The sequence below is a fragment of the Corvus moneduloides genome, chromosome 2 (genome assembly GCF_009650955.1).
Source record: "Corvus moneduloides isolate bCorMon1 chromosome 2, bCorMon1.pri, whole genome shotgun sequence".
Classification (NCBI taxonomy): Eukaryota; Metazoa; Chordata; class Aves; order Passeriformes; family Corvidae; genus Corvus; species Corvus moneduloides.
The window spans coordinates 107933893-108046556 of NC_045477.1; the positions used below are offsets into that span (position 1 = coordinate 107933893).

A 112664-nucleotide genomic window follows, 5' to 3' on the forward strand; every position below is an offset into this window, starting at 1 on the left:
CCTTGTGTGCAGCCAGTTGTTTGATGCAAAAGTTGTGGTTTGACCTAGTCAGTGGAAGATGTATGAGAAGTGTGAGAGGACCGGCCCCACTATGTTTGGATGCTTTCATTCCACCAAATCAAATTGCTCCTCAGGCTCTTTTAGAACATAACAAAATATGCAGCCAGGCAAAAGTGACTCTGGAAACATGGCCCAAGAGCCTGAACATGGAATTTGTGTCTTAGCCTAAGAATGACTACACATCTCTTGTCTTCTCTGCAAGTCAATCTACCTCCTCTCTCTTGCAGAATGTAGTTGAAGTTGGGTTTGTTTATTCTGAGCTTATTACTGACTCCAAATTTTGAAGAGACATCTAAAAAGATTCTTCCTCTAGGTACTGTTAGCAACCACGTAATAAAATGTTGTTGGGCCTTCATCTGAAATACTTCTGAAATCTCCAAGCCATCTGAGTTTTCCCTCTAGAATCCCAATGCCATTCTTTGCACTGCTTTGCAGTCTTCCCTTGGCCTTCCCCTTGTGGATCTCAAATATTGCAGTTGCCTTGTTCTTTGTTGTTTCTCTAGTGCAGATTTTCAGGGAGTTAGAGGCCTTATCTACTACTCCACCCTGTTTGCTGTTTTACTCAAACAGCTATCCTTAGACTTGCTCAGGATTTCCTTCATTTTAATTTTCCATTTCATCTGGGTGAGATACCTTAGCTCATTGTGCCCCCACCAAAACACGCTGCCTACCAGGCTTTTCGTTCCACCAGGTCTCTGTTTTCACAGGGCACTGTTTCTCTGGATCCGTTCTGAGAAATGTGAGGTGGCATCTTAATTGTACAGGCATAAAAATGCGTTGTGAAGTAGCTGCTGCCATAGAGCTTTCCATTAGCATAAAGATAAAGCATGTTCATAGCGCAAGGTGGAAGCCACTATTCAACTTTCCTATAGGATATGAACCTCTTGGTGTAAACTCCTGACATGTAAATCCAATGGCAGAGCTTTTAACTCTTTAGTTACAAGGCAAAACTTTAAGCATAGGGAACTGTCTCGACTTTTCTTTTTTTTTTTTTTTTTTTTTTGCTAGTGCACATCTTAGACTGTACTACTGAAGGATATGACTAATTGAAAGAAGTAACTTTATATTTGGGTGATACGGAACAATAAGCTAAAATCTTCCCAGAAATTTTGTTGGAAAATCTATGCAGGCATTTTAAAATCTGGTTAATCTGATAAGGAATTCCAGGACTGCTTACGTCTCCACTGTGGAATGTTTAATTTTAAATCTGTGTCATTTGGAAGGAAGAAGGAAAAATAAAGTTTAGGAAAGTCTTTTTTTTTTCCCACTATCTGTCAGTACAGATTAACAGACTGGGGAGGCAGCTTTCAAAACTTAAATTTATGGATAAGATTCCATGATGTTTTTTAACAGCTACTAGAAATCTAAAGCGCACAAACTTTTAAATCTACCATGCTTTCTGTTGTGGAAGGGATATGTTGTGGTGTTAGCCTTTTTAATCCTGGAATACAAATTGATTTTAAAATGTGTTGAATATTTAAGGATGACTTCATTCAAGTTAATAAACCATTTGTAAAGTGTTTGTATACAACCCTTTGTATCATGTCGTTGGTACACCTTACCAAATTTTTTTTTGAGCATGTATTCCATTCTTTACTTCTGTACAATTTCTATTGTTGCTGTAAATATTCTAAAAGAGAAAAAAAAAAATCCTGTGGTAACCTTAATTATAAGCATGGAAATGGTTAATTTTTACTGAGCACAATGTATTTTTGAATGGGCCTTCCAAAATATGTCTTTAATAAAAATGCAGATTTTGCACTAGAACACCGGCATTGTTCAACAGCTGATCTTATTCCTGACACGTCTCTTCCACAGCACCTCTCCATATGTTAGCTTGGCTCATATGACTGGAACAGACCAGAACCAGGACCCCTGTGCCCATTGGGTCACTGCCAGGTCCTGGCTGACTCCCCCATCTGAGAGGCCTGATGTTTCCATGGAGCAACATCTCTGAAGCACCTTGTTGCCCACCATTCCTCTAGTTTCATTGCAGGACGGATTCTTCCTTTCAGGGCAAGAATCTCTGCTGTTCTCTCTTTTGAACATTACCAACCCACCCAGCCCCTCAGCAGGCACTACCAGATATTAAAATGCCCTGAAAGTTTCCAGCCCACAGTCTTCACTCCAGGAAAAGTGTCATGATGGCATTTCATCATTGTCACATGTAAACTCAGACACTTCTAGGCAAACGTTGAGGTGTCAGCAATAAGAGTTTTTGATGGCTTCCTCTTTAATGTATCCTGGCTATGAGTTTTTTTGTTACTGTGTGCAGCTTTAAAAACCTTTAAATATTTCCCTGCTAGTCTTTCATTCTTTGGGGTAATTGGAAACAAACTGAGGAGTAGGGACCACTTTACCTGGGCCTCTCTTCTTCCCCTCTGAGCTCCAGCAAGACTTGCTGAAAGCCAGGACTTGCAGTCTGTTATATCCTTCTGAAACAGGTGCCTGATGGGTTGTACAGCCTTGGTGAGACCAGGCTCCTGCCAGTGCCTGCACTAAGCTGTGCCCATCACCTCCCCAAGAGGGAAACTTCCAGTTTGAGCTGATGGCTTCAACTTCCACCAGGACAAGCAGTCCAGCATTTTAACAGTTCCATCCAGAAATGGGGCTGAAATGCATTTCCTTGGGGTGCCCAGTGCTATGGGGGACTTGGCTTTACTCTTAAAACCTTACTTGGCTCTTACTCTTCCAAAAAATCTTGTTGGAGTAGTGTTGGCGATTGAATCATGAACCCAGACTGGCAAGGAATCTGAATCGTTTATGCAAAGGAGTGAGTTGCTTTTATACACTTTTCTAAGGCACAGTATTTCCTTATGTGGCCTGACCTATCCCATGTTGCCACATTAGCAACACATTTCCATAGGGGTCTGCCGTGTGACACCTCTTCCCCCCAGGGCCCAGTGGAGATAAGCCTCTGTGTGCTGCCATGTGCCCCTTTGTTCTGCCATGTGCCTCTGCAGGCAGGTTTTACAGCTCACAACCCAATTCTATCTTAAAATTCTCCATAGAGTAACCCCTTTTCTGTACCCCCTTCAGAGCCCCAGATATTGGAGTGGCCATCTCGTTGAAGAGGTCGAGCACTTCAGTGTGGTAGCTCCAGTGTTGTTACAGTGGGGATTCTGTAACACGATGTATCAAACAAGGAGGCCCGTGGAAGAGAAATATATATGGACTGATTCTTGATAGATGTTTCAGAGATGTTTATTTCTCCAGCCGCATGGCCAGAGCTCTGCTGAGGAACTGTTCCAGTCACGGGACCAAGGGTCCCTCTGCCCACACAGGGAACACAAACCAACCAGTGGGAACGAGGCTGAGCAGGGGCAGGGAAGCCCCGTGTCTGTGCCCTCAGGGCCCCTCTCCCAGGGCTACACGGCGGGGGGGAAGGCCCCAACACAGTGTAGTCAGTATTAGTCCCCCATGGGATGGAGGGCAGAGTGGACATTTTTCTCTGGATGGAAGAGAAGGGATAATTCCTGCATGTACCCATTAAGATAAAGGGACTATTTACTTACAAATGAAGTGGCTGATCTGGAAGCCTGAGGCAGTCTCTGATCAGATAACTTAGATTGGACAAGTTTGACTTCTCAGGACCACTGGTGCCCTCACTTCTCTCTAAGCATCCCATCCTAAAAATCCAGGTCATAAAGCTGAAGGCAGTTCTTAGTCCTACTCCCTATTTCAAACCCCTTGTGTTTTATGCAGTTACAAAGCCATACATTGGTCTCCCTATCTCTGCAGGTAAAGACCGCAGGATTGTTTAACATCTTTGTCAGCAACATGGACAGTGGCATTGGGTGCACTCTCACCAACCCCTGTTGTGCAGTCAACATGCTGGAGGGAAGGGAAGCCATCCAGAGGGACCTGGGCAGGGCTTGGGAGCTGGGCCTGTGCAAACTTCATGAAGTTCAACAAGGCCAAGTGCAAGGTCCTGCATGTGGGTCAAGAAAGTCACAAGCAAAAATACAGATTGGAGGAGGAACAGATCAAGAGCACCCCTGAGCAGAAGGACTTGGGGCTGCTGGTGAATGAAAAGTTCAGCATGAAAAAGTGCACCTGCAGCCCAGAAGGCCGATTGTATCCTGGACTGCATCAAAAGCAGTGTGGGCAGCAGGGTGAGGGAGGGGATTATCTCCCTCTGCTCTGCTCTGCTCTGCTCTGCTCTGATGAGACTCCAGCTTGGAGTGCTGTGTCCAGGTCTGGGCCTCCAACATGAGAAAGATGTGAACCTATTAGAGCAAGTCCAGAGGCAGGTCACTAAGGTGATCACAGGGCTGGCACACCTCTCCTATGAAAACAGGCTGAGAGATTTGGGCCTGGAAGAGAAGGCTCTAGTGAGACCTTATAGCACCCTCCAGTACATAAAGGGGGCTGCAATAGAGCTGGAGAGGGACTTTTCACAAGGGCATGTAGTGATAAGACAAGGGGGAATGGCTGTAAGCTAAACTAGGGCAGGTTTAGTTTAGATATTACGAAGAAACTCTTTTCTGTGAGGGTGGTAAGGCACTGGGACAGAGTGCCCAGAGAAGCTGTGGACTCCCCATCCCTAGAGGTGTTCAAGGCTATGTTGGATGGGGCTCTGAGAAACCTGGTCTAGTGGAATATGCCCCTGCCCATGGCAGGGATATTGGAGCTAAGTGATCTTTAAGGTTCCTTCCAACCCAAACCATTCTGTGATTCTGTGATTATGAGGAAAAGCTTTTGTATTTATGTCATTATACTTTGGCTGGTGCTGTCTGACTTTCATAATGGCTTCAGTCACACTGTTACTGCAATGTGCTGAATTTATGCAGAAGTGGAAGTCGAATGCAATTCTAAAAGCATTTTAGGACCACTTAATTAATTAAGCCTCTCAGCACTCTTCTTTTTATATAAGAGGCAGAGGTTAAGTGATTTTCCAGAGGTCAATTAGCAAGTGAGCTGCATAGCAAGGATCAGAACAGAAACTCCTGCTTTAGCAGGAACCATTTAGTTGCAAGTCAGAAGTAGGTCCCTTCCCCATGCAAGCTGGAGAGGTGAACTGCAGGCAAAGGACAGGGCAAAGCAAGAGGCAAATGAACTGTGAAATGCACTGTGTGGCAGTTAGTTCCATGTTATTTGTTGTCATACATTTCAATCTAGAAAAAGTTCTAGTGATTTCTTTGAAGGTGGGAGGCTGGAAGAGTAGCACAGGTCCTTTCTACCTAGACAGTATTTTCTTCCCCCAAGGTTTTATTATATCCTCTGTGTAGGATCGGTCATGTGCAGATACGTAATTTAGTGTGGTATCTTGGCATATAGTGGCGTGTGGTCCATCCATTCAGGCTGTTCATTAAGCCTGCCAGCTCTTCCAAATCTCACAGGAGCTTCTGGTCTTTGCCACGGGGTGCATTTCTGAAACCAGACAACTGAAAAACCCTGGACTGTGCATAGAAGCTTGTCAGAGGCCAGTCACAGACAAGGCTTTGACTAGCTACTGTCAAGCTTAACTGCTTTGGGGTGATACAGATATTCACCAGCTCGTGCCCAGTCCATCCTTCTGCCCCTCACGGCCACCCCTCCACTCCTCAGTCATGCAGCAAAACATCAGCGCCAAGGCTCCATCCCCCATTACCATCCACCAGGACATGGAGCAGAGCTGCCTGTGCTGCTTTTAGGGCAGGGAGAGCTGTGTGTTAACATGTTGGGAACTGCATCCAGGGCCTGGAAATGCTTCAGCTTTCAGTGTTGGTGTTAGCAAGATGAGCTGCAATGGCTGGTGGGGAGCCCTTGTCTCCCTATTGCTGGATGTGCAGTGCCTCCAGGGAGGCTGCTATACCACGCTGGTCCCACAGCTTGGCTGCAAAGGAAGTGCCTCGAGCTCAGTGGATCTTCTCAGTAGATCTTGCCTCGACTGTTCAGCATTAAGAGAACCACACAGTGATTTCTTATTAATATGTCCCTAGACCAATTTGTGGATAGGCAAAAATCCTATCCACAGATGAGGAGGTGGGAGGGAAGTAAGGGAGTATAGCAATCATCTCAGCACATGGGAATTGGTCTTTCTACATCTCTGTAGACTTCATATTATTGATTAGTGGAGCAGCTTTCAGACTTGCCAGAAGAGCTTATTTTCCTGACAGCTATTATTTGTCTCTATATACAAGAAAAAAACAAGGCAAGAACATCTGCTCTCACAAATGAATGTGATGAATTGCACAGCCATCCAAAGGCTTTTCTCATGGTCTTGGTCACACCTCATTTGGTTTTAGTCACATCTGAACTCCTGCCCTGCACACCAAGCATTCACCTCCCTGCCCATAGGGAGAGGACAGGAGAGGCAGACGGGCTGCCTCAGTTCCACTGTCTTCATGCCTCACCTCTCTTCCCTGAGACAGTTCAGGTTCTGATGCTGTGACTCTTTGGAGAGATGCACAGATTGTTAGAAAATAGGGAAAAGGCCTCTGGTGCCTGCCAGGTTTGTGCTACAGGTTTGTGGGAAGGCAAACCAAAGCTGGCACTCCAGAGCTCCCCAGAACCCTCCCTCATGGGAGCTGTGGGAGCTGCAGTTCCCACCTGGGCTGTATTGGGCATTGGCTCCTGGGCCAAGGCAGGGACATGAACTTTAGTAATTGGGCCATCACCCCAGGAAGATGGGTTCATCATCCACATGCCCCAAATTCCTTGGGTGCTAAATAGCCACTGGAGATCAGGCCATGGAGATCAAACAGTTACTAAGAGTGAGTCCCTCTGTCTGTGCCCAAACATCCACAAGGAGCAAAAGTGCCCTGGGGTCCCCAAGATGTGTCAGTGCAAAAACCTAGAGGATACAGAGAGGGTTTGTCCACCTGGTGCTCAAGGCACTGATGTCTGTCCTAAAACCAGCCACAGCAGCTCAGGCCAGAGGGTTCCTGATACAAGCAGACTTGAGATAATTTGAGAGTGTGAAATTCAGATGTGCCTTTGTACTGGGGACGGGCCAGATCTGGCTCCAGCCCCATCTCAGAGCATGAAGGTGAGATGTCTGTCCTGACACACACCTGCCCACCCAAAGAGAATCCAAGCCCTGCCTTTGGACCCCATCTGCATTTATTTCAGTGTTCACAGCACATCATGGTGATCATTTCCCCAACCTAACACCCAGGGCCAGAAGCACCACATCTCATAGGATCCAAGCCATGGCCCTGAACCTTCCTCTTCCCCAGAGTGTGTCCCACAAGCCCCCATCAGCTGTATCACCAGGCGTGGTGTGAAGGAACATTTTATTCAGGACAGCCCCTCCCTTTGCAGGCTGGGCGTTTACACCGCAGGAGTGGCAGCGGAGCGAGGCAGGGCGGCTGCACCGGCAGACACCCACAGAGCCTCCCCCGGACACAGCGCTCAGCCGCACTTGCCCAGGCACTCGAGGAGCTCCATGCGGATGGCGATGCGCACGTGCCAGCCCAGCGGGATCAGGCGGATGTAGCGGGCCACGATGGGCGGCCGCAGCAGGTTCTGCACCGAGGATGAGCGGTCCGAGTTGCCATAGAAAACCTGTGAAGGGAGGGGTGGGTGGCTGGTTAGGGGGCTGGAAATTCTGTCCCACGAGTTTTAGGTGCCTGTGCAGAGCAGAGGAGGAGGAGGCTCCTTCCCCTCTACCCTCTAAACAAAATACTTTAAAAATAGCCAGATGTAGACATTTTTGTCACACTGATTCAGTTTTCTAAGTAGGTCATTTTCCCCCATCGTTCCTGAACTTTTTATGGTTAGACCAGAAAATCTTACCCCATTCTCCTCCCATTCTCTCACCTTCGCCTTCCTGTAGCAAGGCACTGCTTGTTTGGAGTGAGCATGGCTGACTTTGGCTCTTTGAAGTTCATGAGCCAGGCTCCCACACATGCCAATATAGATAAAAAAATATATTTGAGGGCCCTTTCCTCATTCCTTGGCCTGGATGTCACATCTGCTGCCATGACCTGTTTTCTTGGTAAAGTTCAGCATCTCCCTAGGGCTGCAGGAACTTCAGCAAAGCCAGCAGAACCTCCCATGCTAGGACAGTGCCATCCCCACAGATCAGCATTGAAGACACCTGGGAGGCAGCAGCTGTGGCATCCCCAAGCCCAGCTGGGCTGCACAGGGATCACAGGCACCTCTAAGATCTCCCCAATGCAATTTTTTGCTTCAAATCAACCAGTAAGAAGTGCAGCGTGACAATGGTTTGGTGGGTTGTGACTTAACTAGTTGCAGATTTTGTCTGAGGGGTCTTTCTGCACCAGGATCATGCACTATCCCTGGACACAGCAATAAAAAGAATCCCCAGGCAGTGCCCAAGCATGGATGGGGCTGTGTGGCCACAGCTGAGAAAGGGGTTTTATCATGGAGGTAATGCCTCCTCTGCAATGCCAGCTAATGCCTCTGAGCTTAATCTGGACTTCAGTATGATAATTAGAAAACACAAATAATGCATTTTGTCCTTCTGCGCTGGTCAGCATGACACTCACTCTCACAGGGGGAATGGCCCCTCTCTGCGCTGCTCCCTGACGCAGGGTGAGCACTGAGACCCATCCACCCTGCTGCTCCCGCAGGATCTCCCTTTTGGGCCACCTCCCACAGAGACCTGGTGTGTTCATGTCACCAAACACGTCACCCCTCCACCAGTGGCCAAAGAGCAAAGTCCACTGACCCGGTTGTTCCCAGTCTGGTCCTTGTAGTACACCCAGTTGAGGTTTTCATCGGTGCGGTACTGTATGCTGTACTTGGTCATCCACTCGTCGGCGTCACAGCGACCTTGTGTGAGGATCCCCGAAATCACCTTCACCTCCTTCAGGTCGACCTGCAGCCACTGTGCATTGTCCTGGTACTTGGAGAGCCACGCACACCTGGGGGGACACCACCAGCCCCGCTCTGTCCTGAACAGTGCCCTCCCGGGCAGACCCTCCTGCCCCCATACTGCCAGGTTTCCCCAGTCCTCACACCCACAGCTCGTGGGGCCCCTCAGGGAGGCACTTTTGAACTCACCCAAAGCCTTGGCCGTTGAGGCGGGCCTTGTTGGCTGTCCAGGAGGAGTACCAGCCCGTGTACTGCTCAGGGTTGGAGCAGCTGATCTGGTCCGGGGTGACGGCACCAGACTCAAAGCCCAGGGGCTTATGGTAGGGACACTCTGCAGAACAAGGGAAAAAACACCTTAAGGGACAGAAATGGCTCTGTTTCCTGGGTGTGTTTGCACACGTTGTCAACTCTTCCTGGGGTTTCATTGCTCTCTCTTCTCCCTGATTAGGATGCTGGGAATGCTCTTATCCCAGACCACAACCTGCCCTGGGGCCACAGGGTCTTCATTTCTAACCTTCACTCGTGTTAATTTCTAACTCTTCTTTCTCTCTCAAACTTACTAGACTTGTTCTGCCTGCAACATTTTGGGGGAAAGGCTTTATTCAGATGTTGCAGTCTGAATCTCCTTCTTGTAAGCATGTGGAAGAAGAGCCTGACTGGATGCATCAACCTGGATCCAGCCTCCAGGCTGTCAGCTTTTGCCTGGTCCTTGAGTAATGCTGGGCACTTCTTTGCTCGCAGAGCTTTACCTCCTTCTGTTCCTCCAATCACTGTCTTGACTTATGGCTCTACTTGCATGGCAGAATTGCTGAGCCAGCTCTGGTCATCTCTCCACAAGCACCCTCAGATCTGCATTTTCTGCTATGGGGACCTTCTTTGTGTCTGGAGGTGGCCTTGCCTTGTGGAAAACTCGCAGGTGCCAGTGAGGTGTAATGTTCAGCCCTGCTGAGGGCTCAGGGATTTCCATCTCAGTTTTTGACTGCAGATCTTCAGGGTAACAATCCTGCCCCCACAGCTGTCTTCTGCAATAGCGAGAAATTCAACACGACTACCACTGGCTGCAAAACTACTGGAGAAAGAAATATTCATTCATCATTAAAACTTTCTGTGGTGGGTCACCGCACAGTGCTCTGGAAGGCAAGACTTTAGTGATGCTGAGCACCTGCATGCTACCTGGACCTAGTTGCAGGGGTTTTTGTTACAATCTTTTTTTATGTGATCAGGTTATAATTGTGTATCAAGATATATAGAAAGAAGGCACTCACAAGTGTCACATGGGGATTGCCTAGGCAAACATCTGTATCATGGGCAGCTTTCTGATTTTGCAGCCTGTGGAGCCTCTGCAGTCTCCAGTTTAGCATAGTCTGTTTCATGGGTCTCAGCAATAAAGGAGCAAGCAAAGTTCTGCGCAGCTTCACTTGTGGATAAGAGGTTTCCTTGCCTTAGCCATGCCTGAACAACCACCATGGTGCTCTGTGTTAAAAACAATCAACATATGGGGAGCATCAGTGGGTGCCCAGAACCTGGCATGACTGTGGCCTCCCCAGTGCAACTCCCCAGCACTGCAGCCATGTGGTCAATGTCTCATTAGCAAGCTCTACTAGGTCAATATTGCATGCATCAATATCTCATTAACATATCTTGCTCAGTTGGAACCTCATTAACACGTTTTTCCCCTTGAAAACATATAGCCACTGTCCTGCCTTCCTCCAGGCATGGAAACATCATGCTTTCCCACCACATTAAAAGCCTTGCTCTCCTTGTGCAAGAGGGTACCTCGTGTGTTTACTAGTTGTCAGGCTTATCTCAAACACCACCCAACTTTACTTTTAGCAACACTAATCTGCAGACCACACAACGGTAATGCAATTAGCAGGTCACCTTCTGGTGAGTCTGTTTGTGCCATGCATAGGGACCTGCCAAAACAGATGCCTGGTGCCTGCCCAGCTAAAGCAGCTGAGCCATTTAACACTGTTACTGCCAAGCCAGAGAAAAGTCATTCAGTGTTTGCGAGGCTGGCTGCTCCCCTTGGCCATGCTAGAGGCAGCTCTGCATGGCTGCTCTGCAAACTGTCCCCGGGTAGCAGGGAATGCCAGGCCACACCACACTGGCTGGGCTGGGCTAGGCAAGGGGAGTGCAAAGCCCCTGTCTGGGGACAGGGACAGCTGGGAGTTACAGTGGAAACGTTCCTCATTCAGGAGAACAAGGAAAATGCCTTCATTACTCAGCTACATAATGCTAATGTGAGAGACACCCCCTCACGCCTGGCCAGGATATCCAGCATGACTCCTCGTCCACATGTCCCTTGGCTATGGACAGATCAACCAAACCTACCACCTTCCCTTCCCTTCCCTTCCCTTCCCTTCCCTTCCCTTCCCTTCCCCCTTCCCTTCCCCCTTCCCTTCCCCCTTCCCTTCCCCCTTCCCCCTTCCCTTCCAAAAATATGCTGCAAAGAGGGAATAAACTGTTTTTCTTGATCCCTGCAGAGTCTAGGAGATGTCACAGGCTAAACTGCAGCAAGGGAGGATGAGCCTAGGTGGTACAAAAGGTTTCCTACAGCAAATCCTACACATGGCAGTAGCTGCCCCAGGCAGTTTCTGGAAGCACCAGCACCAAGATCTCCAGGGAGAGAAAGGCAAATGTCCACTGTTACTGGCCAGCAAGGACCACCCTGGGTGACCTCCCTAAGTCCAGGCATGGGGGCTGCCTCTGCCTGATGGCGCAGGGTCACCCCCTCACCTCACAGTGGTTCAGCTCCACCAGCCCGGATTTGGAACATGCCAGCTCTGCCAAGCCGGGTGCAGAGGGGAAGCTGCTGAAGGGCACCAGACAAACACAGCTAAAGGCTCCCTCCATTACCTGGCATGCACTCCAAGCCATTAGACCCGCTGGACCACACCGAGTTAGGGCCTCCTTGGCAATCGCATTTGCAAGCCTTGCTGTGCCACAGCTCCAGTCTCTCATCCTAAAGGAAAGGTAAAAAATGAGTAATAAATCAATGTAGTCATCAAGAGTAGTGTCACGAGGCCAAATGTGAATTCTGAACCTTAGACAAATGCTTGTGCCTGTCTGGACTGCTGCACCTTGTCTGAGACCCTTTCCTGTTGCCAGCTCAGCAGGAAGCACAGAATGACTTGGATCCCTTGGATTCAGAGGTCAGAGCATGTGCCTGAGCTTGAAGGCCCAGGTGCCATCCTTCCCACCCCAAGGCACCAGGGCTGTGCAGTGTCAGACCCCCAGCATTTACCTCGCAGCCAAACTATCCAGAGAGACTTACCTCTCCCGGGGAAAGGGCCATCACAACTGGGCAGTGAGCATGGAGGGAAGAAGAGAGAGGGAGAGAAAGATCAGAAACAAAGATGCTGTAAGCAAACATCAGGAAATACAATCAACATTTACTCCTGAGGTAGGGACAAATAAATAGCAGAAGGACTGACGAATCTACCATATTTCCCCAAGCTGATTGCCAGGAGAAGGCAAGAGAACATGGGCAGGAGCAGGGGACTGCATGTGCCCATGTTTGTGCTACTCCTCCACTGGGTTTTCCTTCAGATGCTTGTGGCATCTCCTCTTCCCAATCAGATACACCTGAATCACCCTGAGGAGAAATACATGTTGGACCTCTCAGTCTCTGCTTTACAGCTAATTTTGCCCATATCGATTTTTTTCTGTCTTTCTGCTCCACAGTCTCCCTGTCACATTTTCCCCTTAAAATCTGTAAGCTGATGAACTTCAAGGGTGAAATCCTAGCCTGCCACAGCAGATTGCAAGTGTCTTTGGAGGAGACAGGACACCTCACAAGGTGCTGGGCCTGAGATCACTCCCTCTGGATGTGAGGGAGAAAAAAAGAAGTGTAAATAGGTCTTCCTAATCTATCTCACAGAAAAGACTCCTTTTTTTCCTTTCTTAGGGAAAGCTAGTCATTGTGGCTATGGAGGAATAGACGCTATTTTTGCAACATCTGACCTGTTTTATCTCCTGCCTGCAATGGCTTTTTTATGAGCACTTTCCTTACTGAAAAGGCTCTTCTGGCTTCACAGTGAGGTCCAAAGCAGAGTATGTAAATAGCTTTTAGACTGGGAGAATATTTCCCAAACAGCTAGGAAAATAAATATTAAAAAAGTAATACCATGACTGCTGCTAACTCATCAAAACAAGTCAAATGTCAGACATCAGGTTTTCAAAGCCTGTAAGGCCAGAGGTTTTGTGAATACGAAAAGAGGATTTTTTCACCAATAAATTAGACTCTGAATTATTCACTGAAATCTAGTTATGATTTATTCATTCATACCCTGTCACTTTGCTGAGCCTAGGAAGCTACATCTAATGCTGGGAATTTACATCTCACATTTCTATAGCAAGTTTCATCTCAAAAGACTCACAAACACAGAGCAATTATAATCAGCTGAAATATAAACTATATACAAAGTTTATTACTGAAATGCAACTGCTCCTTGGTTGTGACAATGAGTCTAAATGTATCAAGAGTCTAAAAGAAAGGCCCCCAAAAACAAAATGATAAAGAAATTTTTAAAAATTCCTTTCTCTAACACAGGGATGGTCTCCTGTGCTTCAGAATCCCAGAGCAGCATTTCTGCCATCAGGAATTTACCACATTAACCCAAGGCATTGGCCCTGGAAGAAGAAGTAAACGTCAGTCTACAATAAAAAGATGTGGCTTCTAGTCATGCCCAAGAGGGAAGCAGGGGGCACCCAGAGCCCAATATGTTCAGGAGGAAAACATGCTTGCACATCTCCAGACATCTTGGAAAGTATAGTCTGGGGATCCCACACAACACTGCACTACACCTTTCCCAGCACAAATGTTACCAAGCCAAGCCCTGGGACTCCATTGTGCAATGAGAAAATCAAGGTAGAGGGGCAAACCCAAGGACACCCCTGTGCTGTGCCACATGGGGCAAAGAGGTTTGACTTAAATGAGTGTGAAAGTGGTTTAAGTTAATGCTGGCTGTCAATACAATAGAAATCAGGATTTTATCACTTAAGAAAACTCTGCCAATAAAAGCATTGCAGTGCCTGCCTCTCCTGCCTGCCCTGTTCTCTGTTTGATGCCAGTGCTGGAGGGGCATTGGCACCTGGGGCATGAGATCCAGGCTGGCAGGTGTCTCTCCTGCCCCTCTGGCCCATAGAGCGGTGTCCTTTCCCAGCAGGACAGGTGCCCTGCTCCAGGAGCACCAGCTGCAAGGGCTTCCTTACCCTGACATCTGGGATCCCAGCTCCCCAGCCAGCACAGCCTGCTGTGTTCCCATTGCCCAGCAATCCCTGGCTCACGGGGCTGCAGGCTCGGCTCCTTCCATCTGTTTAACCACTTTATTTTCATCTTTAGGAGACTGATTTTGTGGAGAAAAGTTTTTTGTGTTGTTTTGGGTTTTTCTTTCGGTGGTATAATACACTTTGGCCTGGAACAGGGGCTGGAAAAGGCCACTATGATCATCAAGTCCAGCCATTAACCTGAAGAAGTTAAGTAAGTAGTGTGGTGAGGCCTATTCTTGAGCACCGCATGCCTGGGGTGAGGAAAGGGGATGTGAGTTACCAGGATGATATAGAGTATTGCTCTGTGGCCATGCTGAGCCCTTCAGTAGGCCACCCCTTTGAGAGCCAAGATCAAAATTTAATATGCCATTGACACATGCAGCTGGAAACTCAACAGCTGTGAGTGAAACAACAGGAAAAAATGAACAGATTTCAGGTGGGTGGATGTGTGGTAACATCCATTCAACCACCAGGAATAAATCGACCTCCCCAGGTCACCCAGCGTTGCGTGGGTGGCTGCACTCAGCCAGTGGCGCCTGCTCCTGAGCTATGAGAGTGGCTTCAAGGGCTTTTAGCCTCATCTGCCAGGGGACACAACTGCAAATTAAGCAAGGGAGGGAATTTCAAGCACAAAAGGCCTTTTGTCAATGCAATGTTTCATTGGGTCAGCCCCACAACACACAGTGGTGCAAAGGCAGCGCCAGGGCACAGGTGCTGGCATGCTGCCCCTCTGGCTGTCCCAGCTGGGCTGGGCACCTGCACCCCTCACAGCATAACTTGCTGATTAAAACACCTCAAACAGGAGCTCAGCTTCGCCTTTTTCAGCTCGGACAGGTGAACTGCTAAGGGCTCACTCCCGCAGGGGGCTCAGCCATCCAACCATGGCACAGGGGAGCAGCAGGCTTGGCTTGGGGTAAGCACAGCAGTGGATGGTCAAATGCCCTGCCTGGGCAGTGCAGCCTGATAACCCCTGGCCTTGTGAGAGGAAAGCAACAAAAGATGCCCTTGCCTGCAGTTGGCCACAAAACATAGTAATTGATATATTGGTGTGTTTACAGCTGTAGGCCCTGTCCTACAAAGGAAATGAAGAGGAAAGCTGGCTGCCAATAGTCCAAAAATGTGATGGGCAGCATGCTTTTATAGCGAGCATGTTTGCCTTCAAGGAAGGTTACAAAGATAATTGGTAATTGTAGGTCAGACAGAACGAATTGCTGCAATTCAAGGGAGAGTCGTAAGTCCTGCACGGCCGCCAGGGGCTGTTGTTCTAAAAGCACAGGACTGAAAAAAACCCCAAAATACTAAAAAGGAAAGAGCTCTATTTACAGCCCCCCAGGACATTTGACAAACCATCAGTTCAGTGAAATAAATTATTATCTGTGTTTGTGGGAGGCAGGGTAATAAGGCATACGCCTTTCCTGTCCCTTCATCCCACCCTGCAGTGTGCTGTGTCCAGAGCACTGCCATGCACAAATGCTATCCCATAGCGCAGGACTTAGGAACCAGGGCTTGGGACAAGATCCAGGGGATGATTTTGTGCCAGGGAACCTGTCCTGGTGAGGCTGGGCTGGAGCCCAGGTCCTGGGATGTCTCCACTTGGCACCTCCTGCTGAGCAGGATGGAGGGGAGCGGTACACCAGGAACTGGTCCAGGTTTGGGGCAGAAAGAAAAGAGCTGGCAGAGTTAGCCCTGGAGTGCCAAGGTGAGGTGGAAGTTGGATAAAGCAGCAGCCACAGCTTAGGGCTACTTGGGAAAAGGGGCGATCAATAGCAAGAAAACTTACTGCTGGCATTTTAATGACAGGAACAGGTAATTGTGTGTCTCAGAAAAATTGTAATCATTAGGAATGTGATTAAACAAGAGAAAGAATGGAGGAAGATAAGTGTGGGCAGAAGTAACACTGCCAAAGGCTGAGCACATTTCAATACAGTAACTCTGAGAAATCATATGCACTATCCTGACCATAAAGTTACAGCAGCAAGTCATCTTTTAGTGTAGGAATTAATGACAGATATACAAGCATATAAATATGCTTGTATATATTATAAATATGAAAAGAGAGTAATAAAATAGAACACAGAATAAATGTCAGTCACTCGATTTGCTGGAATAAGTTCACATAAACCTGATCATTGCAGGAAAAGTATGGGGAAATTTCTGATGACTTTATTATATAGATGTTCTAGAAGCTTCAGCTGGAAAATAGTTAACTTTTTCTCTCATCTCTGTAAGCAACATCTCAGTTTAACAGCACTCAGACAGGTAAAATTATTTTCTCTCCTCCCAGTGGAGAGCAATCCCCCCATGATGCAGCCGTGCTTTCTGGGCACAATGACTCCTTTTGCATAGATAGGTACCTGCTTCCCTTCAGCACCTGAGGGTTATGGGGTAGGGGAAAGGAAAACAGCTTGAACCCCAGGAAAATAAGACTGGAGCCCCAGAAAAGCTCCAGAAAGTCACAAAAATGAAAGGCATGGCTGGAATGAGTGGCAGTGGTTTCATCATGCTTTCTGAAAGGCCCTCTTTAACCTGAGCACCACATTAGACAGCAGAGTTAGGAAGCAGAGTTAGGTAACAGCCTGTACGCAATACAGAGGGTTGAAACACTGAAAAAAGCATTGCAGCGCCTCTGTGCCCATTGGGTGCTAGTTTGTGTCTTGCTATATTATTAACCGAGGCTATTTTTACATCCCAGCCCTGAAAATCGTGCCAGGCGAGTGAGGTGACTCACATCAGGTGGCACCAGCCTCCGTAAGAAGGTGCATTTCGGGAAGCTGCCACATTCGTGGCGTTCTCCCCATCTCTCCCTGCCCCTGTGCCAGAGGCAATGGCCCCTGGGGCCCCTGCTGCAGCTGTGGCCAGTCCCCAGGTACCCTTGGCAAGCACAGCTCCCCTGCCCACACACTTCGTGATTGCTTTTGTTGATTTTCCCCCGGGGCTTTTTCCATGGCCACACTAGGCAGGCTCCATGGGACCGTGTGTTGTGCAAGCAGTGCTTTTATCTCTAAAAAGCGTGGGCTTTAAATGGTCCTTGGGAGCTGTGCCGGCAGGCAGGGACCCCCAGGACACGTGCAGATCTGTGTCCACCCAAAGACATCGGAAGCCAGGCTGGCCTGGTGAAAGCAGGGTGCCCATCCAGGGACTCCAACACCTAAAGCTGGGCCAAAAGCTCAGCCCGCATCTCCTGTAGATGATACTGTGGCCCCAGCAGCACACCAACACCCCGGCACACACCAGCCTGCGAGCACTGATCTCTGCTAATCACCGGCAGGCTCGGTCAGAGCCAGAAACTGAGGGCAAGAGAACCAGCACCAGCATCAGCTTGCACAGGGGAGGTCTCATACTTTGTCTTAACCTTCTGTCTCAAGCTTTAAATCAGCTGTTCTTTTCCTCCTTCGTGTTATGGGGAATTTTCACAGTTGTATTATTTTAATTTCCATTTAATTTTCCTTATTCGAATGATTTTCATTAGGTTTTGATTTTCATTCATTTGTATTGTGGTTCATTTAATATTTACTGGTATTTATTTGAAGGCAATAAAAACACATTTAAGTAATCACAATTGCACCTATTTAATTCATATTAATTTCTCTTTTTCCATAATGTTTCCACTAATTTTTTTACGTTGTGACAATATTTGAAAAAAGCTTAAATAATTTGGAAAAAAAAAATCAACCTTTTCCCCTTTTTTCCTTAAGAGATGTATAATTAATTATCTTTTTTCCCCAAGTGTTCCTTAGAAAACTTTCAGCATTTTCTGATCTTGTTGACGTTTGTTCCTTCTTGCTTGGAACTACGCAGAACATTGCCTGCATAGTAATTTCATTAGATGCATTGATTATACTAAAGGGCAGCACTACTAAAGATACTATTTACTGTGATCCAAAGGCATGTTTGAGCCTTTAAATTTTTTTTTTTTTTTTTTGGGGGGGGGGGGGGGGGGGGGTGTTCTTGTTGTTTGTTTTTTCAAAGCTACAAAAACAGAGGTGAAAAAAGAGAAATCCCGTCTCCCGAACGGCTGAGATGCGCTTGTTCCTCGAGGTGCAGCAGCGAGCACGGGCGGAGTCTGGCGGTGCGGGCGCGTCACTTTCAGCGCGCTAAAAGCGCGTTCGTGTCAGCCCGGGGCTCGGGGCGCTCCCCCTCGCCATATGGAGGGGCCCCGCAGCTGCTGCGCTCTCGTCGCAGGAGCCTTCCTGCTGCACCATATGCTGCTGCTGCTGCTCTGGTGTGCCCCTAGCAAACACAAGCCCAGCCAAGGCGCGGGGGCTGCGGGTGCTCCTCTAAGCCACTTGCTCTGCCAGGGAAAATAAGCTAAGCGGCTTATCCTGGCATCAGTGCACGTAGCTCCGAGTGCTGACCTAGCGGCACCTTCGTGCTGGGAGAGGCAGGAGTGTGAGGGGCACCTGGGCTGCTCTCGTTTTATCCGCAGGAGGACACCACGAAGCAGAAAAAACGAGTAAATTAAGAAATACAATAAATTAAGAAAATAAATTAAATACCAAAGGAGTGATGCCTGGAAAGTGATCTTGCAACTTATTTTTCACTGCAGGCTCTCCAAAAATATCCTGATGTGTGGGTGTCTATTAAAAGCAAGCTGTGTCTGGGATTCAGAGCAAGGTACATGAACTTATTCCAAGGACTAATTGCAGTTATGCCACTCATAGGGGAAAAAATGCTGGAGCCTGTATAAAAACGCTCTTCCTAGAAGCTCAGGCACCAGTAATCTTCACAAGTGAAACAAAGGAGAGTGAAGAGATAAGGTACAAGGAGAGTGTACAAATATTTGCTGGGAGATGAACAGAAAGACCTATTAAGTAGACAGAGCTGTGTACAGCCAAACATAACAAGATGAAATGAAGGCATGGCTAGTGGAGGAGCACTTATATTACTACCATGAAGTTTGATAGAGCAAAATATTCAATGGAAACAGACAAAGATAGAAAAAACCAGACATACCAAAACACTCGGAATTCAACACCCACAGGAGACAAGTTGGACTGTCTGATTAATCTGTTCTTCACCCTGACAGATCATACTTGATTCACACATTCATGTCGGTAGACACTGCCCAGCATTTACCTAGAGCAACCCGCAGCCTGATTTAAGAAGAAAGCAGCTTTGCCATTGGCTTCGATGAAGCCAGAAATTTAAATATGAACCAGGAAATTATCTCCTTGTTCTCCACAGCTGAGTGAATTAAAATGGAAGGAGATTGTGACCCTAAATTTTCTGGCTCCTTCTAGCTCCCACTTACCTACTTTTGTTGCTACTTTTCTGAAAAATGAGTATGAGAAAGCCTCAAAACTGATGAATACCTTCCCCATTTTCTAGACTTAAGAATTGCTTTTTTGTTCTAAAAGTGTCTTTGGAAGCCTTTCCCGGGCCAAAATACCTGGAAAGGCCTTAAGAAAAAAGGCAGTCTTCATCAGCAATGTCTGCTGCTAGAGAAAATCATCAGTTTTTGATTAATCAAGAGTTTTGATTAATGAAGGGCCAGTCTTTCATGTTATACTGTACCTCATTTTTCAAATCAGCATTATTATTTACACACTGGCTCAGCTGCACTACAATTTTCTTTGCAAATTCATATTTTGACAAATTATATGGCAATTTTTTTACACTGCAATTATTTTTTTGAAACAGAGTTTTACTACTGAATATTCATAGATCTGTAAGAATGCTGCTCACTCATGTGCATAAATTACACATCTCCTCCACATTTTGCCTTTCCCTGAATTATTATGTTTCCATGAGAATGTAGAGAAGAGCTTGCTCTGTACCCCACAGCCCCTGGAAGAAGAAAGAGTGGCTGAAACAGGAAACACAAAGAGGGATATCTGAAATCGCCTCTCAGGAGGCAAAGTGCATACCTTTGTACCAGAAAAGAAGAGACAGCAGGACGCTTCCCATCTTGAACTGCATCTTTTCCTTCCTCTGTTGTGAATAGCTCCTTAGTGTAATGCTTGGCTTGATGGGAAGGCATGAGATTAACTTAAGCATTGCCTAAGCACCTTACTCTCCTCTGTTCTCATGATTTTATCAAGCACCATCAAGCCAACCACACAATTGTTGCTGTCAAACTCCATCCTAGAGGATGTGCCATCTGTAACAGTTTTTAAAGGCAACATGTACTGAGGTACTGACACTCTGAGTGTGAATCTGACTGTATTTGCAGACATATGTCCAAATAAACCAGGACATACCTACATACAAACCACATACACACCCTACAGAAATGCAGATGCCTAATGCTTATAAAAGATGGGTAGTATATATTGTCTATTGTATATAGCATGTGTTCATTATCTTCCATCCCAATTATTTACCTCTACACTATCCATGCCTTTCCTAACAATAGCTGTGTGTAGAAATCTGTCCTGGCCTTACTGCTCTTCCAGTCACCTAATTGCACAGGGCTGAAAACTGCAATTAGTAGATCAAACAAAAATAGTGTTTCTCAGTTGTTTACTTGCTAGGCTGCAAAAATCTCAAACCAAAAATGCAAACCTCTCTTTGCTAACAATTCTACCTAGAGTATCCTCTCAACCAGCCTACATCAAAGATTTGATTTTGGAATGACTGATTCAAGATAAAAAGAGACTGCTAGTGATTCCAGTGGATCTTGCACCTGTTCCTCCAATCTCTGTTGATTATTTGCAATTAGCAATGAATTTTTAATGGACATTTTTGAAAGCAATTGCTTCAGAAGCAGCTTGCTTCGTTTCAAGAGATCTCAGATTATATGCACTGGGAATAGATTAAAGCACTGCTTAGATCACTAGCTGCTGTTGAGCTAAGATAGTTGTGCCTCTACTCTTCTGGTCTATATTCATTCAAAAATGCTGTGCAAACAAGGATGCTAGCTTTTCAAAAACAGTCCCCTGGGCAGCATTCATCTCACTTGCTGTAGGATACCCACAAATTTGGAATGCCCTGTAAATGTGTTGCCAGGTACAGCATCTCACCGCAGTTGCACCTCCAGCATCAACACATGCCAGACTCACCAGGGTACATGACATGGATGGGAGGAGTCTCCCATCAAGGGGGCTCACTGCTTTGCTCAGCCTCAAGGTGTTAAACCTCCTCAATCCAACACTTTTCCCACTTTACCCCACCTATATGGAGAGGAGGGTTGTCACAGGCATGGCCTTTCTGCTTCATGGACCTGAGCCAGCTCATCCCAAACCCTGGGGGAGAACCAATGCATGGCAGGGCAAGCACACAGGGCAGCTCATCCCAGGTACCAGGAGGTGCAGGGGGCAGGGGGCTGCTCCTGATTTTTTGCCAGAGGCCTTATGCTCATGTGCTGTTCCCATCTCAGGGCAGTGAGACCCACCAGAAGGTCCAGCCAGGAATTAAAGAAATATGAGATTCATTGAGGGTACCAGGGCAGGCTCTGGGCATCTGTTGCAGTGCAGCATCTCACTTCAGACTCTAAGTATATTCCTTATATTGTTCAGTGTAAAATGGGCTGCGATGGAAACAGAGATTTCCAGAGCTGCTGAAGACACTCAGATTCCCTCTTTGCATTGATGAGCAGTTGGTATCTAAATCTCGTGGGTTTGAAAACACCAGCTTAAAAATCCCTAAATACCTTCATCCACATATCTCTTGGAAAACCAGACCTGAGCTTCAGCCTCTCACCTTATGGTCTCATAAGGACAGGTCACAGCGAAGGAAAGCTACTCACACAGAGAGAAATCACCTACCATGTTTTAAAGAAAAATAAAGCCAAATTCTCTCCCATCACCACATGCATTTTTAAATCAGCTTGGTTTATGGTCAACCTCACCCTTCAAATACGTTTTGATTTTGTGTAAGAAAAGCACAGTAGCCCAGGGAATGTGTTCAGAAATAGCACAGCTCTTATCAAAGAACATTTCGTCCAAAGGGATACTCTTAAGACTGGTGGCTGCCCAGTTATAAAACTCCCTCCAAACAAAAGAAAGGGAAGCCTTTGTTTAAAAAAGTGTCTATAGCATTAAAAAAACCAAACTGTTTTACATGAAGATTAGAAGAGTATTAGAATTAAAGTCTCTATATAAATAGTATGCAGTTCAGATAGTCTGTGTCTAAGGGTGTTGATAGTCCTTCATTTTAATAACTGTAAACAGCAAAACCACGCTGCCAGTGCAGACAGCATTGCTAAATGATCATGTAGTTAATTCTTAGCAAGCAGTGAAATATTTTCAGGTACAGAAGGCAGAAAAAATTTAATGGTCAGTACATAACATAGCACCAGAAATGGCTACATTTACCCTGGATAAAAAAGAAAAAAAAAATTTTAAAAAGGATAAAGATTAGTCTGGCACTGATTACAGAACAGAACTGAGACTAGTACAAATGGCCCAAATTAAGACAGTTTGGTAACATTCCCACAGCGATGCAAAATAGGAACTGCCTGGGCAGGTTCACTCTTCTGTCTATACATCTTTTCCAGCTGTAGCTCACGTCCCATTAGGCCTAAGACATTTTGTTATGTTTTCATAGCCCTCAGAAATCTTGATGTGTTTCATTCTGCCAGATTGTGGAAAAAAAGCCAGAGATCACCCCGTACCATGGAGATGCTTTTAGTCTGACTGGCAGCATGTGTGTGAGGCCTTGGAGGGGAAGCGGGAGGCAAAAGTACTCGTGTGTGAGAGAGAAGTGCAACTCCACATAGCAGTGTCATGTTTCTCCCCAAGTTGGAGTGCCAGACGGCTCAATCAGAGCAGCACACACAGATCCATGCGCCTGGAAGAGGAACACAAACAATGAGCAGTGTCTCAGCAGGAATATGTGACTGGCACACTTTTGTTTTAGCACAGTAAGGGAACGTACAAAACACACATTTAGACGTGTACACGTGAACCAGGGACATCTCTCAGAAGCAGGATACTGATGTGCGGAGAGGGCAAGACTGCCAACGCTTTTAGAATCGGAGTCAGAGCTCGATCCCCTTCAAATGGACAGAGTTGCAGCGGTCAATACACATTTAAGATATGGCTTTAGGAATAAAATATTTTTTTACAAGTCTCAAGTGTGAGCTGAAGTCGTCTTCTGAAATAGAGACCTTTTCCCAAATGTAAGAAAACGTGAGGCAGATAATTATACAGCGCTGACCACCAGGCCCAGGCCCATTCCCTGTAACTCATGCACTTGGGGTGCTTTGGCCATCGATGGCAGCATAGGCACCATGGGATCACCATCCCTATTAGATGGGAGGTACCTACACCAAAGGCTTGTATATCCTACATTAGGAGAAGTCTAGCTATGTCTGACTCAGCTTTGAGCCTGTATCCTGGAAGCAGCCAGTCTGTGGAAGACAGTTTACCCCAGACACGGGACCACATTGCTTTAGCTTCACCTCTTGTGGACTGCACACACACTGCTGTCCTGGGTTGCAGTGTATTCTATTACCATCCTCATGAGCTGTTGAAACCAGGAGGGGCAGTGTTTCCTTGCCTCCTCCCCCCAGACTATCTTTCTGTTAATTGCCCACCATTGTCCTGCCGCCTGACTCAGAGATAACTCCCTCCGGACTATCTTCTGTTAATGAGCCTCATCAACACTTTATCTCATGACTCATTACCCCATTGTGAGATGCTCCACCCAGAGGGAGGAACCAAGCATCCCATCGTGGATATAATCTGGGACTCTGACCACCAGAGACACTGGCTTCCCACTGGATTTCCAGAGGACAGGAGCTACACAGCCACCATTGGACTTTCTGAGGAAGAGCAGACTCTTTTACTACAGGATCACCGCTTCAGAGGACTGCAGCCACCATTCTACCAGACTGCTACCACCACCGTGCCTAACAGGGTGTCAGGTTGTACCTTGACTCGGTCAGTTTGACAGTGTTTTCTTTTACTTTTTTTTTTCCTTTTCTTTAATTTCCATTAAATTGTTATTCTGACTTGGTGCCTCCCATTGGTTTGTTTTCAAACTAGTACAACTGCTAAGCAAAATAGGCAGAGGAAAGCCAGACCCGTGTACTTCTGCACTTTCAGGTTGCAGGTTGCACAGGCCCATAGCATCAGTATGGTGTAATCTTACGACTTTGGCCTGCCAGGTCTCACTATGGGATGTGTGGCTGCTTTCCACCCAAAAAAAGCTTTTGCAACCTGGCCCAGGTATCCCTGCATTGGTCTGCAATCTCTATCTGCAATCTAACTGCACCTTGTCTGTAGCCCAGAGTGTTTTTTTAGTGAGAACAAGCACTGACAAAGGTTAATAGTTTTCTTAATATGATGATGATGAAGGTAAGTTTCTTAATAAGTCTCTGATTAAAGTAAGTTAAGCCAATTTTTTCTCTTTAATCTTTAAGATAGGTAAATCACACCCTCCCACTCTGATCCTGCAAAGATACTAAAGAGCTGACTCCAGGTCAGCAGAGCTCAGGGAGTCTTCTCCTCCTCCTGCAGAGACGTTTTAGCCTCAGCACTCGACAGGGCTCCCACGCAGACAGATGCCGTGCCAGCAGCCATGCCCAGAGGGTACCCTTTTCTAAAGCCTTGCACGTGCAAAATGAGACAGCATAATTTAAAAGTGAAGCTGCTCCGAGGCAAGCTGAGATGGCTCTTTCTTTCCCGATTAATAAAGACGATACACACAGTACAGGGGAAAACACGGATGGAGTTAACCGTGTTTGCTAGCTGTCTGCTGTGAAAAGCACTGGCCTTTCCCCAGAGCTCAAACACTTCTCCAAACACAGGGATGAAAGGACCTATGCTCCAGTCTGTCCCGGTGAGACTCCTCGGCGATGCATGGGGCTGCAGACTTCGCCACGGCCTTTGTCCCTCGCTGCTTGGGAGCAGGCACGGGCTGCTGCTTCTCCCCACGGCCTCTGCTCTCTGTGGCCTCCTCGGTTACCCCTCCTCGGGACCAAGGTAAGGTGGGGATTTCTCTCCCGCGCTGGCAGGGAAAGGCTCCTCTTGAAGGCGGGCGTTTCCTGCCAAGGTTGCAGCCTGTGGAAAGGATCCCGTGTGGCAGGGTTTCCCACATGAGGTGCCTTTCTGCTCCCGTGGAAACACCGTGCTCCGCCTCTGCCGCACGCAGGGCCCGCGCTTTCTTTAACTGGTTAGGAGGTTCCCCGTCTTGTGGAGGAAACAGCTAAACCGTAAACCGATCGCGTTAAAGGAAATTACGAAAAACTCAGCGTGAGCCAAGAAAAAAAAAAATTAACAGCTGGCGCTGGTTCCACTGGGGCTCGAACCCAGGACCTTCTGCGTGTAAAGCAGACGTGATAACCACTACACTATGGAACCGCCACGCGAAACCGTCCTCCCCACACTGCCCCTATCGACGACACGCTGGCCATGCCTCCCTCCGTGAGTGAGGAGGGAAGTCTGGTATTCTCTTTTTAATTGCTGGCTGATTACAAACAAATGTAGTAATTAAAAAATACCCTAATGCGTTTTCTGTCCTTCTGAGACCTACAGAAGGGCAGTGACGGGGGTAAATCAACTCTAGGTAAGGCTTCTGTGCCACCGTGTTGGGGCAGCGGCGGGCCCCGCTCTGCCCGGCCGAACGCGGCGCACAGGGGCAGGTACCGACCCAGGGTGGGGCACGGGCCACGTTACAGGGAGCGCTCCCTTCCCCTGCACGTATTCGGCACATGCATACGAATGTGTTCCGTAAATCTTTTGCCTTCAGCGCGTGTGCTCCCAACGCCATTGCCACTAGCCCCGCTTCGGGAAGGGCTGCCAGCCTTCCTGCGCATCCCGCTGCTCCTGGGACATGCTCAACTGTTGGGCTGGGGTGTCACATCACGTTGGCCCGAGTGTGGGGAGGGCAGGCTGAGCTCCGGAGAGCTGCAGCAACTCCGCCTCTGCTCCGGGGGAGCCCGGCTGCGCGGACTTCCTCTAAAGCCACCATAGCGAGGTGCTTCAGCTCTCTTTTCAGCGGGGCCGGGAGGTGTAGATGATTTCCTCGGTACTGGAGGTTGTTTAAGAAACATAAGGCAGTGAGAGGCAGAACGCCCGGCTCTTTCCAACCCCGTGGAGAGGACGGAGGGTTTTCCGCCCGTGTGTGGCCGCCCGGGCCCGGCGCCCCGCAGTCCGCGCCGCCGGCAGGGGGCGCCCCGCGCTCGCCCACCGCCCCAGGCCCCGCTCGGGCCCGGAGCCTGTGCGGGAAACAGCTCCTTGAGTAGGTGTTTTGGGTATCCATCCATCCATCCATCCATCCATCCATGGACTTTCTTGTCACCTCTTACACCCCACCATAATTGCCATCTTCCCCCTGTTATGTTTTACCTGGGTTTTTGCACTACTCGCGCCACCTCAGTCCTCACCATATTGCATCTTGCCTCACATCTCAAAGGGAGTGGCTTGTAGGAGCACAAATTAAGGCACGTGTACAATGTTTACAGGTTAAAAGTTACAAACAGAAGCTATTATTTGGAATCTAAAAGGTAAGTTTGTGAGTTTTCAGAAGTGTGGCGCTTGTAAGCAAAACAGTGTATTTTTTGTGGCTAAATAGTGTAGTTTCCAGGACTCCTGAAATTAATAACATTTTGCTGAAGCAGCAGATTTATTTACTGTAATAAAGTAGAAAATGTTGTCCTTTTTTTCATTAGAAGCAGTTTAATAAGCATTAGATGAATATACAGGTGAAGAAAATTATTTCCAGAGACTTGCTGCCCTCCACCATGGATGTGATGGTTGCAGTTATTAGTTGGTAGTTTCTAGTCTTTAAAAAACAATCAAAATTTTTTTAAAAAATCCTTTTACATACTGATCATTAGCGTGTGAGTCAAATCTGTGTGCTCTCCTGACCTGGAGAGCCTGATTTAAAGGCTTTAACCCTTTGGGGAAGAGACAGTCTGGTGGGCCTGAGGCATCAGGACGTAGGATTTGCAGTGTGTGTATAGCTTCTGGTTCACCAGACCAACAAAATGCACATCAAGCTTTTGTTAGGCAATTCTTATGCCCATTTCTTTTTCCTCATGTTGCTCTACTAAGATCTCTCAAACTCTTGGTGCTGTAGATAGATAGTTATCATTTCTATACGCTCTAAGTGGAGGTTGAAGCTAAAGTGAGGGAGGTAGAGTTGTGCAAATTAGGTCATTAGTCATTGCTTCCCAGAATAATCTGCATTCATCTGATAATTTGGGAAAGTTTCTTTAAAAAAAAAAAAAAAGTTCTCATTTTTTACAGAGGGTATCCTTATGGTTTCATAGTGTTCTGGTCTAGTTTCTTGGTCTTCAGGAGCTTTGAGGCCCTACCGCTGCCTTTCTTTCACATTTCTGATTTTGTATGCTTTTTGCCAAGGATGCTACTTTTGATGTGTTTTATTCACCTTCTCACCCAGAATTGTCAGTAGGGGAACATTTCTTTTTCTGTTCACACAAATTAACCTACTTCTTCTAATGTGTGAGCACAGATTTCTGTCATCTCACTGACTGAGACAGAGTTTAGATTTGTTCTGGACATTAATGTCTCACTTCACTTTTTTCTATTTGTCTTTTTTTTTTCTTTCTGTCTCTGATTGGCCATCCAAGTCTCTCAGTTAGGGACTTGTCCCCTGGCTAGTACTTTAAAATACTTTGCTGGGTCATATAAAAATACTTCGTTAAGCTTGGTAGGGCAAGAGGAGGGAAACCATGGTCAGAGCTTAGAAGGAGTACATTCACTTCAACTATGATTATCTTCATTCTTTTTGAAAAATATTGGTTACATCACTTTGTAGTGGGTGCATCTGAGAAATAAGCCTGAAGCAGAATTTGAATTATGTATGTGGAACGCCTGCATGAAGACTTGCTCGGGAGGTTAATGTTTCCAAAGTATTTGGAAAACAGAATATGTGCTATTACATCAAGAAGGGCTGCTTTTAGAGGGATGCCCTGATTTCTACAGTAGCACCATCACTGGGTTTTTTCTTGTCTAGAGCTAGACTGCTCAACCATATATTCCCCGAATTTTTTGGCCTACTTTCTGTTGCAGCTGTTGATGATCACTAAAACTCTATTCAGCATATTAAGTGTGTGTGTGATACATGACTGCTGAGCATAAAAGCAGTAGTATGTGTGACCTTGTTGATGGGACTGGTATGTTCTCTTTGCCCTTTGTGGAAAGGAAAATGGTGTTGTCTCCTTGGACTTGATAGGGAAAGGTTAATTTGGAAAGGACATTTGTGTTTCCTCAAGTTGCATGTTATTGTGATCCCCACAAGTAACTGGAGAGGTGGCTCAGTCCAGCAACACTGACTCTTTATCAGGTTGCTTAGTCATGTCAGATCACTGAGACAGAGGACAAAGAACTTCCCTGAGAAACAAAACATGTCCTAAAGAACCTAATTGCTAAGGTTATCTCTCTCCCACTGATCTTGGATGAAATGTTTCTGATGGATTTATTGGCAATTGGAGCAAACCTTGTAGCCTCTCATTATGCAGAGATCTTGGTAAATGCCAGTATAGATGAACTTATCAGGTACAGTAAATGTTTATAAATAATGTGTATCCCGGGAGTGCAGTGGAAAGAGGTTGTGATGTATTTTTGCTTGCATGCATTTTGGCAGAGCAGCATGATCATACATAAAAGATTAGCTACTGTAACTAAGATCAGGGAAAGTGCATCCTGCCAGAAAAGCAAACATCAAAACTCTTCTGGGTCATGCGGAATTATTGCGCTTGGTATGCTTTCCATTTACTGCCTCGTCTCACAGGAGAGAACAGCTTTGAAAGTGGAAACTTGTGTCCTGGACTCCAGAACCTCAGAGGACTAGCTCAGTCAATCAAATGTCTTCTGCCTCGCTGGTTTGGCATTTTAAGTGTCTTTTGTACCTTAATAAAAATCTGTCTCAAAAGGGTATTTGATCACTTTGTCCTTCAGAGTGGTGGTTGATGCCTTTAGAACTGTCACCCCACAGATGGCAAAAAAATTCTGCAAATAGCAAGTTATGGTATTAGTAGACCTTTGGGGAGGGACAGGAGGATGAAGATATTACTGTATTTGCCTCTATTCTCAGAAATCTTTTGCCTCCCATCCAGTCCTGGTGGGGCTCCATCACCTGGAGAGGCTTCAGAGGAAGGGGCACAGTGAACTTCATCTTGTGCCCAGGCACATGGAGCTTTCTCCCACCCCAGCATGCTTTATAACCTGTGGTTCTCTTTGGACCCACAGGCCCCCGCCCTGACCCCACAAAAGTGGCTGCTGTGCTCTTTTCCATCACTGCACAGCAGCACACAATCTCTCCCTGGCTTTTGGACTGGGGCAAAGGTGGCCTGATGAGCATAAGTGATGCTGAGGAGTGGGCCCAAAACTGTAGTGGTGATATTACAATATCATGCTTCCAGTGACACCTCCTAGTTTTGAGTGGTTTGGTGGGGTATGCATTCAAAATCAGTGTCCCTGTGCTATCCATACACTGCCAGTGGAGCAGATTGTTCAGGGGCTGTTGTGTGAGCAGTGGGCAGTAACAAATCACCATGATGGCTCTGCCCTTCCATAGGGATCCTGTGCAGTGACTGAGAGTCAGGGGTCAGTGTGGCCAGGAGCTGGGGCAGAGATGCAGGACCTGCTGCCAGGGGTCAGGGGGCTCAGGGTTTGATTTCAAAGCACGGCTTTCTGACTGGAGCAAGGCTGCAGTGTTCTCAGCTTTTTCAATCCCTTCCCAGCAGTCACACAAGGAAAAGATGAGCCAAAACATGAACTAAGTCCACGGAATTCCAGTCACACACTTATGGTGAGAACATGTGCATGCACATGAAGAAACTGAAGGCATTAGCGCAGTGCTTCCCACCACAAGATCTGAGTGCTTCATACTTGTCCCATTATCTGGGTATGACTGAGTGATTTGGAGAACACCTATATTACTTGCATGCAGATACAATGCCTTGCAGTAAATTCAGTGCTCCTTTCCTTAAAAGCTTTCATAACCATGCCAGTCACATCAGATAACCAAAGAACCTGGACAGCCTTATGTTTTTTCCAGTGTGCTAGATCTGCTAAAATGCAAATCATTGCCTCAACACAGCAGAAAGGCCGAAAGAGATCATGTGACTTCAGATGCGAGGCAGATAACTTCAGCCCATCCCTTTCTCTGCCTGAGATTCAGGAGGCATGGTGACAAAACAGCTCTTCAACACGCAAACAGCACAGCTGGAGGGCTGCAGCCATGAGCTTTCACATCAGGTTGGAGGATGAAAACAGCATTTTCCCCTGACTGTTTCTGAAGAGCAGCATTCAAGAAATTTCCTCTTGGGAAGCTGTATAAATAGGTGGAGAGCAAGTGCATTGGAGCTCCAGAGCCCCAGAGACAATTGGAGCACCTGTTCTGCAGAGCTGCACCCCCCAGGGGTTGCTTTCTCTTAAAAAAAAGAATCTTCTAAAGGTACTCTTGTACAAAAAATCTCGGTATTGCTGAAGCCGAAAGAAAAAAAGGTAATATCTTTGGGTGGGATATATATATATATATTTAGCTCACATTTAAAGAGCAAATTGACAAAATGACAGATGTATGTGGCATTATTTATGATCTTACCCTGAGAAAAATCACTGTGCTTCAAATTATAATGTTTGACCTGGACTGAGTCAGTTATCCAGAACTTCTGAGTACAGATGAGATCAAATAGCTTTCAGACTACTGTATTTCATGTACTTTCTGTTTCAAGAAATATAATTTTTATTATATTTTTGAACCTTCTTCTGATGCTTAACTTAAACTTTATGAAAACCATGCTGAAGCATGAATTTAATTTTTAAACTGGCTCAGATTTCAATGCATATTTATGCTGAATATTTGCTTTTTCAGGATGTCATTAAGAACCTGCTTATTAACTGTAGGACAGTGTGATCCAGCTTTTTGCTTAAAGGGTGTTAACTTCTATGCTCCAGTTGGGTTCAGTTTACTAGAACCAACTTTCCTTCAGGATTTTCAGTTTTCCCCTTGTTGCCCAAAGGAATCTCCCCCTAGAGGCGTTTAACATTTCTGGAAAGTGATATGATGGGTTTGCTCATTCTTCAAGGTGATCTGCACCCCATCTGTACACCTGCATCTGCTACTCCCCCTCTTTTTAAAAACAATTGTGCCCAAAGTCTTGCTGCACGAAAAAATGAGGCTGCTTGCTTTATTTTTTGCAACAAAAGGGAAAAAAAAAAAAAAGGGTTAAAATGTTTTGTGTAAATGTGTAAATGTACCCTTTAATGATATAAATAATATGAACTGGTATTCTCCCACCAATTTTTCTACCGATTCTCTTTGGGTTGCATGCATTTCCTGAGCTAAGGGATTGCTTGAACTATCTACATGTTCACACCTTGGCTACTCTTGCTTTTATTGCTTTTTGCAGTGCATTTTTTGGTTCAGGAATATGAGTCCACCTTAAAACTTCATCCTATTCTTCATCCTATTCTCTTTCAGGCTTTGCTGGCTTTCTGGTATCTTGCTGCATCCCATTCCCTATTGATTCCTGGCCCCAACACTAAGGTCTATCAGCATGGTCACTGATAGCAATCATTCCATCAGCTCTATATTGAGCTTAGCCTTGCTTCTCAGAGCGGGCTAAAGAAATTGTCTGTTAACAAAGAGGCTTTCTCATTTCTTTCTTTCACATGTATATAATCACTGAAAATCATTTAATAGAAATGTTAGTTTGTTCCACAGATGTAAAACAATGGAGACCTTATCACATATTGATTTGTCTATGTTTGATGTTCTTATATCAACCCCTTGGCAGATCAAATTCAGTGTTGGTGTCAAACTTACAGCTCTTGTGCCATAGCCAGGTTCCATTTCACCCTGCTAGTTGACTGTGACAGCTTCATCCTACTTTCTGCAGGGTGGGTCTTTTAGCTAATGAGATCTTTAATTCATCTCCAGATTCCCCTCCTTGACAATCCCAACAAGACAGTTTTGGAGAGCTGTCCTACTGCAGGTCCTGACCTGAGTGTTGTGATTGATGTCTGGATTCTCTTATCTAGGGTGTTTTACTTTTGCCAGCTTCATGTCCGAAGCAATGCACAGAAGCAAATCCATCACAAAACCAGGTTATGGCTTCTCTATGGTAGCTGTAGTTTTCATATCCAAATGAAAACAATTCTGAAGGAAATCTGTGAGTCACAGTAAAATAAGAAAATTATAGCAAGATGACTTCAATTGAAAGTCTCTGTCATTAGAACCATCCATCCATTCATCTGATCTTCATGCAGAAAACTCTCCAAGTACATGTACCTCCTAAGACCTGTTATGGGAGGAGATCATAGCTACCTATTCACAAATATGATTGAGAAAGGGGTGATAGCAAAAGGAGGCACATTGCTGGAGAGAGCTGTTGAAACAACTTCTAGGGGAAGTAGCATAATTATGGAAACCCCATCCCAACAAAAATAAAAGGAGGAGCCTTTCATTTTTGTTTATCAAAGGTAAGAAACAAATGAAAAGACAGAGGAGTAAGAACTTAAATCCTGGTGGCTCTTATTCATATGGCTCCCATATCCTCAGGTTTAGCCCAGCTTACACTTGTCTGCTAGTGGGACAGCTCAAATAGTTTTAAAAGATAAGGTGTGCTTTAAAGGATGGCTCTCTGCCCAAAGAACCTGCCATCTGATTTCATTAAAAGTCAGCTATAAATCTTTACAGGATGGTCTTTATGTGACTGACAAACTGGAGGCATGATTGATTTGGGGCAGCAGCTATTAGATCCTGACCAAATGATGCTGAGCCATAATCTCTGTAAATCAGGCTCTCAATAGCTTGGGTTCTCAACCCCAAATTTCTGAGCACTTGCTGTGTGTAACCTTCAGTGACTCCTGTCCAGGAAAGAGCAGCATGTGCTACTCTGGCTTAGCTTTGTGCACATCCATTGGCATGACTGCAAAGACATTTTATTTTGTTTCAGTGGATGGGTTGTACTTTTAGTGCCTGTCTATAACAAAACTGGCTTTTTTGCTAAGCTGAGACAAATCTAGCATTTTTTAAAGTTATGTCTAAAAGTGGGGAAGATCACTGACTTGTAGAAATTGAATGCATGCTTTTTAGTCAACATGACAGATTCTCTCTTAAAGGTAAATCAGTGGTATAGTATCCAGTATGTTAACACAGTGTTATATTTCAAATTCTCATCCAGCTACCTTGTGTCTCTTGCAATACCTTGGTAAAAGCTCAGCTTTCCCTTTCATCAGCCAACATTTGGGGGGAGTTTTGTAATGGCAAATGATTCTTCACCAGACACTGCTACACTGTATAGTAAGTAGCTCACAGAAATTACTCTCCTGGCCTGGAGTCTGGACATACTTGTTGGCAGTAAGGATGGCTCTGTAGCCACTTGAGAAGCCATCATGAAAAGTTGTCCATTTTTGAATGCAGATATTTGGGACTGAAGGTGATGACTATTCCCCTGGACTACCTCTTTGACGGCCAGATTTGGCCTTTTAGGAAGTTTAATGATAGGATATATCTGTGCAAGTTTTCCTCCAAGCTCTGAGTGTATGTTTGAGTTTTCATTTACTGCTGTCACAATAAAATTTCTGTCCCTATGCCTCTATCTTTTAATTTCTTTGCTCAAGGAGGTTCTAGAAGTCCATGAGTTTAGAGGTATGTGGAGGAGAGTGGTAATGATTGGGGGAAAGATGAAGTCACTGAAAGCAGGGTATGATCACGATTCAGCCCCCCATTTCTTGGGTCAGCCCATTGTTTGCTGTGGTTTGAATGGAGGCCTGAGAGGTGTGATGGTTCTATTTGGGGCTCCCATTGCCCACTTGCTGGGCACAGGCTGAGTTGCCCTTTAATCAAGAATCTCACTGCAGTAGAACTTGGATTGTAAGATCTTTTTTGCTCTTAGTGCCAGTCTTCAGACCACAATTCAAGTCATGGCTGGCTTGTTTGAGATGGAGTAATGAAGGCTTGAGATCCTCTTAAGAAGGAAAGTGAGTAGATGGTATCCAGGAGAGCAAGAATTGTTTGGAGAGAAGACAAATTTGAGCTATTAGCAATATCAGTGCTGTATTTGATGCTGCCAAAGCCATTGAGTGGCTCAAAATTAATGTAAGAGCACTTTTAAAAAATTTCATTATACCTCCTTCAGAGAGAAGTAAAGCAGTCCATTGCAGGGAAAAAACCTTAAACTCCTTCTTTCCTGAAATAATTACTCACTCATAAGGAGTCAGACCCAGCTGAAGTGTAGGGTACCCTTGTTTTGTGGGACCCTGAAAAACAGTCCCAGAACTACAAAGAGTTGTGTGACATTAACATGACATGACAGGATATCATACATAATAATAAATGTAGAAAACTGCACATATAGTCCCAGAATTATAAATGTTTTCTAATTATTGAAATTGAAAATCACCTAGTTATGCATTTATGAGTCCTTTTCTTTTGTATCCTTCTTTTATTTTGATTTCTGCTAGTAAAGCCAAAGGAAAATAGTAGCTAAGGATTCATTTTATGCTGATGAATTTCTTTGTTTTAAAACTCAGGTTAAAAGAAAAGGAATATCAATGAAACAGAACAACAAATGAAATAATTCAGATGTGAGACGTATCCCTGGAGATGGAGAGAGAGGGGTCAACATGATCATATAAGAAATCTTTAGCTAAAATAAAGTTCAGTATCTAAGAGCATCAGTGAATTTCTTGTTGCTTAGAAATTGATCCATTTTGTATCTCAGAGGAACTGTATTAATTTGAATTTGTTGATTAGAGAGTGTATTGCATTAGCAAATGATACTATTTAGTGAAGAGTTGAGCAAGTGCCAGGAGAAAAACCCAAAAGACTTCACTTCAAAATGTATTTTGTTCACTTATTTAATGAAACAAAATCTTTTGCTTGGATTGTTTCAATAGAAATGCAACAGAAAACTGGATATTTTATTTAAATGAAATCTGACTATGAAGTGATTTGCTATGGTATTGTCTGTCCTGGTAAACTTGGTGGTAGTGATAAAGAGAGATAAAGTGATAAATGGGGTGGTAAGGCAACTTTTCAAATCAATGGAGTGTTAGGAGGGTTGAGGGTTGGGGTTTTTTTAGCAGTACTATCAGATGTAATTTAAAATCTTTAAAATCCTGCAGTTCCAATTTTCAAATCACAGAAATGAAGAGTAATGTGTTGCCATAGTCCCTTGTCCCTAGTAATAAGGTTTTAAATAGCTATTCTTCAGATTAAGAAATCACTGCTGCACATTAACTTTAAGGTAACATGTAAGGAGTAAACTGTATTAATTACTGAGTTAATTTCTCTTGGCTGCAAGTTGATAGTAATCAGATGTGAAAAAGAAATCCAGTGTGCTCCAGTTTGTGTAGGATGTGCTGTACAGTAATTTGTTATGTGCTGAAGGTACTTCAGATTCTTTGTTGTCAAGCACCTTTTTTTTTTTTTCTCCCTGTCCCTTCCTCCCAATCTCACCCCTGTTAGGGGTACTAGGACGAGCCCAGGAGCCCAAAGGAGTATAGCCCTCATCACTGAAGGAACAACACAGGAAATGTATCTAATGCTAACAGCTGAGGGAAACATGCTTCGTATCAGCAGCAATTAAAACGGATGGGCAGCATCATTGGAACCATGGGGTGCAGCAATTCTGTAGCTGACAGAAGGTCAGAGAATGGTGAGTGTTGCTTTTGTCTTCAGGGCAAGTGGTTGTTCTCTCTCTAACACCAGAAGAGGATTGCAAGGTAATGTTTCCCCCCTATCCTGTTGTCAAAATACTTGTTCAGGGAAAATTATTTTCTAATTATTTTCTTTTTAAAAGAGTGCATAGTTTTTAGATGCTGGCTGAGGTCAGGAAGCAGCTTTAGACCACCTCTAACACTGACAGATTGGGTTGTAAAAGATTCACAGCACCTGGGACAGAAGCTAAATTTCAGAGGTGTCTGTGCTCGCTCTGTCACTGGCAAAGCTTAAGGGGTAAGGTACTGAGTGGGACTTTTTATGGCTTTTCACACCACAGGACTCCTGGGCAAACCACCCCAATTTCCCTGCTGTTGGGTGACCCCAATTATAAAACAAGTGTAATAAAGCAGAGCTATTACAGTGACTTCAAAATCAGTTTTCTGGCCTGCCAAGTGCCTGGCCTGGCATTCTCCCTGACAATTACTGAGGCTGTCAGCTGAAAGTCCCCACAGGACCTGGTTAAATGTTCAATTAAACTAATGGATCATCACCCTCCTTTTAATCATACCCCACCTTGATATGAACTCAGCAGTCTTTGCACAGGCAGGTGGGTTCCAGGATTCACTCAGACCTTTGTTCAGACCCTTTGTGTTCTCTTTCAAGATTTTTCATTAAAGCACAATTTGTTGGTCAGCAGAGAGCCATGTTACATGGTACTGTGCATAATCTTAGGACATTATTATGCTGAACAGCCATGGTTGAAGAGGAAGGCTCTTTCTGACTACCAAGCCAGGACCCAAGTCACAGGAAGCTGGTGACTATGAAGCAGGAGCACTTAGTCATAGCTACAGGGATCCCAGCTGACTGGTTTGAGAGCAGTCCTCAGCTTTGTGTACCCTACTCCATAGCAGCATCAGTGCTGTATCACAGCAATGAAAATACAACGCAATCAGCCGGACTCCCAGACCTACCTGTAACTCGGAGGCAGCCCTTCTGCTTTGGGTTTGCATGCTGTGCCTACGTGTGCCTTGCAAGACCTTGGATATGTGCTACTTGGGAATATTTCTGAGTGTGTAAAAGCTTGGAGTGGGCATGAGTGTCGGTGACTGAATGACGGTCTCAGACCGCCAGGGAATCTGAATCGTTTACGCAAAGGAGTGAGTTGGTTTTATACACTTTTCTAAGGCACAGTATCTCCTTAAATGGCGTGACCTATCCCGTGTTGCCACATCAGCAACACACTTTCTCAATGTCCTTTCATGGGGTGGTCAGTCACTGTTCACTCCTCTGGCAGCTCCCGGCAGGCTCCTCTCGGTAGAGGTCTGCTGTGTGACACCTCCTCCCCCCAGGGTCCGGGGGAGATAAGCCTCTGTGTGCTGCCATGTGCCTCCGCAGGCAGGTTTTACAGCTCACAGCTCAATTCTCTCTTGTAATTCCCCATACATGAGGAGCTGTACTCTTTCTTGATCAACAACCATCAGCACACATTGATGTGGGGCATTAGCCCAAAGATGGCTTATGATTTTGTGTGCTTGTTGGACTGCGTTTTGTCTTCTGGAATTGCTGGATGGTTTTCTTTCTGCTCTTCAGCAGTAGTCAAGTGATGTTGAACCATCGTTCTATCTGCAGCCTGAGGCTGTACATTTCTCTAATGCATTAATAACATTAATTTAACAGATACTTGTTGGTGTAGAGACCTTCTGCAACTGATAACAATTTCTTTTAGAGATGCAGTTTAGCCTAGTGTGAAAATAATGTTCTGGTTCAGTCCTGAGAATAACAGTGCTGTAATAAGTACAATTAAAAAAAAAGACAGGAAACATTCTGTTAGATTTGCAACATTAACCACAGTGATTGATACGTTTCTGTCTTATGTGATAGCAATGGAACTGTGCCATGTTAAGTGCTCAGGACCATTAAGCAACCCGGGGGGGCTTTAATGGGAAGTTTAATGGGTCTGATGCTGAAAATCAGTTTCTGTGCTGGTGACTGCGCTTTGCCCCTTAGGTGCTCTTCTAAACAGAAATGTTGGTGACAGCCTCGCTGTAATATGTCAGGCTTTCAGGTCTGTAGTGGTGGAGACTGAAAGGACCGAAAATAATAGAGATGTCATAGTTTTTGTAGGGTCTGAGGGATGCTCTTAGTCATATAAGGATCACATTTCCTTCAGTCAGGATTTTTCTAGGGTGGATGCAATATCTACAGGATGGGAGTCTTTATGGATTTTAGTTTTGTCTAGACTAGAAAATTTTATCACTTTAACTATACTGTATAATCATTAATGGTAAAATGAGCAAACAAGGTGTTGTTATGGTATCTGTAAGAATTTTTATAAAAAGGTTTCCTTAATGTTATACATCTATTAATAGAATCACTTTCCCATTAATGTTTGTCCTTACCTGCATAACTATCAGTTTAAGAAAAAAAATCATTCTCACTCAGGTTCTACTCATCTTAGTAGAAAAATTCCTGATATTTGAGATCAGTTACAATAATTGACTGGTGTAAACTGTTGTCCCTGTAGTACAGAGCTTTTCTTTACTGTTTTGCAGTGCAGGACAGTGTCCACCCCAGGACTCCTTTGTGCCAGCAGATGTTGCTCTGCTTAATAAACTTTTATCTGAGCAGTTAAAGGAATGTGCTCTCTTTCTGGCATGAATGAGGCCTATAGGCAACAGGCTTTTTCCTCCAGCCTGCAGTCTTGATGACTGTCCTTCAGTGAAGTTTCCAGCAGTTTTCCAGTCTGAGATCATTGTAGACACAGCTTCTTAAAATGCTGAGTGGAATGCATATTCAGCACATAGTCAAAAATCGTCTTCTGGCATGTTCCCTTGAATTTTTGGGGTGAGTGTTCTTTTGTTAACCAAATTAGCCAAAGATATACCTGATTGCCTTTTGGCTTGTCTGTTTAAGTAACATATTCTGCCCCTCAATACCATTTGTTAACTTTTTATCCTAGGATTTGAATTTTGCTGGCTTGCTGATGCAGCTCTGCAGGCAAAGACTTTCTGGTAGAAGAGGTTGTTGAAAATACTGTCATTATATGGCTGTTCATGTTGCAGCTTGCAAAATCAAAGCTTTTTACTGCAGCTTGGTAAAGAAAGACATTCTACTGATAGGCTAAACTGTTCTTCCTTTCCTCACCTTCCCAAAACTCATATAGTGCCCATCAGCTGAACATGACTGACTTCTTACCTGGGTACTGTCTTCAAGGCAATTAAATGGGCAAGGTTACTAACAACTTAGGCCTGAGCAAGTCAGCCAGCTTGGGATCTGTGTCTAAAGAAAGAAACAGTAAAGGCATCATGTAATTTTTTTTCAGTCTCACTTTTACTGGGTACCATCTTATTGTTGACTGTGCACAATGGACTGAATTTGTCATCTGTCTGAAATTCTGCAAAGGCAGCATGCATATTTCCCTTGTAGATTACCCTGCATCCATGTGTACTCCACTGCTTTCTGTTTTGACAGTCATTAGAGCTGCAATCCTCATCCAGAAGTGGTACCGCTTTACCATGGCTCGGCTGGAGATGAGGCGCCGCTATTCCCTCAGTATCTTTCAGTCAATCGAATATGCTGATGAACAGGATCAACTACAGGTTTGTAATCTTCCATTCTTCCTGTACAAACAGTTAAGTTATCCCCAGGACTGTGTCTGGACAAACAAAATGGGTATGTGGCGATTTCTTCCTACAAAGTTGGGTCCTGATCAATAAAACTATTTCCCTGCCTGACACATGAACCAAGTTGTGTGTATTCATACACAGACATACAGGTGAATGTAACTACATGGGCATCAGGACACCTTCCTGCCCATACAGCACATCTAGGGTATAGGCTCCTGTATAGCAGCTCTGTTAGCCAGGGATTGCAGGTCATTTGCAGATCACTATGGTTGATCTTAACTGTGTCTGTGAGGCAACATATGTGCAACAGAGATATCAGTGTTTCAGCATGTCAGCCCAGGCTTCCTTTAGGGTCAATACAGTAAATTTGGAACTTACAGGCCTTTGTGTTCATCCTAGCACCTGTGTGTAAAGTCAGTTCAATGCATTGTAGCAGTTGTTTCTATTGACTACGAAGGAAGTCTAGGCAAATAGTCTGGGTGATGGGCAAGATGAATTACACCCAAAAATAGCAGCACTGACACAGCCCTGAAATATTTTATGTATTCATAAAGTGTCAATTGTGAGTTCATGGCAAAGAAGGAAAGGGAGCTATTTTTGTAGTAGGACACAAATTGTGTAATTGCAGGCTGATAATTTGGGAATATACAGTAGTGACTTAGATCCCCCTAAAGGGGAAATTGCAAGTAATTGAGTAAGAAAGATGTTAATGCTTGTTGGATCACCTAAACTCATCAGTGTGTTTGTTCTTTTCTTTTTCATACTCAGCTATCCAGCTTCTTTACATTCATGCTGGATCACTGTACTCATCCTGATTCAGGTAACGATAAAAATAAAAGTAATGTAGAGATTCTGTTTGAAAAACTTGATATGAGGAAAGTTAATTTTCAATGTGATCTTTACAGCCTATGGCATGTGCTGGGGTTGAGGTTTGATAATGTAATATGAGTTTGATCCTCTAAGTGTTGACACTGCTCACTATCTACTCAGTGAATCAGAGCAGTCAGTAAGTCAGAAACAGATGCTTTTGTCCTCACGAGAATATTCAGAGGTGCTCAGAGTGCTTTCTTATGTTACTGCCCTTCCTACAGAATCCAATTTTCACAGCTTTCTATGCATGTTTTCTTAAGCTATGAGATCTGATTATTCAGAAAGATTGTGTTCAGTTGGTTTAAGGCAGGTATAATCAAAGAGGTTGCTCTTCCCCCCACCTCCCCCTTCCTCTCCCTCCTGGCGGTTCTGGACCACTTTTTAATTTAATTTGTTCTAGATTTCACTGCAACATGTATCAGTATGTGAACGATAAAAAATGAAATAAATTTAAACTGCTGGAGATAAATCTTCGGAAACCATCTCAATTAAGTTTCAGTTATTCAATTAATAACCTTTAATTTTTGAAGTATTTTGGGATCCTTGAACATAACTTACTTTTGAGGTCAAGCTCAACAGAAGGACAGAAAGTGATTCTTAAGTCCAGAAAACAAACATGACTTCCCTGAACAAATTCAGAATAGATCTAATCCCAGCGGAGTTAAAAATGAGGCTGTCCCCTTCTTACTGCATTACAAGAAAATGCCCTTTCTCTTTCATCTGGCCTAGCCACGGGTTATTCCAATTAAAATTTGCACAAGATACTTTGATAGCAGGATAAAACCACCATCAAAACCTTAAGTGGTTCAGCATTCTAATGACAACCGGTAGAAATGGTAATTTTTCTCTCTTAAATACTTTAGAGTGCCTAATGCTCTCTGTGCTCTGCAGAAAAATAAATCACGTTTGAGCCTTGGTCCAAAGTCAAGACAGATGATGCAACAGTCCTTCCTTTGATTTTTTTTTTCCATTACTGCCATATTCTGTAAAAAAAAATCTGCTTTAGTCATTTAACTTCCTGGAAAGGAATTGGCAAACTTAAAGAAGATCAGATACTGCTCATTTCAACTACTTCTTCATGCTGATAATGCACCTCTGTTCAGCTTTTCCATCTGAATGGGGAAGAAAACAGTAGTGCTAGGTCTGAAATTTGGAAAAATATTGTTAATCTCTATTTTTAGTATTAAAATGGAATTTTTTAGCTGCTTGTTGTAGATATGGTTTATCCACCTTTATTAATTGTGTCTGCTGACAGAAGGAACAAAGGTGAGGTGTCTCAAGTGACTTTCTAGGGCTCAGGACATTGCGGAGCACACTGCTACATGCATAGGTTTATATGCAGGTGGAGATTCAAGCCTCACCTGTGCACAGGGAGATGGAGGGTCCTGTGGGCTGCCCCTCATCACCACTGCAGGTGACCTGTTTCTTGGTCTTGTAGATACTGGGAATTGCAGATGCGGTTAAGGCTGAAACACGTGATAAAGTGCAGATGGGTTATGATAAAGCATTCTTTTGTCTTGCTAGCTTAAAACTTCCATTTTTAGGACTGATTTTGTTAAGACTTGATGACTGCTCCAAAGGCTTTATTTTTCTCTTGGTTTGTTCCCCCTTTCTAACACCATGTGTTGCAGATACCAGAACCCTAAACAAAACCAAAAAATTCTGGTGTATGTTTAGTAAAGAGACGGCCAAGGCTGCCTATCTATGCAAGAACTGACTTAGACTTTTTTGAGGGATTGCATATCAAATGTCTGTTGTGTGGGTTGTGGTTATTTTGTCCAACTACTGGCTGTGTCCATTCTTTGCTTTAAGCTCTTGATTGCTTGCCCCTGGAAGTGACCTTTGCAGCACCCATGCTAGCCCCACTGATGTAAGCAAAATCAGTGCTGAATAGAGGGATTCTTAAAGAACTGCTTCCACTTTTGCTGAATCACCATCTTAAGAAACGAACCACCATGAACGTAAACATAACAACCAGAGAGGCTTCAAATCGACTTTGCTATTCTCTGGTGGGTTTTTTTTTTTTTCATCAGTGTGTGCTCACTTAAATTAGAGTGATTGCATATGGTTCAAAAGCTGTCTCCAAGAAGACAGTATATAATATTCTTACCAGAGAATAAGTTGCCTGTTCTTCTCAGTATGGTAAGAAAGTTACCTGAAAATTCTGTGATCTGTGGTTTTCCTTACATTATAAACCCCTCGGTCTCCACTATTAATCTTGTTGCTTTCCTCTTTTTAATCTGTTTTTGCAGATTATGTTTTTAAAAGAAAGGAAGCAGCTGCCATCTCATTAACACAGTAGTGCTTTTGATGTGATTGTTTATCTGTTATACCCTAAAGCTTTTTTCATTCTCTCATTCTCCTTAAGATGCCAGTGTAGTTTGTGATTGGGATATTATGTAGTTTGTGTCTTGTTCTGCTTCTTATTAAAGGCTATTTTGCAAGGGTTTATGGAAAATAAGAATAAAAACCTTTTCTACCATACATTTTTCTCCCTCGTTTCCTGAAAAATTTTACTACATTCTCAGCTTTCAATGGAAAGTTCTCTGGTCAGAGAAAACTAGAAACTGCCTTTCCGGCAAAAGGTGACCTATTTACTCACTCTTTTATGGGCACATTGAGAGTGAGAAGACTGCAAACACATCCTGGGAAAAATGGTGGGACTGGGAATCTAAGCCTGTTCCTCTCAAGGTCACCAGGGCACCTCCTGGAGCCTTTCTTCAAAGGGGAACAAAAGAAAAAACGTGTTGTTTTCTGCAGTTTCCTTCCCCATGATGCCTCCCTTACAGCTTTAGTGCCCTTCCAAGATATTTTGCACAGTTATTCTTGCAGTGGAGAGAAAGTTATAGCTGCTTGTAGTTTGTAACGCCCAGGAATGGAGTGAAAGAAGAAATGTCTGAAGTGTTATAGAAACCTCCTCCCTCCTCTTTGTAGGCTCAATGTCCATTTGGCTTTGGCCTGAGGGCTGTGAATCAGTATCTGGCATATGTAAGAGCCCTTCTCAGGAGTCAGAGGTGCTCTCAGATACCCCAATGGTCAGGCTGAAGGCACACAGATCGTGGCAGAACAGAGAACTGATTTCAGAGCTGCAGAAGTAGCTGATTCCTGGTTACCCTGATTGTGAGCACATCCTTGGCAGTGGCAACTTTGACTTGCCTCTAACAACTCCCCTGGCAAGACGATCTTGTCAGGAGAATCAGGTCCTTGGGCTTTCTGTAGCCAAATTGACTCCACCTAGGTCTGGGCCTTTGTGTTTAACACTGAATATGGCTGTAGGGTAGTTGTGTGGGCTCTCTTAATGGTGAAGGCTCAACTCTCTGACCTCTGGTGTCAGAGTACAAAGCAGGTCATTGCCTGTGCTCCCTCTAGTCAGTGGAGAGATGCAGATGCTGGCAGAGGGCATTTCATTCTGTCTTGACACATGTGCCTGAACCAGGCAGGCCTAGACTTTTCATCTGTCTTTCAGTATGGACTGAAAGAGCCTTGATAGCTTCAACTAGAACAGGAGAATGTGAGGGGTGCTGAATCCTTTAGAATTAGTCCTGCATGGGGCATGTGGTGAGCTGGTGTACTTGCTGGCCACCATGGTGATCCCCAGGCTGCTTTAGGTCATCCATTACTACTGTTCAGAGATGGGACAATCATTGCTGTGCAGGAAGAAGCCTTAAAATCCAGCTGAAAGACTGCCTGAGGAGCTGTAAGCACACTCTAAGGGTAATGACAATGACTGGCTTTTGACAACTCATCCAGAAGTGGAAACTGGGGTGTACTTTGCAGAGATACGCCCTACAGGGAAAGAGATTGCATTTCCCAGCCTCAGCATGTGCCAAAATGGAAGCGAGTCTGTGAGGAAGGCAAGTTCATGTTCAAAGGTAAAGTGATGGATGGATGGCTTGCTGTGTGCAGGAAGGGAAGGCAGGAGTAGGAGCAGGCATGGGCAGGTGTCTGCCTGGCTTGAAGCGCTGAGAAGATCACTGACTTTGAAGGAGTCATGTCAGATGAGGACAGCTGGCTAGAACAGGCAAGAAATGAGGAATCTGGGTGGTCTGAGGAGCTGGTTCTGCAGTTGCCCACTTCCTGGGAAGTAGGGTGCAGAGGGAGATACTGTCCAGAGGCCTGCTGCTAGAGCTGGAGCAAGAACTGGTGCAAATGTGCTTGGCTAATCACTATGTGGGAATCAGCAATTTCAGCCCATGGTGACGTTCTGGTGTCCAGCCAGACAAAGCTGTAACTGTGGTAGAAGGCTGCAAATCAAACTGTACTTGGTGGAAACAGCGAACCTTGCTGTTATTTGATGCCTTAGTCCATTTACATGGCTGAGTATAACATTGCATTAGCACTGAATGTGCTAATCAGCTCACAGCTGAAGTGCTGATAGTAAAACGGGACTTTTAAAAATCCAGATTACATTTTTATCTATTTATTTCTTTAATATGGACTTTATCCAGTTGCAAGACAAGCTGGCCTTTATGAATCTCATAATTTAGGAGGCCACATGCTGGTTTTAGCTACTGTGAGTTTTGAGTCACAGCCACAGGTCAGCTGTAAATCAGCAATAAATAATACAGCTACATGGCTGTAAATAATACATTTTTATTTGCAGTTGCAGGAAATCAGGGTTACAGAAAACTTACGTGTAGCCCAGCAAACAGTGTTTACAACAATCATCTCACAAGACCAACTCTGCAACAGCATCTGCTAGAACACTTTTGTTTAGGGCCTGGTTCTCTCTTTTCGAATAATATATGATCAAGACAATCTGCAAGAAGAAAACACTGAAGTCTGGTGATCAGTCAGTTACATTTCAAGGTTACATCAAGAAAAATATTGGATTGAAGCAATTAGCCGTGTTCCTCCTTTCTCCATGTTCCAGAAGAATTAGAAGCTATGCTCTTCTTTCACCACTCTGTTTTTGTTTACTTTATTTCATCCAATAGTTTTATGGCAGCAAACCAACAGCTGGCATTGTTTCCTAGCTGTATCAGAAAGGAGTGATTTGCAATCCACTATGAATAAATAGAATTTTGTTGGTGACTTTTAAAATAATCGCTGACCTTCTGGTATTTTAAGTAGAAAATAAAAGTAATAGAAGTGAATTTCCAAAACCTGTATCAAAAGTGTAATATTGAACTTTAAACAGATGATGATCATTAAAGATCAGCCACTACTTTTGTGTCTCCTTGCATCAGGGGGAGGGAGAAGGAAGTTTGTACCAGGTGATGGTTCTCGTTACCTATGTGAGCAGACTGCTCCACAACTTCAGTGCAAAATTTTTTGCACCCTGACCACAGCTACCAGCAGTTGGAAAAGAGTTTTCGCCTGGTTTTAACTTTGCTTTGGTCTTTTTTACCTTGCTTTGGTTGATTGGTTGGTTGGTTTTAGTATTGTGGAACAATCTGTGGAGACCTGGAGCTTTTCCACGATACGAGGCAGGAGTCAGTCACTGTAATACTGCAGCAGTTAAAGCAGTTACATTCAACCAGTTCTGGCCATGCTGGTACAGCTCTATGGGGGACTGGTGGAGTTTCTACAGTTTTGTTTTTCTTCCGTCTTGTTCCAGTGTCTCAAATTTTTACCAGCCCTAGTGCTCCTCAGGTGATGGATGAAGGCTTATGTTTAAAAGAATTTGAAAAGAAGATTGATGTTCCAGACTCCTATTATGGACCACGACTCTCATTCCCCCTTACTGTTGAAGATGCCAATGCTCTCCTTCATGCTTTCAGGAATGAACAGGTAATTTGCAACTAGCTTGGTTTTGTTTTTTACTTATTTTACATCTGTCAAGTTGTTAGTTTTCACAATCCAATGCAAGGCTAAACTGGTGCCCAAAGAGATATTTCACCCTTCTTTTACATCCCATTACTTTTTCCTGCTAGCCCAGTGTGATCATAAATGTGCATGGTGAGCCACCTTGGGAAATTGATCTGGCTGGAAGTTAACACAATAAAATCAAAAGCAGACAGTTCTCAGACAGACGAGTTCCCAGATTTGATTCACTACTTTGCTGCACGACCACCAGGCCCAGCACTGGGGAGGAGGCAGGGAGTAGTGAGATGAAATGAGAACACTTAAGCAGCTGCAAGTCAGGAGATCTCAGTGAGAGTACAGAACTGGGAAAGGTGTTCTAAGCTAAAATAGAAACTAATTATCATCTTTTTCTGGGTTAAAAGTGCTCATTGTTTGGTCCTCTGTCTTTTGTACCCCCACCTCATTCTTTTAGAGGAATTGAGGTGTAAGGGTTAATCACCTCATTCCAGGCTGCAAGACTCTACCATAACAGTGGGAGTGACCATAAAGCAGTGCTAATGTAGCAGAACACAGTGACAGCACAAATCTCTGGAGCTCAGGCTGCAGCTTCCAAGGCACTGAGGAGGCTGTCCCTCATTCTCTGTATTCCTGAGCCAGCCCTTTTGTTGCCCACAAGATGAGGGTGGAGCAGGGAGGCATTACATGGCACAGCTCTGTTTGAACTTGTAATTATTTGTGCTTAACAATATGTTGTATATAAAGGTTAAGGGTCTATCTTGCTTTTTAATTTTCTAAATAAGAATTTTTTTTTCTGAGTTAGTTTCTGTGGAGGCTGATTGTAAAAGTACCAAACATAAAGCAGATGATAAATGAGCCAACCCACACTTCACCTTACTGTCCACTCTCCCTTCTCTTATAAGGCTGGCATTTTATTAAAGAAATGATCATATGTAATTGGCCTTTTTGTTTGCTTAAAAACATGAATCTTGAAAAGTTGTTCTGTAGCTCATCTATCTCCTCTACCAAGATTCCTCAGAGCTGTTGGAATTAAAAGCTTTAAAAATCACCAACTAAAAATTTTTTCATAAAAAACATTAGGAGAGAAGACTGGAAGCTTCAATGTTGCATTGTTATAACGTCTTCACTGTGAACAAGAAGATAACCCTTACCAAGGCAGCCCTTGCTGGAGTTTTCCTGTCATTGTTTTTGCAGTTTGCTGAAATATCATTTATGGCCTTCGGGGGTTTTTTTTGTTAGCTTGTGGGATTTTTTTTTGTTTGTTTGTTTGTATTTTACTCACATCTAGAATGACATCCTTTTAATTTTTTCCCAGTTACTTTAAACAGATGGCCTTATGCAATGATTCTGAATGCTCTCTAAGTCTTATATTTTCTGAAAAATAGGAAGAGTAGAAACAGTACAGTATAAATAAAGTGGGAAAATCTGTAAAATAAAGTCAGTCAGGGCTCCATATCCATTCACTGGGAAGCAGAAGCAAAGCTCTGAACACACCAGCACTAGGCCATACAGCCTGAACTGATGTCCAGAGGTCTGCACTATAAATAACTTTGGCAATACATGTCTGATATTAATAAAGCAGACAGACCTATTGCTAATTTGAAGGAGTCTTCCTTTTCTACCTGCTTTTTTTTTTTTCTCACAGCTGCTTCATGCCCGCTATGTACTGCAGCTACTAAGTGAAACTAGGAGGGTTCTCAAGGAGATGCCAAATATCACCCATCTTTCAACTTCCTACTCCAAGGAGATAACTGTCTGTGGTAACGTGCCAGAGAATATAACTGCTTTGGGTTATGGGTTGATATTATAAGTGGTTATAGAGTGATACTTTTCCAAATTTTGCCATCACAAGAGAGTTCTCAATGCCCTTTAAAAAATTTATTTATTTACTTTCCCCCACAAATGCATAAATTGGAACAAACAAACAAACAGACAAAAAGTTCCTGAGTCCATAATAAGTATATTTTAAGAAATTCCCTCACCTCCTTTTTCCTGTTCTTGTTTAACATTTCTGAATGAGTCAGTATTAATTCAGCTAACACTGCAGTGCAGCTTAAATACTCCTGCACTTCCACCTCTAAAATGTTACCAAGTATTTTGATCACTGGCTGTAAGTCTCACCTCTTTCTCCTCTCACTGGGATAAAGACCTTACTCAGTAATGATTTTAATGATTTTAATCATAATTTAATCGGTAATGATTTTAATGAGGGCTTAATATGGGTGGCAAAAAAGACCTTTCATTGACAGCATGACTATTTAGAATAAATTGAAATGATAATAACCCCTCTTTTCTAAGGAGACCCAAGAGGATAGATAAGTCTCTATACAACCAACAAATTAGTCTCACAGAATGGTGTGTCACACAGTAAAGAACTAAGAGCTCTTTGCCCATCTATTTTGTTACACTTTTGTAAATTATGGATAATGGGATGCGGTATCCTGACTCGACACAGAATGCAGTAGCTGCAAAACAGAACAATAATGGTGACATAACTCTTGACATCTATAAGTGCGTGCTGTGTGTAATAGTAAAGTGGTATAAGGGAGGTACTGTGAGACATGCAAAACAAACAATGTTTTTAAAGATGTGGTTATGGACCTACTTTGATTGCCAGGAAAGGGTTTGTTTAAATGAGGTTTGTATAAACAATAATTTGTTAACCAAACCAACAAGACCCCTTTCCAAACCAAGGGAACACAGATTCATGCTTGTTCACAACACAACATGTTCTTGTTAAACAAACATTCCTCTTCGCGTTTCTATTGCATTTGTACTATGTAAGCAGCATCTAAAGGGAACCCAGTCCTGTACTGAAATGAAAAGCTTTTGTAACCAGAAAGAGCCTCTGCAGAAGACAGATAACCCATTTTTAAGCATAATTGGTCCAAAATGTTGACTTCCTTAAAATAAGGTATCCCTCTCTCCATTTCTTATAATTTCAAATTAATAATGCCGATTAAATATATGCCTGAAATGTTTGCTTCCACATATGTGATGAATACCTATCATAGCTTGAAAGATCCCTCAGAATTAATTCAGCAGGCTCATAATTAATCAAAAGTTGTGCAGAAAACATGTACACAGGGTAAAAATGTCACTTCTCTTTTCCTAATCATTGGTGGTAAAAGCATATTTTCACAAGATAGGTTTTGAAACTGTTTTGCAGCTTTGTGGTGGTGAGTCACAGACATGAGAAGGTTGGCTTCAGCTGCAGCTACAGCTGCATGAAATGCAGTCAGATGCACATGGAATCTCTGCTCCAGTGATCCTTTGTGTTGGGGTGAAATTCCCCTGCCTGTTCCAAACAAACCTCTCAAAAAGGGCCCAATCTGTCATTCCTGTGGCCTTAGCATTGAGGCACCCAGGCATGGATAGTTCTTGACACTCTCCATCACTTCCTGCTGGTAGTAAGCAAAACCTGTCCCTGAAACACGTTCTGTTGTGCAGTATAAAGAGGGCTACTTGGTAAATTTAAACCCATTTGTATGTAGAAGTCTATTATATTTCAAAATGTCTTTCAGTGACATTTTCTGGGTTTATATACGTAAGGAAAACATGGGGGAAAACTTATTATGCCTAACCAATTCCAGTTTTATAATTCCAGTTTCCTCCTCTGTGAGAAAATTTTTTAAAAAATGTTTTTGTTTCCTGTAGGAGATTTGCATGGAAACCTGGATGATCTTTTGCTGATATTCTATAAGGTAAGTAGGTACTCCGAGATGTGGCATTTTCACTTTATGACTTGTTATTAATAACACATATTTGTGTGTGACAGATTTATCACCATTAGAACTGTTCATGTGGTGTGCATACACCACACACACAAGTTCTGGAACAATTTGGTGTCTTTGTCAGAGCTTTTCCTTCTTCATATCCTCCTGTTCACTGGGAAGGAGAAGATCGAGGAGATGATTGTCTTCCTGAATGATGAACTGCAGCATGAGCCAAAACTTAAGAGAACTCCTTGCAAAATCTCCAAAGTTCTGCCACTGTTTTAAATTCCATATTGACTGAAGTCTGCTAAAATCAGGAGCTAAATTAGTTCCTGATGTAACACTTCACCATGGATAATTTTGACTCACAAGAAAAATGCAGAAGCTTTCATTTAGGCCTTCCACGGATACCTACAGGTTTTTTAGTTTGGTTTTGGGTTGGGTTTTTTTGGTTTGTTTTTGGGTTTTTTTAACAGGAAACAAGAAAGTGTTGTTTAAAAGCTTTTTAAGCCTTGGAAGCAATCACATGATCTGCACAAAATAGAAGTACTTTGGGCACACTTTACATATCCTTTTTTATCGTGCTAAAAAAGCATTTCTCAGTTTTACTGATGTGTAAAACAAATTAAGCTCCAGGCTATCTTTTCCACAATTGTATGTTTAACTGAAGATGCAGGAAATGTTGTGTATTTAGTTTCACGTTTATCTTCAGTATGAATCACCACCTTTGATTTAGCAGGTACTCTCTTTGATTTGAGCTTTCCGGGAAGAGGGGGGGAAAAGGTTTGTGTCAGATCCTTACACATTCATCTGCACTGAATGGAGACTGAAGTGAGGTAAACCAGGTGTTTAAATGATGTAATTCTCCCCCTGCTTCCAGCTTTGTTACCCTTCATCTGACACTTGTTGAATGTAAATGTAGTTGTTTTGCCCAAGTGCATACCTGAAGTCTGTTGAAGTATAGTTAAAGTATAATCAGACCTTTTTATGGAATTCTGCTTTTCTTATTAATCAACCATCTTTAACTGGTCATTGGCTCGCAGTCTTTTAGTTGTTTAGCTCTCTTTTTGAAACTGAAATAAGATATATGTTGGTTTCATACACAGAACCTGGAACGGGAAATTTATTTTGAAGATAAATGCTCAGATATAATTGTATTTACAGCTGCAGTAAGCCTGCATTTTACTCTACAGATGCCGATTCTTTCCCCCCTGCCTAACAGATGTTATAAAGAGAAAAAAAAAAGCAACTCTAATCCTGATTTCAGTAAATTTAGAGCCAAAACTCCCACTGACTTCAGACTAGAGATAACACCCAGTTTTCTCTGTTAAACTTCTAGGGAAGTCCCTTCCACCAAACCGAATAAAATGGGCAAGTATTTTGTCACTTCAAAGTAGTTGAGAATATAGAGAACATATGATAGAGCTGATTAGTTATTTAGAAGCAAATTAAATGACACTATTTTCTGTCCCCTCTGAGCAGTTTACTCGATAAGCAGCAAACCCAGTCAGCTTCTGGGATCCATTTTTTTTCTCCTTCCCAAACTCTGTTTCGGTTGGAAGGGATTTCATCCTCCGAATTGGTACGAACTACCTTAAACAAGAGGGTGCAATCCTAAAGAGTGTCATAGGAGTGATCTCAATGTTCACAGGGCTGTGCAGAGCTGAATGGATTCTGGAGGCCTGCATGCAGACCAGGCTTGTCACAGCACTTCCAGAAACCAAGCCCCGCAAACACACAGAGCTGGCAATCTACAGCATATGGATACAATGCTGCAGATGGTGTATAATCCTTACACCTGGTTTGGCTGAAGCTAAGACAGTTACTTATTTTTCCTCAATAACCAGTTTGTAAGGTTCATTCAGTCCCTGCATTAATCTTTATTAAATTACAGCATTTCCTGATATTCCTTGAAACACTTGAATTTTAAATTATGTATTCCTAAATTAGATTGTTAAAGGGATGCTATAGATAGAAATAGCCTGAAGCAGTAGAAAATGCCAACAACAAACGGAAGTTAATTAATAACTAACCCAGGAGATACAGTAATGATGCCCAGCAGCAAGTTGCTAATCATTACAGGGCCTTGTTTACCTCTCCAACATGTCAGAGGCTGCAACAGCCTTTAATTTAGTTTTGCTCTCATCGTTGGTTGAAACCACAGAAAAGGAAACTGCATGTCTGTGGAGCAAAACTAAAATGTCACATTGAAGTTGGAAGTCCAAATGAAACTTGCTTAAAACTCAAACTGTGTGTAAGCTTTTCCAAAAGAAGGGTGATAGAGTCTGGAGAGTGCTCCAGTAGATCTGTCTTTACATGAGGACTGTAGTTAGAGTGGTTGTGTGTATACTCACAATCTGCTGGTGAATTCACATGCCTATTGGTTTTAAGGCAAAGCTTTTATTTATCTTTCCAGAAACTGCTGCTGAGTTTCTGCGTCTCTTCTACTCCTGAAATCCATCCTATCCTTTTTAAAATCACTTCAACCCACTGCATTAGCAGAGTCTCATACATTGCCACTCCTGTGAGCACAGAGCAAGCACAGGCCCCTTCTAAGTTACCTTGGAAAGGGCTCAGGACAGACTAGAGCAAAAACCAAGGAAGTTGTATTTACAGCAGCCAGGATGGAGAGACCAGGGTTCACTTCTGCATCCTGAAAACACAGGACACTGATTGGGACAAAAAAAGATATTCTTGTATGGATTCAAATTACAAGTTTCATTGAGTCCCTGGCCAAATCATGTATCCTACAATAAACCTGCTAAGGCAGTACACCTGCAATGCCATAGGAACACAAGAAAGGCTTGACACTGACACAGTAGATATATTCAAGAAGTGGATGTGCATGTCTTGCAATGCTGCCAAAAAATGCTGCCAAAACTGTTAAGAGTGGCTTCCACAGTTATAATGTCATTTTATAGATGTCCTATTGATATTTCTTGTACATATCAATTGAGAAAACAGAGGTTTCTCTTTTCTGGGAAGTCAAAGTTAAAATACTATTTCTGATACTCATGACTGGAAATGGTGAAGCTACATATAGTTGGTGCTGTATTTTATGTAAGCTGATGGCACCCATTGAAGTGGTGGTAATTAATCTAATCTAAAACATATCATCAGTTCAAAATACTTGTTTTTAATAAGTCACCATTTATAATAAAGCATTTCTCTGTATCTTCAGAAAAAAAAAAGGTAACAAATAGCTGTATGTTCAGCCTCTCAGGTTTGTGAGCTTTCAAGTATATCTTTGCCCTCATGAGTAAAATTCAAGTAGTGCTTTCAGGATTAAAACAGCTGAAATCAAACTCTTCAAAGTTCTGTCTTAAGATTTTATATCCTCTGGACTATAGTCTTTCTCAGGAGTTCTGGAATCATACACTGCAAACAATGTAAATGTATGAAATTCATTCAAACTTACGTCAGAAGATAATTTTTCATGGATTTCTTATCTTCCATTCCAAGTGAATGACTCCCTTCTGTTTGCACGTGCATAATTTCCTGGCAACAGTTGCATTAACAAAAATGTATCTTTTACTACAAGACTGATGTTCCTTTTGGTCCCTTTCAATTTAATATAATATATTGAGGAAAGGATTAGAGATGGCATCGTAAGAACAGCTAGAGAGGTCATCTCTAATGGCTCAGGTTGTCTGATATGGAGGTTTTTATTCTAAGCAGTGGAAATAAATGCTGCATTTTAGATCTCTGTATTACGTAGGATTTTTTTTCAGAATTTCTAGCAATGGGATCTCATTTAAATGCTATTTCCTTTTTTACAGTAGCAAAGCAGCCTCTCTAAATGCTCCCCCCCCTTTTTTTTTCTTTCTGCAGAATGGTCTGCCTTCAGAACAAAACCGCTATGTCTTTAATGGTGATTTTGTCGACAGAGGGAAAAACTCTATGGAAATACTTATAATCCTATTTGCATTTCTTCTTATCTATCCCAACGATTTACACTTGAATAGAGGAAACCATGAAGACTACATCATGAACCTGAGGTAGATTTTGGGGGTGGGGCAGGTAGTATCTGGCCTTTCACTAGAAATGTTTGAGCTTTTGAATGCTACTTTAACCACTGTGACACCCTAAAACAGAAATAATGTTTTATTAAGTAGTCAGGTGAAGACCTTTGCCTCTTCAACGTGTGGGGGGGAAGGAACATCCTCACTACACACAGACATTTGAATGGGAATCATGTCTTGTTTTTGATCTAATCATAATCCATTGAAGTCAGAGGGCTTAGTGCAGCTTCCAGAGTATCAAAGTTGGGGAAGGACAGATGGAAGGATGATATTTTAATTAAAGAACATATTTAGCTAAAGCTGATATTTTAGTTAACTTTGAACTAAGATGTCACTTCTCAAACACAAGGCACAGGTAAATATCCTACCTTCTACTCAGTGGAGCTTCATTAGTTGGAGGTGTCAATGCAGGAAAGCTGACACTCTTTTCTAACACAGACATTTGCACTCAGCTGTGCAGTGTTGCCAAGGGAGTGAACACAGCCAGTGGCTCTGGCTGTAGTCAAAGTGTGACTTGGAGACAAAATCATCTCACAGATGTAAGAACTCCTCGGTCCTACTCCCTACAATTCTAAGCCACCCCAGAAAGTCTTTGGGTGACTGACTGGTGGGTAACCTGCTATACCCCTTGGATCATTTGATGTGTGCACACAGGATGTATTGCTGTTTTAATGCAGAAGCCTGTGTTAACATCTAGGTTAGAGGCCCATAGTCAAGTCCTATTAATGATCCACATAAGAGAATCAGTTTCACATGATAGTTACTTTTTCAGCACTTAATTAAAAAAACAAAAAACAAAAAACAAAAAACCCAAACATAAACCAAGATCAGTTACTTAATCTACAAGGTAGAAAAATTCCTACCCAGAACAGTAGAAAATATTAACTAAGTCTGTGATGATATGGAGTGCACAGATGTAGTCCTGTGTATCACTCTTTCCTGGGCATTTTGATTAGCAGTGCTGCACATTGCTAAATTTGAAAGCTGAGTGTTGTGAAAATGCCCCTTGATGAAGGATATCTTGGTGTTAAAAGAATGAGCTCTCAAAATCCTTGTCCCTTGTGGGGGAAAAGACATGACAGATGACATTGTTTAAGAAAGTAATATGTTCAAGGCCAGGCTGGATGAAGCTCTGGGCAATCTGATCTAGTGGAAGGTGTCCATGCCTATGGCAGGGAGTTGAAATGAGGTAATCTTTTAGGTCCATTCTATAATATGATTCTATGGTGATATGATATTTAAGACAAAAAACTCTGTGAAGGTTTTGTGGGAATTTTTGCCCATTATCAGTTAGCTTCCTTTGGAATTTCTCTCTGGTATCTAAAAGGTAGAGCTGGCAAAAAGGCCTCTAAATAATTATTGGGCTGGATTCGGTTCCTGACCTCTATTATGTACAAGAAACCGGTTTAACTAAATTCTCAAGACAGAGTGGAGGAAAGCACATTTCAACTGAAGTGAGATGGAATGGCAGGTGAAAAAGGGGGCTAGAAAACTCCTGGAAAACACCATAGCACAGGAAGCCATGCAGAAGGGGCATACTGAAAATCAGTTCATTATGCTGTCCTGTTTTCAGATATGGCTTCACAAAAGAAGTTTCGAAGAAGTACAAGGTAAGACTCCTCCTCCTTCCCCTATATCTTTTTGTACTCTTGCACATGTAAAATGAAACCTGTGTAAACAAGGAAACTTCCAACCAATTTATTTAGGTGTAGCAGAGAATTACTTTAATGATGTAGCTGAAATTATTTTGGCCTATCAGTGGAATAACTGGCAAAACAATTATAACTGCTAGTCTCTTATGCCCAGAGATCTGTGGGACAAAGTAAGTAACATCCATAAGACTAATCAAGAACACAAAAAGAGGTGAACATGAAAGAAAAACTAAATGCTACAGAGACAATCAAATGGCCCTAAAGTAAATGTCAGAACATGTTTGTCAGGATTGCAGTTCAGGATATCACCTGGACACCACTGTTCATGTAAACTGTCGCAGACATTTTAGCAAAACCTTGAACTTAGAAGCAACAGATTCTGCCAGAAACAGGATCTAATGTAAGAGTATATTTTACAGGACCATTGGAAACAGATTTTGTGTCTTCTGCGAGATGTCTTTAGCTGGCTTCCCCTTGCCACTATAATTGATAGCAAAGTTCTTATCCTACATGGGGGGATATCAGACACCACAGATTTGGATTTTCTGAATGCACTTGAGAGAAATAAGGTAAGAGATCATATTCATATGAGGGTAATTTTGTTTTCTTTTAAAAATTTTGCAGTACAAATGCTAGGATCAAGTTGTTTACATTAGGAAAGGAAATGGCAGCAGTATAAGGCATGTAAAAAAAATAATAGTCCAATTTTTCTTCAAAATCAGGGCTTAGGAAAGAAGGTTGCAGTAGATGTGAGAGCCAGTTGTTTGGCTTTCTGCATAACATGGGTCTTTTGACCTTAAAATAGCTAAAACCACTTTAGATGCCTCCTCCTGCAGTGATTAGCCAGAAAGTATGAAAACTACTTGGTTCTCAGGTATTTCCAAACACTGTAGAAATCAATCTAGCCACATATTTCTTGCACTGCCTTTTGTCCTGGGGCTGTGCTTCTGCCATCTGTTGTGTGTGGGAAGTTCTCTACCTGTGAGGCACTCCCTTGGCAGCAGCTGAGCATTGTACACGTGGGAGAGCCTTTCCAGAAGGATCAGACTTCAAGAACTGGCCTTGATAAAACAGAATCTACTGCTTTTCATGGATTTAGAAGACAGAAATGTTCATGCTTTTTTTCTGAAATGGTGAGCAAACACAGATCTTCCAAATGAGTGGAAAGTGGTGTTGCTGCCTGTTCCGACCTTCCCCTGCCCCTCCCAAAGACACGTGCTCCTGCCCATGTGCTCCGAGCTCCTTTGTTCCAAGCCCTGGCAAAGCCAAATGTAACTCAGACTCTTCAGCAGTGTCTGATTGGCCGCTCACCCCGGGTCCGCCCCCAGTCCGCCCCTTTCCCCTTCTCCTAATAAAAGATGGTCGAGGGGAGGCTCCGCCTCTCACTCAGCCTAGCAACTTTCCTGTGAACATATCTGGTCGTCTGTCTCATTTGAAAGCTTCTAACTGCAGGGAATTGAGCGAGCAGGGAGCTATATTTCTCCCTCTTTGCTTCTGCTGATGGTATTTGCTCTGCAGCTGATTCAGGTACCGATTTTAGAGCTACTAAAGTGCTAGATCGCCCGTGCTACCTCTCAAGGCTGCTCGAGGCTTTCTAAGGCATTGAAATACAAGCGCTAGCCGGTATAAAGCTGAAAAGATACCTTCCACAAAGTGGTGTGGGATTTGGTCTCGATTTGGACAACTAAATAAAGATGTCTGCTTGTGATCAGGGTGCTGAGACTCCTTATAGTCAGTGGAGATCCAGGGGACCTGATGGAGATCATTGCTTAGGCACGTGTCTCCAGTGCTGTTGAAGGAAGTGCCCCATAGGCTAGGGATGTCCCCTCTGGCCTTTGCCTGCCTCTGAAGAAAGTCTTCTTTGTAGGTCTCCTCCACCAGTCCCCTTTAGGCCAGATTTGTGTCTGCCCCCCTCAGACTAATTCACAGACACAGTGGAGCATCTCAGATGGCATAGGAGACCAATGCTTATGCAACCTAGTGTACCCTGTCATCAGTGTCTGTGAAATCTAGAGCTGTCATCCCCATATTTCCTAATGCAGAAATAAATGCTTTACAGGACAGTCAGTTCTGTCTCTTTCTCAAAGACATGAAAAGAGCACGAACACTCCTGATCATTGGAGTCTTAGGCTCCATTGGCTGTACCACGGTGCACTAAAACTGGGTGCCTAGCTACAGATAGAGGTGTCCTAACTGTGAGATGAGTTCTGCCCATGCTTTCACCAGGGCTCAGCTCTGCATGTTTCTGAGGCAGTATCTGTAAAATGCAGAATTAACAGGTCAAAGTTGCTGCCACAGGAGAGCATTGCTAATGAGACATGTGTGGGCCACAACCCAGGGTGGTGTCACTCAAGGCCAAGTGATGTATTTTAATTGGTACAGCTGGCAGCTGACAGGTCTCTCATATTGGTCAGTGCTCTGGAGAATAACCCAGTGTTGTGCACTTTGTTTTGAATTAGTCCTTTTCTTTGTTAAAAAGTAAAATTCAGGCATCTGTGGACTGTGTATGTTTTATTGGTGGGTGGTTTTGGTTTGGGTTTTTTTGTTTTGATTTGGGTTTTTTGGGTTGGTTGGTTGGTTTGGTTTCGAGGTTTATTTTGGCTTTGTTCTGGAAATAAGCTAGTATGAGAGTATTTCAAATGAGAAGACATTCCCTGGAGAAGAGTCCATGTTAGTGGTCATCCATGGAGCCATAGCACACCACTCCAAAAAAGCAAATGCCCATGCATGTTGGAGGAGTTTGATTTAACAGTGTAAAGCCTGATGTAATACTTCATCAATTTCACTGCCATCTTCCTGATACTCTATTTGTTTTAGCCAAATTAATCTAACAGCATGGTAGTGTGTCAGAACAGAAGTGAATGGACTTTCACCTTCAATAGAATATGAATGTATATTTTGTTTCCAGGGAAGCTGGGCACTGAAGCATCTTCCCTGAGCCCAGGCCCTACTTGCTGTATAGTGAGACCTTAAGATTGACTGTGTTTGGAATGAGTCTGTGTGTCTGGATAAGAATATGAAAGCAGTTCTGAAGAGCCTGGTTACTGATAGGTATAAAGCAAAATTTCTGCAAGTGCCAAACACCTGCAGCTTCTCTGAAACCTGTGAGTTCAGGACATTATGAGAGTTAACATTAGTCAAACTCTCTGAGTTTTCCTGAGTGCAAGAAACATGAGCTGGTGTGCCTTTCAGCCAGCATCTCTGTATCAACTTTCGTTGTTGGGGTGGTAACTTTTTTTTTTTCTTAAAGTTGAAATCTTTGATGCGGCCACCAAAGTCAGTGAGAGACAGACAGGACCAAACAAACAAGAGAATTCCCACGACCAAATCCAGTAAACACACTGCCAACCAGCATCTTGCAGGGAAGACACAACACACCTCTTCATCGGGCTCCGCTGAGCCTTCAGGCTCAAATTTGCCTCCAGACCCCGCCCTGAAGGAATGGAAACAAGTAGGTGAAACCAAAGACACACTGATACCAAACCCCTCCCGCACAAACTCGGCAGGCGTTCTGTTTAGGCAGTGTGGTTATGAGTTCGAGAGAATGGTCTCTTATTAAGAAAACAGTCATTCTAAGGAGTGTATTAAATACCTAACGGTTTTTGGATGCTTTTTGTAGACCTGGTAATAAAGGCTTGGGATTTTATTCCTTACAAGTAAAATTTGCCCAGTGTTTTGTTTTCTTAGCCCTTAGGAGGAGGAAACTGCTCAGTACGAAATGGGTTTGCCTGCCCTCATGTGGTTGGATCTGTTGGTACAGAACGGGTTGTTGGTTTAGACAGGTCAGACTTTGCAATTGTTGGTGAGATAAAGCACCTTTCTTTGTCTGTGCTTTTGGCAGCTGAATGCTGATACAGCCCCAAAAAGTCGCCCAGATCCTCAGACCTACAGGCAGATTATTCAGAAGTGGGAAGTTTTTGTCCTCTGGCTGTTCATTTCCTCTTGAATATTAGAGCCAATATGGAGCTTTAGTTATACTGTAATTTAATAAATTGTGGCAATTTGGAAAGCTTAATTTCTCTGAAAATCTGATTTCCCAAGATACCTCTCTGACCTACAAACTAACACAGTGGGCACAAGCAAGGCCCTCTTTCCCCCAAAAATCTGACACTCCCCCAGCTAATCAAGCATCCACTAAGGCATGCTCATGAACATGAAGTGGAATATGTTAATGCAAACCTTGCCCAGCAAGGTTTAAACAAACACATTTTGACTAATGTTTTCTACTGACTAGAATTAAACCATGATAATTCACCTTCATGTCTGAATCCTGCTAAAATGTGAAATGTTGGTTTGAAACGTGAGCTAACTGAAGACAATAAAGCCAAAGGCAACTCTTACCATGTTGAGAGCAGGTACTCCCAAGCTTAGGTAAAACCACTGACCCATGTGGTTATCCAGTCTGTGCTGGGAAATAGAAATTGCCTCTCCTACCTATATGTGAAGAAGGCAGCTTGTGTTCTCTTTGAAATAGCCCAGGTACTGCTCCTGATGCACCTGCCCAAGTCTGAAAACCTCAGCTGTGAAAGGAGGTACATCGCTAAAAAGATGTCTCTTCTGGAAAAAAAAAAAATTCATCCAAAATCTAGAAAGTGTTTCTTAAAAAGGATAAGAAAAGTCTCAGCACAAAAGAATATGCTCCTGAAAGGAAGGAAAAAACCCAAGACTTACATTTTAGCAAAGATGTGTTTTCTCCCTGTACTGTGGGGCTTTTGCTGTGGCCAGGATTTTAGACAGCCATAGCCTGTCAGTCTTCCCCCACTGTTAGTCCTCACTTGCTTGAGTTTGCTCTTTATAGATCCTTGACATTCTGTGGAGTGATCCAAGAAGCCAAAATGGCTGTACACCAAACAAGTGTCGAGGAGGAGGCTGTTACTTTGGTCCCGATGTCACTGCCAAGCTGTTTGAGAGGTATAATCTAAAGATGCTCATCAGGTCTCATGAATTTAAGCCAGAAGGTTATGAGATCAGTCATGATGGGAAGGTAAGATGCTTCCATGTAAAGTAGAATTCTCCTGTGAATTTCACAGGAACATCCACAGTAGATTTGTCCACAAAATTTATTCTAAAAAGGGAGAGTGACTTTGGGTTTTGGGGGAACTTTGTCCTAGATAGATGTTACAACAAATTACTGAGTTCTGAGTAACAAAATTCTTTACAGCTTTAGGGAGTGGGGACCAGCTTATTACTGACATGAAAACAAATGGACATCAACAAAATCCCCAAGAAGAGTTGTGTGTAAATACAGTTCAAGAGATGCTATAAGGCTCTAGTTGTCTTTAATTTACGGATTTCTCTTCTGGCCCTGCTTTCTTACATGCTGTGTTGGGAGGCCAACAAGAATCCTGAAAAACAGGTCTCTCTTAGAAAGAGGTTTCTGTTAAAACAGCATGTTGTATCTCACTGCCCTCTGAAGTGTGACAGGTCAAAAATAAAGGCCCAGAGCTCTGACTCTAAAGGCAAGAGCAATTTGGTGACACAGTTTTATATGTAGACACATAATTTTGTAACTTGGAATTTTTTCTAAGATCAGTTTCAGAAATCAGTGTCAAGAAGAGCTGTTCTGGCCAATCCAGTTTCTCTGTTTCCTATGATCAGGTTATCACCATATTCTCTGCCTCTAACTATTATGAAGAGGGCAGTAACCGGGGTGCTTACATCAAGCTAAATCCTGAACTGACCCCTCGGTTTGTGCAGTACCAAGTCAGCAAGTACACGCGCAGGCAGAATCTCCATGAGAGGTAAAGCTGTGTGTTGCATGCTGTGAGGGGTGGACTCTCCTCACATGTGAGTGTACCTGCCACAAATCTCGAGCTTGATGGAATAACTGAATAGGCATCCATTTTCCTTGATTCTCCCTGGTTTTTTGTTTTACAATTTAAAAATTAATACAGTAAACTAAACGTGTTCTAAGTGTTCAAACTTGGTTTCCTGAGAAATTCACAAAGGTAATTAGATGAGGTAAGCAGTTCGAACAGACAATTGCCAGGGACTCATAAATGGCCTGCACCTGCTTTAAGGCTGCAGTGTTAATCTGGACAAATCCTGTTATGAATTGAGTCTCAAAAGTTTATCATGACAGCTTTGCCATGCCTAGTACTGTGGTCAGATTAGTAAAGGAAAGCAGCTTAGAATTACCTGCATAAACTCAATTATCTCATAAACACAGATTATTTTTATGGAGCATCGTTGGTTTTGTTTTTTGGGGGGTTTTCCCCCTCTGAATGTTGTCTTGCTCCCCCACCCCCTCCAGTGTTCCAGTATGTTTTGGGTCATCCTACTTAAACATACTAGACCCTAAACTTACTACATGTTAAAGGATAGAAGCATTTGATAATGAATGCTGAAAAGCATAAAATGCTTGAGGATTTTAATCCTATAATAATCTGCTGATTTTTTTCTTCCTAGGGTAGGTACAATTGAATCATCTGCCTTAAAGTCCTTACGAGAGAAGATTTATGCTCACAGGTCTGAACTCACCAGTGCTTTTGCACAATACGACGTCAATGGGACAGGTACTACTCCTTCTCTGTCCAGCTGCCACCGTGGGGAAAACAGCTTCCATGCGTCTGTGGGGCAGAGGGAACAAACTCCATGGAGAGGAGTCCTGCCTGCCTGCCACTGTCAGGCTGAGGACAGCAGAGGCTAGTTGACCTTGTTCTCCCTGACCACAGAGGAGAATAGATGTTGGCAAGGGTTTAGCCCCAGACAACAACTTGAGGGGATGAAGCTTGAAGTAGAAAAAAGCTGAAAGACATGGGCAAATAGAGAAATGGTGTTTGCTGTTGGGTAGAGAGTTTGGGCAGGCAAATCCAGTTCCAGAAGCTCAAAGGTCACTACCACCTTCATGTAGGAGGGTCTTCAGAAGGTGTCAGACACGGAACTGGGGTCTCAGGTTGGAGGGAACTGGTCTCCTTTTGAGCCTGGGAGGTATCTGAGGAAAGTTGGCTGCCTATGCCTCCAGCAGACACACAGCCTTGTCTATGCCTCCAGCAAAAACACACTCACCCCTCAGCTGAAGAAAAGTCAGTGCTAAATTAATAGATTAACCTTTAATGTAGAAGCAAGAAGTTGATTTCTACCACAAATACAACTTTTCCTCAGGATGGCTACTCACTTGACTGTGTCCTGTGCCCTTACAAGGGCACTCAATAACATGATGGTGTTTCTTTGGCCACTGAACAGCTGTTTCACATATTTCTGTCTGGTTTTCAGCCACATGTCACTCTAATTGCAGCTCAGCTGAAATCTGAAGTACACCTTCATGGCATAATCTGGCTTTGTCAAAAGGTGTTAAAATATGCTGAACGTCATAATAGCATCACAACTTTGTGTCAGGAAGGGACCTGTGGAAATGCCTAGTTCAACCTCACAGCTCCTTTGTTATGAGGGCTTTCATCCCAGGTTTCAGAGAAAATCCTTGTGTTTTGTAACCCTTTGTGCTGGTGACTGATGTGTGCTGTGTCCTGTTCCACTTGTAACCATGACCTGACCCCTTCTGGCAGGCAGGATTTCTGTCAACGACTGGGCTGCAGCGATGGAGTCTGTCCTACAGCTGGAACTGCCCTGGAGGATGCTGCGGTCTCAGTTAGCACAGATGAATCCAGATGGAGAAGTTGACTTCATGTCATGTTTTTATGATTTGAAAATGGGTCAACCTATAAAAGAGGTAAAGAGAAAAACACCTCCTTGCAGTTCTTGGAGGAACAACTTTCGGTGCAAATTAAAGCACAAGACAGTGGTTTGGCCCATCAAGTAGACACCTGAACTAGTTGCTGAGCTTCCTTTTATAGTTAGTGGAGGAAAATGAGCACTGCTGGGGTACGAGTCATCATCCCCTGCTAAGGTAGATGCTTAAAATAGGTTGGATGAATCACATGCAAGAACTGCTTCTTACTTTCTGTTGGCTTTTGAGGGCGTTTAGATAACAGAGAAGAGGAGATATGACAAATTCTGCCCAGAGCACTCAACCCTTACTCTTTGAAATGAGCTTTTCAAACAAGCTCCAGAGGCAGTTCAGGCCCCTGTGGGAGGAAGTCACATTTGTAGATGGACTTTTAGATGTTTATAATGGTATCTGAGGTCAGTTGTTACTGAGTGGCTGAACAGTGCTTTGGGACTGAGGTATAACCATCATTTTCCTAAACAGCAGGATCCATTCACATACGTACAGTAAGTGCTTTGTATGAGTGCATGGCCTACACCATCCCTAGATTATCCATATTTCCTCAAATAATTACTGAAGGTAGGAGGTGTGAAGGGCTCCTTTCCCCCTTGCCCTGCCATCTGAAAATGACGGGTTTTATCTGATTATTCCTCAGGACAAGACATAGAAGTGTCATTCCAGAGAACTCAAGCATAAAGTTTTTTTTTTTTTAACATTTGACAAGTTAAACTGGGAAAATGGAAATTGGATAGTAGATATTCTGTTGGTTAAATTAACTCAAACCAATATCTGAGTAGCTTCTTGTATGTGATTTCAAAACCAGGCTCAGCCAGCTTTGGCAGAAACACTGTGCAGATACAGAAAAGATCTGGAGATCATCTTTAACATCATTGACAAAGACCACTCAGGTAAGTCCAGGTACCTCCCCTGTGTCAGCTGAATGGAGCCTATACCAGTTATCTTTTCCCCACTGTGTTTCCTCCTTAAGGCTTCTAAATATAGGGGAACCAGAGGTGATGTCATTTCTCCAGTTTAGTGGAGACTATTTTAAGCAGTCAGGCTGCAACCATATAAGGGACAGTGCACAGAGCTTAACAAGAAAAAATTCTCACATACCCCAGCTCCAGTATTGGCTTCCCTCTTGTGGGGGCTTTTTCTCCCTTCCACTGTCTCTTTACTGCTTTCTCAATTCCACTGTCAGAAGCATTCAATCATTGCGTAAAGTAAAAACGTGCTTCAATTATGAAAGCACTAACCCCCCCACCATGGTAGGCAGATAACTGTCTTGCAGTGAAGGAGTGTGCATATGTGTGTTTATGCAGGAAGGGGAAACAGCACTGCAAAAAGCAGCCTACTGTCTGTCTCCTTTAGGTTTGATTTCTCTTGAGGAATTCAGCCAGACATGGAGACTCTTCACCTCTCACCTGGGCATTGATGTACAGGATGACTCCATTGACAAGTTAGTCCTCAGCATAGACTACAACAAAGATGGCCACATCGACTTCAATGAATTTTTAGAGGCCTTTCACATTGTTCACAGACTCGAGAAAAAGGCAACCTCATGAAAAGGCAGAACTTCTTGTGAGTTGTCTTGGAAGCTCAGCTTGCTGTCATTAGTCATAAAAGGGCTGCTTGATAGGGTCACTGCTCAAGTCTTTATTTAGCCCCTCCTGGTTAATCTGTACCTGCTAATAATGGGACAGAGGAGATGAAAACTCACACTTAACAGTATTACTGTGTCATTGCCACACACTGCCAGGACCTTACAATTCACTTCTGCCCTCTTGGTGGCATCATCCCCATCAGTCTAATCCCTCAGCATTGCCAAGGTCATGCCTAGAGCTGTGTAGGAAGAGAGACTTTGGTATGTGTCTGTCAACAGTCCTTAGTGACAGCTGAGAGCATTGATGACTACAAGGAACATATCAGACCCTCCCTGGTGATGGAACAGGCACAAGAGAGTCTGGCTGTGGGTTTTCCATTGAAGGAGAGGAAAACAGGGAAGAAGCATCTAGTTAAAATGGGTAGGCCTGCATTTAATCTTGCTCTTTGCATGATGCAGAGGAATTAAATCATTCCAGGTCACTAACTTATCCTTTCAAAAGTTTACAGGCACAACTTAGAGGACCTTGGTTGAAAGGTATTTACACTTGCACTGGATTTCCTCTTGCCACTGGTTACTTTCCCCCACATTTGTTGGGATTTAGAGTTCTGAATCAATCATAACTGTTTCTGAGATGGAGCCAGGCTCTTCTCAGTGGTGCTGAGCGATAGGACAAGAGGCAATGCACAGAAACTGATGCACAGGAAATTCCACCTGAACATGAGGATGAACTTTTTTCCTGTGCAGTGACCGAGCACTGGAACAGAAGGCCCAGAGAGGGTGTGGAGTTTCCCTCACTGGAGATATTCAAGAACCATCTGGAGGTAGTCCTGTGCTATGTGTTATGGGATGACCCTGTCTGAGCAGGGAGGTTGGACCAGATGAGCCATTGTGGTCTCTTCCAATATGACCCCTTCTGGGATTCGGTGATTCTGTGATAACTTGTCACCTTAATGAAGGCTAAATCCATAGCATGTTAATGCAGAACATGATAGATCACAAAATAAAGCTTTGGCTTTCTGAGCAATGCCTAAGTGGGGTGTCTCTGCTTATGTTTTGGTATCCTGCTCCCATCACCATAGAATGCACTGTTCTGAAGACAAACAGGGTTTTTTAAAAACAGAGATGAGTAAGAACACAATAGTAAACATATTTTGATACTACCAAACCTAAATATTCTTGCATATAGTTAAACATAAATTCTTTACCAAGAAAAGGAACTGAGAAATCCTGAAACTGAGTTTTTGGAAGGTAGCAAGATGGAAGAGTCTATTGCCTTCACATGCCTCTCTCCTTCCCCTGACTGCAAGCCAATATTCCCATTCCTGCCAGTACCACCCTGGCAATTCCCAAGGGGGAGAAGTCAGGAGATCTGGACTTAATTTTCTTGCATCTTACACCCTGAAAGCAACATCAGGTCAGGAGCTCTTTGGTAACTGTATTACCTTATTCAGCCTCAGTAAATCCAACGCACATAAAGCCATAAAGTGCTTTTTGGGTAGGAAAAGGTTCCAACCTAGTCCACCTTTAAATTTTAATAGCTAAAGATGAGCTAAGTAAAACAGCTCAGGTTCATTTAACAGAAGTGTTGAAAGTAGAAAAGAAGCATCCTTCCAAGTTTATCATCCCAGAATGTAACAGCAGCCCAAGCTTAAGGCACTGCTGTCTCTCTTAAATCTTATTTTCTACATTTAAATACAGAACACTTTTCCAGAAGTATTTTGTAACTTGGCAGATGAATGAACAAACATGCACACACTTATTTCTACCGCCTTGGAGAAAAGAAAAATCTTTAATAGTGCAAACAAAATTTACAGTAAAACTTCAATGGCATTGGTAATACACAATGTATATTTTTAGCATGCAGTTAATCTGATCAGTCCCACCTTATTCCAGTGGAGTGACAAAAAGGCTCCACTTATGATGGCCAAACACCACTGTGTGTGGTGGGATCCTGCTTCCCACTGTTGCTTCCATGCAGTGGGTGTGAAATGACAAGGTGGAACTGGACACCACAGCTCTGGAGTCCTCCTTTGCCACCTGCCCCAGTAAAGAGGACAAAGCCAGGGTGTGCAACGAGAGAGAGCAGCTCTGAAGGATGGCTGGCAGCCTCCAGTGTGGATCTTCCCCACTAGGGACACATTCCTGAACCTGGCATGAAGGGGACTGGCCTTGAGGGATCACTTCCTGAGAGGGGATGCCAAGGTACAGTTGCAGCACAGGTTCACTTGGCAGGCAGTGAGAGCCTTTTGGGGATACAGGACTGAGGAGCTGAATCATTGAGCCAAAAAAGAAGGTGCTGTCCTGTCAGCTGCTGGTGGCACAAAAAGCCCCCTTACCCCTGACAGGAGGGTGGCAGGGGAGTAACTGAAACATCTAATGCTGGAATGCATGCCACTTGAGACTGGAACTGGGAGTGGGAAAAAGCCCTGCTGCTTTTACTTAAACCCAAACTGTTTGACCCGAAGCTCTTCTTCTATAACCCCCATCCTCAATCCCTTTTTTCAGTCATGATTCTATGCAGCAGCTACTTAATATTCCAGACGTGAGTGGTCCTTTGAGCAGCACCTGAATCAACCTGCAGATGAGTGCCCAAACTCTTACCCTACAGCTACAGATGGCACCAGGGGTGGCATCTCTCTCCTGCTTTCTGGGCAACTCTGCTCCTACCTGCAGACCACTCCAAAAAGTGCCCAAGGTTGGACGTGGACTGACTCAAGCTCCCACCTCACTCAAGGCCCTGGCTACTGCCAGAGGGGTGACACATTCCTGCAGTGTCCTGTGCTCACATGGGGCAGCCCAGGTGTTTCACTACCCCACAGAAAGTGGCTGCCCCTTTGCAGGGCAGCTAAGGACTTTGTGGCTCACCTGCACCTTCTGGGAACAAGCAAGACTCCTTCCCTGAGAAAGGAGACTACAATTAGCAGCAGAGAAGTCAGACAGACTTTGTACTCCACCCATTCAGTTTTCACAGTTTCCTGTGGGACCAGCAGCTAAGGGAGATCAGTGGTGCTTTTGATCTGTCTAGTTTGACAAACCCATGTCCCTGTCGGCAGCAGGGAGAAGGCAACAGCTGGGAGCAGGGAGGGCACTGACCTGGGGGAGCAGGGTTGGGGCCAGCATGTGGTGTGAGCTCTGAGCTGGACACAGATCCTTATTCTGCCAGTTGCCCCCCACCCCAGCCCTGCACCTGTCTCCAGGTGCACCCAGCTGCCCCCAGCACTGTGTGGGTGCTCCTGACCTCACAGCTGCAAACTGGTTGGGGCAGCAGTGCTGGTCAGGCTGGCACAAGCAGCTCTCAGGTGAGTCTATTTTAATTCACTAATGCCCTTGTTTCACAGGATGTGTCTGTTCACCTTTGCCTTCTTTCCGTAAGTGAGTTTCCAGGGGCTGGGAGCTGGCAGTGTCATCTGGTGGCTCCCCAGGGAGGCTACACAGCCAAGGAGAGCCTCTGCCAATTAGCTCAGCCCTGCACAAACTGCAAAGTCGTCCTGTATTTTATCTGGGAGCACACCCTGGTCACTGCCAGTGCCAGCTCTGCTTTGCAGCAGCCTCACACACCCAGGGGATCTTCAGGAAAGCAGGGGGTCTGTGTAAAACCTTAGTTGCATAATTGGGTTTGCACTGCAAGGCAACTCTCCAGTTGCAATGGTTCTTCGCTCTGAGCAGTAACACAGCAGCAAGGTGGTGCAGCTGTGCCTGACCCTGTAAGTAGTATTAGTTTGCCTTCCACTGGCCTTGTGTTTGAGTCCCACCCTTCACCACCAGCTACCTAAACTCTTCAAATTACTACATAAATACTTTTCAATTGCCTGCATTCCACGTGGTAATTCATTATGACCATCATGAATATACCATAACCTAGGTCATATTGTGAATTTGATATTAAAAACACCAATGACACTCCCATTAAAAAAAATAAGTGTTAAGGGGTGTCCAGGTATGTTAGTCCATACATTTAATTGCCTTAGACTTCAATGCAGCTGCATGTAAAACCAACATCAGCCTTCTTGTTTCTGCAAAAAGTCATCTTGCATCTCTCACAGTCTAGGATTCAAGAAGAAAAGCAAAAATAACTGCTACTACTTTTTGTATGATACCGGGTAAAATAAAAAACTATCACCTTGCTGTTGTGTGCTTATGCTCTGCACTGTCACATCTGCTTAAAGTAGACAAAGGATTTTACTTCCTTTTACTGGGAAACAAGCCAAGTGAGCTCTCACAATACATACGAAAAGTTAAAAAAACCAAACTAAACAATAACAAAGGCAAACCCTTACAAAACAGGCACCACACCAATAAAATGACTTCTACACCCAAGTGCTAATTGTACCTGAACTGTCACTTTATACTGGCCCCTGCACAGGCCCATGGTTCCCATGGTGGTTTAACACAGGGCTCCTGGTCCTCTGGACTACCAAACTCCTCTGTCTCTGAAAAAAACATTACATCACCTCACACTTAAGGCCTCCCACACCTTCACTCTCTTGAGCCAGTTCCCAGATACTGCTACAGCAGCAGTGACTCTGTAGAGGGACAGCAGGCAGGGTGTCATGGCCTTTGGAGCTCAGACCTGCTGGGACCATGAGGGCTGGCAACTGGCAAGTGAGACAGGACATTACTTCTACTGGAAACAAAAACCTCACTCTCAAAAGCACCACACACTATTGTTACAAAAAAAAAAAAAAATTCAAATCCTATACAAATGGCACAGTTATGTTCTGAAAGAGTGGAGGGGAGGCTTACAGAAATACTCTTACCAGGTTTATTAGCTCAGAAAGTACTTTTTACAGGCCTATCTGCTCTTTTCCCCTCTGCCTGGCAAGACAGAATTGCTCTGATCCTTTCTGCTCACATGGCAGCAGTGCTGCTGAGGGAGCCTGTCTGTGGCCATGGAGAGGCTGAAGCTACTGCCACTTTCCTAAGCTGTCAGCCAGGTGCTGACATGTGGCTGGTGGCAAAGCCAGCAGCACAGGCACAAGGAAAACCACTGCCAATGCCTGGGGACACACCTATTCTCCCTGCAGCATCTCAGAGCTTCCAGTGGACAGCATTAACCTGGGAACTGTCTGCAGGGAGACTTCCAGGCAGCCCAACCCCTAACTACATGAGACCAGTGTGACTTCAAATTAAAAAGAAAAAAAAAGAAAAAGAAAAAATGGAAAAGGAAAAAAAGAAAAGAAAAAAAAAAAAGAGAAACATCAAAGCCTTCCATAAACTCACGCTACACTGGAAAGGCCACAATAATGCCATTTTTAACTCTGAGGCTGTTTGCAAGGGAAATGATCAGGAGACTTGGAAAGGGTGCTCAAGGGGAAAAGGTTTATCTTGCTCCATTCAGAGGAAAGGATTACAGGCATAAAACTGTCTGTCACATTGGAGAAGCTGGAGTCTTGAGATTTTGCCTCCAAAGTCTTGGGGATGCAGGGAAGGAAGCTATTTTGTTCAGATTAAAGACAGATGCAGCTTCCTGACAGAGGCTATCCACTCAAATTAGTGGATATTGTAGGAAGTTTGTCCCTACTGGCCTTAGCCTTGCACTGACTAGGTGCAAATGAGAAGAGAATCAGGGTAAAAGTGTATTAGAAATACCACCACGTTATTTCAAGTTATTCTTACTCCTCTATTTTCCCTGGATGTTTCACACTGTGCATTAGTGATTCACAATGATGTACATTTACACACAGCAGGAGAAAAATTAATGAATTCCATCACTTCCCTTATTTGTGAGACCGTCCCCAAGATGCAGCTCCCTCATTTTATTATGCCTTTTGATCTCCACAGAGTAATCTGTTTTCCCCTTGGCAGAACTGTATAATCCTTGCTAATTTAATACAAATTACATTTATGCACTTTGGGCAGAATAAGCCTCATTATTTGTTATTTCTTGCACACTCTCCTAAAACCAGGCCAAATTCCAGCTCCCTGTCCCCAGCAGGTCAGTGTGCACACAGCATCCCCAGCAGGGCCAAATGCTGGGGGAGTGGATGGCACACACGGGCAGCAACCACAGCCAAGGGGTTTGTGACAGGGAACTGGGGAGGAAGAGCCTCCGAGCCTTCCCTCCGCTTGAGGCATCACTTACTGCATTGCACAGCCTGTGCTGGGCAGGAAATCGTGTAAATAAATAATTATAGCTTTTGTTAGGTAAGTCATGGTGCCATAGGCTCCACTGGGAGCACTGTCATAAAAAAAGTGGCAAATTCCCGTGGCTACGTCTTTCTCCAAGATACTACCAGTAGCTCCAAATGATTTCTGTAAAGAGACAAGCAAAGAAGTAGGGCAAGTTAGGCATGCATGCTTATTTATTGGAAAAAACCAACCCCATTATGATTTTCTATTTGTGCTGAATACTGAAAATTCTCTTTCCCCTCATGAAAATCTTAATCAGGATTACTATAGGGCCCACATGACTTAGTTGGATCAGTGCAAGTAAATGAATATATAAATTCACAGATTTTTGTCCGTTGGGGGGAATGGGTGGGATTACTCAAATATTGGTAATACTAACGCCTTGATAAAGCAGAACTTCAATCTACCCTTGCACTTCAGAGCTTGTTAGACACTACAATTTTATTCCCTTTAAATCTCCCACAGTTCTTGCATTAGTTCTCCCAAATATATTTCCAGAAGATACTTAAGTGATTTGGTCTGTCTTTGTAGGAGAAAGGGCCAGGACAAAATCAAGTTCATCACACACATTAAAAAAAGAGCAGGGAATAATTTTGAAAGGAGGAGGCTTTCCCCCACTGCCCTTTGAGCTCACCAGCTCCTGCAGAAACAGGTCATTGGCCATGTGCACAATTCTGTCCACGTGGATGATGCCCCCGATGCTGTTCACCTCGATGTCAGAGAGGAACGTGAGGACCAGAATAGCTTCCACCAGGAGCTGCCTGTACTCAGGCTGGGGGACGTGGTTCAGCACCGACTCCACGTGCACTGCAAACTTGATTTCGCATGGGGTCATCTGGCAAGTTTGAGTGGAAATGGAAAGACAAACTGACAAATCCAAAAGACTAGCTCCTCACATCCTGCAAGCACTGAGACATACGCTCCTCTCCACACATGGGGGCAGACTGACTGAACAAAATGTTTGTGCAGCTTTAACACTTACAGAAAGTTTTTGTGTTGCTAGACCCTGATTCTGCAAACAGTTACACAACTTCCAGAAGCCTGCTCCAGCCCTGCAACCCATCTCACACACATCTCACTTACATACAGTGCTGTTGATGCTTAGCTGGCACATTAACTCTTTGCTCCTCAGGCTGTGGTCTCACACACTCTGCCTTGTACGTATCTTTCTGGCATTGCAGGTTAGTTGCAAAGCCAAATGTACTGCTGAGTTTTAAAAGCAACCACCTGCTTAGAGGGGTGATTTTTAAATAACCCCTGAGCTTTGCCATGCAGGAATATCACTATTCTGTTTGTAGAACAGCTTAATTTGCACTGGCATAGCTCTGTGGATGTTATGCTGCCTTAGGAGGTTTGTGCTTATTTAATTCGATTGCCTCAAACAGCAAAATTAGATCCTGTCCAGGTCTGACAGGCTAAAAATAGAAGTCTCTTTATCTACACAATAGGGATAAATAAAGCTCTCCTTTCTGAAAATAACCACAAACCCCAACATTTAAATTTGGCAGAAAATTCCAACTCCTCTCTTCAGCTGTTTCCACAGTCCCTCAGAAAAGAAGGAAGCCAGAGACAAGTCTGAGAGAAACAGTCAGGAAAACAGTCTTGGGCACACAAGCACAGCTCTTGCACTGATGGATTACTATTCACAAGAGTTTGTTTTATAGATGCGAATTCAAAATTTGCCAGAGCACCGAAAGACAGAATCCAGCTAAGAAAAAAATGCAAGAAAATGTTATGGATTTAAAGAACCAAAGCTTTGGTTAGAAACAATCATCCTTAACTGGTATTTACTTTTGAGCCAAAATACACTGCCTGCTGTTGCAGCATATTAAAAAAAGTAAGTGGCAAGCAATGTGTCTGCTTTATTCCAACAAGTCTGTGCTGCCTCACCTTCCCCCCAAAGGGCTGCTGTCTCCCACCCTCTCTGGAGTCTCCCAGTGGGCACAAGGGGACAGTGAAGGCGTGCAGAAGGCAGGCTCAGCAAAGGGAAAACCTGTTACAAGCCTCCTCTCAGGCCTGCCTGGCAGGAACTCACCTGCACAGACCCAGGGAAACTAGCAGAGGTGCTGGGGGAAGGTCCAGATGTTCTAAACATAAAACCAAGGATCTGTAACAGCAGCCCTGCTGCATTTTACACTGTCAAACCAAACATTCAGACATGTGGCTAGAAAATCATTGGCATTTTACTGTACCTCTCTGGTGGTTGAAGAAGGAAGGACATACCCATCAATGGACAGACCATGGCACTGAAACATTTCAAGAGTGAACAGAAATTACACTTCTTGCAAGTCAATCTGAGGGTTCTCTGTTCTAAGCCAATATGTAACAACTTGCAGTTGGAAAAAAAAAAAAAAGGCAAAGCAAAAACCCCCAAATAACACAGAAAAAATCTGTTCAAAAATATTATTTCATCCTTCCTGAAGAAGTTATTATGTAACTGGCAAAGATTAGAAGCAGCCTGACATGACACACCAGAGCATGCTGTGCTCCAGTCCAGCTAACGAAGCAAAGCACTTTGAGAGCCACTAAAGCAAAGGCAAACAAAGGAGGGAAACAAATCCATGAGAGCATTCTGTTGGAAAGGATTTGGAAATAAAAGATAACAAAAAAGCAAGACAACAGACCACAAAAGCAAGAATCTTTTTAAATTTTTGCTAGAACAACATTAAGTTATGTGTTTCAGATCCAGGACAGCACACCGCAGGATGTCAACCACTGGGGGAGAGAAATACCAAGTGGTATAAAGAAAACAGTGACAAAACCTAAATGGTGAAAAGGCAGGTTAAGGACAGACACATCTGGGTACCTGAGGTATAGAATGGAAACACACTAGGAAGAGGAGACACATTTTATGATTTGTCCAAAGAGATTTTAAGAATGAAATATTGAAGACAAGCACAATTCATTTTAACAGCCAGAAAAACCATACAATTACTCCCAGCTATTACATTAGGCCAGAAGTGATGCTCACTCTACTGAAAGATCCTATTAGTATATAGCCAAGAGGTCATATATGATTTGTCTTGGCTGACATCAACACTAACAGCTTCAGTGTAAGTGATTTTAGAAGGACAAACCAGCCTAAATTGGTGATGCACTCTTTTTCCAACTAAGCAAGCACGAACAGCTCAGTGCTGCAGGGTGCCAAATGCTGGCCTGTATCCAGCAAAGCAGAAAAACAGGTGCATAATCACTTTGAAATAAGTTAAAATTTGTAATTCCTTTCCCCTTCTTCTGGGAGGGTTGCTTCAACACATTTCTATACCCCTGATATCCAATGTGCTGGCAAGGACTTACTTGTCACTTAAAAACAAACTAACAAACAAACAAAAAACATTAAGAATGCCATACAACTCAGAACAGCCAGCAAGAGGTCTCAACACATTCTGGAAGAGTTAGAGCAGTTTCCTACTTCATTCCTCGCAGCCTTTCTGACCCGGAGCACAGAGCTGCATTGCACTGCAGTGCCCTTTAGCTGCACTGACAATGTGCATTAGGCCAGGGGATGCACAACAGGCAGTGGTGGAACAGAATCTTCAGCCAAAATTCAGCATTGGTGGTTTGAGAGAAAAAACACTTTCAAAGAAACACATGAACTTGTGTTAATGGAGCCCTTTTATGTTCAAGAGACACACTTCTACCAGTGACTCTGGTTTCCACCTGTTGACCAACTTCCACTCCTGGCAAGATGCCACCCCTGGACCACCACCTCCCCGAGTACTGCAGAGCTTGCTTGCATCCTCCACAGTGGTCAGCTTACCTCTGAAGGATTTTCCACACTTTCTCATAAAAGCCAACAGGAACCTCTGTAATAGCACCGTCAAGCCTCCTCCTGCGCAGCCACTGCCCTTTTCTGTCACCCCAGCTCATGTCTCCACTGGAGCCCAGTTGGAGAAGTACTGGTGGGAGATGATGGAGTACTGCCCCTCTGTAGGGACATTAAAGCCTTGGTTAGTACTCACACAAGTGCCACTCCTGGCCAACACATGTTATAATGCTACCTCAGAACCAGGGAAGAAATACAGGCTCTGGTGTCATATAGGATGATGGGATGGGATTGATCCTTCATCCTCATCTCTCCCCTTTGCAACAAGCTTCATTTCTCAAGTACTTCCATCGTTTCTCAACAAAACAGGCAAGCACTTCAACATAGCATAACCCAGTGATGTCCACTGCTTGGTTTAATGCAATGTCTGACTATTTTAACAAGCATGAGCTGCTTCCAGGGCAGTGTCACTGGTGTGCAAGGTGGGGGGATCTGCAGGTATGTCCAATTCACTTGGACATGGTGCTGTAAAAGTATCAAAGTAAAAGTATCACAGTCCAGCAAGAGAGGCCCTCATACAAAAGCTCTATTAAAGTAAGTAGATTAAAATTTGACTTAATGAAGCCATGAAATCATCATGCTTGCCTTTCTGTTAAGTGTTAGTCTTGTTTCCTTTATTACCCTTGTTGGACTATTATTTTACCCTACCAGGCCTGGACACTAAATTAGGCAGCAAATCATCTTCAAAGTTGTTGCAATACCACCAAATTGCTGTTGTGATTTGCACACACACAGTCTGCCCATTCCTTGCACTCCCAGAGACTGTGCTCTTCTGTTTTCTCCTTCCTTTTGGATACCTGTTACTTTCAGCCCAGAAACGACTTCACTGAAAGTGCCATCTTAAATACCTCCAAGTAAGAAGCCATCTGAGCAATATAATGGGGAAGGAGGAAAATGATTGAAAACTGCATGTTTGGAAAGCACAGGCTCATAGACTCTACACAGCTCTGCAAAAAAAATCCCCAGCAAACAGTCCATTTCCACTGCTCCTGGTGTCCAGGAGGCAGAGGTGGTGTTCCTTCGATGTTCCAGTGCTTGCTGTTCCTTTCCACTGCTCACTGACTATGACAGATAGAACTTCCTGCTCTATAGCTGTGTTTTTAGGGCATTTGGGAGGTGTGGAATTGACAATAAGTGAAGATGCAGCAAATCACAAACCACCTGTTCAAAGGGCATGTGTAGCTGGAAACTTCCTGTCTCTCCATGACACATTTGGAGCTTCAGACTTACTTGGAATTGCTGAAGTCTCTGTTGGTAAAATATTTAAGCAATTATATTCCTTCTTTAACAGTGAGAGCTTAAGAAGAGCTACAGTTCTCTGCCTTGAAAGAAGATGACTTCTTGAAGAGATACCCATGCAACCCCTGTCTCAGCAACTTGTAGCTATTCTGGGTTCCTCGCTGTCCAGAGGCTGCCAGCATTTATCAACACTACCTTACTTTTAAATACTAAAGACACCTGTAACATAATCCAGTATCAAGTAGCTAAATCTGCTAGAGTACTTTATCTGCTACAACTGCTTAAGCTTCAGAAGAACTAAGTGGATCTAAATGCGAGACTCAACTTCTTTTAAAAGATTACTAATGAGAATTGGTTCCCAATGGGGACAAACAAGACAAAGAGGCAGGGTTTGAAAACAAGGTTTTAGGCAGAAGACGGAGGAGGTATCTAGAGCCAAGACCCTTGCAGACAAACACACACAGGGTGAAGAGCAGGTGCAGAGCTACAGATAGTGTTTTACCGTGGAAGCAAACATGCTGTTGGACGTGGAGTACCCCTCATGAAAAAACTACAAAACAAAACCAGACACCAACATGTCAGACAGACAGCCACGAGAACAGAACACAAACAAGATTAATTAACCCATCTGTGCAAAGGCAAGAAATACAGAATAACCTCAGGTACTCAGGGAAAAACTGCAGCGATCCATGGCCTCTTGAAGTGTTGCACTTCAGCTGATACCAGGGCAGCTGCTGCTGATTCCCAGGGTCACCATGAGGCAGAGCCTGCCATGCCAGGGGCCTGTTTGGCAGCCACAAGGTGCCCATGCCATCCACAGTGCTCCCAGCATGGCCAGCACAAACCACCAGTTTAAGATGCAAGCTAAAGCTTCCCCCTGTGACTCAGGGCTGGGGTAAAAGCCAAGCTCCCCACTTCCGTTCCCCAGTTGTTGCAATGCCACCAGCTTCTCTTTGCACAAGAAGGTCATCTTGCTGGAAGGCTGCAAACTGAATGGGCAGCACTAAACAAACAGCTGCAAGGCCAAATGTTTGCTGAAATGTGGATGCAGCATTTAAGCACTCAGGCTTTAAGCGTTTTTCTCTAACTGCCCATCCCAAGCCATGCCTCCACATTCAGTGTTAATGGCTCAGGCAAAGGTTTGATGTTCAGACTCAGGAAGAACAGCCACAAAAGAGGGAGCTGCAGTTGCTCAACACGTCCAGAGATGTTAGCACAAGTACTTGAAATATTCCTTGTAACAACAGAGTGTATCCTGCACCACCCCACCCAAACCCCCTGCCAAAATGACATTCCATCAGCTGCTGGTCAATTATTCACAGAATGCAGTTGTATGTGGCAGGAAACAGCAGGAATGGCAAAGTGGGGGGGTACAAAAATAAACCCAGCCAACTCCTCCTCTGTGCAAAATACCCAGTTTCCATGGAATGAAAAAGCAACAAAGGAACTATGTTTCTAATGTCAACAGAGATCCACATATTCCAGCTACGGCCCACCGCTGTATTTCAAACAAAATAATGCTGCCATCTAGTGCCTTGTCCCTCCTCCTTCCTGGAAAGGCCCCGAATCCAGACACTGCCCTGTGAATGGGAGCCCTGCTCAGACTGACCTCCAAGGCCACCTCAGGGCCGGTGCAGCACAGTCGGCAGCACCTTCACAGCCACTCCTGAGCCTTGTCCACGATGGTGCTCCGGCAGTGGCACAGCTCAAACGCAGCAAGCAGGTCTTACGAGACAGACACCATGTGCTCCTCAGGGGTCTCTGCTTCCCTGCCTGACCATTTCCCATGAAGAATCATTAACTGATCTTTGCTGCCACCAGCAAATGCTTCATGTTAAGACCACGTCAAAATGCCACTCCTTTCTGAAGGCTTATTCAACCTGTTTTACACAATCCAAGGAAAACATCAAATGCTTCCTTAGATGAGGCTGCTTAAAGCCCTATCCAATCTGACCGTACACATTTCCAGGGGCGGGGCATCCACAACTTCATTGGGCAACCTGTTTACTGCCTCTTCCCCTTCATTGTAAAAAGTAGTCCTTGTATCTAACCTAAACCTACCCTTTCAGTTTAAAACTGTTGTCTCTTTTCTTGTCACTACAGGCCTTGGCAAAAAGCATCTCTTCATCTTTCTTGTAAGCCTTCTTTATATATTGCAAGGCTGCAGTTAGGTCTCTTGGAGCCTTCCCTTCTCTAGTTTGAATAACCCATGAGGAAAAATAGAACCATTCTTACAAATGTATTTTATTTGACCACTATCTTCCTATTTATTTAAAGCAAAAGAAAATTGCTAATAGAGACACAAAATATAGCAATCAAACCACTCATAACAAAACCATCAGTCATATTCATTCAGAGTATTTTGGTTGTGTTTTCTGTGATGTCGCCATATACTCAGTTGAAGTGTAATTTAAAGTATTGAAGTTGAACATATACGTATAAATTCTAGCAGTAATCATCCTCCATTCCTGAAGAAACAGAACTGGAAGAAAACAAACCAAGATTCCTTTTCCACCTGTATCTTTTCCAAATGGCATGTGGTCCACTTTTGCAACTTAGGCCAAGTGGAAGAACAAACACTGCATAAAAGCTTCTCTTTGTACCTCTGACTTTTCCTTAGCTAAACATGATAAAAGAGCTGTTTTTACAGTGGATGCCATGAATGCATTAGAGCTTGTTCAAGTTCTTCTACATCCAGAACATGAAACAAGAACAGAAGAGGAAGCACATTTTTAGAGGAAACATCTCTTAACTGCCTTCTATTTAGTGATCAGTTTTAAAATCAAAGCAACTTCGAAAATTTCTGTCATTTAGCAAGAACAAAACCTAACATAACACATTTCCAGAACAGCTGTACTTTCTGATGAGCATTGACAGAAAAACCCTCACCCTGCTTCATCTCACTCTTCAATTTAGTAATACCACTTCTTTCTGTTTTGGTTGCTCCAGAATGCCCCATCTCATGAATAGAAATTGCAGGGCTGGATGAAGAAGAATCTACAGGTCGCACTAAAGAAGCAAATGGACATTTTTAACATTCTATGGGTAGAAAAATAGATGAAACTGTATCTAAGAAGTTAAACGCAAATTGTTTCAGAAATATGCAATGTTCTTGGTGACAGCATCCTTTCAAATCACATCAAGAGTTCAAACCTGATTGTATAAGGGGCCTAAATCCCTAGTTGGGTATCAGAAACTGATTTTCCAAGACAGTGAGCAATTGTAACTTTAGTGAGAATTGTGACAAGACTCTGAGTGCCTACAGAGGAGCCTCAAAGAGAGCTGATGTGCCAGTCAGGAATATGTGGGCATCAAAGACATGCTTCTTGAAGGCAGGTTAGATATCACCTTTTAATGACTTTTGTTCTGGTTCCACAAAATTTCATTTTAAAAGTTTGCCTTCATGTTACTGAAACTTGATACAATCTTATTTCAGTGCAGGATAGCTTCCCTCATATGTGTTTTGTTTATTCTACAGCAACATACACATGTACGTCGTCATCCATGATTAATATGTTACCTATACTTTTATTTTACATGCAGAAGGAATAGATTCCCTACTTATAAGACAATCTAACTTAACACATAAAGTGAAAAACTTACAGCTTCTTTCCACTCCAAACTCTTTCCCACTGAGAATATGATGTAGGAGACTTTTCATATCAAAGGGGCTTAGATTCATCAAGCTCTCTGAAGCTTCTTCACCTAGTTAAACAAAATAAAACAAAACAAAATGACAAATGTCACACAACAAGCTATAAAGCCAGCTAAGGAAACTGAATGAAGTCCAATCACATGTAACTTTTTGGCTAGCTGTTCCTTTAAAAAAATTAGTATGTAGTCACATTCCAAGGAAAATACATTTCAGGACTAAACAACAAACACTGAATGGAAATAATACTACTTGCATTAATGAATATTGTCATAGCTTGTGCAAAATTTCACTGAAGCTCATGATGAGAAAGCAGTTGCTCCCTTGTAGAGCATCACTTGGAATGGCATTACATCTCCCAACAGCAGATGACGTGAATCTAAATTACAGAGCCAGAATTATTCCATAAAGAACATCCTTTGATATTCTTCGAATAACTGGGTGCCAGGGGGAGAGAAGTCTTTCAATAAGTCAAAAAAAAAAAAAAAAAGTGATTTCCAAAGTTTGTAACTGCACATATGAACTAAGAGGTTAATAAAAGGATTTAACACATATAAATGAAAAGATCAACCATGAAGGGTGAAGCAAAAATGACACCAGAAATACCCTCATGATAAAATTGTCTCCTACCTGAGCATTTCAGACTTCGTGCCAGCTCAGTGGCCATCACCTGGATTATCAGACCAATGCGGAGCCTGAGCATCTCCACAAAAAGACTGGGCTGTGACCGGACGTACATCGCCAAGTACATAATTATTTCCTGTAAGGACAAATCCATAAAGGCACCCATCAGAGTGGGTCTTCACGGCTTTCCCAGTCTCAGGGCAAACACCGGCACAGCACTGGGCACAGCCAAAGAAGCCTTTCTGCACAGGCTGCATACCTGAGTCAGGACTGCAATACTGATGTCTTGGCCACTGGCTTCATAAATGAGATCTGTGAGCTCCTCAGGTGGCAGTGGGCTGCAAGAAGACAAACCACAGGCAGCAGTGACTCAGCACAACCAGCACAACAAGCACTGGGATCGAGTCACCCAGAACAAAGGTGCCTACAATTCTACCTGGGTGGCTGCAAATCCTTTTGAGGGCAAGGAGTAAGGTTTAAAAGAAGGTAACAGCAGCAGAATGGTACCAGCAGGAAGATGAAGGGCAATCTGTACCTGAGGCAGAGCTCCAACTTACGTGGTAATGATTTTCTCACGGGGTTCTGGTGGCAGGCCCACTGTAAGTTGCTTGTGGTGTGACAGAAGGTCTGTGCATGCCTATCATAAGGGGACAAAAAGGAAGAGACCTTTCTCTGAATCATGTGGAAGTGATATGACTTTTAATTCCCAAAATTAAATTAATTCCATTTCTTTAGCAATTTTAAATGCATTTCTATTAATTACCAGACATACAGATCCAGAAGAATGCTGTTAAATAGTTTCCAAAGATCTCCTGAGGTCAACAGGGCTATGAGAGTCTACCCAGGCTAAAAGTGGCCTGTTTCCCAGCTCAGTGAAATCAGCAGCAAAATTGTTAGATTAGGAACTCCAGTGGGGCTGACAGATCAATAAAGGCTTTCATCCTTTATCATATGATAAACTTTTGTTCTTTATTTAAGAAAAAAAAAATTTAATCAATGAAAAGTTTGGCAGCATTAGCTAAAAAAAAATCCTATGTCCTAATATATCTCCTAAAACAAACACCCAGCATACTGCATCACATTCCTAATACATTCTGAAATAGGTACTTTCCCCAGTACCAGTGTTCAACCTCCTTTAAAAGTGGGTGTTCAGTTTACCTGTTTTAATATCCTGAATCAAAAAACATCACAGAGCAGTGTTCCTCTGACTTCCAAGAGTCTATTTTCACTCCCTTAACATGGAAGAAAACAGATCATCTCCATTCTCCTCCTCCCCAATTCTTTGTCAATACCTTCTCAAGTTAACATACGTGGCTTTCTGTGAGCATGTCTGTACTGCTCATCCATTGTGTGTTGAGAAGGGAAAAAGTTCAGTGCTTAATGAAGTACCATGCACAGTGATTATCACAAATTGCTCCCAAGAAGACAGGACTGTCACTAAAATAAGGCATCCTAAATGTGACAGTCAGAGCCTTGAAAATGGCGAGGAATTACAGAAAGAGCTCCTCAGAAATATCCAGAGGATTACTAGAAAATTAAACAAATACTTTTAGAGTACTTGAGAGGAAACCTTTCTGTAATGTTCAAAATCATATCTGTACTCTTACAGTGGATTTTTCTTGCTACCACTTAATCGTCACAGATATTTAAACAGTTCCAAACATCCATTCACAGGGCAGACCGTCCACCCAAGGGGATGGAAATGGGCAGAACATGTTTTTGTGTCATCACTAGCACCTTGACATCGCAGTGCTCCAAAGGTGTTCATACCTTCACGACAGCAATAGACAACTACCAGTGACAACTGTAGCTTTCAAAGCACACAATTCAGCTTCTCTGATTAACAGAGGTAAAATGAAGCCTTCACAACTATTACAGTGTGGCATTCTCAGTCCATGCCAACTTTAGCACAGTTCACAGTACAGATGAAAGATAAAGATGTAGTAAGACTCTAGATCAGAAAATCAACCAATATTTAATTAAAAATGCTGCACTATGTATGTTGTAAAGTAAAACTAGAAGAAGGGCAAGCACAAACCCCAACAACAAACCAGTAGTTTTCTCTCTGTTCCCAGGCAGGAAGCTGAACCAGGATTATTTGTATTTCATACCTCAGCCAGGACTTCAACTCTCTTTTTGAGTATGCCAGAAATGTAGCGGATTAAGCCCCATTCTTGATTGAGACCTGCCTTTCTGTAGAGCTCGTTGAGGAGGCAATGAACAGTGACACCATACTGTCCATCCAGCTCTGTGTCCCAGTCAGCACCTCTGCCATAAAAGAAACAGGAGGCAATTGTCATCAGGCAAGATGCTAAACTTTACCACACAGCCGGATTTTGACTGCCTTGCTCATGTTGGTGACAGAATTAAATACCAAATGGGACATCTGTGCCTTCACCACAGATTGATTATATGTGGACAAAATCTTCTTGATACCAGGAACTTTCATACTAATCTGAGCACTCACTCAGCTGTGAGTGACTTGAAAAGAAACCACCTGAAGGACTTCCTACTATACTTCAAATTGAGCATTCACATGCACAGTTTTCTGGAGGAACACTCTATGTAGTGCTTTTTCAGAGCAGAATGCAACATCTTCAGTACTGCTGGAGACAACACCCATTTTTCAGATGCTTCAGGGGAATTTTTTAGCCTTGCTTCTTTCTTAGCTATTAACTAAACTTCCGTGTTGCTTATGCCATTACTGAAAAAGCAAAGGAGATTTCTGTTCCTCTCCTGGTTTTGAAATTCACTGCATTATGGCTTCTCTTTGGTAATGTTTTGAAGTGTCACAGAATGACTCTTCAACTCCTGCTGACAGAGTCCACTAGAGGTCCATCTGCCTGCCCAAGAGAAACTCCCTCGGTGAAATTACTGGTGTTAGATGCAGTTAAACAACAAAACATATTTTTTATAGGATTTCCTTTACTCTTTAAGAGAGGATGCTAAACGTTTTGTTTGGGAAATCAAGAAGATCAAAGAAGAGGTCCTCACGGGAGACAGACTAAAATAAACAAATCTTTGTAGCAGTAGGGAAGACCATCTGTGATTAACACATACTTGTCTTTGCACCAAAAGCTAACTGCCTGACAGGTTCCAGCAGTATTCTCCTGCACAGGAAAAAAAAGCTCAATAAACACACTTCAGAAGATGATTCTGTTGTTTGTATTCACATTTTGTTCCCATCAAACCAATTTAAATAGCAGGTGTTTACTAATCTCAGCAGATGGGTCTAGACTGCTTCCAAGAATGTTTTAAAAAGTACCAAATTTTTGCCAGTTGTGTACTTAAATATGTAGACAGATTAGAGGAAAAATAGTGAACACTCATTAAAATTGCATTTTGCTTTTAGTTAGAAAATGACAAGATGAATTTTCCCTCCACTTTCATTCTTGTGTATAAAAATCACACCAAATCTTTGTGAACTTTATGGAGTGCCACAAATATAGCAGGCTGTGTTCTCATTCATGGAAAGGATTTGTGCATCTAATTTGTGAGCCAATGTGACTTCATGTATTTGCAACTTTGTGCCAATCAACTCTAAAATTTGCACAAGTCTTCTTTTGTATCCAAATAATTTCTGTAATCAAACTAACTGAAAACATGCTTGTTAAAGCACAAAATATTTCCATTCTCCCCTCAAAACACAACCTGAACAGTGGAAACCTTTTGCACAAGAATAATCAGATAGTTGTGAACAAACTTAAAGATGCTGAAGTTCATACTCAGGCAACTTACTTGAGTATATGCAAGATATACAAGATATCTGCTTGATCATGGAGTGTTGGACATTCCTTCAGCTGATCAACAAGCTTCCTGCAATCCAAATCACCATGAGCATCTTTAGGTAAGTGCAAAACATTTTCACGGTCCTGATAACAAAGATGGATGAAAAATCAAAAGACATGACCTTGAAAAAGTAGCAGATCTGTAACTTCCTGTAACTTCAAACTTCCCATTAAAAAATTCACAACAGACTTGCAACAAAGCTCTGCACTTGAAATACAGACACATCACTTAGTTCTTGCCAGGGTACTGCAGGCACAGAAGGGAGACTTATACCAAGAAACACAACCCTCAGAATGGAACCTTGTATCTTCTTTTTTTTTTTTTTTGACAAAACAAAGAAGCCGAATTATCTGCATGCTTTTCCTGTCATCTTATGTTACTTGTAAAGAGAAAAGCAGAGATACTATCCTTTTTTTCATTTGAAATAATTTAGAGCTTTTTGAGTTCCATCACTAACCTGTATATAAATGGTGCCTTACGAATGCAAATATTGCCATTATAAATTTTCCAGGCTTATGAAAGTAAAATGTTAACTAATCAGATGATGCAATCCTATGGTGAGTTCTTGGATGAAAAGAAGTTTTGTTTAACAAGCAATATAATCAAATATCAGCAATTTATATAATCCTAAAATACCATTTCCACAAATGAAGCCTTGTGCAGAGCAGAATCTTTCAGGAGGCTGGATACAACCTCTTCTAGCCATTCTCAGCAGCTGGTCACATATACCAAAACAAAACAAGTGCCCAGCACAACCCCAGTGCCTTAAGGACATTCACACATTCCCAGTTGCCCAGATGTTACTATAAGTAGCATTTCTTGGAAAACATCTCTAAAGGCTGTGAACATCCTGTCCTTCCCCTTGTGTTCAGCCAGAACTAAAGATGATGACTTAACTTTTGGCTTTTAAAAATAAAGCAACTATTATGTTCTTTTCTGTTTTGCACATGCAATTAAAAACTTTCCACTTGATAGTGTCTATTTGACTAAAAAACCTTAATCCAGCCAAAAAAATAATTTCCAAAACAAGGGAGTACCTGGGATAGAATGGCTTGTCTGTGAAGAAAAATGAGACCTGGCATAGGGTTTGGAAGGAAAACATGAGGAAAGGCTACAGCATTGCATCCTAAAACCACAAACAGCATAAAAATTCCCACACCTTACCTTTGTCTCAAAGAAATGAGGATTATCAACAAGATTCAGAGACTTCCGGTGTGTGTTCAGAACTTTAGTGGGAAGAGACATAGACACGGCTGGAAAGCAAAGCCACCAGAACACAAAGAAGAAAGGGTCTGTTTCAGTAACATGAAACACCTACATGAAGCAGCTTGACTAGGTAAAAATAACAGAAATACCTCCAAGGGTCAAAATACAAAGGCAGTGCTTCTGATATGCTGTGCATGGAACTCTGACAGAAGCTCATGTTCTGAACCTTTTCTCCTTGCAGGTTTGCTCTGAGAGTTTCTGAGATCAGCATGTCAAAGGCTCAGGGGCTACATGCTCAACTGATACCTCTTATTTGGCCCATGACTCAGAAATCCTGCAGCCCAATGACCTGACCCTGCCAAGTGTTTTAAACATTTCAATAGCAAATAAGTGGAGAAAATGGCCTAATTGATAAGATTTCATAATTAAAATTATAATGCTAAATGCAGGTTAATGCTCTGATAATTTCATTTGCTGAATTCAATGGAGGATCAGATGATGTGGTACATGAAAGACAGCAGAAAAGACTAACAGAAAAGCTTGGAAATTATTAATTTACACTGAAGTTAAAGGAAGTCTTCCATTGACCAGGACATTGAATACTACATATCTCCATATAAAACAATACATATGTTGGAATTTATTTACAGACTCAGCCAAAGTGTTGTTTTGGTGTATATCTTCCAATCAGGCTATTAGAAATGTAGCATAATTAGAAAGACTGTGCTCCCTCTCTACTCCATTTGTTCTTACAAATTTAGAAAGTACATGTGAATATTTATGTTTTTCTTGCATTGAAACATTTCATTTCACAGCAACTTCATTAAAATAAAAAAGTATATTTTGTCTGCCTTTACATAAGCAAAGACAAAATTAATTAACTGATTTGGGTTCTAAAATTCTATCCAACTAAGAAGCTGTAGCAGCTTCCACAACATTTAACTTTGATTAAATGTTACATTCATTGCGGGTTTTCTATGTATACACCATGACATGAGATACTGTGGGAACATGACAGCAACAGCTTCAGAGTCATTCTTACTTCTTAAGGAATTTCTCATTTCTTCTCTATACAGAAAGAACTAGTGGCACAAGTATGTCAAAAGATATAATTTTTAAATACTTGAACTTACTCCTTCTAGCATCCAAACCAGTTTTTCTATTATTATCACTAAAAAAATAATAGGGAGAAATACCTGGAACTTCCAAGCCCTTTGTCTTGGCCATTATTGACAGTATCTCTTCTGTGGAATGGTTTGCACTGAATACAGGTGGTTGACTCGTTGTCTTTGAAGTTGGAGGCAGGTATGACTTCAGTGCTGTGCTCTGCAGAACATCATTTATATACTGATCCAGCTCATCCTGGCTATCTAGTGTAATATACATTAAAAAAAGGTTTCTTAAAGGTAAAAATCACTATTTATCATCATCACTTTCTTATTCAAACACACTACTCTATTCTTGCTTATTTAGAAGGGCACTCAAATATGCAAGAATAGCGTAAGGAAGAGATTTTTAAGCCAAACAAACTGGAAACAAAAGAAAAAACCACATTTTTTGACACTGAAAACAGATTAAGAAGCTAGCTTTGCCTGTGAAAGGAATCAAAAGGGGTTTTATCTTGCTGGTAGATCAGAGAACACAGCTGGACTTGATGATCATAAAAGTCTCTTCCAACCTGTATGCTTCTAAGACTCTATCATCTCTTCCACACAAGCTCTTGTCCATGGCTCCTCATAGCCCTCTTCCCTCTAACCTCTTCCACACCTCCCCACCTGCTCACTCTCCAGACTCAGCTTTACTGTAGCAGTTACCAATCAATGCCATACTACAAATGCAGGAAGAACATAGAATGAATGAATTCATTCTCCAAACTGAGTCATGCAGGTCCTGTCCTCAGGTGGATGCATGAGGACCCAAATGACCATCAGCTGTGCACAGAAGAGACTCTGCACTGTAGGCAAACCCAGGCTCTGTTGATAGAACTTGATAGAGAAAAAAATACCAAGTGAAAAAACACTACTACCTTTTTCACAGAAGTCTGCTGGGTAGTCTCCATATTCACTGTCAGGACTATTGCAGTCTTCATTATGGTCATCAAACAGTTTTAGGTCACAGTCTGGATCCAGGAAGCTCAGATATGTATGAAAAGAGGTGGTAAGAAATTCTGATAGTTTGCCTATCTTCACCCTGCAAAAGGGGATACATGCCAAAGAGCATTAACATCCACCATTCTGGTACAGATTAATGCTCACTGAGCTTTCAACAACTCCTCCAAAATTTATGAAACCTACTGCTCAATCCACCTTTGGTAACTGTGAAACCACAGAAAATGACACTGAAAAATAAAAAAGGAAAACACCAGTTGCAGATCCAGCTGGGTAGTTACTGCTGTAGGTACTAATTGATTTTAACTGTGTTATGGTAACACTCACAGGCCTAACTCAAAGCCTAATTATGCAGGGTGCTGTATGTTCATATGAAGAGAGACCCTGAAAAAGACCTGAGCTCCAAGGACAATGCATGAGAAACTGGGGCTGAGAAGGCCCCATGAATGGCAGTGTCTTTTCACAGAACTGGAGGCTACTAAACCATCTGTGTTGGTTTTAGCTGGGATAAGAGTTAATTATGGGGCTATGCTTTGGATTTGTGCTGGAAACAGTGCTGATAACACAGGGATGTATTAGTTACTGCTGAGCAGGGCTTACACAGCATCCCAGCCTTTTCTGCTTCTTACCTCACCCCAGCAGCACAGGCTGGGGGTGCACAAGGAGCTGAGAGGGGACACTCTCAGCTGACCCCTGCTGACCACAGGGACATTCCATACCATAGGGTGTCATGCTCAGCATATAAAGCTGGGGGAAGAAGGAGGAAGGGGAGGATGTTCAGGGATACAGGAGTTTGTCTTCCCAAGCCACAGTTACATTTGACGCTTTCCTGAAGATGGTTGAACAACTGCCTGCCCATGGGAAGTGGTGAATGAATTCCCTGTTTTGCTTTGCTTGCATGCGTGGTTTTTCCTTTACTTACTAAACTCTCTTTATCTCAACCCATGAGCTTTCTCGCTTGTATTCTTCCAATTCTCTCCCTGATCCCACTAAGGGGAGGGTGGGTGAGTGGCCATGTGGGGCTGAGTTTTTGACTGGAGTTAAACCATGACAGTATGTGACTGTCAAAGGAAGATACTGATTGAGAGGGCAAGTAGGAAGAGCATAGGGAGGTACTGTGGCATCATATTTTACACATAGATGAATGGAACACACAAGCTTACAAGTACTAAATGCAATTTATGTTTAAAGCATGTCCAGTAACTGTGAAAGTAATTTACTTTTTAATAACAGAATCCCAGCCAGAGTCAAGATTTCATATTTCCAAAGACTTGACATTGTTTTTGTTATCCATTAATGGAAGTCAGAGATGGTACACTTTTTGGGAGACATCTTTTTCATTGCATCTGAGGTCCAGCTACCATTTGATTGTCACATAATAATTAAAGCTGAAACTTCCTTCTCTGTGGAGTTCTAGTACAAGGCCTGTGCACTATCACAAGTTCAAAACTGAGACTTCTTTAGGATTTAATTTTTAAAATCATGGAGATAATAATTTGGTATTTCTGACATTACCTTGCACCTCCAAAATAACCATCCTCTAATTTTCTTATTGTGGCAAGAACTGCTGGATGAATGTCAGTACCATCATCAACTAAAAAAGAATAATGGAAGAGTTGAAACTCACCAACACATTCTTAAATTATCATGTCCAAATACAGTGAATTATTGGGTGTTGTCTACAGTGTAAATTAGACAAATTTAAAACAGAACCCTCAACTGCTATCAATACTAGCTTATTCAAAAATCCCAGAAAAACAAGCAAACAAAACACAACCCCTAGACAAGTTCTAAAGACAAACACCAACCCACTCAAGACAAGTTCCAAAGGGATTTCTATGAAATTTCTTTAGACAGAAATAGCATGGAGATGATGAGGTGATGGAAGCACATAAAGGGGGAGTAAAACCAAAATTAAATACTACCATGTCACCCAAATTCAGCATACACATGAGAAAATTAACTGTACTTCTGATGTTAGAAGTTCTGCTACCTGCCTCCTCTCCAACCAATGTCCCTCCTATTCCTCTGCATTACTCTACTCTGCTTGAAACAGAAAAAATTAAATTTACCAAGCATTGTGTGGGTGATGGGAAATGTCAAGGTTGGTCTCCCTGTCATCCTCCAGCAAGAAGTGAGGTAAGCCAGCTCTGTCTTGAGCATCTCCACAATCATCTGATTGTCTAGAGCCAGATAGAAGTGATGCTGGTCAGTAAACTAGAGAAGAGAAAAATACAACATAGGGGTAGTTGTCAGTGCTTTCCTTATTTTTTTTATTTCTTCCCTTAAATCATTCACAAATGCCATATGAGCTACTCCTGACCACAACACAAACCACCTGAATTAACCTAACAAGGCCTCAGACTGTAAAAAAGAAATCCATGCTTGTGCAAGAGTCCATTTTCTTACACTTGTAGACTGACCATCAGGTAAGCCATAGAAACAAAACCTAGGAAATCACACCCATGAAGCAGAATCTTCCCAATGACCAGTTACACTAACCTATGATCTGGAAGATGGAAATACTCTAAATGTGGAAGAAAAAGCTAACAACAGCAACAAAAACAATAAACAGGCTCAAGTGCGCACTGGGGACTGGGAGCCAGTAACTGTATGTCCCTTGGGAACCATCTGAAAGTCAAGCACAATACAGAAAAGCTGGCAGTTACTGAGGACAAAAGGTACATGAAATGTGCAATGGCAAAGTGTGCTGCTCCCACTACAGCAGGAAGCCAAGAACCACAGTAAGAGACTATTATGGCTACTTCAGGAGCTAGAACCAAAGAAACAGGACAAATAATGGAAAGTATGTCAAAGCAGCCACAACAAAAGTTAAGGAAGCCCATAAGCCTTCTGGAGGAGTAAGTGCAGAAAGAATATGTTAAGTTCAAGCTGGCAAAGTCCAGAGAAATTTCTTCACAGAAGGAATCAGGAACTAGCCAAAACAATCCTTGAGCCACTTGCAGTTAGCTTTGGTAATTCAGGAAGAACAAGTCCCAGAAATCCAGAGAGAAGGAAACACACTGCCTGCCTTTAAAAAGGAAGAGCCATTTAAAAAGTCAGGCCAATTCCAGTGCCTGAAAGCTAGGGAAAACAAAACCAATTTGAGACAGCCAAGAAAATTACAAAATTATAAAGTAGGATGGTCAAAAACCAGTCTCAGCAGATTAGTCCAATTTTCTTCTTTGGAGCAATTAGATTAGAAAATGGCTGACACGTGCCAACTTCTGCAAATTTTCACATTAGTGAGCTGAACAAAAACATCCTAAGAAGCAGAACTACTTTTAAAATTGTTCTCAAAAGGTAGTTATTAACCATTTTTTCAGAATGACTGTATCTAAATGAAGTCAGCCTTTGCCCCACACCTAATCAATGCTTTCACTAGAAAAGAGAATGAAATACAAATGACAAAATCACAAAATTTGTGGACGCTAGTCAAGATCAACAAGATGATTTAACTGCTAACCTTAGGAAGGTGACATTAAACATTAACTCCATCCACCTCAAAAAAAAAAAGTCAAGGGAAGTGTCTGGCTTCAAAGTACAATGGAAAATGTTATGGAGATTTTAGTAAAACATGGAATATGCAGGAACTGTCACTGTGTTGCTAATGTAAAGATAAATGCCATTTTGGAATATACTAACAAGTATGTCCTTATTTGATACATGACAAGATTTTAGCTGGAATGTTGGGTCCTGCTTACATAGTAAGATGTGAACAAAGACACCTTTTGAAAAAAATCACATCTCTAAGGAATTTTTCCCTTATTTGCAAAAGTGAAAATTGGTACAGGGAAGTAACACAACAAATAACATTTTATAAAGCTGCTTGTGATCAACTGACATGGGGAAGAATGAGAAGGGACCTACAATTTTTGCAGTAAATCTGATTTGTTTGGGCATTATGAAGCAGTACAGAAGCTTTCTACAGAGTCCACTGAATGCCTTCAGCTGGAGTTCAAAGACTTCATTAGTCAAACACCTATTTAGAAGGGTGGATGCATTCTTTTTCCTGCATCAGTTGTACATGCTTGGAGCAGGTGACTCCCTGGCCATCTAGTACCAACCGTTGGAATAATTCTATTGGAGTAAGTGTGTTGCATTTCATTAAATGTATAAATAAGAGCCATTGATTCTATGAGGATCCAAACTTCCAGCAACACTGAAAAAACACACTAAAGACAAAAAAGACAGAACATCCATTTCTCAGCACTATTGGCCCTTTCAACAATATAATGAAAAGATCACACCTTCACCTCCTAGGGGGTTACAGTATTTGGCACACTTACGTGGTACTAAATTTTTCATCAAAGTTTTCAGTAGAAAGATATATTAAGTGATTTATTTCTGCAGAAACTATTTCATTAATTAGTGTTGGTGTGGGCAGAGATCAGTAACAACTTTGTACTATTGATTTGCTGTGTTCTCTTAAGCCAGAAGCCAAAGAAACCAGACTCTGTATGACAGAAAAGAGATTTATTAGCAGTTCTACCACGCCGATCATCCCATGCTCTTAAAAACCCTATAAAGTAAAGTACATCTGCTGTGTCAGCCCTGTTCTACCTAAAGTACAATGAGAGCAGGGAAAAGCAAAGCGCTTCACTAATGATTCACCATTAAGAAAGGAGTGACTTTCCTGCCAGCTTTACATGCTTACCTGAGGGGTGAAAGCAAATATTTGATTTCTTATCACGTAGAGCTTGGAGGTGCCCAACACCCCAATGTGTCGGTGTGGCCGGCCACTTAATTTCATGCTCTTGTTCCGGCCTGGAAAGAAAAGAATCTCAGCTAATATTTTCTGCATTGTTTTCCAAAATAACCACTTTAGACAGGAAAATCTATTCCACTAATACCAGTAAGGCAGAAAACAGGTAACATAGTGTGAGGCTACAAATTGGTTGGTTTTGTAGCAAGCACCAATGTAATAGCCAGAGTCCTTCAAAGGCCTGATTAAAAATTAAAATTTTGGCTTCACTGACTATGGATTTGGTCTTATAATTATAGTAATGGTTCAGCACCCAAAGCTTCCCCACTAAGAAAGACAAGAGATGTGACATTACAAAAACAAGGCCATCAACGTAACACAGAAATTGCAGCGTTTTCAATACAGGACCTTAAAAATTTGTGCCTGCAGGCTAAATCAACACACAAAGTACATCCAAATACAACGACAGACTTTCATCGGGCTTTAATAAGCTCCACTTTTCTCAGTGGAGCTTATTAGCAAATCATCCATACTACAACCTTTGCACCAGCAGCCAGGAGCTGACTTGAGTCTTTCTGACATGGAATATAACCCAAACCATGTGCCTAGAAAAATAATACCGTGAACATTCCCAAAGAAGTCACTGTTAAAAACAATGTATCAAACCATCCTACTCACATCCCCCCACTAGTGAAAGAAAGCCATTATGAATTACAATACAATAAATGTAAGCTTCAGCAAAGCCCTGCAAATGTTTCATTTTTTTATAGGACTTTGAGATGAAGAGCCAGATTCTTTCCCAAAAGCAACATATACAGTTTCCTTTCTCTGTGTAAAGGGCATACTTTCTAAAACTTACCTGAAGGCCCCATTACTTTGAATGATTCCAAAATAAGCTCCCTGTTAGAACAGAAAAACCAAACCCTACAAACAAAAAACCACCACTACAACAAAAAAATGTTTGTTCTCCCCATGAGCAGCCTCAGCATTATCTGTAACCAAACTGCCATGGGAACATGCTCCAGACTGACAGAGAAGAAGGATACAGCTCTCCTTATCCACACAGCAAAGGAATCTACCAGTGCTGAGTCACCTCACCTCAATTTTATTTTATAACAGTATCCACAATTTTGAGTAATGAGTTGCTGGCATTCCTGAAGAAGTAAAACTAAGGTAAATTAGGAATACATGTAATAAACTTTCCACCAAGACCCAAATAATTCCAGCAAGGATTATCAAGAACCAGTTATAAAAAGACTTAACAACTAGAACCAGTCAGAGCTTTAGGGCATTTATTTAAATCAATTCAGGCTTTGAGGAAAACAGGACTTGAGGGCCACTGCTGAGGAACTGGAATGTATTTAAAATCCTGTGTTTAGAAAAGCCCTAGAGGTTTCTGGGTTTGCAAGAGACAGAGAGCTTCAGCAGCTCAACTCAGCTCAAGGCTGGAAGGAACTTTAGCAAGAACCTGACAGCCCAAAGATACTGTGCTAGCAGCTTCCCTGATTTGGAGCAGAAAACTTCCCTGATTGCCTGATAAAAATCATACTGACCAGTTTCCAGACTTAAAAGAGAAATACTCTGAATTCTCAAAGGAAAAAATATTTTACTTTTTCTTCTGTGTTTTTCCAGGCATTTTTTCAAAAACCAGCTTCTCTGTGGAAGTAGTTTCCGGGGGACAAAAGAAGAGTCAGTTCTTGTCTAACTCCAAGGACACAGGGAAACTTGTATTTTTGCCACCATTTCTAACAAGGCAATTTTTTCCCCTGTTTGAGTCCCTCATTAAGACAGAAGTTCTAAGTTGGTTAAGCTTCTTAAAAAAGTACCTTTCCTGGCAGTAGAGAGGCTTCCATGTTGAAATACTTACCCAGCATGGTGTAGAGGTTGCTGAGGATGCGAGCTGGCTGCACTCTGAGTGGATGGATATCAGCAATGCTCTGAACATTGATTCCATGGTCTTGCAAGAGATTCTTGATTTGATTAGATTCCGCCAAAACAGTTACTGAGTAACAGAAGACAAAAACACAAATAAAAACCAGTGTTCTATTCTTTTTAACTGTCTCTACTGTCACCTCTCAACAAATGCATTTAGCTAACTAAAAAGGCACAAAGAGCTTGCTTTTTTCATAATCTATGGGTTCATGGAACCAAAAGGGATTGCAAGAGGGCATCTGACAGATTTTGATTCTCTATTTCTCAGTATTTCTTGACATTCCTGTCCACTTTGGACCACAGTGGTGGTCAGAAGGGTCCTGTGAGGTCTCTACTCAAACCTCCTGCTCAAAGCAGGGTCAGACCTGCTGAGGTTAAAGCAGGTTCTTGGGGACTTAATCAGTGTCTTCTGATTTCTTTCAGTACCGCCAGTTTGGATCACACAGTCTCTTTTAGGAGAGAGTCTCTTCTGGGGTTTTCCCCCATAGAACAGGGAGAAACATGACTTGAAAATCTTTGTTATTTTAACACAGCACACTATAAAAATACAGTCAAGTCACTGAGGAGCAAGTGCTGTCACTTGTGTAGCAATAAATGTTTCAGAGGCTATAAAATGGCAGAGGTAAGGAGAAAAAGAAGTTCTCTAATCAGAAGAATTTACAATCCAGGATTGGAACCCATTTCTTGTCCCACTCGAGGTTTTGCCCATAATAAGTGGCTTATTGGTTTGGGACTAAAAATGCAGTATTCTTTGTATTGCAAATACTTGCTAAAGAATGCTAAAAATAAGCAAGCACTTCTATTTCTATTGGAAATTATGCACTTCAGAATAATGAAATGCTACTCCTATGACACCAACAGAGGGTAAACAAGCACCAGCCCAGGTCACAGGATCATTGACAAAGGCTGCTCCTGATAAATGAGCTGGTTGCTCTTTCAGAGCAGTCTAGGTCTTGGAAAAATCTTAAAGACTGACCTACTGGTGTTTGCTCTCTACTTAATTTTCTGGTTTTGGCTGTTCTTGCACAAACTAAAGAGGCCACTCCCTGCAGCAGCCAAAACCTGGTAACTCTGGCTGCCTCACCTCTGTGTACAGGGATCCTCTTCACTCGGTGCTCTCTGGTTCCTCTGAAAAGGGGCTGCAAGAAACCTGCTTAACCTGATTCATCTCCTGTCAGTCCTGCTGCTTCTTTCTAAAAGCTGCCAAGATTTTCCTTTTCACTACAAAATTAAGGTGGCCACTCTCCAATTCCTGACAAGTCTTAAAATTGTAACAAATATGTATTTTTTAAAAAGAGTCTTAAAACTGCTCTTCCCTCTTAGAAAAAGGTAACTAGGAAAACAAACCCTTTCTCCTTCTCACAGTGTCATCAAAGCATCTATGTCCCATGCAAAAAAATCCACATTATTTTTAAAAACATCTTTCATCTCTCCTGTACACAGGGACTTTGCTACCACATGATTCAATTCACATAGAATGTTCACAAAATTCCCTCACCTTGTACCACAACATCAGGTTTAAATCCAGTGGAAAATCTCCTATTTAAGGGATCAATTTCACCTGCAGCAAGAAACCCCTAGAACAAATGCAAAAGAAAGAAAAAAAGTAAGGAAACAAGCAGAATTTAAGCAAAAGGCTTATAGAATAAATCCTAACCAATTTTTGTATTTTTTCAGGACAGCAGGACTTGAAGCCTGGTTTATCTACTCTGCCCGCTAAGTAGTACATTCAATAAAAACAATGGCTGGAATATTTTTTGGAAAAACAAGAAAATGGTTCTGATTGATACAGTCTGCACATTCAGAATTCCTATTTCAAAGTTACAGCAACTGACATAATTTCACCAGGAAAGTGATTTTTTTTGTAGCTCCACAGAGATATCTGTGCTTCTCTTAACTCATCTGACTTTATTGTGTCTGACTTGTAGACACATCATGCTATAGAGCAAGGAATAGCCTAGTGGAGCCGAAATGGCACAAAATCCTGGCTCTGGAACAGCCAAGTCAGCCTGGGCATACTCCTCTCTTCTAACCATATATCCAGACCATCTGACAACTTACTAAGCTTGATTAGAAACAGACAACTGCTTATCTATATTAAAAAATAAAAGAGAAGTTCCTGAAAGCTCAGAGTCAGCGTTTCATGGTTCATGTACATGTTTCTACTGGAAAACACACTATCCCCTACCTGTCAACCAAACTGTACTTAAAACCCAAGCTATCTCAAACAAAATGAAATATAAGTTTATCTACCATGCAAGAAATAATTACCTCTGCTAACAGGCAGCTCAGGACATACAATGACTGGCCCCAAAGATGTGGTAACTTTCCCACTGGGACACGATCCACTGAGTGAGGATTTTCATACTCCTCATCCACCTGAAAATAAATACATACGCAAGAAAAATTACCCTAAAGTTGTGAAGAACAATCAATAACATGTAAGTACTTGCAGACATACAGTCTAACATCAACCCTTTCTAGCCTGCCTTTACTACTGACATAGAAAAGTCTTGGTTTCACTTTTAAGGCTACACATTTTCTGGGACAAGAACTATGCTTCCTTTTTGTACTTTTTCCCACCCTTCAAAGCTGGAGGATGCATGGGGACTCCGCATGCAATTATAGCTTTGGTATTTAGCTCTTCCACTTTCTTCTCACTGTGCCTTTGCTGCCTTCCCTCTGGGCTGCTCATAGGTAACTGGGTGTCTGTTTTTCCAACCCCTTCCAAGATGACACTTTAACTTCACTGATGTCTACCTAGCCTTCTGAAGCAAAGGTGCTTTCCAACATTAAGACTATTCCATCTTTCCTGTGTTAGCAAGGATGGTCAATAGAAAAATTAAGAGTAGACTTACTAATTTAGAATAACTGCCTTTGTTTTGTGGTATACAGATCTATTGAGGGAAGGGAAAAAACCCCTCCCAGATTACATTTTCAGGCAGCCATTTCATATTTTTTTATAGACAGACAAAATCGACCCTGTTTAAGTGGCATGTTTGTCAGATCATTATCATCATATCAAAATTCACAAGAAGGCTCTGGACTCTTACACGCTTGTTCCCACTAGGAAGGCAATTCAGTTTCCACCTCAGATCTGCGAGCAAGGCATCAGCTGTCGGCTGAGCAACTCAGACCAACCCAGGAGGCTCCACACCCTTAGTGAGTGAGGGCTGAGAAGTCTGGAGTGGGAGAAGAAGTTGGCAGGGGGGGATACAAAGGCAAATAGCATGGAAGAGCACATAAGCTCATGTGAATTGCTTTGTCACAATGGGAGAATGACATAAACAGTAACAGCAAAGGTGGGGGAAAAGAAAATACCCAAACAAACCAAACAAAAATCCCAGCCCAAACCCTAATCCATTTGAAACCTGTCTCCCATACATGCTCTGGAAAAGGGCAGCACAATCAATCAATCAACTACACAGGCAGGACAGTCTATGCTTTATTTCTTCTTTGAGCTTCAGTTCCTAAGTCAGTATCAATACTTCTTAAATATATGTCTTGCTCTAAGGATGTAAAATTTTAGACCTGCTGTAATATTTCCACAGACATTCAAATTTCAAGTAAAAAATTTGACCATTTGGAAGCTAAAGTTTACCAGTTCTCAGCAGGAGCTGTGAGAAGTCTCTTACTTTTTAAAATAATGTGGAATAGTCTTTTTTAATTGTTGATTTAGATTCACCAGAAACACAAAAACTGTAAGACTGATATTCCTCTTGCTCTCTCTCCTTTACATACTGAAGTGGATACTGCATTTTCACAATACCTTTTCTGAAGGGACTGCATACAATTCAGGCATTAGCACTAATCCATTCTTCTCTCTAATAAGTATTCCTTCCAGAGCCTCTCTGTACTCTTGCACCTGGAATTATTTTTAAGAGAGTGAGAATTCACATTACAGTCAGCAAAACTGAAACAATAAAGTTAAAGTACTTTTGAATAGTACTCTTCTGCTGAAAGTTCATACATTTTAAAAAATAAAAAAAGGGTGGAGGAATCATGACTTGCTGATGGAAGAACAGTGTTCAAATTATCAGAGACTGTTCCAGCATCTCAGTGTTACCAGAAACATGAACACTTGTCTTCAATCTGTAACACATTGCTGCAGTACAAAACTTCCAGTATACTCCTATTGAGAAGTCACTGGAACAGATCCTACATGGAATTTTCAATGGATGACAGTGCAGTGACACAGACATCAGACTGCCAGTATCTGTCAGAATGTAAGGTGTATAAATGGTTAGCTGTATGCCATGCACATTTGTCTGTAGCTTACTGAATTCTGCTTTGCAGGATTGGGAAATCAGTTTCTCTTAACTGATTCGATCAAAATTTTGTCACAAGGAAAGCTTCAAATAGATTTAAACGTTTAAAAGTATCTAAGTTCACTGAAAAGCAAATCCTCTTCTTCTTGTGTTATGAGACAACATACTAAGAACAGGAATAGCAGATTGCTAAGAACATGTAATACATTTTCTTTTTATCAGATTCCTTAGTTTGTTCCATTTATTAACTATCCATTCCAAGTTTTTACTTAAAGGGGAGATTTTCAAGCACTACCAGCACTTGCCTCAGAAATCCTATTTCTGCTATTCCTGAGTAGAGTGGATCACTCAAAGGAAGGTACCCACAAGTTCATGTTATAGTACACTGACATTGTCAGTATCCTGTCCCTCTCTTTTTGAGTCCTCAGGGTGCTTACTTTTCTGGCAAAACCATTTGTTTGCAGCAGTAACTGGGGATTAGGCACTGACCTGAGTGTCTCAGTGACTCATTCAGCTATGTTTAAACAGTGGAAACTGGGAGCAATTGCCCTGACCATGCTCTAGAACAGTCAGTCTGCACACCGTAAAAGCAGCCAGGTACATACTGTCCCAGATAATCCAACTAAGGTCTAGAGACTGCTTCATGAAGTGTATTTAATTGGCAGGACTGAAGTTTCAGTAAACTTTCTGATTTTCCCCCTCACTAAATAATCCCATTTCTCTCTTCATCAGACTACTTTTAGTGTGTTCAGGGAAACATTTTATTTGTCCAGTGTCAGTAAGAATTTCACTTGATTTACAACATCTGATACAGAAAGAGGGCTCTTCGGTCTGAAATCCTCTGAATTGTTTCTGACGGGACATTTCGATTTTTTAAGGAGTTTAGCAATCTCCTATCCCTCTGCATACTAGGCAATTTTAAATCACATATATTTTTTATTTCTTTCAAGCTACCAATCTGCAGAAGTTCTGGTATGAATGCATTTAGTCCTGACTACTTGCTGCTCTTTAACTCACCAATACTCCCCAGGTGCCACCATAACCTTTGGAGGGCTACAATCAATTTAGTTCCACTGTCCACTGGATGTCTGGCACAGTAATGGCATGAAGTAACTTAGGGAATTAGTGAAAATGAAATTGCTCCACATAAGCCAACCCCAAATCTCTCTAAATGTACAAAAAGACTGAAAGTGCTACGAATGTTGTTTTCAGCAGCCAAGCCAGAGAGGCTGGGGAAAAAGAAACTTGTCTCATCCTGAAGTAATTGTAAAAGAGGCATCAAGGTTGGTGATAAGACAAAACCAGGCAAATAAACCCTGTTCAGCCCAGTTTTACCACCCCAGCTAACAGAGCCACTCCAGCTGGTAAGGGGAAGGCAACCAGGCCCCAGTGTGCACAACCCTTCTGCCTCTACCATGTCATGAACTCCCCAGGAAGGTGAAAATGGCTGAAGACTATTTCACTCTGCTAATGGGGTATCCAAATGATACCCAAAACAAACAAGGAACAAAGTTACAAAATAGTGTGGGTAAATGGTTTTGCAATTTGAAAGCAGTTTCTTCTTTCCTCACCTGGATTTTGTCCTCATTAAATATTCCATCAATTAGGAAGTATGTCCAGAATACTGGCCACTCACATTCAATATTCTCAAAGAGCTTGAGCTCAGCAGGATCATAGTGCAGCCTGCTTGGATCCTAAAAAATTCAACCACACTTGTTTAGTCACAGTGCTAAATTAGTCACTTATATTCCAATCATAATCATAGTCTATTTTATACAAATTAAAACGTAGAAACCAATAAATCCACCAGAAATAGTTTCCATGCAGTCTCTTGACTTCTTCGACACATTCACTCTCAAACTCATTTAATGGCTCTCTAGACAAGCTGATCCTTCCGGGTCTCAGAATCTAAGTGTCTCCCAAATGATCTTGGCTCTGCCTCAGTTTAAAGATATTTTGGGATGTTTCAGAGACACCACTTCATCTTAGACACCATAAGCATATCAAAGGGTTAATTTCTTACAGAATTATGAATTAAGTTCTGTCCTTAATAACTGGTTTTCAAACCCTTAGCCACCCTCAAATATGTGTCCTTTCCAGGGTGGATACCTGGATTACCTCCAAATCCACTAAGATGTCTTAGCAGTGGTGGAGAACTTCACCCCTTCACGTAAATAAAACAAAATTTATCTATAAGGAAGAGAGAAAATTCTTCCCGTGTGCCTACTGAAAATATACATCATAAATATACATCAGAAGTACCTCTCTGGGTGTCTTGTAACCATCTCGGAGAAAGCGACAGCAGCCATAGCGGCCCTGTAAAAACAGACAACATTACCAAAAATTTCACATACACTTTTCCCTCACAGACTAACATCAGCAAAAAAGTATGTGCTGAGTTTTAAAGGTCACTCAGGGATTTTCCTCCCTCTCTTCCTCATGCATAGATGAACCAAGTCTGGCAACCCTTGTTTAAATAGGATTTTTGATTTATAAAGAGGTTCTGCTTCTCTCTTTGGAAAAAAAAAACAAAGTAAATCCTTACCTGCAATTTGGATATGATTTCACTCTTGGTTACATTAACAAGGTTTACATCCTCCACTGCAAAAGCTGGGTAAGAAATAATAGAGAGAAGGCCAGCATCTATCTCCTTTGAAGTGGACGCCCTTGGCAGCATGGAGTACAGAATAGACTGAGCAAAACAAGAACAGGAGAGAGGGATGTAAAACAATTTGCCTGCTTCAAAAAACTATGTCAAGTGCAAATGAGACTACACTATTTGCAAGCTGACAGAGAACTCTGTGCAGTTATTTTTAACTGAGTTAGAATGAGAATGCTTCACACTACTCAGTTTCACATATCAACTAGAAAAAGGGTGAGCAGCATAGCCTGAAGCCATCCTTATTACGTTACATCCTTGGCTTAGTTAATCAACATTTCATTTAAAAGCAAAAGGGAGAGGGTGTTAGGTTTTCCCCTCGTAATTTTTACCTGACAGTGTTCTACTTCATCAGGAAGAACATGAATCACTGATTTGTGTCCTCCATGAGCTCCAAAAAGATCTAGTTCATCAATTGCTTCCAAAGCAGCCTTCAAAGAAAACCAAACCACAACCCAAAATCATTAAACACCTTTTAAGCCAAGTATACACCCTAGCACCTGTGCTTAACCTCTGAAAGAAATTACATAAGACAGAAGTTTGCTTCACAGACTTTTTTTTTAATCTTTAAAGGGAAGCTTGGCAATATTTTTAAAAAAGTAACTATGGTTTTATTTTCTGGTTATTTCTGATGTGCTCATGCTCCTTCCTACAATTTAAAGCCAATGCAAAAAAATCAGGAGCTGGGTCTCCACTGAGACATCATCTAAATAATGACGTACTTAATAAAAAGTGCTTCTCCTGTCCTATATTCCAAAATAAGCCTCCTATATCAGTGTGGGGCCAAGACCAGCAGTTTCTCCCTCTGGCAGTGCACACAAGAGCTAACAAATCCTGCTGAAAGGCAAATATACCTTTGACCTTAATGATGTTTGTCCTCTGTCTGTCCCTCAGATACCATGTAATAAGGTAGCTGTCAATTACACATTTACATTTATGGCCTTCTAAGCTTCATTTAGTATCTCTGTGACCTTGTGCTATGAGGGAAACAGAAATATCCACTTTTTTTTAAGTATATCTTCATTTATTTTTCTCTCTAAAATACTTGTAGAAAATTTCTTAAACTGATATTCTGCTGTGTTTTAGAATTTACATCTGACTTTATCTTACCATGAGAACATCACATATGACACTGAGGCTGGAGAACTGAGGAGGGAAAGAAAACCAGAGGCCTGCCTCTTTATGAGATTGCATCTTACTGAATTTGTCAGATTCATGGTTCAATTAACCTGGTACCCTTCTTGCGATCCCTGGAACAACTGTGCTGAGGTCCTTCAATGAGAGCCATTATCACAAAGATTTTGCACTAAAGAATACTCACTCATATCTAAACAAAAATTCTTATACAATCAGCTAGTTATTGCCAAGAAGACATACAAAGGAAGCCATCAGGTTTGTCAGAGCCCTTAAGCATAACACAGCAGCCATGAAGGAGGTGTGAGGAAGACATTCTCACTTTGGCCATCCCTACGGAGCTCGCGTTCAGTTCAGGGATTCCTTGGTTTGTCTTATCACCACGTTCCCAAATTCCATAATCCTGCAACAACACCACAGGAAAAACACATCAGGAAAAAGGCATGATTATATGCAAAAGGAATGTTTCCCCACCTTGTCCCACAACAAATCCACACTGCTACATGAAATTAGTTTATTATTTGTTTTCAAAAAAAAGAAAAAAGAAAAGGGGCTCCAAGTCTCCAAAGAGACCCTACTCATGTTTGAAAAGCAGCACATAAAAATATACCCCAGCAGGATCAGGTGCCTTCACAGAACACACAAAGCCCTTTATCCCTCCCCCTGTGCATGTTTCTCCCCATGCCCCTTCAACTTGGTTTGCTAACAACCTGCCCTTTTTAGAAAGGCCCACAAGACTTTTAATTAGACATCAGGAAATATTATTAATTATCAATAAAAGCCACTGTTATTATGATAGAACAAGTATACCTCACCCACGCAGCAGTAAATCCTCCACAGCCCTCTCAACATCTCCAAAGATGCTGCTCACAATGTAAAGTACTGACAGGCTGATACCTTTCCATGGAAAAAACAAGTCCCTATTTTACTTCTCCAGCAAGAAATAATTTTCCACCCACACTTGAGCAGTGTTCAGATGATTTACATATAAATAACTACTTACAGCAACTTTGTAGGCAGCTTCTATGTAAAAAACAAGATTCTGGATAAAGGTAACTTCATCGAGAGTGAAGATAATACGCAGCCCTGATCAAAAGAAGGGAAGAGAATAATTATACTGTATCAGAACTGCAATAGTTACTCTTCGGTGAGTTTCATGTTTTTGTTTGTTTGCTACCAGCTCCTGCCCACTGAAATCAAAGGAAAAACTCAAACTAATTTCCAAAGGTCAAGCAGCAAGCCTCAATACTTGCTGCTGACAAAATACTTCAAACCCCACCAATATCCACTGTTTCAAACACCAACCAAAAACCACCTCTGTGAGGGTGACACTCAGACCATGGGTCTAAAGCAGAGACATCTGAGCCAGCTCTGGCTCTCCAGAGCAGTGCATGCCAATTCCTGCAGCTCCCCAGCCCTCTAGCTGCTTAGTGCTCTACCTAGGAACCTTCAGGATGAACAGGTGCCTGTTCTGCAGGGCTCCACTGCAAGGGGCTCCAAGGACAGGAAAACATGTAAGGAAACAAATCCTTATCCTCACAGGAGGAGTATGATTAAAAAGAACACAAGATAAAATAGCACCACTGAGACAAGAAACACTGATGGCACAAGTGGCACCTGACTTGATGTTGCCACACTCTGAAGAAATGTGGCTGTCCAGTAGGATGCCCTATGAAGTCTGTAAACATGAGACTTCTCTGACATAACTCTAAATATCTCATGTATTTGATGCCAATAAACATTAAGGGAATAGACACTGACAGTTACTATAAACATGAAATTCCAAGTAAGTCATATCTCTTTTCCAGAGAAATATTACTTGCTTCTGAGCAATAATTATGTGAAGATCTTTGAAGCTAGTTACTACTTTTCTTTCCTTTTTAAAGAAAAGTTGGAATAGAAAAGGCTGCAACAAAAGGCAAAAATATCTTCTGCTTACCTGATGCAGTCATCTGTGCCAAGAAGAGCAGATAAAGGGAAGTTGCATCCACTTGCAGATGCCCCCACTGGTCGTCCCCAACCACCGTGGCACAAGTTGCAGAGTTATACTTGGCATGGAGGCAGTCTTTGGTACTCTGAGTGCGTTTGAACTTCTCTACCTTATCTACCTAAAAAACATCACAAATCTCAAATCTGAAACATTTTGGAAGAAATTCTCCAAACTATTTCAAAATTAACAACTTTTCTTAGGTGAGGAGAAACTTGAGGTCTTAATTCCTGTTACCTCACTTCAGTGTGTTTTGATTAACCAGAGGGTTAAACACAATTCTGACTTTAGACTCCAGTTAAATCCACATCTCTACAGGAAAGAATAAGATTAAATTACCTCGTTGAGTTCAGATCTAAACTACAGGCATGCATCTTGGTGAAAATCAGTTTTCAAAGGCAAAACTCTGCTTTGCTACAAGTACAATCTCAAAACATTACTTGGACAAGAAGTGGAAGTAAGGTCAGAGTTTTGCTCAAGAGTTTTAAGAACATTCCCCACACTATCATCTGCACACACGCAAAAAACCTCACTCCACAGAAGACACAAGAACCACACACTTCAACGAAGTGCTTTGTAAATACAACATCTACTAATTCAACTCGATTCTATGGCATTACCTGTCTCATCATGCACTGCAGGAGTCCCCGCATCAGCTTCACAACATTCTGCAGGAACAAAACAAACCAGTGACACTTTCAGCCTCATCAGCTCTTACAAACAACATTCAAAATGGCAAAGTTCACACCCTCTGCTAATGTCCTGCCACAGGTAAAAAAAAAGCATATTTGCTATTTTTTTTTAAATAACTAATCAGATTTTATTCCTTCATCCCTGTGTAGAAGAAGAAATATTTTCCCAAATGTCCTCTCTAAAGAGTGGAACAGCTCTCTGCGGTCCTTCTATCCAGCTAAAGGAAGTAAGGAATGCTATGTCTTATAATAATACCAATACTAATCTTTTGAGTGACAGATCTGGGGAACACTGGTGGGTGACTTCAAGACATTGACACGACTGCAAGACCTGTAGAGCTTCTTCCACTCTTTATACAGTAAAACAAAAAGCAAGTGATTAGTCGAGAAATGGCCTTAAGTGTGAATGTAGAGAAGTGCAAGATTGTGCCTTAAACAAACAAATCAATCCCATCTTTTTACTCCCAAAATATAGCCTCAAAATATGATCATGCAAACTGAGTCAAGGTTATTCTGTCACCAGGATCTCCCTGGTTTGAGCAGGACATACCAGCAAAAAATTTACCCAGTGACTCCAAAACAACAGCAGGACACCAACAGTCCCTCACTTCCCATTTAACCCACCTCTGGCTACACTCTCATTTCTGATACTCACTTACCCAGCTGCAGATTTTAGCATTTAACTGTGTGAGTTATGTCCCCTTCCAATTCTCCAGCACAGATCTTATCAGTTTGGAGATCGTTATCTTCTCTGCTTTGATCAAACATGCCTACACACCATGTACAACCTCTGTGCACATTCTAAGGGCTACTACTTTAAATGGCATGTTTCTCTTTACAGGGAAGAATGGTCTAGCAGATAATTTGCTGCAAGATCCAAGCAGCCTAGGCCTGATTTTCTGCTCCATAATACACCTCATGAGGGACCTCAAGGTCTAATCAGAGAGAGGCTTGTAAATCTGGGCACAAAACCTCTCAGAAGCCTAATCTTCAACAATCAGCCAACTGATGGAAGTTTGACTTATACAGATTTTTGTTTCATTTGTAGTTTAATTCAGATGTTAGCCTCTCTGCCATCCAGTTCCTCAAATCCTCCTTGCCAGAAGGTTGCCAAAGATACTGCACACCACACACTGCACGGATGTTGCTGTCTTTGGAACAAGACGTACTCCAAGCTGGAAAAACCCTGTCAGATACCCGGGACAGCAGCAGCGCGAATGCACTCTCCAGAAACACTACTGTAAGAAAACCCAAACAGTGGAACTGGTTTATGCTGAGCCTTGACGCACCTGCTCGAGCTCATAGGCTTTGGCTTTATCCTCATCCCGGTCCGCATTCTTCCGATACGCCATTCCCAGCCCCCACACGGCCAGGATGCTGTAGATGTTGTCCCGTACCCAGGCATCCTTATGGTCTGTCCCAGCTGAAAGCAGCCCCGTCACTGGGTTCTAACCATGGCAGAAGGAATAAAGAACAAACATTACCACCTCGAGTCCCACCTGTTAAGAAGCATCACTTCTTCCTGTATTAATGGGTAACAAACTAAAGATGATTATCACACTAAGTGCACATTGTGGCTGCTCATGATTTCACAACAGAAGTGAGATTCCATCCTTCTTTCCCAAATTCACACAAGTGAAATGCAAAATTTATTTGAACACTTCAGATTGAAAAGTTTAGAGCATCCAGCTGGAAATCTCCATCCACACAGGATTAGTAGCTAAGTCACTGAGTGAAATTCAGAATAGATCAAGGAAATGGAAATTTAAATTTTACATATTTATGAGGAAAAGAGGGTACTGAGTTAATGCTAGAAACTGAGTATGGGCTATATGTTTCTCTATGTAACTGGTCTGTGGCATAATCTTGAGAAAGTTAAAAAACCACTAGTTATCTTCTAGGAGATTAAAAAAGTTATTTCTGTATGCCTGCCCACTGGATTTATGACAGCTAAATTAATGCAAAAATCTTTTTATATACTCCTTTGGAAAATGCACAGGAAAAAAATTCTGAAGGTGTTGAAAAGCAGCACTGTCTGAAAAGCAGTACAATGAGTAGTCTCCTGCATCCCAAATACTCCATTAAATTTTTCATTGCATCATTAATTCCTATCACTTCACTACCCTTAATTTTTTTAGACCATCTTTCTTGGCTGTACATTCTTGACTAAAAAATGAGGCAAAGAGGCAAAAGGTCAATAGAACTTTCAATCAAATCAAGCCTTTATAGAAAATTTCAGTGAATGAAGACCAGTTGCTGGGGCTGGTGTGACAACGGGCAAAGACTACAGTAGTAAAGATAAGTAAAATTTAAAAGGATACATCCACCAATTTTTCATTTCTCCCACACACTGGTTCACTCAACTCATTATTTTTAAGAAAGCTGGTTTGAGGGGGAGGGGCTTTAGTTACAGTTTCCTGGGCTTTGTGTGTGACCACTGAGCACCACAGGGGTGACAGCCTGACAGACAGGCACAGTTGGCCCTATTGCTGTGGTTTAATACAGCAACTCTTAGTGGCTCACTCAGAGTAGAAATGAAGTTCTGCTGCAACAACCCCACCTCAGCAAGGTCTTCACAAACCAAATAACAGCTGAAGGACCACCTCCTCATCTGTTTGATGAGGAATGTAGCACATATGAATGCAAACAGCTTAAAAAACTTCTTTTTGATCTTGAAAAGTCAAACAAGGAGTAACAGAAGTCCCAGTTCAGTACTGTGCCCACTTGACAAAACCCAGGGTCTCAAAAGGCAGACTGCATACTCCCAACATTTGTAGAGGACACTTTGTATCCCTCCCTCCTACGCAGGACAACAAATATCTATTCACCTGCAGCCCTGGCTTGATAAAGATCACTCTGCTGTCTGAGAAATGATCATTTTGGTTTATTTTTCCCTACTCTCCATGCTGGGCTGGCTCCCAGCTGAAAAATAAAAATCTCTCTGAGTACCAAAATGGAAATCCCACAGAAATGGCCTATCCAAGACTTTAAAAGCCTATTTAGCTCCCAGGGAGGGACTTGCCTACCTCAAGAGGCTGTATTAAACACCTCCAAGGGCAGCTATCACTATTTCAGCACCTTTGATTCCTCTAAAAGTTGGTCCCAGCTTTTGGGACGCACCGGGGCTGGCTCTCATGGACTGACAACATGTTAATGTCTTTCCCCATGCACATTCAGAATGTTAGGAGAACAACATAATATACTAATTAATATTTTCAGTGGTTTTGGTTTAGCTCTTTTAGAAGTGTTTACTCTTAAAAACTACAATTACTTTCTTCTGTTACCTGCTGACATCATATGAAAACTACAACCCTTACAAGGTGCTTAAGAACCCAGAGAAGCACTGAGTGCACTTAATCCCACTAATGTCAGAGATTTTCACTTAAATAGTACTTTACAGCATTACATCTATGCAGTGATGGCTAGTTAGACTAGCAGATCTCATCCTGCAAATCACACTGCACATAAGATCCACGGAGCAAAGAATTTTATCAGCACCATGGGCTGCCAGCTGAGAGCACTGCAACAGAAAGCTGATGGCTGGACTAAGATTTTAAACTGTTGTATCATGCCCAATCCTATTTTTAAATCTATTTGTCCATCTGGAGACAACCCCCCCTCCCAACAACCCAAATCACAAAACATACCAGTTCCTACAGGGCAGCAGGTGCTAATAAGAACTTCAGCAGTCCAGGCACAAAAGCAGTGGAGATCTAACTGGAGCAGCAAAGCAAGTAAGCCCACATTTAGCATCTTGCTGAAAAGTGGAAATTAAACAGATTGTCTTATTGATCTGTCAGATGAAAACTGAGGTAAGCTCTAGCAAATCTTGCAGATTTGCTTGTGGAGCCGGATGTAACATGATGTGAATCTTGGGGATGGCCCCACGCAGGGCCAGGAGTTGGATTTGATGATCCTTGTGGGTCCCTTCCAACTCAGCATATTCTGTGATTCTGTAATACAGTTGGGGTTACTCATAAAGGTATGAGCTTTCCTTATCAGGTCCATTTTCTTTTCACTTACAGTACTCTAGCAATATTTAAAATGTACATAGATGTTAAGTTTTATTATTTCCTAATCTTAAGATTCGCATTTTTTTCTTATCTCATTCAATTTAACAGGTGTAATAAGCAGCTGAGAACATCCCTCTGTCCCCGGTCCCTGAGGGTATATGCAACAGCTGGAAGACCCCACACAGACAGGAGCCAATAGTCTGGTCTCAGCCTCCTTTTACAACCTTTAACAGGATCATAACTATCCTTGGGCATGCTGCAGGGACTGACCAGCACAATTCATCATCTGCAACACAGGAAAAAGTTTGCTACTGAGCTGATCCTACAAGGTGCCACACAGAGAAAACTGTCAACCCTGGTGCGAGGTCTGGACCTGTTGTCTGAACACATCTGTCTGGTAGCACAGATATCATCCATTAAAAATTGCCTCTAAAATCATATTGATCTAGAGTGATTGGAATGAAAGCAAGATCAATTACTGCTACTGAGAAGCCTGGCTCCTGGAGTATTAAACACCTGATGAAAGGCCAATGTTCCGTGCACACTCCGTGTTCCCCTTGCTGCACCTCACAGAGGTGAGCATGTCACTGCCCTCCCTCAGAGCACTGCAGCTGATGTGCCAAGGCTGCATTCCAGCAGCTGTGGATGTGAGGTGCAGGGTCACAGTCACACATCACTCCCTCTGCTGAGCAGCGGCACCTCAGAAGCATTTTAAACACCTTCTGGTTCTTCTGCCAGGCTGCTCCTGGGCAAACCCATGGCTAAAACTCACCCCCCTGTCTCCTTCCTGAGAGGCCCTAAAAAGGCACCAGCAGCAGTGAAGCAGCAGCCCAGCCCATCCAGCCACAGACTATTCTGCTCCCAAGGAAGACATGGTTGCATGTGGTCCAAAGACAACCATCCTAACTTGCCCAACTAAGCACCGCACCTCTTCCACATTTTCAATCTATTGCAATGAAAAAACCAGAAGGAGTATAAATATACAGAAAAAACCCTAGAAATGTGCCTTGAGCATCTCTGTGGGCCCTCTTGAAATACCACTGATCCTCTGCCTCACTGCTAGCCTGTGACTTGCTTTCCACACAAAGAAGAAAACGTACTTATCTCCTTTCCCCACCTCTGAATTCTCCCACACATTGAGCCCTTAGTGGAAAAGGCAATACACAGTCATGAACACTCATCCTAGTGTTTTAAATGGCAATTACAAAATTTTGAGTCACCAACATGAACTCCTGTATTACCATTTACTTATCCTCTTTACTATTGTTAAATATTAATAACATCGAGGCGCAGCTTTCATGGGGCATGTTTGAGCTCTGCATCTCAGAGGCTCCATGTCTCCCCTAATGGAAGCTGCTATCAGCATCCTCATAAACAAGGAAATCAAGGCAGGCACTGGAAGCCAAAGTGACTTGCCCAAGGTCATCCTGCTGACAAAAGGCAGAGATGGGAACACAATCCAAAGCATCTCCTGCACCCCAGCACAGCAAGAGTGAAAAATTAACTTCTCACCACTTCTCACACCACATATACCAGTTCTTGCATTTATGTCAACTGGTTTACAATAATTAGTACACAAACTCCAATTCACAGGTGTTTGGACCCTGTGCCCAAAAGAACTGCCAGTGACAAAAATCTTACTGACCAAAGTGCATTTAGGTCCCAGCCTCTTCTTTCACTGCTTTCCAGTTTCACTGGAACTCCCATCAACAAAACATATCTGGTAACTGATCTGTGCAAAAACCCCTGCTGCTTATCTTTATGTACCGGATTGTTTTAACCAAAGCATGACACTGCCAAACACCTTCTGAGTCCTCAGTGCCCACCTGGGTGAAGCGAGCACGCTAACAAGAGAGCACTGCGCTGACCAAAAAACGCAAGCTGGCTTTTGCCAACCACCCCCGCTATCTTCGTTCTTTCACTGCTCGCCTGTGCAGGCAGCCCCGCCTGTCGCTCCAGAGCCTCAGCAGTGGAGAATAGTGCGGACAGTGGGAGAATAGCCTGGAATCTCTGGGACGTGCCCCGCCGCACACACGTGCGCGGGGAGCACACAGGGATCCGCACCGCGCTGTGCTGACAGGCGCGGCACAAAGTCCTGCTCGGAGCTCTTATGTCACCGGGGCGTAATGCTGCTGTTACCATGTGTGCGTATATATATATACACACATATATATAGTGTGCACAACGGGTGGGTGTGTATCATAGGGCCACGAACACATTGCATACACTGTATTATAATTATCTGCAAGCTCAGACTCGCTGTGTTTTCCACACGGTTTCCAAGGTGCACTGATACAAGCACCCCCGGGATCCGCACCGCCTCAGCATTCCCGGCGCTGCTCCGCAGGCGGGGGCGGGAGATGCGGACAGGCGGCCGTGCGCCGGCCGGAGGAGGGATGTTCGTGTCCCTCCTGCAGCCCCCGGCCCCGGTAGCCGCCCCACGCCCCGGCACGGCCCCGGCACGGCCCCACTGCGCCCGGTGCTCCCAGCCCCGAGCAGGCGTCCCGGGGCGGCGGCTGCTCCTCACCTGGTGGCAGAGGATGGTCCGCTGGACCAGGCGGGCGTAGCCATCCAGGCGCACCCCCGAGTTGCTGCGGCTCCTCATGGCCCCACGGCCGGCCCGACTGCCCGGCCCGGCCGCGCCCGGGGCGGCGGTACCCGGAGATGGCGGCGGCCTCTCCCCGCCCACACGGCGGAGCGGGGCGGAGCGGGGCGGGGCGGGCAGCGGCCTCCGCCCTCAGGCGCCACGGGAACACCGTGGGTGCACAAGGGTGCGCAAGGGACCGAGCAGAGGAGGGGCCACATGGCATGACAAAAGCCCGTCTGCTTTTGTAAAAAATAAAGTCGATTTTATACAACCTCTTCGTAATTTCGTAAAATAAAGCTGAGGAGGCCAGAATACTTGTTGGAAGCTTTTCTTTCCCCCAGCTTTAAAAAACCCCATCGTTTTGAGATCTGATCGAATGAAAGAAAAAAAAAGCAGCAAGACTTTACCATGTTTTCACACCCCTTGGCTTTCCCACTTAGCAAAGAAACAAGACGTGGAGATTTCCACGGGAAATGAACCTGCTACTCCCACAGACACTCCCGAGAGGCACCGAGCAAGGCAGGGTTCTGACTCGATTCGCCCTTGCCTGACTGCAGGCTGCAGCTCCCCAACGAGAGCGAGCAGGAACAAGGGATGACGGGCAAAGAGAACCCAGATCTAGAAATTTACAAACACTTAAAAAAACCACAAACCAACAAACGTGTTACATACAGTTGCAAACCCTTCACATTCCGTCTGTGCTCCTGGCAGCAGGAAGAAAAAGTGGATGCTGAAGCAGGGAGCAAATGTTGCAGAGTAGCCGAAGGTGTGGAATTCACTCAAAAGTCGGAAAGGATTTTTTTCCGTTTTTTTTGTTTTTGCTTTTGGTTTTTTTTTCTCATGTGAAATTGTAGCATTAACAGAGTTACTACTGTCACTTTTCCTTGCTGTGCTTCCTTCATTGACTGCATTACTGACAGTCGTGGTTGAGAAAGCAGCTTTCAGAGACGCGTTCGTTCCCTCGGTGGCCGTCGGACAGCACCTCTGTAGGTCCTGCACAGCAGTTAAAGAGGACAGAGCTCGCAGGTTCATCATCTCCATCTGCCAGAGCCGCGCGGCGAAATCTGCACCGTGCCAAAACATGGACCAGGCTCCCTCTTTCCCTGAACTCCGCACCATCTTCCTCCTTCAGGACACTACTTTTTAGAGACACTGTACTTAGGGACCAGGTTTGCTGAGCAGGGTGGTGCCAGCTGCACAGGACAGGTTGCTGTTAATCTTTGACTAAGCTTAAAACCTCCTTACAGATCCCCCGAGTTAGCTTTGCAGCCACAAGTTAATGCACAGCATCTTACTTTGTGCTCTGGGCAGGTGTTTGCAGATTTCCCCGAGTTCTGGGTGTCGTGGCTAAACAATGCCCGAGAGACCAAGTACCAAAAAGATACTGTAACACCCAATGTAAAAACACGTTTTCAGCTCGAGTATGATAATTTTTTACTGAGCTAAAATAATATGCTGGTGTAAGTGCAAAATTTTACCACAATACGTGCGTGCTTTTAAGTGGCAAAGTCAGAAAGGACTCCCCACCCCTAGGAATATATAAAATAAAATTATTTAAAGAA

At 42.9% G+C, this 112664-nt stretch overlaps 3 protein-coding genes and 1 non-coding gene across 5 annotated transcripts; 1 reads left to right on the plus strand and 3 right to left on the minus strand.

The window, feature by feature from the left end:
• Nucleotides 1-7263: 7263 nt before the first annotated feature.
• RS1 (retinoschisin 1) lies at nucleotides 7264-20061 on the minus strand. The gene is made up of 6 exons (XM_032100753.1): nucleotides 19968-20061; nucleotides 12104-12129; nucleotides 11686-11791; nucleotides 9016-9157; nucleotides 8681-8876; nucleotides 7264-7551 (listed from the first exon to the last, which is right to left on the minus strand). Exons 1-6 carry the CDS (start codon nucleotides 20017-20019, stop codon nucleotides 7399-7401), a joined length of 675 nt encoding a protein of 224 aa, XP_031956644.1. The 5' UTR covers nucleotides 20020-20061; the 3' UTR covers nucleotides 7264-7398.
• A 5212-nt stretch (nucleotides 20062-25273) lies between these two features.
• TRNAV-UAC lies at nucleotides 25274-25346 on the minus strand. The gene has a single exon. It is a non-coding gene; the product is annotated as a tRNA-Val (tRNA).
• Nucleotides 25347-30025: 4679 nt separating this feature from the next.
• PPEF1 (protein phosphatase with EF-hand domain 1) lies at nucleotides 30026-65583 on the plus strand. 2 transcript variants are annotated; one of them, XM_032100755.1, is made up of 17 exons: nucleotides 30026-30461; nucleotides 35434-35623; nucleotides 39100-39227; nucleotides 40023-40074; nucleotides 45685-45857; nucleotides 47536-47650; nucleotides 49548-49594; nucleotides 53438-53604; nucleotides 55202-55238; nucleotides 55700-55849; nucleotides 58531-58731; nucleotides 60079-60264; nucleotides 60879-61021; nucleotides 61689-61795; nucleotides 62786-62949; nucleotides 63770-63854; nucleotides 64318-65583. In XM_032100755.1, the coding sequence occupies exons 2-17, from the start codon at nucleotides 35560-35562 to the stop codon at nucleotides 64509-64511; spliced, it is 2013 nt and encodes a 670-aa protein (XP_031956646.1). In that variant the 5' UTR covers nucleotides 30026-30461; nucleotides 35434-35559; the 3' UTR covers nucleotides 64512-65583. The 2 variants fall into 2 exon arrangements, with proteins under 2 accessions (XP_031956646.1, XP_031956647.1); XM_032100756.1 differs by lacking the exons at nucleotides 30026-30461; nucleotides 35434-35623; nucleotides 40023-40074 and having other exon boundaries at nucleotides 39163-39227.
• A 728-nt stretch (nucleotides 65584-66311) lies between these two features.
• Nucleotides 66312-111205, minus strand: PHKA2 (phosphorylase kinase regulatory subunit alpha 2). The gene is given in 34 exon segments (XM_032100754.1): nucleotides 66312-70804; nucleotides 71316-71516; nucleotides 72874-72929; nucleotides 74443-74549; nucleotides 74551-74609; nucleotides 75669-75755; nucleotides 76249-76296; nucleotides 78637-78755; nucleotides 79350-79451; nucleotides 80029-80158; nucleotides 80282-80360; nucleotides 80580-80659; nucleotides 82134-82290; nucleotides 83761-83894; nucleotides 84976-85064; nucleotides 86214-86387; nucleotides 87044-87207; nucleotides 88641-88719; nucleotides 89198-89342; nucleotides 91783-91892; nucleotides 93698-93832; nucleotides 95261-95339; nucleotides 96034-96141; nucleotides 97532-97627; nucleotides 99602-99724; nucleotides 100293-100346; nucleotides 100576-100722; nucleotides 101022-101120; nucleotides 102146-102226; nucleotides 102827-102909; nucleotides 103763-103931; nucleotides 104431-104478; nucleotides 105792-105950; nucleotides 111043-111205. Coding segments are annotated over 34 exon segments (3753 nt in total). The 5' UTR covers nucleotides 111121-111205; the 3' UTR covers nucleotides 66312-70630.
• Nucleotides 111206-112664: the final 1459 nt, after the last annotated feature.

What these genes read in the sequence shown, in the direction of transcription:
- RS1 (XM_032100753.1), bottom strand. Translation starts at nt 20,019, where the DNA reads ATGCAGTTCAAGATGGGAAGCGTCCTGCTGTCTCTTCTTTTCTGGTAC. An exon ending in TGGCCCTTTCCCCGGGAGAG is followed by an intron (nt 11,792 to 12,103) that starts GTAAGTCTCTCT and finishes CCTTTCCTTTAG; the next exon opens with GATGAGAGACTGGAGCTGTG. An exon ending in CTCAACGGCCAAGGCTTTGG is followed by an intron (nt 8,877 to 9,015) that starts GTGAGTTCAAAA and finishes GTGTCCCCCCAG; the next exon opens with GTGTGCGTGGCTCTCCAAGT.
- PPEF1 (XM_032100755.1), top strand. Translation starts at nt 35,560, where the DNA reads ATGGGCAGCATCATTGGAACCATGGGGTGCAGCAATTCTGTAGCTGAC. An exon ending in TTTTGCTGATATTCTATAAG is followed by an intron (nt 49,595 to 53,437) that starts GTAAGTAGGTAC and finishes TTCTTTCTGCAG; the next exon opens with AATGGTCTGCCTTCAGAACA. An exon ending in AAGTTTCGAAGAAGTACAAG is followed by an intron (nt 55,239 to 55,699) that starts GTAAGACTCCTC and finishes TATATTTTACAG; the next exon opens with GACCATTGGAAACAGATTTT.